The sequence below is a fragment of the Platichthys flesus genome, chromosome 11 (genome assembly GCF_949316205.1).
Source record: "Platichthys flesus chromosome 11, fPlaFle2.1, whole genome shotgun sequence".
Lineage (NCBI taxonomy): Eukaryota > Metazoa > Chordata > Actinopteri > Pleuronectiformes > Pleuronectidae > Platichthys > Platichthys flesus.
Window position 1 is genome coordinate 20,645,085 of NC_084955.1, and position 144,179 is coordinate 20,789,263.

Here is a 144,179-nt window from a genome sequence, read left to right on the forward strand (position 1 = left end):
AGTAATCCCCAGGTCTCTCTTTAAACCGGCTGCGCTGCAGTCTATCCTGGAGGCATTACGCTGCCCATAACTACCCTTGGCTTTCGGGCCATGTCAGAAATTATGACCTCAATAAAGTCGACTTTGCAACATTTGCATGCACAAGCATCTGATAGAAGAAGACTGTCTGGCTCTGGTTGAAGGGCTCCCCGGGGCCATGCGTTGGCAGGCGCTGGACGTCCTCATGACTTGACAGTGTGTCAAAGTGACGCGAAAAATGTTTCAAGAAGAAAGTCCAGCTGGCCACTTCTGAAAAGCCACTCGTCATTTACCATCTTAATGTAAAATAGCCGCATAACACGTAATGTATCCCCGAGATTCCTACAGCGGAACTTTTTTGCATTCGCGACTTTCTAAAGTTCCCTGCACCGATCCCAGATGAATGTAGTAAAGAATGTACCAGTTAGCTGGAAGAACAACGTCTCCAGGTATACCCCCCCCCCCCCTCCCTCCCTTGCCGGAAAATAACCAGCAGAACACAACGTCGATGAAACTCAAACTGACCCAAACCGCCCTGCACGCTCCACTAAGTCAGTTTACATTTTAAGATACAGTATCATCTCTGTTTCTCCTTCGTGGCAGATGTCAAACCGCATCACAGCCCGTCGTAAAGAAGAGGTGATGATGTGTTGTTTTCGGGCTTCTGGCTCTGTTTATTTCTTGGCGACGGCGCGGAAAAACAAACAGGGCCGCACTGTAACTTAATTCTCATGATAAATCCTTCAGCAGGATAAGTGTAGCTGAATGGGGCTGCTGTTTATCCAGTAGTGACTCTCATCGTGAGACTGTTGATAAATGTCACAGTCTCAAAACAAGGAATGCTGGTTCTGTGTGATCTCCAAGAATTGTTGTTTATGGCCCCCTTCTTGGATAACAAGGAAATGGAGGCCGCTCTGATATTTAATACTTATTGTATGTGCAGATCGATATTAATTTCTTGTTGACACGAAAATCCCATCTGAGGGACTGGTATTATTGATATAAGATTGTATTGTAATTAAGATTGTTAATACATGATTTCAGTGTCACAGTATTAAATCAACAGTAATACAATTATATGGATCTCAAGATATTAAAATAATCGTCTTTACATATGTGAGTCTAAGTTACTATGACATAAATCTACAGCTACATTAAACTTAAGTGAAAATAATACATATTCAATTCTACTGTCTAGTCACTTAATGGCGATAGGTTCTGAAATTACTGGTAAAGGCCGGAGTGGGTTAAAAAACAGTCTGTGCCTGAAATACCAGAAATTAAATCACCCAGAGTGTGAGTTTACCCCATGACGGCCAAAAGTGAAGCCACAGCATCTCGATCGCCACCTGGTGGCTGCCTGCAGTATCGGTCTTAAATCCTGCCTCCTCCTAGTTAGTAGATGGGACATTTTCTTTTTTTTCACACTGATGCTCACTCAACTGTTTGTGTTTTCTGATAGGTTCGATTTAAATTAGATAGATGATGCCGTCAAACATGGGGTGAAACATGATGATTGACAGCTGAGAATGAGTCGCGATTGGTCGAGTGCGTGCGTCGGCAGGGACCTCACTACCGCAGCACCCCCCCCCCCCCCCCAAAAAAACCCCTCCTGCTGTGCAGACTCCGGCTAAAAATGCTAAAGATGGCGGCGTTCGTATCCGGTATATTTTGGCTTCATAACTGAACAGTGGGAGGAAGTGGAGACGTGTTGTCCATCAGCTTTATAGCATTAATTCATACCTGATTAAATTTCATTTTTCTATTACAATAGTTTAGTTTCTATGAGTGATTTAGTTTTAAACTCACTAAGGTGTACCTTATTGCATTAAAGGTGTTTTAAATAAAAATAAATACAGGTGGAGCTTCTTTACTTGTTTTCATTAAAGCAGAAAAACTTGAACTTTTTATACAGACACATATAAAGCGTCATTGGGTCTCTGGAAAGGAGCTTTATCAATTAAAGTTATTATTATTATAATTATAATTATTGACCTGCTGAAATCTAAATAGGATGAAACCGGTTCATTTGAACTCACTGACAGAGGCTTTATTCAAGAGCTACTGGGCTTGTTCTAAAGATGATCTACGACTTCACTGGATGTTCTGCTTGTGTTATATTTAATCTGAAGCCCAACACACAAAGAACAACTCACTAAACGTGACAGTAAGTGTGAACGTGCACCTCTGTGGTTTTCCTCAGTGATACTCAACTCAAGTCCAGCGCAGGTTTTTCATCTCTCAGTGAGAACCGGAGGGGTGGGGCCTCTTGTGCCCGCTGGCAGTTTCTGGGCTTTGGATGCAAATATCACGGCTCTGACTCCACTTGCGTTAGTTGGATGCAGCTCGACGCACAAAGTGGATTTTAAAAAGCGCAACTCGCCGCTGAACACGTGAACAAACGTCCCTCTGACTCGTTTCATCGGGACATGAATAATATATTTTTTACGTTCAGATTCTTTTATTTGGGAATTATTTAATCACTTGCAGGTTTCTTCTCGTGCATCATCTCCACGGTGTGACCGGGAGCTGCCTCGACACTGGGTTATGTGAGAGAATGGAAATCACACGTCTTGTTAAATGATGACACAGAGAAGTTGCATGGGGGGGATCCTGTAGGAGGAGTTTTTTTCTTCTGACCAAACGACTATCGGATTTTCCCTTATAAAAAAGGAAATTGAATCGCGAGCGTTCAATGAGCAGCTTCCCACTGAGGTCCCGATGCACAGGTGGGTTCCTGTTTTGTTTTTATTCATTCATTGATTTGACATTGTTTGATTTTTTAGATAAACTCATTCGCTGGTTTTGGTTGGTTTGGTCTGGAGCAATTCTCAGGAATCAATATTTAAAATTTGCTGTAAGGATCTAAGGAGTCTAAGTTTGTTTATTCTACATTAAATATCAAAAATCTTTATTGTAATACAGTGGTATATTATTGTTATTAATGCTTATGTGTGTCTGGGATCAAAAACATATTTTATTTTGCAATTAATATCAACTTTCAAGAAACTAAAACTTTAAACTTTTTTCATTCACATTTCCCCAGATTTTTCATTATTCAACCAAATCATTACATTAACAAAAAAAATAATTCTCACTCGAAATTGTGTCATTAGAGGTTTTCTTTCACATGATACTTTACAACATCTATCCATATACACGCACACTATGGCTGCTTTTCATCCTCTGGAGATGCAGCTTCAAGGTGAAGTGCATGCAGGGAAAGTGACAGCAGGTGGAGATCTGCACTGGGTCTTTTCTTTACGCATTGCAAACATCTGTAATCCAGCATTGTGAGCTTCACAGACTCCGAGGCAGAGCTGATGTGTGTCTAACAGAGCTGGACCGGGATCAGCCCCTCTGACTGCTGGAGCTGTGCAGGCTTCACTGCTACATGACACAGATTCTGGTGGTGGTTGGAGCTATGCTGATCTCTGCTCAGTGTGTTTCAGCTGCTATAGATTCACTCGCTTTCTAAGCAGAGGAAGTGATTATTAAAAATGAGTGAGGCCTCTGTGGCTGCTGGTGCTGCCTCTCCACACTCTGAAGTGCACGGACCACTAGCAGATTCAGACTTAATAGGTGGTGAGAGCAGGGGTGCAGACATAAGGATGATGGCGACTCTTTTTTTCTAACAATAGTTTCACTCAAAACCCTATTCATCTATTTCCGTTTTTCTGTTGCAGCATCTTCTTCCTCTCTTTGTTTTTAGTTGTGGTCTAGATTGGCCTTAGCACCAACAAAACGTATGGGTTGTCCGTATAAACATGGGTTGTACATATCAATAATAAGTCGAGCATTAATGTCTTCTATAACTGAATGACTGTATACCCATTCACTTGAATTCCCATTGCTTTGTTCCCGCCACACATTGAGCAGCCACATTTTTCAGGAGCACATTGGGCTCATGTAAAAGCCCAGATTTAAGTCACAAAGTTATCCTGGTGTCCAATTCCCTTAAGAATCCCATTTTTTATTATGTGTGGAAAAAGAAGTTATGACTTATGAACTCTCTCTGTGACTCAGACTTGTTGCACGTTAAAAAAACGCGGCTGTTATTCTTCCTTTCATAACTCGCTCAGTGAGCTCGCGTGTGGCTGGAGCATTTTGGCACAAGCTCACACATTGAGATGATCTTCGTTCGGCTCTTAAAAGAAGCCATCAGGTTTAGTCACGGGCCGAAAGTTCATCGGCAGGTTGCACGGCTGTGACTCGCAGCTCAGAGTTCTGGCACCTTCTCCAGTTCGATAGATTCCCAGTGTGGGAGCTCCCTTTCAGCGACCTGAATAATTGATAGATCAAACTTAGGACCTACAAAGGAGGCAATTTAATCTCCTGACTATATCATGAGCGCGGTTTGGTTTCATCGGGCCCGGGCTGAATGTGGCTGGCAGTGAGTGGAAGGCCCCCGGTTCAACGCTGGGCTTTAAAACATCCAGGTGCCCCAGTTGCATGATGGGAACGAGTGTTCATTATGTGACGTGTTTACAAAAGATTCTCGCAAAGCGGACGAGCGGACGGATCAATTTCCTCAGTTCACTCTTATCTCCATGTGTGACGGCAGATATGGATGGGCCGAGGTGGGCTGTTGGCAGGTTGCACGGTCATGGGAGTGCTGGGTTATGAAAGAGCATCTGGCACCGAACCCCTAAGAGCTGGAAAGTGTTGTGTTTGGACTGATCCAGGAACCCAGCGTGTCCCGTTAGTCTTCGGGCTCTCTCAAGTTACATACAGGTGCTGCCGACGACTGGCCAAGCCACTCGTTTGGCCCGATCCGGTAAATATGACTTTAGCCGAGAGGTGTCAGTGACATCGTGAGTCATTAAAGCGCTAAGAAGTAAATAAGGTCGGGAAGAGTCTGACGTCTGTTTCCCAGCGAGGAGAGGTCAGAGGAACTCCCCTTTTGTTAAACACAATTTAAAAGTGGAGAACAATGTTATTGAATTGCTAATTATACAAATATGATTTTTTTTTTTCTCCATCTGAGTCTTGACAAGTCCCACATGGTCGGCGTGCATGTATGTGGGTTTGTGTCATTTCCCTGACTCATCCCACAACAACAGGCCCTGACAGATGCCCTCGTTTATCAGTGGTTCTGCCAAACTTAATTTAGCTCATTTTCTAGGAACAAGACGTTTGTGTCGATTTCCATCTTCAAAAAACAATGTAACCCTCGACAGTGTGCGTGAAGTTATTGTCAGGAATTCAAATCTATTTAGATTTGAATTACCCATTTGTTTAACTTTGATATAGCAGAAGAAAACATGGTGTTTCTGGCACCGGGCTTAGCGTCACTCTGATATTATTTTTGTTCCAATTGATTTATTTATGAACAAAGAATACAATGTTGCCTGCTGGAATGTTTAGACACACCACATTGCATTGTCCCTAGTGTGATTCAGAGCCACAACAACTCAACAACCAAATATGGTGCTATTTTTCTTTATTGAGCTGTGAGGGAGGACCTCCCATTGCTCTGATCCTCACATGTTCTGTGGATCCTCTTCACACCAGAGCTGTAAATACAGGCGGCGTGCGACACTATCTGAAAGAGATCTCAGCACCAAATACGACTAGAGCCTTAAGGCCGCCAGCACCGCTACGTCAAAGGATAAACTCGCTCAATTTATCCAAGTACAAATCAGGCTGGAAATGTCACTGCCCAAAAATATTTGTGGTTTTTTTTCCAGGTTCCTTGATCCATGACTGATGATTTGAATAAGCCAGTCATGAGTTTATAGCTCATCGAATTATGGAGATCTTTGATGTCGAAGAGGCGAATTATGTGTCACTCTTAAGTGACTTCTGATTCGGCCAAACAATGTGACCTAGTTGCTCTGGGTTAGAATTTAATGGAGAATGTTAAAACAAACAAGATTCTTTAAAGCACGTTGAGGTTATTCTACTTCTATAAAAATCATATATTAAAGGTTCAGTGTGTCAGATTTAGGTGACACACTGAAAGGGATCTATTTTTCACTAGTGTGTTTCATTTAATTGAACAATTTCTTGTTTTCTTTAACCTAGAATGGGCCCTTCTATATTTAAATGCTTTATATTTACATCAGGAGCGGCTCCTCTCTAAGGAGGCTGCCATGTTTTTTACAGTAGCCCAGGCTGGACAAACTGAATATCTTTTTTATGACAACTGAAGGCTGCAGTTTCTGCCAAACTAAAACGGGGCCAGCAGCATTTTCAAACATTTCATTTTATCAGCTCTTAAGCTCCGGCGTAGTGTGGACGCCAGATGTCTCCGCAGCTGAATGACGCATTCTCAAAAGAAAACATAATAACTTGTATGTCGACTTTGTCGTTGTACCAAAGTGACAAAATTAACCCTAGTTAGTTCCTTCCAAATGGTTACCTGTCTTTATGCTAAGCTAAGCTAACAGGCTGCTCACTGTAACTTAATGGTTATCGTACAGACACTAGCACTACTAACGAGTGTTTGAGCCCTGAAGTCGGGCAGTTTTCAAATGCTGTTATTTTTTCTTATTCCTCTTTAAAATGCTATTTTAAAATCACGATCTATGAGTCTGAAAGGAGCCCAAGGCTGGATTGCTAACTTGGCAAAGTGGGTGGCTGCCCAGGGGCCACAGGCATCCACAGGCCCCGAAAAAAACCCTCTCTATTAGATTTTTGTCTGCAAACAGTGATTTGATCAATCTGTTCATTTGTTATAGACATTTGAAGTAATATAATAGTGGTTAAGCAGAATAACATGACTGATAACTATGACCGATCCATTTCTTGGCCCCAGACCCTGTGATAAAATCTTGATAAAAAATTAGTTTTTAGGTTTTATAATTAAAACCCAGAAAAGGTTGCATAATGTAGCAGGGGAATTGTAATACTCAAGAAGCGTTTAAACTACTAATACTTTCTGCTAGATTTAGTGTTTGGTGCCATGTAGGCTGTGGATCAGTTTGGACCCAATGAATGATCGTCTTGTCTAAATTTTCAGCAAGATAATAAACAAATAAAATATATTACCAAAAAGATTTATAGCTATTGCTTTAATCTTGGATAATCTGTGCGTGTTAAAAAGATTTTTCCTAAACCTGTTTCCCATCTTTCTGTCTTTTCTTCTCAGCAGGTCCTGCTGCAAGCAGATGTGTTGTCACTCATAATCAAGATCCTGCATCCGTCTTTCTTCCATCTGCAAGTTTTCACTTTATTGCATCCTTACATCATCTCTGAGTGAGACGAGCTCTCGTGCACAGGTTTCCTGCTTCCCTGCCAGTCCACCCCAAGGTTCATGGGTTGAACCAACACTCTCCTCTCCTCCGTTCTCTCCTCCTCTTCATGATCCTGACAGCCCCTGAAGTGCCCCCCCTCCGTCCTGCAGCCCCGCTCCGTCGGCTCCCATCGTCAGCACTACCACCAGTGTGATGGTTTGTTGTGCCTCGGGCTTGTTTGGAGCATCACCCACCACGACACAGACTTGCGGACGCAGCAGCCACTAGAGTGAAAGACACAGAGAGCCAGAGGCGTGGAGGGGGGGATAGGGAGAGACAGACAGAGCGAGCAGGACCACAGTAGAGAGGAGGGACCATCTGTCCCCGCAGCAGAGGGATCCACCTGTCCCAAAGAGGAAGGGGGCCCCCCCACCTGATCCATCTGGTTGCAGGGGGGGACCCTGCGTGGCCGGGAAGGCAACAGAGACTATGCAGCTGGGACTGGTGGCGCTGGCAATGGTCTTCCTCAGCTCCATGGGTCACAGCGACGCTCTCAAGCTCTCCAAGACGAGAAGGCAGAGACGGGGTGAGTCCTCTCTTTCTCAGTTTGTTTTCCTCTCTCTTTTTCCCTCTCCCTCTTCTTCAGCCCTGCTGCCTTTCGTTACTGCGGTCTGAGTCACAGTGGTGGGTGTCTTGTAAACATTTAACAACCAAAGCAAAGATAACATTTTGTTTATTTTCTCATCATTCTTTTTTGTTTTTCCTGGGCCGGCCGGCTTCAGTGTTTCTGCTGGATGGCTCATCTTTCTTCCTCTTTTTAAGATTATGCTTTTCTCAGTTTATGTAAAACTTTTATGGGTATTAGGGTTGTTTACAGAAGGGGTTTCGAGGTATTTGCCCTCAAAGCCATCGTTCTTTGTGTGTCTGGCTCTGTGGGCACATAATGGAAGGAGTACCTGACAGTTCTAAGCTCTCAATTGGACCGTGCCGCTGATGTTGTTGTAAGCATTTTTCTTACCTCACGCAACCAAAGATGGTGCTGAGGCCGACCCACAGCTTGTCCCGGGCCTCGGAGCCTCTGTGCTGGTCTTACTGTCAGATTTGAAATAATTCCTCCTTTTCCCTTTACCCACACGAGGAGCTTTCAGCCAATGCCAAGCTCACCCCAGTTTCTGTGAACCAGGATTCATATAATACCGTGGCTGGCCACAAAAACACATGTGGCGTGATTAAAATCACACACACTTGGAAGGAAGAACTGTTGTTTGTGTAATTTTACAGCTCACTGTACATACTCCTATATGTGCGTAATGACCATAAATGGTGTCGGATTTTGTCATGTGCCACGCTAATGAGGACAGAAGGATTCGGGTCACTCACCATATACGTGATTACCCTCTGCAGTGTCAGTAATTTGAGGCCCTCCCCCTCCGAGTACAGAAGAGATTTGCAGTTTACATGTGTCTTTTATAGCTTCTACGTCTTTAATGTCTTCAGATTGAGCGGCTTATCCGACCGGCCCCCCTTTGGCAAGCAGATAGTTGACAAGAGTGGGACTTGTTTTCTGTTTTTCCTTCTCCGGATGGATTAAGTGTTATGCAGAGATCAAACTGAATCCATCGGAGCGAAGAGTAGCACATATTGCTCCTCACGCTCCAGACAGCACAAACAATCTTTTTATTTTTTTAGTCCAGCACGTGTCACCAACAGTTTATGACACCACATTCTCAGACTCGTACGCTCCCCTCTGCTGTGGTTGAGTCTCACTTCCCAAGTCCCATTATCACATTTATTATTATCTATCTGTTCACGAGAGAAGCCTTTGAGCAGCTTTTACCATCCGACTTATCTGTGGGAGGCAGCGCGGCAGATGGACGGCTGTGTGAGGCTGTGTATCTTTACTGCTGACATAGTAAATCAACTGAGCTGTAAATGAACTCCAAAGGACGTGGTTTTGTCTCCGGATGACACCTAGGAAAAACACTTTTTCCCAGAAATGAATTATATGAGAAGATATTTTCTTGACGTGAAGGTATTGTAGTACTTAGGATTGCAAAGAGATGAGGTATGAAAACATCTCCAGGGCAGATTTAGATCCATGCCAGGGGATACTTGCTGGTTGGTTCTACTCAAATACAATATTCATCTCCCGGGCCTGTCTGTAACTGTTCATTCCCTAAAATCAATCCTGGCCGACCCCAGTCCTGCCTGATGCGAGTTGCCTGATTTCGACTGGGTCTTGCTTGTTGACTGTCAGCGACGATTGCCCGGGTTTCTCCAAATGAAAATCTGTGAGGGATCTCCGGCAGGCAGTTCGAAATAAACAGTGAGCTGCGGTTCAAAGAAAGATGTTTGGCCCGGCCCCCGGTTAGATTAAGCTGCGAGCATTAAGGCCGGCTTGTTGGAGTGATAAAGTGTTGGCAGTTTTATGACTGGATCTGTGGATACGCCAGAATATATAACAGTTCCTTAATGTTGGACAGAATTTGACAAAGGCCTTTTATTATTTTCTCATTAAAAAAATCCTAAACCGGCAAGAAACAGTTTTTAGTAAACCATGTTGTTCTGTTGTTTACCTCAAGCTGCCTGCTTATGGGTGTTTTTTTCTGTCTTTTTCGAGAACATGGTTTTCGGTTAGAGAGCAAGACAAGAATGCTTTTCTCTCACTCAAAATCCTGCGCTTACACTCAAATGGACCCTGCTTACAATTTCCTGTGCTTCATCTCTTCTCCTTGCACTTACACATGTTTTCTACTGTGCTTGAATGTTTTTGTGCAACGAGTAAAAGTCACCAACAAGCAATAAAATGCCAGGTTTAGTTGGAGGGTAGGGGAACTGTTCAAGCAACCAAATATCAGAGTGCAAGCACACAGTTTGAGAACAAGCGGAGCAAAACCACCTGTTTCTCATAACTGTTCCTTTCTTTCGGTTTCCACAGTTAGCACTGAGGGGCCGCCATCTTGCCCCAAAGGCTGTGACCGATGCTCGGAGTACAATGGCTGCATCAAGTGTAAGCCCAAGCTCTTCATCTTCCTGGAGCGCAACGACATTCGTCAGATAGGAGTGTGCCTCGCCTCCTGCCCCGTGGGATACTTCGGGATGAGGAACCCAGAAGGCAACAACAGATGCACCCGTGAGTTTTGTGTTGTTGTTGTAGACTCTCGACCCCGGGACACCCCCGAGTGTCAGGGTTACATGAACATGATGTGATTTGTAAATACACATCTGGAATCTTTAAGCTCAGATGGTGGAAGCAGCTTAGTCTCCCTGTATGACCAGCAGGGTTATTTTGAGGAGATTTTCTGTTAGTTTCTGTTCTTGTTTATCTTTCTGTCGTGTGTTTAATGGACCCAACATATTAATGCAGAAAAGGATCTGTAATCAATTCATTACTCTCTTTTCTGAATAAGTTAAGATATTACCTTATTACTGAACGCTCGTTAACAGGACGCATCTGGCCACTAATAGGCAATAAGTGACCACCTGATGAAATCTGTCTGTTGTTACCACTTATCCTTTTGTAAAGATGCTAAATTCAGAAAATGTGCTGCACAGAAGGAATGTCAGTACATTTTTCTGTAAGTGAACAATCTTCTTTATGGTTATAGGCAGGTTTGGCTGCCTCGTGGCACTCACCGAGCTTACATACTTCGGTCCTGCACTTGAAGCCGAGGAGTGCCAGCACCTCAGCCTGTTACGTGTGGGCAGAAAATAGGACTGCAATAAAATCCCAACAAAAACAGTTCTAATGGGATGTTGATTTGTCCGTTTTTTGGGAGGATGCCTGAATCTTTTCGAACCCTCGTGTACACGGTTCAGGACAGGCCACAACCCAATTGTGATTCTTTCGCTTAACACGTATTTTACACTGATGCATCCAATGTGTCATATACAGAGTCTCTGAAACCTGAAAGTTGAGGGTATGAATTACATCTAATAAGTCTTTCCACAGTTAAATGTTTATAAAATTATATTTCCTTCAATAAAATGAATGCTGACTGCTTCCACCATCATTTGTACCTCATGTTGATGACATTCCGTTACGCTCATTACACTAAGTGATATCGGTGCAGATATCTGGCAGATGCCGGCAGCAAATGACTACCACAGAAAGAAAAACATAACAACACACATCTTCTTTTGTTTGACTTCTGATTCCTTTGCCTCCCAATATCTCAAACACATACAACCTCAAATCATCTGAAACTATTTGTTGTCTATCTGTCACATTATGATGACAATTCTGTATAGTGTTAGTTTCATCTGTGTAAGTGACAGCTTCTAAGATTTTTGTAACTTTTTCAAAATTATCAGATAATTTGCATCAAATTAAATCACTTGATTTTTAGTGCAGTGTTTTTTTTTCCAGTCCCTGATTTGTTTTTCACAGAAAGGGCTGAACTTTCTCTCAAATTCTTCTCTGAGGCCCTCAGCGGCTAACCTGGGTTATTATCCAATCATCCAACTTTGTAGATTTCATCCCGCAGTGTCTTGTTAGAAACATTTGTCTCACATTATAGGGCTGCAAACGTCAGCACTGTCAAATTTAGCTGTCAAGGGCTTAAAAATAGTAATTTGGAGCAGAAGGGAAGGACTTAAAGATCCCACAGGGGGATTTGGGTGTTGGATCATTTCTGACCTTGGATTCAGACCAGCAGCAGTAGAGTAGAACTTCTCGACTTTAACACACGTGACACAGTGAGTTTGGTTCAGGATTAACCCCCCATATAAAAATATAGACACATTAAAATTTAACGATCTTACTCGCTGTTTTGTTCCGAGCTCGGTTCATTCAGATGGAATGGATGACGCGAACAAGGAAATTCCTTTCATGAGGAGACCAAAGCTTTTGGGAGTCTTTTAAGATGTCCTGTGTTTTATCCTCCTGTGTTTGTAATTATCCAAAATTTAAAGAAGCTATTTGTTTGACTGGAGCATCCGAGGTTTGTAATGAGTCGGAGGTGTGGGTAATCCCACTCTGGAGAAGCCCAGGGAAGCGAATCTCTCCTGGCTGCACGGTTTGAACCCACGTTTCCAAAACAACAAGGCCTGTGGTGCATATGTTTTTAAGGGAAGAGCGTTACTCCCCACGAAATAGACCCCGTGTTGTTTAATCACCAATTAATCCATCAGAGGGAATACAATTCAAGTTCCTTTCTCTGGAGAATGAATTCCTCTTTTTGAGCCAAAATGCAATCAATACTCCATCAAAAGACTGATTTATGTGAATGCACCCACGACTTCTGTAAAAGAACCAAACCAATGACAGAAACGTTACAAAGTAAGATTTCCCCAGAAATTGAAATGACTTGTGGGTGATTTCATTGGAATCCTCTGTTTTTGTCTTTCAGAATGTAAAATAGACAACTGTGAAGCGTGTTTCAATCGCAATTTTTGCACAAAATGTAAGGAGGGCTTGTATTCGCACAGTGGCCGATGCTACGTCAGCTGCCCTCCAGATCAGCTCACCGCCAACGAGACCATGGAGTGTGTCGGTGAGTAACCTCCAAGCATCTATGAAATCTACCTGTTGTCATATTTAAAAAAAGAACTTATCTCTACATCCGAGAGGCCGGGTTGCGTTCGGCTCTTTGGCCTGGAAAAGAAAAAGGGAGGAGAACACTTTGAGAAAAATAACGGAATGTCTTGGTCGATCCTCCGTGTGGTTTTGTTTCTGTTGAAAATAAGTCAGAAACGACATCATTAACAGTGAGAGCCGGAGCTCCCCAGCCGTCTTGGCTCAGACCTGCAGCTCTGGACGGACTTTTTGGCTTTGCTTGCTTTAACCTGACCCTGCTTGTGCACAGAGCGTTTAAATCATGCCCTTAAAAAAACTGGCTATTTTCTGGAAGCACACTTAAGCCGTATGTTTTTGAACATTTTCAGGTTCATGGCAACCCCCCTCAATCTGCCCATCTCAAGTCAAAAACATAAGATTGCTTTCAGATTTGGAAATTACCCTAAACTCGTTATCCTGTGCTAAAACTACTGAGCCCTAAAGGAGCAGGCGGGAAGGCTGCAGAACAAATGTGAGATGCTGGAGCTGAAAACCATTCACCCTCTGCATCCCTTGTTCTCTCCCCCAGGTCAGCGTGCTGCAGCGTGCAAACTGGGCGAGTGGAGCCAGTGGGGTTCCTGCATGAAGAAGAACAAAACATGTGGATTTAAGAAAGGCTCGCAGTCTCGGGTCCGCTCGCCACTGCTGCAGGTTGCCGGCCCGGACACCTCGCCGCCCTCAGAAGCCTGCGCTCCGCAGACCGAAAAAAAGAAGTGCGTTGTGAACAAGACGCCCTGTGCAAGAGGTAAACACAAATATAAACAGTGCACAAAAAAAAAAATGAGATGTAAAGGATGGCCACTGCAAATTCAAATCTCCAGGCATAAATCAGATTACAGATAAAGACGCAGTAAAATCAAGTTACTTCATGAAATGTCTCCTCCGGTTAATGTGATGACTGATGGAACCGTTGCTCAACATCTGAAAGCCTGAGTTCCCGCCAGTGTGTTTGTGACCCGCGGCGTGTTGATTGGGTTTGGTTTGGCCGAGCTCGCAGAGGGATACAGAACCTCTTGACTTCTCAGCATGTAAACAATAAACCCGAATCCTCGAGCCAAGCAGATGAAGGGCATTACACACTGAGGAGCTGGAGCCGGATCAGAGCCGGGGAGAGCTATTTGTTCTGAGGACCGCTGAAGCGTGAGGTTTACACGGCCATGACATGTTTGCTTGGGCTCTTATCACCCACACAGCAGCTTGCTCTCCAGCAGGTTAACAGTCGTTCTCACCAGTCGATGGCCATTATCGGCTTTCACAGCAGCTTATCAGATGCTGATGAGGCTAATAAATGAAAGATCTGGCCATGTGGTCCAAAGTTTACATTATACAAATGCTTTTTTGGGGGGCAAAGAAATTATGAATCGATGCTTAGATGACAAATCTTTAAATGTAGAAAAATAATAACCGCTCGGTTTCATTTATTCAAATTATAGGAATTGTTTTCATGAGCTGAGAGGGATTCACTTTTTTCTCCCAAACGCCACCAGACGCTAATCTGTTTTGCATAACGCACCAATTTTGACCAAAGTTGGAAACACTTATTTACAGAGAGGTAGGGAGCTGCCAAGCGGCTGTATTTAAAGCCTTTATTGGTTGGGGACACGCTTAGGGGATTTTGGGCACAGCAGCGACATTGTGTAACAATATTTGCACAGTCTTGGCATCCGTGCAGATGTTGCAACATGTAACAGATGATATGCTTGGATATTTGTGCGTAAACACGGAGGAGGCTTGCATATTCCGACACCATGCTCTCGTCTCGGAGAATTCCTCCAGGGGCTCCGCGTCTCAGAAGCAGAACATGATCTGACGTTGTCCCACATAGATCAGTGATGTCTGCAGGGAAGGAAGCTGGCCTGCTTTGTGATTGCTCAGCGAGAAGCTGACTCCTCATCAGACAGGTTGTCACGGAACAATTCAATAAATGAGAAGGAAATTTGACACCTGTACCCTGGAAGAATTAAGTGAAATATTATATACTGCCGTGTAAAGCTTCTCTGGGAACTGCCAAATATCTCGGAGCGAAGCTTTTTACCTGACGAGTGATGAGTCATAGATTTACCAACGTCAAGGACGATTTCAGGCCTGATTTTCCTTCTGCTAAATACAGGGCCGGCCACAGGCAAAGGCCAGGCAACCGCCTAGGGGGCCCCTTCTCTGGTGGGTGCGGTTCGCCCCTTAAAAATAATTTATCTTAAATAATAAGATAAACAGAAAACAATAATTAATTAAAAAAACTATTGTTTGTCTTTGCAAACCCCCCTTTCAGTCAGGTAAAGTGACAGTTAGATATTCTGTGTACGTTTTAGCCACAAGCTCTGTGGAGGCTCTGTGTTACTGTCTGCATCATTAATGATGATGCATTTAAGGAACTTCTGTAACTCGGTAAACTATACAAAATTTCAACATGATTGATTAAAGCACGTTGGTCGTGCACTCAACACAAAAGCTTGACTGCTCCTCACATCTGTTTTATTATTAATTGTCTCCACCAGTTCGCTGCTTTCACTGAATGTAGTGTTTCTGTCATTCTGGATTAATTATAGCCGTAACAACCAAAGCTCTATCTTCAAGCATCGCCATTGGATTTCATCTACTTATGACCATGGGTAGAGTGAGAGTTGTTATTTGTACCAATAAAGTAATAAAAGGAGGATTTAGTCATTTAGTATCCGACAGAAGTTGTGCGTCTGTGTGTGCATTACAATAAAGAATCCACAGGAGCATATTGGCCTCAGAGGTGGTGTGGGCCCCAAATTCAAATTCTGCTTAGGGCCCAAAAAAAGGCTAGGGCCGGCTTTGGCTAAATACATACTCTGGAAAAATAAAAAGCATATTTCTGCCAAAGTGCCACTTCCTCTCTGAGGTAATTCATGGATGATGGTACCATGACCCGGTAATGTGGGTAAACACTGAGAGCGACTGTGGACTCATGTGGGAGTTGGCCGGTGAGCTATATAAAACACGGGACAGACCTTGTACAACATCTGTGATTTAGTGGCCTGCAGATCTCACGCTTTGTGTTGATCTGGCTGCAGATTCTTTTCCCCTTTTCCCTGAAGCTCCGCAACAGGGTCTCACGCAAAAACAGGATTTGTGGGGATGTGTTATTGCATCTGTCAGGGACGATTGTTTAGCTTGGACGGAGCGGAGGTGCAATCAGAGCTGTCACAAACTGATGGAGTCCCCCCCCCTCTCTTGGCTCGGTTGGTAATTTGTTAGAGGAGTAATTAAGTCCTTGCACAGTGAGCACGGCGGCTCAGATGCTTTAGAGCGTGTGCGAGGACCCTTCACTTCACTCAGCCTCTACTTATCTCCCCCTCAATGATTTAAATTGAAATTATTGCCTCTCACTATTAAGTGCTTGTTTGAATAGAGGCCATTAAAAAAGTTTAGAAATATGTTTATTGTTTCAGGACGACACAAACGAGGAACACGCCGGACTATTTGAGCCAAAAACATCAAATGAGTTAGCGTGAGGGACGTTTTCAGGATTTTTGTGCTAATTGTTTTTCCAAGGGACGAATTGTTCTTGTTTGTGCACTACTGTGTGCGAGGGAGCCTCCTGATTCGAATTTGCGAGTCAAGCAACTGTGACTCTGCATGGCCCTGCGGTGAGCGAATGCTTCTGTGTCAGGTCTGTACACATTCAGCTACATCAAATCACCAGATAATGATTTTCAGTGGCCGTGCGGAAAGTTTGTTTTTTTGGTGAAATTCGAGAAAACAACGCAACTTGGGGCTTTTTGGGGCTTTTTTTCCCTCGTTTGCGCTTAAGCCAGGGAAACCATAACTGTTTGTACGACGAGTTCGGAAATGCTTTTTCAGGGAAATGCACGCAGACCTTAAGTTATTGCTCCACGGCAGTAGACAAACACGGTGGCGCCATAAACCCGCGCTGTTGTCAACTGCGCAGTGAACACTGTCCAGCCCTTGGCCCGCGTTCACTCGGTTTCTAGGATTTGCAGAGTTTCTCGGCACACGAGTTCATAACAAACATCCCCCAGCGTAACTGTACTCCCACAAATATACAAAACATAATACTTCTGAGTGCTGCCCAAACAATAGCCATCTGAGACTAGACACATGTCCGCTTCCACTTTGTGACAGCTCCCTATGTCCTTACGGGCCATTACTGGGCCCTTGACAGTGTTTAACTCATTATGCCAGAAGTGATTTCAAGGTGATTTATGTGACAGAAATTAATGTCATTTGACGGAGGTAAGTGCGTCTATACATGAGCTCCTCTGCAGCTCTTACCCTCCCCTGAATGAGTCGTGTGCAATCGTTGGCCACTCCATGATGGATGCTATTAGCTTGAGTGACAGGTGTGAATTCTGCTCTGGGACAAAGGAGAAGCGTAGAGTTGGACGTGTTAACCAGCCAATCAAATCATGTTGATAGGGTTGGCTCACTTGGTTTTATCTGGATGTGGGTTCCTTTTCTTGTGTATGTCTCTTCGGCATTGGATTTGTAGCTGGTATGGTGTTTTAATTTGAAAGCTGGCTCTGTTGTGTCCCAAGCATGAGGCCGTTACGCCAACGTGCTGGTGCCAAGCGTCCCGCCATCAAGCGCCAACGCAACGCAACGTCGACAGCTACGCTTTAAGCTAAATGCTAGATGTCAGGTATATGGTAATGCCCACCATCTTCATTTGGTGTGTCAGCATATTCAACTTTTTTCTCTCTAAACGAGCACTAACCAAGAAATCCAGCTGATACATTCTTTATTCATCTCTCAAGTGTTAGGGCATCTGGCCAAATTTCAAGTGTGACCAGATTGTTCAACTGATGCACAACTTTCATGGATTTTCACCAAACTGGGAGCTTTACTTGGGAGTTTATCTCCAGATGATATATTTTTAGAGGTGTTTAGAGTTAAATGTCAAGATCGACTTAAGTATGATCCATAAAATACAAAAATCCAAGATATCTCTCCAAATAAAAGGGCTAGAGAGAATTTCTGTTATAGAAATATGTGACTTTATCAAGGTATCCAGAGATACCGCTGCAGGATGTAGGATTATTGGACATGACCTGAACCTTAGAAAAATTAATTATCAGGACAAAATGGTGTTATATAGTGTAGTAGTGCATTAACTTTTGCAACCAGTAATCTCAGACACGATTAACACAATAAAGCCTGATTGGGGTTTATATAGCACATGCATCGCCCTTCTGATGCTTTTCATGTTTTATGCTGCTTTGCCAAGTAGAGGCTCTTCATCATTCAACATCCGATGATGACAGACGACAGTAAAATCTATGACTCATGTGTTCTATGTCTTCACATTTCAGAGGGGAAGAATAAAGGAGACCAACAAGACGATACGACTCGCAGGGAGAGGGAGAATACTCGTGGGCGAGGACGAGAAGGAAAAGATGGCAGAGGAGGGGGAGGAGGAGGAGGAGGAGGAGGAGGAGGAGGAGGAGGAGGAGGAGGAGGAGGAGGCGGCGGCGGGAAGAGGAGAAAAGGCCAGAGCAGGACGACCACTGCTGCGAGCATCACAACCAGCTTTGTATCCTAATCGTCAGTGCGGGCTCGCTGGGGCGGAGAGAGAAGCAGAGACAGTGCCTCGCCCAGCTGTGACCGCCATCGACGAGGGTCAAAGTGAAGGACTAACGCTGCTACGAGTTGCAGGAGATGCAAAGAGAAGGCTGCTGCTGCGGCACAGGAGGCTTTGACGAGTTCTTTGAATAGATGAACTTGTCTGGAAGAGACTTGGTGACTTTCTGAGAGGGATCTCTGTTGAGGGGAGCAAAGCCCCGGTGGAGAGACTGTGGTTCAGCATCATGGACAGAAACCTGACAATGAATGAAGGGGCCTCCTCAGCTCCCTCTTTTTCTCACAGTCCAATTTTAATCGCAACGTGTTCTTGATTTGTTTTCGTGTCAGTAAGAGGTGGCGGATGGATGTTCATAACAGCCGCTGTACAAGATGTTAAGACAGTGAATAGTTTTAAGTGAAAAAAAACAAAAAGGAAAGGCACTGGAAAGGAGGGTCGAGGGAGTCTACTACAACACAAGCCTAAGAGGAGACGTAGAGGAGGACCACTGAGAGCTCAGCTGGTGTCCTCCTCTGGTGTCTCCACAGACTTTGGCCATTTCGTATCTTAGTCGATGTATCGGAAAATATCTTCGCACAAAAAAAAAAAGGATAATGAAAAACATAAATATTTGCATGGTACAAGGTTGCATGAGTGTGCCATTGTGCAGGCAAGAGAGAGAGTGTGTCTGTGTGTGTGTGTGTGTGTGTTTGTGTGTGTCTACGTAAAGTCTGGTCTATTGAGTAGTTTGAATGCATATCTGCACGGAATCGAGTTTGTGGTCGTTCATGTGTGTTTACGTCTGTGTGTGAATCTTGTTCTCACAGATCGAAAGCAATGGGGTGTGCATAGCGAGAGGGAGACTATGTAAATGCACGGTGATATATCGAATATGCAGTAACATACAAGCCACCGATTGTTTTATAAGCCATCAAATCATCCGCTGCTCAGTAATCATGTATGTTTGCAACAGGGTCTGAAGATTTTGCACAACTGTAAGGTTTCCTACTGCTCAAGTTTCAGAACAATCAAAGCATTTTTGTTACACATTTATAATCCAAAAGCTTCATAAAACGCAGTTACAGAGATTTCTTTTCTTTTTCAATGTCTAGAATGTTTTCCATGGGTCTGTTTGCTTTCCACTCGATAGTTTCAGGAGAAGGTACTTGCTGCAGTTATTCATTCATACTACGGATCATGATACTGAATATGTTCGGACGCGAGAAGCATTAGTATCATCATGTATAGCTTATTCTGTGAAAGCCTCAATAAAGTTCAGATGAAGCAGATGAAACATTATTCACACACTGGTTTTGTTCTTTCACCAAGGAGGCCAATTTATCATCAGGGTTTGTTTCTCTTTGCTTGAGCAGGCTCATCATTCACTTGAAATAGATGTGAAGGACGGTCAATCTTGCTCAACTAATTGTTGTCAACAGCAGGCATGCCTTTAAGGGTTTAATCAAAACCTCAAAATATTCTGCTGAGGAGTGTGAGGCTGTCTACCTCGGTAGTGACGGCATGGTACGGCCCTCTCCAAGGCTAGGTGGCCATCTTGGGAGGTGGACGAGCTTAGATGGTGTCATGGCCCCGATCACTGGCCAAACGCTGGCGCCTGGGCAGGGGTCGTAAAAGCAGAGACAGAAATAAAAACTAATGGTGTGTCATAGCCAGAAGGGAGGAGGGGGGGGGGGGGGGGGGGGGTATACCATGTCCTGGCCCCACAACAAAACAGCTGTTTCTCATTACCGAAGGGGAGGGCAGGGGGAATGGCAGAGTATGCACCGTAAATTACACATTCATCGCTCTTCCTGACCATAAATTCTTGCCCCGGCTCCATTGGACGGAGCGCTCCCTCACCTCCCACTCCCTCTTGGTTCACGTCTTCTTCCCCACGCCTGTGTTTTCCCAGAGAAACCAATGGTAAATCCTCGGGTATATGGGTGCCCGAGACGCCAAGATGCTCAACACTGGATGATTTCATGACTTTAGTTTGGCCCCGAGGTCCTGGGGCCCCAGGGAGAGCATCACATCAAGGGGGAACACCCATGTCCATGCCTGACTTAAACACACAATCCCTGGTCCAAGTGTAAACAACAAGGGTACCACCACTAAACCGAAGCTCGGGGAGCGAACCTGACGTCACTGTCGGAATGACTGACTTCTCATCCGAGCCTCCCAGTTTCATGTGGGAATAAAGCTGAATCAGGTGTTTTCATGGGAGCTGAAGGTCCAATGCCTTTTGGAAAATAAATAATCTGAGGTGAGATAATCTAGTTTCAAGGTTGATTTTATTATCTACCAAAGGAGAAGGAGTAAGGGAAATGCTGCATAGAAAAGAAAGTAGTCACAAAAACATGCAGCAGTCATCATCCCATTTGTCATCATTAATACATCTGTTGTTTACTGGTTGGTACTTTTGATGAGAAAAATGTCCTGTTGGGATGAAAAACCCATTAAATACCGTTTTTCTGATCAAAGTACAGTTTCAAACATCAGCTGCAGTATTTCCCAGAAATCACTTCTAGAGGAAAACCCTCAGACGTCATCGTGGAGTTTCCATATTGAACAATTTCCTTTTAAATAGAAAACACTGGTATAGTCCTTAACAAGGAGTGATTTAAAGCAGCAGGGGCTGAATAATGAAAGACTGATATAATGCTCAGCTGAGGAACACTTTAGAGATTTGATTCAGCTCCATTGGCCGGCTGTGGCTGAGGGGTAGAGTGGTCGTCCTCCAACCTGAAGGTCGGCAGTTCGATCCCCAGTGTGAATCATTTGTATGCCGAAGTGTCCTTGGGCAAGATGCTGAACCCTGATTGGCCCCCCATAGAATAAGAAAGTGCTGTGATTAGATGCACTGTATGAATGAATGGGTGAATGTAAAACTGTACTGTAAAGCGCCTTGAGTGGTCATCAAGACTAGAAAAGCGCTATATAAACCAAAACTATTGACGCGTGAGGAAACTCATGGATATGTCGAAACCTTAGTAAATACTCTTCAGAGTGACGTCTCACACAGCACGAGTGTGAAACCACCATTAAACTGGAACAACATTTCCTTCGCAGTGTTTTTCCAGCTTCCATCGCAACGCACAGCATCACTGACATAATTCTAACAGACAACGCTCCAAGATATTCTCTCACCGTCTGGGTGAATACGAGGTCTGGGGTACATGAGGCCGCTGGAGCCTCCGACCGACTCACCAGCGACTGCCAGCGGTATCCACTGCCCCCCCCCCCCCCCAATTGGCGTCCAGCTCTTTAAATTTCAACAGAACCCACTAATCCAGGATCATTTCCATTTCTAAAGCTTCACAACTCTTCGTGGCTCGACATCTGAAAGGCTGAATCTGGAGATGGACAAAGAGAATGTGTCCTCTTCAATTCTGAAATATGCCAGAGAATTGTACATCAACGCTGACAGCACCGACGTGTCTGATCGGCAACAGACATCTATGAAGGCAAGGCCGCTAAATCAAAATAACAGCTATTTCGTATTATGAGGAAGCCAACACTCTTTGTCAAGGGAAAGACAAATCTACATCTGGCGATTTTAAAAGAATATAATTCACTTGAATGGAGAATCAAGGTTTCCAGATCAGGAGGATTTGGGATTTAGGATTATTAAAATGAATGATCTTTGTAAGCAAGTGGAAAACCAGGGTCATGCATCAGCAGCAAACATTAGTTTGTATTAACTTTACCCGAATGTATCTAAAAAAGGACTTGGAACAGGAGGAAAAATTCAGATTAGAAGATCCATGGAAAGTATTGAATTGATGTGTACTGCCCTCTTTTGGAGATATTCAGTATCACAAAGAAGAAAGCTATGATCTACAAAAAATATGATCCAATAAAATTAGAAAGATTTAAGATAATAAAACAACAGTCTTGTATTGGAAATGACAAATGAGAAGAAAGTATTTAGCATAATGTAGTATTGCACATGATATTATTACTACGATACTGTATATTATAATAATGTCTGTGATATTGTATATGAAATGATAAATTAAGGAAATGGAATGAATGAAGACTGAATCGAGAGAGAAGAAGCAAAAAAGTTAACATTTAAAAATGTTTAATCATCAAACAGTTTGTTACATGATTATTTACAATGCACTAATTTATGCCTGTGACAATATGTCTAAACTTTCTGCTGAATAAACCAGTAAATTATGTCAAACCAGCCTCATTGCAATCACATTGATAAAGCTAAACATAGCACAAAGAATATAAGTATATAAGTATAATAATAACATTATTTTTTCTTTGCATTTGCGATCAGACCTGTTGAGACTTTTAAAGAAGCAGAGTTGTCTCAGTGTTGTTTGGACTGAGGACTGAGGACGAGTTGTTTGGACAGACAACGATGAGACAGATTTCATGTGAGGAATACAACATATTTTGCACATAATGATGAGCTTACTGTTTAGTGTTTAAGTTTGCAATGACAAGACATTACCACAAGAGGGAGCCATTAACATGTTTTATGAATTGGTCAGGATTTAATATATGGAAAGAAATAAAGTCTCTGGCATCATCATCTGAGACTGAGGCTCAGGTTTGCTGCATTATTCATGAAATCGTAGCTGGAGTCATGGGCCATTTGAGAATCAAAACAAGTAATAAATAGTTTCTTCTCTTTTCCAGCGACTTGTCAAAAGAGTTTGGAAAGTTTCCGGACGAGGAAAAAGAAACCGCAGAATCAAAGAGCAAAGAAAAGAGAGAAACACAAGAGAGGAACCAATGACTTAAAACTATCACGATCTTTGTTGTTTGCATCACTGTGTTGAAGAAGTGTCCCATTTAAGGATGAGTCATTCTAATCATTTGACCTTTGGAACAAATCTCAGTTCATATATTTTGTAAAGAATCTTTTTTTTTATTTCCTATTTCTTTTCAGGACATTAGGCAGAAATAGACACAAACAAAAAGTCACAAGAAGCTGTTGTTACAACTTGTTTGTTCCATCGCTCGGACACACTTAGCTTCTCCTGACGTCCTTCCTGAAAGTCCGGCAAGTGACTTTTATTATCTGTCCATAAACCTGTGTCACAACAGCTCAAGTCTGGACGAAGAAGGAAAGACATGATGTGTGCCGACATGAGATTTCACAAAAAAAAAATAAGATTAAGGAAATTAATCAAATTACAACTTAAACCAAACGCTGTGGACGCCACAGGTGAGAGGGAGACTGGCGGAAGGTCTCTTTTTTATACAGTACAAAAAAATATTAAGTACAATCAAACTCCTCCGGTTAAAGTTCCTGCAGGATGAGGCCTTACATTTTCATTTTGCTTTTTCAGAACTAAAACGATCTCTGTCCACACAAGTGTCTCCGAATCAGTTTTAATCCCAGCACATACGAGAACGTAAACAAATAAATTGCAGGTCAAAGTTCACCAAATTTGAACTCTACGTTAATGTTTCATCCCCTCCTTGTTCTCACGGATTGGAAGTGAATGGGAGGCAAAGGTTCGCCATTGATACATTTGCGTGGTTGACCGGGCTCTTACACGCCTGAAAACATTCATCACATGACCGCTCTCGTACACGGGGCGTGGTCGAGCCAGTGTCAACAGGAAGCGTTTGGTTGTTGGCTGCAGAGAGAGCTGGTATTTGATTCTCTATGTTGCGTAGCCTGACGAATCGGTGAAAGCTACATCGAGATGGAAAACACCCAGTTGTGATTATCTACGTGTCAAACATCTCTATTTCTGCCCATCCAGACTAAAATGCAGCCTCAGAGTTTTCAAACTAAATCTCCAGTCTAGTGTGGATGTATCCTCAGGAGATCATTGTACTTAGGTCAACACATTTCCTTCACAGCTCCTTTGTTCTTTTTTGTTACTGCAAAACAGTTGTGTGTCAAGCAGACGTTTGAAATGTATGAAAACAGTTGACATTATGATGTTAATACAGAAACACATTAAATGATTTAATCTCGGGATAAACATTTATCACACAGCGTTTATAACTCTGATGAAACGGCCTCTTGACGTCTCATTCATCAGCTGTTTGAATAAAGTCTTCCATGATCCCTAGATAAAGGATTTATGTTCTCACATTTCTGTCTCATTCCTTCACACCACTTCTTTTTCAACCTGAGACATGAATCAGATCCCTCGTTCATCTTCCTCGCCCCCTCATCACTAAATCTTTTAGATGTTTTGAATTACAGTCCATCTTTGTCAATCCACTCCTGAAACATTTAGCATTCCAAACCGCTCATCTTCAAACAACTGCTCCCACAGAGCAGCGGCCGACAGTAGCACTGTACTGGTAACAGGATTTATACCCGACTCCTCCGAGATTGGAAAGTAACGCAAAGGGTACGAACATTAATCAGACGTCTTCTGAAGTGTGTGTTCCTCAAAGTTTGTCCTCAGACAACCTCCCTCTCTTCGACCCGCACAGACTCAAACACACCCAACAGATGATGTTTGTTTTTGCTGTCAACCTTCGACCCAAGTGAAGCAGAAGAGTAATCAAAGGGTCTTTCACTTCCTGCGTCCACAGCTCCGGCTCATTGGAGCCGTCCTTCATTATCCTCACTGCTTGTTACTTTCCCAACGATCGCAACATCTTACTGCAGTTAAAGTACAAATAAAGAGACAAATGGACTCAGTAAAACATGCAGGTTTTTCCATTAAAGAAAAAGTAAGGTTAAAATGATCAAAACAATGTTAACAGGTTATGCAATGCTTTTAAAACATATATGGCAAAGAAAGAGATATTTCCTTATACGTGTAGTAGAGTCAAAGAGGAAAGTACCTGTAAATAAATCTGTTTAACCAAAGGAAAGATAAGAAATGTACTGAAGTACAGGTACTCAGTGATTGTACTTTTAATGAATAGTGAACCATGCTCACTTTCCATCTGAATTCCAGTTACTTATCGAAACAGATACTTATTGAGGTTTAAACATTAAAACTTCTTTACATCTACCCGAAAAGTCGTCTCGTCAGATGCTTGAACCACTGAATCCCAAATAAAGGGCAAAACATACATCACAAAAACACAAAGGCTCACTATGTTGTGTCATTTCTTTCAAACTCCAAACAGTCGTCATGAGGAACTCAAGTGAACTCAGGGAAAAGCTCCGTCTCACTGTTCTCAGGTTCGGCCAAAAACAACAAGAAAAGTGATGTTGGCCAAGAAAACACTGAGCCGACACTAAATACTCTTCTTCAGATGCAAGGACGCAGCGTTTCCTTTTTCCTACAAACTCCACAGCTTTACATTCTTTATGGTTGTTTCACCAAATACCAAGAGAGGTAGAGGCTTGAAACCACAGCCACTACACTGTAGCTGCTGACAATAGCGGGTAATAACCTCCTGTGTCCCGGGGACGTTTAAGTCTGAATAAAGAATTTATCACATTCTTACACTCCCACATCAACAGACTGAATCTGTTCCAACACCACATCAAACACTGGGAAGTGAGCGAGGAGGGAATAAATAATAAATAGCAGCAGAACAAACAAACACATTTTGTGTTGTAGAATGTGAGAAATTGCAGTTTGGGTGTGAAATGCACACGAGGTGATTACATAAAGAACATCAGCTGATCATCATGGTGTGGAGTGGTCCGTCCTCTACTGGTTTTTCCACATAATCAAAGACCCAGTGTCAGAGTCCCAGTTACCAATCACTCTGAAGACAGGAGGGATTTTAGCGGAGGTCAAAACTGAAGGTTTGGAAGCGTCCAGCCCCGAACTGTGGAAAAACAAGGCCCTTGTTTTCCTGCTGAGACGACTCATTACAAGACAGCACCAGAGCTTCCCACAGGCGAGCGCAACTCGTGACCTCAGACCGGAGCGAGCGGAGGGGACGAGCGCTCGGGCCAGGCCACAGGAGCCGGCGCCAAACCACGACCAACAAGCACCAGCTCCGCGAGGAGTGTCAGCTTGGGACACAGACTCTTGTTGTCTGTAGCCCGTACTCACAACTTAGTTAGTCTCATAGGGTTCAGCAAGGTGCCACATCCTCTGTCCTTAACTCCCGAGGGGAAACCCAAGTTCTGTCGTAGTGCTTCAGCCGAAACTACAGAACTAATTGAATGGATAGAGATTGAATGAAAGGTAGATCTTGTTTTTCTATTAATGCCACAAATCCTGCCAAATTCTAGGGAAGGAAGTAGAGAAGAGGAAGATAAAGGGAAAATCAGAATCGCCAAAATCGTGGGGATTCACCTTTTAGAGGCCGTTAAATTTCTGTGTCAAATTCAATTGCAAAATAACAAAGAATTTATTTAGAAAGATTTTTAAAACAGATTCTGAATGAATTTGCTGAATCTGTCGACGAGGGACAGAATTTAAGCGCCGGATGCCTTGTGGACTCAACTTGTGTTGGTAACCATGTTTTAACCACTTTTTCTGAAAATACTTTTAATTATTTAAAGTTAAACTGTGAATTAACACGTCTTGTAGCTTAATATCACTAACTGGGCATCGCTGTGTCCACCAGGTGTAAACACAGTTGTGGCATTTCACTCCACGTTGTTCTGGGTTTAACTGTTGTGTACGTGACAAATACAATTTGAAATTGAATTTGAAATAATCACAGATTTTAGCCGATTTACCGATGCGAGTGTAATCTCATTTTCTCATTTGGGGTTAACCCACGTCTGCTGAGGTTACAGTCTATGGCCATGACTGTGGTGGACCAGAGCACTTTGTCAAATGGACATTAGATGGAGATGTGACACGGGGGGTGGGGGGGGGGGGACGATGATAAAGCATGGAAATGTATGGCTGATGGTATTTTTCTTTCTGTGGCAGCTTCATGTTCCACTGGGGAAAAAATACCAACAGCAATATTTCTGTCAAAACTGTCAAAAGTGTCGACTGTGATCCCTACACAGCACGAACAGTACACAATGACCACAAGTTCGATTCCCTCATACATTAAACATCAACTCACAGAAAGCCAGTGTTGAGTCTGGTGTGAACGTTGAGACCTTGCTGCCCTCAACAGCTATTTGTCTTTTCTTTTTTTTTTTCACCCGATTGTTTGATGTGACGCACTTTGTTTCTGTGTTCTTTACAAATAAAGTTATGTTTCCTCACTGCTGATAATTGGATGTGTTGACTCACACACACTTCCAGTTACGCTCTTGATGGATTGATAAAGAGGATGTGTGAAGATGGAACCCCTGATAAAAGAGCGTAAGATAGATAAGCAAGCTTGTTCTTATATCAAATACAAATACAATGCATATATGCACACAAATGGACAATAAAAAGTACAAAGTCCAAACTCAAAAGTCTCTTAAACAGGGCAGAATCATGACACTTGTTCAAAATCACATCAAGAATAATTTGTATAATTATGATAACTCAAAAAAGCATGAAATAATGTGTCCACAGAAGCGTTTAGGAAATACACAGGACACACCTGAGTGTTAAACACCACAGTCACTCAGGTTTGTTCATCAGTCATTAGTCAACTTGTTATTGTTCCCACCAGGTGTGTCTGTTTCCACTGTTCCAGTCAGCGGGACTAAAACCCATCCCGTGAATCAGCGGTTCTGACATTAACACATAATAAAGACTTGAATCCCTGCAAACTGCTGATAAACAAAACCGATGAGTGTGTTTACTGCGTGAACATCTGACTCATGCTGTGCCGAGCTCGTCTAGACATTGAGCAGGACGTGACTTCAAGCTGCCGCTGCCTCGAGCCTGATCTCATTACATCTGCCTCCATCTTCAGCTGAAGTAAAAACAGGAGGAAGGGTTATTCATTCATTCATTATCTCGACCATAAACTCAATTATAGTTCCTGGTTAGGGGGCCGGTTGAAAGAGCCAATAACAGATGATCAACAACAAGCACATTTATTTCAGAGAAAAAATACAAGTTAAGGCAATTTAAAGACAAACGTTACATTGATGCAGAGTCTGAACAAACAAGTTTACATGAAATAAATAGGTTGCTTGAGGAAAAAAATAAAGATCAATACAAGAGTAATGAGATCAAAACCAAACAGAGCCAAATGCAAGGGCCATTCAAATCAGGATAAAACTAGAATGGGAATTTGAGGACAAATATACGATGGACACACTGTTTTCACTTTGGCTTGACAATTGCATCATCTAATGTGTATAGTATACACTTTATAGTACAATATAAACTTTATTTAAATTCCTGCCATTGACAAGGTTACGTTTTGGGGACAATGGCCAGCGCAGACATTTTTAAAGTTGATTCTAATAGATAACTTAAAAATAAAGGTTAATTAAAACAACATTTTAATAAAAGAAACGTTTACCTGCCTGTGTCCAGGAGGGGCATGGCTAGCGATGATGATGTAATTGGCTCCTGCTGATGGAAGGAGCTATAGAAGCAGTCTCAGGGGGGAAGTGACATCAGAGGGTAGCGATGTGCATATCAATACTTGTTGCTTTATCGTGAGATGAGTTTTGGTCCTTTGTCTGTTGTTTTGTCTCTTTTGATTTGTACATGTTGTTGTTACTTGTGAGATCTGGGACCACTATTTTGTGTTTGACACCTGAACACCTTTTTATGATTCTGCCTCTGACACGTTTTAACAGCTCTTCTCATGTTCGCCGGATTTAACCTGGGACAGGAAACAATTCAAAGAAAAGCCTGGTCACCTTACTGTGTCAATAGTAGGGGAGAGCGGGGTAATGTGGGACATTTTTTACATTTGCTCCCCTCTAGGCGAGCTAAAATTATATATCAGTCAAATGTACACATTTCCCATTAATTCAGGATGTTTTCTAGCAATGGAAATGATCAGAATGTCTTCAGGACAAAGGGAATGAAAATATGATGGTTTTAAAAAAAGTGGTCCTACTTTACCCCAGCTACGGGGTAAAGTGGTCCACTTACTTTTTCCACTTTATTACTACCATAACAACACATGTTGTAATAGTTAAAATCCTGACAGCTAGATTTACAACCACACATCCCAAAACTAATATCGGACTAGTAACAGAATCATGGGGATTGGTCAATTAAGCACATTTATGAATATTATGTGATCTCTTGCACACCCTAGCTTACCTGCACATTGTTTCTCTGTCCAATTGAAAGGGACAGGGATATTGTTTTTCTCTGCTTATTCAAATGCCAGTTCACGGCACTTAACTGGATCAAGGCCATGGAACTGGTCAGCTAGTTGTTTCAAGTGTTTGGCCAGCTCCTCCTCCATCTCATCTGTGAATATTCTCTTTACCTCAGCTACTGCACCCCAGGCTACTGATTTTACTTTCCGTTTCTCTTTTTTCTTTATGAATCTTTTGAGGGTTGTCTTATCAATATTTCTATCCCTTCCAGCTTTTCTTAAGGACTTCTTTCCTTGCCTGACCTCAGCGGCTGCACTCTCCATCTCTGTGAGGGGTGTTTGGCCCCAGGTTGTCTTCCTGGTGTATAGTTTCTTGGCATTAGGGCTTTTCTACAATGTTTATGACATTAAAAATAAAACATATATAATGTAATATAACACTAGAATATGTTTAAGACTAAACTTAACTTGTGCTTCATGGTGGGGTAAAGTGAGACACTGTCCCACTTTACCCCACCGTTTTAGAAAAACAACATCTCCTAGCAATTCAGGCTAATCTTCAGCTAGCATCAATCACATGGTTTTATATGTTGGTTCACCAACATGTATGATATACGTTTTTCTACCTGATTCAATTTGTTTTGACACAACAGTTTATTAAGTTCAAAGCAAGAAAATTTACTTTTACATGCAAAGAACACATTTTTGTGAAAAAAACATACTTTCCACAGCACCAGCACCAACTTCCCCTTCATGGCAAGGGGGGAATGGGAGGGGCTTGAAAACATAAAGGTCACTTCACCACAAATGTGTTCCGTTGCCTAGATACAGGGGGTGTCTCACATTACCCGATGTCCCACATCACCCCGCTCTCCCCTACTGTATGTATGTACCTGACTTCTACTGCACCTCTGTGTAAGTCCCAGAGTCAGAAGAGACAGTAAAACAAGATTTCCCTTTTACATTTCTGATTTTTATTTGATGATACTCGACTTCCCACCTCTGGAAGTCTATTTTATCGATTTGTCCACAGCTGCACCCTGAAATTCCCCATTTGAATACGAGCAACAGACCTTGCTCTGCCCGCCTCGAGCTGCTCAATCTAATTGGCGTCTATCTAGTAAATCTGAGCAGATACACATGGATTGAGTTTGCATTAATCAATAAATTCAATCAGAACTTGCATGATATGAATTAAACAGATTTTATTTTGTCGTATCATTTCGGGCATCAAGTTAAATTAGAGTCCACACAGTTTCATCCAGATGGAACAGGAAATCTGATTTGTGTTTGTGTAATAGGATAGAAGCTTGAAAACAGTTTCAGTGTCACAACAGGCTGCAGTGAGTAAAGTCACACATAAAATACTGCACTGGTCATGTCGCTGTACTTATACTATTAATACTTTATAGTGTTTGCACTATTTTTAACAGAAAATAACTTTTTGCACATTTGTGTTTATGTCAAAACCTTTTTTTTCTTATGTACAATCTTTTTAAAGGTTTTTACAGAATCCTCCTGTACCACTCGATTCACTTTATCATATCATACAAACCACTAGCGTGAGAGATGTATATAATGTATATACTTTGCACTTTAAAATATTGAGACCTTAAAGGCTCTAAAAGTAACTCTTTCAATGGGAGCCTATAGAGTAAATGAACATCGATAGATCCATACACAGCCTTTTTTATAATGAAACTATTACGACTCAAAACAAATATGTTAAACTGACTGGACCTTCGTAGACATACATGTTAATCACATCTCATGCACTTCAGTATCTGAGGATAAACGTTCCCTGATAACTTGTGTTGGGGTGAGAGCAGAGATCTTGGAGTGATAGAGAAAAGTTGGGACCCGAACCTGTTTTTAATATGATTCTATCAGCCTCTGTCGTCTGCTGATGCTTTTTATCGAGCCAACTCTTGGCTGCTGCTCATCAGTCAGCTGTAATCTGACTTCCTGTAAATGTGACGCAGGATGGCAGAGAGTTAAGAGCGGAGAAATGTTCCCTTGTAATTTAATATTCGAAGAGAAAAATTTGCCTATTATAGTAACAGCTTTCCATTGATTGCTCTCTTTTCCAGCACAGAGAACAAATGGCCTCAAGAGAAATATCATGACTTGACCTCAACCCTAAAAAACTGTGACAGGTTTAAGGAACTATGACAATATACATTCACACTGAAGTGAAGGACAGTCATAGCACTAAATGGCAAACGTTTTAATTTAATAACTTCCGCTAAGGCCCAAAACCATTTTTAAATCCACAGAATCCAGATTTCCACTTGAGTCTTCACCAAAGTTCTCATATATCAGCCCCCTTAAAAAGCTGGATTTTTCCAAACCCGATCTTGCGATGCTAAAGAAAGTGAAAGTGGACCCCCCCCCCCCCCCCCCCGATCCACATCCACACCTACATTTGAAATCTTCTCTCCTGATTCACACCACATCCTTCCCCCAGGTTCCGTGCTGATCCGTCCTGTAGTTTCTGAGCAGTGAAAACAAACCTGTCTTATTATTAGCTTCATTCGGCAAAGTCCCACTTTGTGATTCAGGCTGAAAAGACGAAAGTTCAACAGAGCAGCTGAGTTTCAAATAAAGATAAATATACAGAGCTGTGCAGGTTTTCTCTCTTCGGGTGAAGTTCTAAATGACAGGACTGGCAGACTGCCTCACGCGACAGAACAACCCGTCGTGTTCAGACTCTAAATACAAGGCCCACTGTTTGTTTTTGCATGGTGGATGTTTCAGTGAAACGTCTGAGAGGGAGTGAACTGGGCTCAGTTACTGGGTGCACACTCCTAGTCTGGATTCTGGGTGACTGGATGGTGAAGTGGGTCAAAGACGGAGAAACGGGAAGAGAAGGAGTCCTGACTGGAAGGCAGCTACAACTTCATATCAGCAAACAGCACAACCCCCCCCCCACACACACACACACATACACACAAACACACACTAGTAACAGCTGTCAGAGTGTATCTTGATCTCAGAGTGTGTGTGTGTGTGTGTGTGTGTGTGTGTAGCATGAGATCCATCGAGCTGCCTCCCTCCGACTCGTCCTGCGAGCTGTCACCCCCCCCCGTCACCTCCTCACAATAAATCCAAAGGGAGACCCCCCCCCCCCCCTTCCCCTATCCCCAGTGAAAGTGCCATGGAGCAACTCCAGATGTGAACATCCTCCCACACTCTTCTCTCTCCCACTTCCACCACCAGTCAACCCCCACCTTCCTCCGTCCCTCCCTCCCCCTTGCAGCTACGAGTTTTCCATTTCCTTTTTTGGTGAAAAAATCAGAATCGGAGGCGGGGAGGAGGAGAAAATTTCGCCAGAGCAGACGGGAGAGTGGATCTGGCCGTGTGTGTGTGTGTTTCATCAAGGCGATCAAACAGTCGACTCAGCATAAACAACACTACACATTCAGCCCCCCTTCTTCACACATACACACACACACACACACACACTGCTAGCTCAACCCAAACCTTAGACTAAACACAACCTTAACCTAAACTTCACATCTTCATCTTATGATATGATTTACATTATGGGAACTTGCTTTTATAATGTGACTGTCTAAACAGACACACAAACACACACACACACACACACACACACACACACACAGATATGTGCTCATTCCCTTTTTCTCTGTTGCACGTGTCCAAAAAAGATGTTAAACCCACTGACACACTTTTTTTACTCTTTTACATGGTTTCTTTCTCTAACACTTTCTCATACTTGCATGCCCTTCCCCTGCAGGATTTACACGCACACACGCACACACAGACACACACACACGCACAAACACACACACAGATCTTTCCTCGAAAGACTGTTTGAACGCACCAGATGGGTTTCCTCTGGTTTAGACAGTAAACACAAGTCCACAGAAAGCTATGAGCTCATAAACCAGTAATGGATACTTCACGTTAACCACAGAGTATAAAAAAAAAGTGCTCAGCAAAGATCAGTCGTTGTAAATGTATTTAATAAGACTTCACAAATAAGACCATAGCATTTACTCGTTTCAATAATCAGTTTAGGTTCATACTGCTTTTGCCTCGATGGCTTAGTTTTCATCTTTTAATCTTAATCTTCGCCAACTCTGACTCACCAGCATCAGCATTTTATTATTTTGTTTTTTTATACATACAAGTTAAAAACTAACAATGAAAAACAAAACACCAACAGTGTTAACAGTAACACAATAATTGCTGTAGCAGATGAAGACACGCAATACACAACCGTAATGCATTTTCAGTTCAGCTTCTTTTTGGGGTAATAAACGCTGGCTCTTTGAGCAAAGGTGATAAAACAAAAGAGATTTGTTAAAACAAATGAAATATGATGAAACGTTATGTAAAATAAGTGTCATTGAAAAGTTCCACAAGCAGATACATAACATTAGAGGGGCTTTTGTGTGTCTCGTGCCATGTCCTTGAATTGTGTTGTTTGTCTGCACGTAACATGTTGGCCAGAGACAATCCAATCCAAAGTGCAAATGACTCCATTGATCACAACTGTCTCACTGTGTTATTACTTTCTGACACATTTTTAAATTGGTCTAACAACAGTGTCACACCTCCTTCTATGTCATTATCTACAGTCACTCGTTCAGGACGCACAAAGCCAGGCGCACATTTCTCGAAAAAGATAAAAAAGCAACATTCAAAATGCATAAAACTGCAGTTATAAGAGCATTAAAACAGTAACTACAACATAGTTAGAAAAGAGTGTTAGGTTTTTAATTCGGTTCTGGATCAGTGTTCGGTGTCTTCTCTTCAGAGCCTGACCTCTACCTGAAGTGGTGATTCATTTATATGAAATATGAAGGGATTGGGTGTTTTTATTTGCAAAGTGTCTAGCACCATGAATTTTTCTTTGGCTTGATAAGTCGTAACATGTAAGCCATGTTATTTTTAAGGCACAGCATAAAGATGGTCGCACAAAATAATGACCTTTTTGGTTAAAGAGGAACTCGGTGGTGTTCACTGCATAAAGACTGCAGCAGCAACACACACAGGGTTTCACACACAAGCTCCTGGTTGGAACTCAGATCCAGACGGGACGGTAAGGGACTGACGTCTTTGTATAAAACAACCTGAGAGGCAGCATTAGTCAGCCTGTGTTACCTTCCTCGGTAATGACCTAGGGGTTCTTGAAATGCTGTGACAAAAGGACGAAAGGGGGGAGTACACTGTGAGTGGGCTGCTCTATAGGTTGGTGTTGCATTCGCGGCACAGGATCCTCTCGCCATCGGGGAAGAAGCCGGCGCCCACCAGGGTCACCGAGCACTGGGAGCAGGTGAAACACGGCTGGTGCCACTGGCGCTCCTCGAATGAGATGTACTTTCCTCCGCCGAAGCCTGGGACAGAAAAACAATGGAATAGATTAAAATCTATACCAAGGCTTGTTGAGGTTAAGTTTAATAATATGTTCAAAATTGTTTATTCTTCAGTTTGCTGGAATTCAGCTGTAAAAAATGCGTGCATCATCATTTAACTGCTTCAAAGTGTCCTCTGTGCAAATATGAATTCCTGAATATTCTGACTGAGGCCCACAGGGGAGATTCCAACATGAGGCTGCTGATCTTTAAGGTATTTATCAGAGTTCTTTGCACATGATCTCATGAGGTGGTCTTGCCTGTGATGGGTTTGCTGCAGGCCTCGCACTTCTTGGCGTACAGGCTGCCGAAGCACTTGAGGCAGTAAGGGCTGTCGTCTCGGGAGGTGAAGTGTTGACCCGCCAGCTGCGTCTTACAGCTGGTGCACACGAAACACTCCTTGTGCCACGGCTCCTCCCGATAGGTCACGCCCCCTTTAGCCAGGGTCTGAAAAAAAGACACGGGTCAGAGGTCAGGTTGCGGTCACTTCAGGGTTAATGCCACTCCGTCTCTCTCTTTCATGGTTTCTTTAACTTGGTTTTCTGAGGGGATTGAACTGTCAGCTGAGAGCCGCGCTGACCTTTTTACAGCGCGTGCAGCGAGGAGCGAACTTGTCCTCGTAGCAGGAGACACAGTAGTGCTCCTCCTTGTCGGGGATGAAGGACTTGGAGCCAATCGGCTGCTCGCAGCTGTGACAGGTGAAGCAGCCCTCGTGCCACGTGGAGCCGCCGTACTCCAACTTCCTGGTGCCTGGCAGAGAGAAAGGGAGATGACAGGTGTTAACAGTGACCTTAACCTTTGACCACCATCTTTGTTTGTGCAAAGTCGACATAGGAGGAGGAAGGGGAGGAGCCTGACTGAGAGCTGGAGGACACTACGCCCCCACCTACACCTGCACCCACCGGACGGTACCAGCTGTCAATCACACTGTATCCACATCACGATGCCTACTGTGCTTTATCATATTATCGAAATAGTTACATTTTTTGCCACAAGCAGAACCCCCCCTGCTGGTCATTGGAGAGAATACACGTGTCAGGCACTTCTGAATTAGCTGTACTTTTCGGACCTGGTGTCAACATCCATTTTTATATCTATGATCTGACTCAAGTCAAAGTGATCTTGACATAGGAACTTTCCAAAATTGAATAAGTACCAACTAATATCTAATCTAATAAGTTCATACTTGAGTCCGAGAGAATTTGATGAAATTCCCTCGAGATCACGTTGACAGGATTAGGACGGACTGAAAACTAACAGAATTACATTTAACTGTTTATTGTGAAATCCACTTTTTATGGTCCTTCACAAAACCATTTTTATATTCTTTGCTGGTAACTTTACTGAACTATGAAACTCATGCACTGAACCACAGGCCCCAAAACGTCTTTCCCACTGCAGGAAACTGGCGTCAGTCCTTACAAGACAATCCATCTCCTACCCCTCCGCTGTTGAGTTCTTTATTGGACTGGTTGGTTTATTCTATGGTGACGCAGTGGTTTGCGAGGGGGCTGACATTTTGTACTTTGTGCTGTCTGCAGATTGCTAACGTTTCAGCGCTCCAGGCCGTGTGCTGCGGTGTCTCTAATCAAAAACACAGAAATCCCCTTCTGAAGCATTCCAGGTTATAAGCTCACAGGGAATGCACGGGCTCAATGGTGACCGATTAGCATTTTGGTACGAGAGTTTTTTTGCACAAACACAAACAAACATGAACAAGATGAACTCCAAAACAAACAACTCCTAATTACTAAGAGGAGTTTCACAAGAGGAAGTCTCTTCACTGAAAACAGGCTTTGCAAACAATGGAAGTTCAGTTCTCTCCAGTTTTCATGTTACTTTTCTATACTATGTATAAAAAGTGTGCGACACAGGAAGATGATCATTATCTGAACAACAATACAACGTGTGCACGACAGTTTTATCTGATGGAGCTTTTGAACCAAGCAGCCTTCGAGGAATCTGTTTACATGACTTTGCTTTTAGTTTCTTTAAACCCTCCTCAGCCTCGGTTATTTAATGAGCTTTAAGTGCGTGTGTGTGTTTTCTATGATGGAAATGATAGAACAGTGAATTCAGATGTGAACTTTTTATGTTTCGAGGAAAGTTTTTACTTTTCAGAAATGCAGCACAACTGGATCTCAGTCTTCCTAAGTTCATCTATATAAGACTCCTGTCGGGCCCAATGTCAAAATGTCCTGAAATCTGGGTTTGGGCAGTTTCTGGACTTTTGCCTTTCACATGTGAAATTCGCAGATTGTTGGATTCTGATGTGTCCGGAACATTCTGGCGAGGAAGGAGCACTTCAGCAGGTCATGCAGGAGGCAGGACATGACGTATAAACTCCTCTGTGAACAGGGCAGTGTTTTTGTCTAAAGCATATTAACTTCAGCATCGGCTATTATCGTCAAACAGCTCAAAGTCGTTTTCAGCATCTTCTAAATTTGTTTTCACTTTTTTCATTTTGAGATTTTTTTTTATTCTTCCTGTTTCGTGTCCATCGCATGTTAGAAACATCATCAACACGTCTAGTCACTTGTTGAACATTCTTTCTACTAGTGCAACTATCTACAGTAGAAATAAAGATGGACGTCATGGACTCTGGACTGACTGCCTTTGGGGGATCTGGCTTACAGACAACAAGTCAAGTAGATTGGAAATTACTCAGAGTAACCCAGAGACCCTCGTCTTCCTCACTTCTCCTCCAATTTAATTTCTAAAAACCTCTTTCCTCACGTTATCTTCTCGATCTGTTACTTTATACTTTTCCTCTGTCCCTGCCTCATCGAGTTTGCCATGTCATCATTTTCCAAATCATTTCCCTTTCTATCTTCAATGTTTATTTTGTATCGTACATGGAAAATGTAATGTGAGACAAAAAGAGTGATGCTTAGTGGGTCAGTTAAGTTACATGTCAAGTTCACTTTTTTGCAAGGTACTCACTGTTTTATTTAATTACATTTTTAGTCTGGTGCCATTTTATAAGAACCATACTCCTAAAACCAACTGAAAAATTATTCTGTAGCAAAAATATCATTTAATTATGAAAAAAAAGGTAAAAGTATTTCAGAACAAATTAAACTAGAAGGCAGTGCATATATCTGTACCATATCCGCGTATATGTCACATGTATGGAGATTAGATATATATCCTGATCATTATCCACATACTCACCAAATTTGACCAACTACTGGATAATATTGGCTACACAAACCAGATTCTTTTGCACAAAAATCTTCAGAAATCATCTTTTCGCCGATAAATTCATGAATAAATTATAAAAACGCTCAGTTAAAGCCTTCTCTCTACAAGTGATGGGTTCTTCCTCAGCTCCTTCCACAAAGTTTCAAGAAAATCGGTTCAGTAATTTTTACACGATCCTGCTAAAAGTCAGACAACCAGTGTGGAGGTACAGGCCCCTGTCTCCTTCCTACCTGGCATCACAATCTTGTCGCAGGCCACACACTTGGAGGAGAACTCGTTACAGTAGCAGTCGTTGCAGAGCAGTGCGTCGTCCTGGCTGGTGAACGGCTCGTCCGCCAAAGAGCGGTCGCAGCGGAAACAGCGGAAGCAGTGCTCGTGATAGTGTCGGTCCTCATAGAAGAGCTCCTGGCAGCAGAACGCAAAGAGAAACACTGGAGGTCATTTCACACAATTATAAAAACATTATTGACCTTAATTGTGTGTCCTCCAAAACATTTATCATTAGAAGTTTCAGTGTGTAGGATTTACTGGCATGTAGCCTTGGAATTACATATTGAACACCCTATGTCCCCTTCAAGGTGTTCAGGAGAACCTACACTTCTAGTGACGTGTGAAGGGCTCATTGTAAAGTGATGAAAACACACAGATATTTGATTTTCAGGTGATATCACACTAATGGAAACAACATTTGTGTCAGTAAATAGCCCCAAGTCCAACACAGTAGCCATTTAAGGATCCAGACCTCAGTCATCTAGAGGAAGCAAACACAGGAAGGACTTAACCAACCAGGGAGTACAGAACCGTCCTGTGTCAAACTGACCAGCGTTAAGTGAACACACCGTCACAGTCAGTGTGTGGCTGCCCTGCACGTATTGTACTTGTGTGCATGCTTCTGTTTAAACAAGGATCGGGGTGAAGTGAATGTCTTGGGGAGAGCGAGCCAAGAAAGGTCCCGGCTCGTCCGCTGCCCTGGAGGAAGTTGACGACTCACAGGCCACATTAGCAAAGTAAACTTCCACGCACCACGTTCTGTAAACTCAAATAAGTCGCATATTTCAGACTTAAATCATCCACTCTGTGTTTGTGTTTTCCATTAAGCGAAGATTGAATTTTAACTTGATTGAGGGGGAAGATGGAGACGTTCCCTCATGCAGCATTTTTACAGTCTAGCCCGTTGGCTTATGTGGACTTAGTGGAAATTGCCTCTGTAATTGGGAGTTAAATTAGCCTTTACTGTGTCTTGCCACACAGAATATATAGACACGGCTCATTTGCCTTGAATTACGCACCATTAACATGACATAACTTCTGCTGTAGCTCCCGGAGGCCACATCGAGACATGATATAAAAAATGACTTGAAGCTAGTATAGTTCTTCTTGATGTGATCTATCTTCATATACATGCTCTCAGTGTGGAAACACTGAGGGGATATGTGGAATTCCAATTAATTTTTGTGAAACTCTGCACGAAACTCTTACTTCATAGTGTTATTGTGCAACAGACAGCTGATTGCATGTCTGATCACGCTATAAGAGATTCCTTACCCTTGCATCATGGGCGATCAGCTCCTTGCACTCGTCACACGTGTTAGAGAACAGGCTGTCGTAACAGGGGATGCAGTACGGGCTGTCATCGGACTGGATGTACTTGCGGCCGTACAGGGACTCTTTGCAGTTGACGCAGTCGAAACGGTCGGCCATTGTAGATTCTCCGCAAGTCTAGAGCACACAAAGAAGAGAGCGACATTTTGAAAAACAATCGGAAATTAAGCAGAACCTAGAAGAGGAGGGACAGCCTTGAGAAATGACGCAGTCACCTTTCTCCAGTGTGGCAGTTCACTATAGACTCTCACCGCCAATATTTAAGTTGTAAATATTTTTTGGCTTGTACCAGCGAAGAAGCTGAGCTCAGACAAAACACCCAGTGCGAGTGGGAGCAAGTGGGAAAAACGAGAGAAAGACAGGAGAGAAAAGAGAGAGCAAGAGAGAGAGTCCTGAGAGTGAGTGCAGAATGCCTGTTAACTTTTTTTACTGGTGTGTGATGAAAGTGCGGGTGGACGCAGAGGGAGGCGATAAGAGAGCGAGCTGTCACTTGATTCTCCTGCACTAACAAACCCGACTCTTTTCCTGTCGCCGTCCACCGCTCGGAATCTGCAGACGTGAGATTGGGGCAACGGAAAAAAAAGAAAAAATAGAAAGTTCCGTCACGTGAGGCCCACACACACACCGCACGCACCTGTAAATATTTATGAGGCATGAATCTGTTTGTGAGTAAAGCGTGAAGCACGAACTGATGCAGAGCCCCGGGAAGTATTTGTGTTCTGGTGTTTGTGAACGTGACTCAGTAACAAGTGGCCTCCTCGCGGCGTGAAGGAGGGTTCCCGTTAAAGAACGTGGCGCAATAATCACCTCTTATATAATAATCAAATTGACACAATTGACACACACACACACACACAATCCACATTTGCAAGAGCACAAGCGGAATGTATAAGCACGAGGGGCAAACACGCACACACACTCCTGCACAAATGTACACGGCGACACAGAAAAAGGAACGAGGAATAAAAGCCAAATCTGTCATGAAGGAAAACTTCGTCCCCGACTCTCGAGTTTCATCCGACTCAGCCCTTTTTCCTTTTTTTGCGAGACACACAAGCTCTTAATGAGTCAGGGGGAGAAAGTTCAGCACCGTCTCCCCCCAAACCGGAGAGTGCTCTCTTAGCCAGCCCCCCCCAAACACCTTCAAACACTTAAAGACATCAATTTAAAACTGTACATGCCTGGACAGCCGTGTGTGTATACACTGGCCTGCATCACTGCCCTGCCATAACTCTCCACCTAATGACTGAATGGATACATCTTAAGTATCTGATGTCAAATATTATCGGATCCATCTGGGGCTCGTGGCAAACTATCAGAACAAGCAGCCGCGGTTGACCTGTGTGCGATCGAGGTGCTGAACTCGCAAGTCTAAGTCGATTTCTGCACATTTGACACTCCGTCCATCAGAGACTTCCAGTGACGTTCGCCATCAGCCCACATTAACCGCGGCGTGGAGATTAGATCAGCTAAGTGTACAGCTGAAAACGAGCACAGTGACCTTAATGTTATCTGCAGTGCCAGGCAGGTATGTGCTGCTCCCGGTTGCCAGGTGAGGGAACGAGACGGGGCATGACTCACGGAGCCGGGAAAGGCAGCGCTGTGACGTCCAACGTCAGCTTTCATTTCCAAAGCACACCGGGCTGCTGTTCATTACCCTCCCACGGCTCATTTGTGTAATCCTCATATCCAGTTTTACTGAGAGGTTGTAGAAAGTAGGTCATGAAAGGTATAAAGGAATAAAGTACAGCGCGAGCTCCGACAGGATGATGAATATCTGAACGCAGATGTCTGACTCGTCTAAATCCCTGTACCTGGGATGGATCACCCGGTGTTCCTGGATGCCTCACATCCCTGCCATTAAAGCCCCATGCAGCCTTGGCTGGTTCTCCTCTCTACAAGTGTTTAATGGTCTCCAGTGACGTGTGGGTCTGAGCTAGAATAACTCGTTTGATTGCAGTCAGGTAAAGGCTCCGTGCACCCGAGAGGATTTTAAAATCTTGACAGACCACACACACAATGATGCATTTAACAGCTTTTTAATACTTATTTTAAATACACACCAGATGATTCAGTCAAGACGCTGGACCACACACTTGTTAGTGGGATTACAGAGCGGTGATCGGGACTTAGGTCATCAAGCGTGACTTTAGAGAAACACTAAACAGTGACGGACTGTAATCGTCAGCTGGTTGTACTTTTGTGTTGTGTTTTGAGCTGAAAAACAAAATGAACAAAAGAAAAGAAAAGCTGTAGATGAAGTCATGGCTGAGAAGATAGAACATGGCTTATAGATTTTGCAACATGAGCTGGAGGTTTATTGTTTATTGTTTGTCTAGTAATGGGGCTGTAGGTAGAGGCTAGAAACCAGTGATCATTAGAAATGTAGTAATATTTAAATTCTCTGACCTTCTACTGCAGAGGGAATCATAATTTGTGACATTTGAGCTCATCGTCATTGGGTATTTCAAGTTTCTGCTCAGACAAATTGGGATTAAAAAACAGGGAGTCTCTGTTTCACAAAGAAAAACTAAGATAATGTCTGTGTTCACCTCTCGCAGGAGGATCCTTTGGGCAGATAATCTGTTCAGACTATTGTCAGCAGCAGTGAATGAAACACAAAATCAACCCAATTATCCTCTAGTGTGTAGTGAACTCTCCAAACCCTGATACATGAATACAAATTTCTTTAACAATCACACACAGGGCTTGACTTCCAGGTCTTAGGTTTTACATTTCACAGAGATTCACCCTGAGTATCAGTGTTTTAGCAGACAACGCAGAGCCTGGACTGAACTCTAGATGATACAGGCTCTCACAGAGAGGAGCATGACGTCAGTGCACCGACCCCTGGGGTGACGGACTAAGACATGACTGCTCGCAGACACCGCTGACCCAAAACCCACCAGAGGAAAAAGACTTGGATCATCTGGATGATCCTAGTGAACTCTGGTCCCGAGGCCAGTTCTCACAGGGCTTTGTATCTACTACTGTACACGTCCACTTCTCGCCAAAGGTCCAGCTCCTTCTTGTCCAGGACCCAGTGACTCAGAACCCCCCTCCGGGTTAATAATGTTCCCAAATACCAAAGCTGTGACTGAACTCAGCCCCCTGAGAAAACAGTGGGCTACAAGGAAATCACCACTTACTCCACACTGCACAATAGTCCAAATGTATTACACAGAGTTTAATTATGGTACTGCAGCACAAAGTAGGGATCGTTGTTTAATATTGGAAACAGTGGATTTCATTCTCTTTAAATGCACCACAGGGAGTTCACATGATAGATATATATATATATATATATCACATGCAGCTATATGGGTCAGTGTGAGTGACTCTGCAGAAATTCATCCACTCAAACCAAAGTATATCTCCAAACCAGACGTATTTTTCCATGAACTTCACAGAGCGTGTTCATGGTTCTCCGAGGATGAACCCTCTACACTCCCCTTGCAGCTCTATCACATCAACAAAGTTTTTCCACTTCACTGAAGAAATTTCTAAATCTAAATTGCCTTAAAAGTACAAAACCCTTTCTGCTGGGGCGTTCTGTGATTCCTCTCATTCCAACCTTTCGCCAAACGCTGCAAATATAATCAATCAAATTGGCTTTGGCCGATGCTCACAAGGAAATCAAGATTTACTGAAGCTGTTGCCACAAAGACGTAACATCTTTAGCCTGTCCAAGAGCTAAATCCATCCATTCACTGTAGTTTATCCTCTGAGGGTCACAGGAAGGAGCTGGAAGCGGGTAACACCCTGGACCGGTTGCCAGCAGGCCAACATTGGCCTATGGACAATATGGAGTCTCCTGAAAACCTCACCACAGTATAAAAGTCTTTGGACGGTGGGAGGAATTTGGAGTACCGGGAGAAAACCTGCGGCAACGCAGAAAGAACATCTTCACACAAACTCCACACAGAAACATTCCGGCCAATCAGGAGAGACGTTGCTAACCACTGCCGCTCTAAAGAAGAACTTAAGATGAAAGAAAACCAAACTCCTCCATGTGTTACTGATTCCGTACAACTCGTAAACAACATGGGATGTGAAGAACCTTTTAACTTCCTGGACTTGTCGATAGCAGAGGAATGCCAGGGCTGCACAGGAGGGTGGGGTTCAGGGCCGGTTGTGAGGCACCACTGAGCCTCTGACCAATGCAAACAAGCCGACTGTATGCTGTTGCTGGGGGACATAGTCCTGGTTGCTCGCAGATACCCTGTCCAGTCCAGTCCCACGGGCAGGCCTGTTAATCCCCTAGCCCAAACTTTGCTTGCTCTCTGTTTGATTCCGACCGATCAGTCCACAGAAACCCTCCTGGAAAACAAGATGGCAGCTCTTCCCTTTCTTCCCTCTCGTCAGTTGAGAGAATCTGCTTGTAACATATCTGTTATTACTCAGACTAAACAGAGCACTTGACATTTAACATTAGCAGAGGGGAGAGTTCATCTTGACAAATGTCAGAAGAGGGGTCCTGGACAAGCAAAAAGACATGTGACACGCAGTCCAATGCATTATATTCAGTTGTGCCCACATGTTTTAAATAAATGTACAGATATCAATAACTCTCCTACAGAGAATTCTAACATTAAACCTGTGATTTGAAACACTTTACATCTCTTTGACCACTCAAACTACTTTACTGTACAAGTCACATTCACACAACAATTCTGTATGCAGCAATGTTTGATTCACAGATAATTTACAAACTGTCATCAGGGGCAGTTTAGGGTTCAGTGCCCAAGGTCAGTGGACTAGAGGAGATAGGGATCGGCCTAATCTCTGGTAAGTGGCCGACCCGTTCTACCTAATGGCCACCTGGTAAAACTCTTCTAAAAAGAGAATTTATTCAAAATAACTTACTTTGTTCCCAAAAGGTAAACAGAACACATAAAATACTTGTTTCAGGATTAAGCACAAAGTACGAGTACTGTGTCTTTAAAACACAAAATACACATCTTGTGGGTACACTATTGTAGGACTCCATATCTCCAACATACAGAAGTCAAGAGTGGAAGTGGTGCAACTGTATCCAGCCTGATAACACAACATGACTGGTGGCTGAACACTGTCCCGATCTGGAGAGACAGATGATTTTAAGAGGGTTCAGTTTATCGAGAAAATGGGAAACTTTACAAAAGCTGTCACTATGTTGTTGTATGTCTTCTAAAAAGAAAAACAGAGAGAGAGAGAGAAAGCAAAGGGAGGAACTGCTCTATGTATTAAGCCTGTGTTTAAAAGGTGCACTGTGACTTGTGTACTTTTATGTCCAAGTGGATACTTCAACAAGTGTGGATTTTACTGCTAAGAGTCAGGTCGTATTTACTTAAAAAAGTAGCCGCTAAAAAGCCTCTCGATCACCTTCAACTAACTGGATTTTTTGGCAGCAAATAGACTAACACAAGCAAAGGAAGGAGTGTTCTGTCCCCTGCAAGCACACAGGACTGTTTCCCTTCAGGTCCCGGAGAGAGTGATGTAGGAGCAGAGAAGGAAATCCAACATAACAAAGGGATGAGACGAAAGCAACAAAAACAAAACAGCGACATTTAGCTGTAAATGAACGCTGGAGCAGGACCTTAAATCTAAAACAATCTCAAACGTGAACCTATAGGAAAGCACGTCTTAAATCACATTAGAGGACAAGTGGAACGGCTGCTTTTGGATAAACACATATCATCACATTTCGCTCTGTCTGGTGCATGGACATCTTCCAGACACAGTAAAGCTCCTTGGCCGGGTTTAGGACGGGGAGAAAAGTACAGCACTGGACACTAAAGTATATCATTTGAGGGCCCGGTTGAGCGTATCGAAAAAATAAAGTACAATGTCCAAAACACACTTGAGACCAAAATCATTTGTGTCTCAGTCCAGTGGCCACTTGCAAGGAGCCTGATGGTGATCTCGTCTGATCTTATTTTATTCCGACCATGCAAGACTTTCCATTTGGTGACTAATGCAAAAAGGAACAAGGCATGAATGCAAGAGTCTTGTTCTAATGGCTCAGAACATTTCTGTTTATGACACAGTGTCAGATGTTTCATATTCATGTTTCTCTTCAAGCGAAGAGCGACTGAGGTCACGTCCTTTCACTCCGAGAGCTAAATCCCATCAACATGACTAATTGTTTTCATGGACAAAAGTGGGTGAAACCATTCTGGTTGCAATAAAACAACACAGGGGCTTGACCCTGGAATCCATTTGCTCTGTGTTAGTCAGACGCTGGGTGCGCTGCTCTTACCGGCTTTCGCTGGATCAGATAAATGAAGTCCAGTAATCGTGAGGACACACATGAGGCCATGAATCTTATCACAGGATGAGGAGGAAATTGCTCATGAAGCAGAGATAATGGCTCGACTCGTTCACAAGCAGTTGTGCCTATTTAGACAAGCTTCAAGTTATGTTGATACAAAAACATTTCAATTCTAATGTTAACGACAACTCCTGTTTACTTGCGGCTGGTAAACAATCTAGTACAATACATTTCTATCACAGTTTAAATCCTGGTATTCAGCTTGGTTGCGACACTGATTCTAAACCAGAGAACCACAAGTGCTATCGTAAGAATGATGTCTGAGGGTTTGAGCAATCTGCCGTCGCCACAGTTTACACTACGGGGTCTCCATTCAGCCTCTGTTCAGATGCTGTTTGTAAACAACCAGTGGCTCTCACATGAGTGCTGTCATTTTTCTATCTCCCCCCCTGTCTTCCATCAGAGGAGACGCCGGGCCCACCCAGGTTCTCGGGACACTACAGGAGCGTTTACACAGGAAGCCACTTCAACCGCCTCGCTTTGAAGAGCGAGTTGTGGCACGGTAGGTGGGTGGGTGTGTGTGTGGGGGGGGGGGGGGGGGGGGGGGTTGTCGTGGGGGCACCTGGGAGCGCTCCTCTGTGGGAGCCTGGGTCAGACGCGAGGATTCAGCGGAGGCTGCAGGACCAGACACTGCAGCGCTAACCTGTTATTGTCCCTGAGCATTTAAACACCAGCTGGTGTGGAGTGGGAGGCGACACTTGGCTCAAATCAAAGCCGGCATCATAAACACAAAGCAGGGAAATGACTACCTGCCGCGGCAAATGTCCCCACGGCCTTTGTAATTTGTCCCTTTTTGGCAACTTTAACGACAGTGCAAGTGTGGGTATATGACTTGATGTCTTTTAATATTAGCCTTTGAATGTGTTGTGTGGTGCACGACTGTGGCATTAGAGGAGAGGCTAAGCTGGCCTGAAAGACGTGTGCGTCAAACCTCGTGGACTCAATTATTAAAAGAGGATTTTACAGTAGTTTCTGTGTACAACAGATAAACAGAGGCACAGCACGTCTCCCGCTAACGTGTGTGGCTTTCTGCTCGAATCATAAATTTGTTATGATCTTGACACGGACTTGGCTCAGTGGGACTTGAGGACGTGCCGGCGGTGGAAGACGCCATATATGCACGGAACTGTCCTCTGTCCCCGTCTCCAGCCCAGTGCTCCACAGAACTCCGCCGACACCAAACAATAACATCGCAATTACTCCAAATCACACGGTGCCGTCCCCAGCCGCCACGGGGGAAAGATCGGAGTGAATGTGCATTTATTTTTATATCACTCTGTGCGGATGGTCGGAGGAACTACATTTTTGGCCTACATTTGTCTTCCTTTGAAGCAAAAAAGCACGCTGCCATACATTAGTGCTTCACATCTGGTTTGCATCGGGGAAACTATGCAGTCAACTCCTGTGTGCCAGTGGAGGTTCTGGAGAGTCACTGCCTGGAGAACGCTCGAAAAGGGTTGTCCGTTTTTTTTTCTTCCTCTCTGTGCTGGTATTTGCCGGTAAGTGTGTAGATGGCAGAGGGACGACTGGAGTGAGAGTGAGTGAGGAAAGAGAAAAGCAAATGTCGAACCCGAGCATGAAAAAAGAGATCTGGACAGTCTGCTGGCTGAGCTCCGGTTCCACTTTGAGCTGGTAAACAGTGTGATGAGACCAGAGGAAGTCAGGAATGCAGAAACAATAGAGTTAAAACACCAATAATCAAGATTTAATGCTGATGCCTGCCAAACAGAAAAAAGTAGTGTCACATGAGATAAGCATTTATAGCTAAAACAAATCTAGGAAAGGTGCTGAGAGATCTCAGGGGAGCAGTTGCGTTACTGTTGCGGCGGCTACTTGTTTTAGAATAAATAAGTAGAGAAGAATTGTCTCTCCATTTGAGACACAGTGTATATTATTCCTCTTTGGACAAACAGTGATTAATCCCCGGGACCCCTGTACTCCAGAGTTTCCCAGGGCAGAGTCAAGCCCAAAAATGGTTATCTTAGTCACTGTCCTGATGTCTTCACATCCTCCCTGTCATCCCCGGCCCTGTGATCCCAGTGATAGGGCTTCCCTTTGAAATCCGAAGCCGGCCCTGTGTAGTAGAGAGCCGTTTCTGATGGGACACCTGTTTTGTTGAGCAGAGGACAGTGGACCTGTGCATTGTGTTTGATAAAATCTGTTTAATTTCATCAGGTGTACCACAGCCCATGTCTCTATCTGAATCCTAACAGAATCAGGAGGGGCGGGGAGACTCTCACTTCCAAGCAGTGGATGAGGACGTTGCTTCAACGACACAAACCTCTAGAGGGAAATCCAAAAAAGCCCCAGTGTTGTTTATCTTCAGCGGGAAACAGAAATTGAATCTTTAAACACAACAAATGTCCTCTCAAGTCACCACAATGGAAAATCTACAACTTGGACCGCTCCTATAAATAAAACAAACTGCTTTAAGGGGGAGTTAGGGGCGAGTTCATCCACCTTTGATTCCGACATGTCCTAATATGAAATTCAGGTGCATGCCTCCGAGCTGTTGCTGCCGAGTCCAGGACCGTGAAATCTGATCACAGAGGATTCTGAGAATGCTTTGACGTTGTTGTCCCCGCTTGCTGACATGATAGAAGATTGGTCATGCTCTACTTTTTCTCGTCTTTCTGCTTCAGCTGTAGAACTGAAGCCTGCAGCCTTGTGGCCTTGATACTAAGCCAGAGTACTGTCAGTTGTCTCTATCAGTTGCTGCGTCAGTGGAAAATGGGGAATTTCACTCACATTTAATGGAGTAATCTGTAAGAGGGGGCATTCACAGTTTCACACCCTCCTCGTTTTGTCCGGATCTTCTACTCTCCCTGATTTTCCCTTTAGTCAGAGTCAAAATAACAGGTGTGCCTCAGACAACAAGAACGATATGTGGTTAGGGAAGTTGAGAAAGCCGTAAACAACAGAAGAAGAAGCGGAAGCGGCTCGCAGGAAGGGGTGGAGGCCTCTGATGATGCGTTTTCATTTTATGACATTCAAACTGAGTTGTTTTTTTCTACAGATCAAATGTAAACAATGATACAAAGACACAAACTGTTGTTTAGACCATGATCTGGACTTTCAATCTAAAGTGTCACTCAGTCCTGGTATGAAAGAAAATACTCCAACTCCACCCTATTAGCTCAGCGGATTACCTTTGCACTTCCAATGCAAACCAAAGGAACCTGATTACAATATGATCCAACACTAGATTTAATTCAATTTAAAGTCCACCAGACAAACATGTGCTGACTGTTGCAAAGAGGAGAATAGCTGCATCATCATTTTGACTTAAATGACCCCTGCTGATTTATGTACCAGCTCCGTGGCTATTTGTAACTCACAGGTATTGAATACCGAGACTAACTGAGAACCAAAGAAACACAAAGAAAGTGGCTCCAACAGACCCCTGGTCAGTCCCAGGTGGTCTCCTCGTGTTGCAGAGTCAGCACAAGTAGCCTGGACATCAAGGAGCAGGGCTGAAGTTTCACAGACTGCACACTCAGCAACCTAAGCCACACACACACACAACTGCACAGTGCACACCCACAACTGCAAGCGATTATTTAGAACTAATTTGGACTTGTGGCTCGTGGCAGCGGTGATGGCACCTGACCCTGAGGTTAATGCCCAGACGAGAGGGCGTTATCTCCTCCTTAAACATACGTCCCAAAATCCCAAGGCATGAATATTCCGCCTGTTGTCACAAGCAGGTGGATGAACCCAATCCCCGCGTGCAGAGGGCCTTCATGGGTGTTATACATTACGAGCAGCGAGGAACAATCCACATTTTTAACAACAGCTGCACAAATTATCTCCCGCAACCGCAACAGAGCAAAAAAAAAAAAAAAAAAAAAAGCTCACCTCTCTCCCTCTTTGACTCTGTAGCCCGGAGAAAACGGGTTCATATTGAGAAAAAATAAAACATTGGCTCAGAGGAGCAAAGGGGAGGGCCCCTGCCAAATGTGAAAATGACTTGTAAGTCATTTCCAGTATATGCAGCCATTTTTCCCCATCTCAGGCACATTTCTATGGTGACGTGTAAACAGTGCCCTCATTCCCGGGCGCCGTAAACCTCCTGGCAGTGACGTGCAGCTCTCGTTTCATCCTGCAGGGCGGTGACTGAAGGCACAACCCAGCGTTTTATTGGGGATGCTGCGGCGGTGTTAAAAATTGACGAGTGGTGCCATAAAGAAATATTGAACCCATCAGGAAAAAACTGATATCATATTAGTACGTCCTAAACTTAGATCACGTCCACGTTTCTAGACTTTCTGACTATATTTAGAGCGGAGCCTGCTCTGCACATGTAGAAGATCAGGTCCAACTGACTGCACAGTGCGTTAGAGTTAAATGCATCCTGTCTTGTGTTTATTGCAAATCACAGCAGTGTCAAATCCCACAGCATCTAAAAATAGATGAGATAATGATTGGTTGACCTCTGAATCATCCCTGTGCACCGTTTCCCTGTCGTAAAAAACAGAATGTCTTCTTCCTTTGCTCTGGTATTTGGAGCGAGAGCCAAATGTGGGTTAGTTTCCTCCTGGGCAATGAACCCATTCACCAATGTGGAGTTGATAACAAGTCAGTGTGGAACCCGCGCTGTGCTTCTTCCTGTTCCCCCGGACCAGGGACATCTCTGGGACTCCTCAGAAAGGTCGGACACACACATCTCCAAACACACTGAAGCAATGAGAAACAGAAGTATTATTAGTCTAAACACACTAACGCAGTCTTGCATGAGGACAAAGCCACACAGGCGCAGAGCCACCTGCAGCCGTGTGCACGCGCAGACACACACCTACCGTATCATGCATGCACACGGGCGCACATGTGAACACACAAAGCTGAGGGCAGATAGAGAGATCAAACAAAAAAATAAACACAGCAGCCAAACTGGGGGACAATGGCCGACTTGTGCAGGAAGAGCAGACACAGCGAGCAGCTGCATACACACTGCAGCAGTTTGTTTAGGTCCCTATGTGGGGACTTCCCGTCGGGTGTAATTAATTAATGTTTACAATCCCCCGGCTTTTCTGCTCGCACACATGAAGCCGATAAGATCAAACAATCTGACATATTTAGGAAATGAGTTCCAAACAAAGTGGCAAGATCTTGGTAATAAGAATCCAAACGCATCAAATTAGACAATTCATTTAAACCAGACGTACAAACTAGGACCGAGCGCTGCCAAGCCAACCTCCTCAGTCCTGGATCCGCACTAGAAGAACAGAAGATGGAAGCTGGACTCGTTCAAACAATGATGTCATCATTACTAGAGCAACTGGAGAGAGATTTAAACAGCAGAAGATCATTAAAAAACTATTTCCATCCAGTCTCGCTTGAGATGCTGTACAATTTTCCTGATAATTCTGCACAATGAAGCGAAGGAGCGGTAGCCTGACTCTGCAGGAATACTCTCCTGACCCAATTTTTATGATCCCAGACCGGGACCACCTCCTTTGTGTTTGTGCTGTAGCTTTGACCTCCAGATAGATGAGGAGTGAATCACATGTGCTGCAAACCAAATGCCAAAAATTGCCACGAAAATCAGGAAGTGCCTATGTGAGTGGTACACAAGCGGAGCCGAGTGACCTACGGGTCATTCCTCCCCCCCTCACTGTACTGCAGGGAGAACGTCCCGGCTCTGAAATGCAGCACGCCGGCCGTGTGGCTGGAATGAGCTCGCTTCAAAAGGTTTCCATAAATCACTCCGCCATGCACCTAAAGCTGCCTCCAACCGCATTCATTCATTAACTCACCCAGCCAGGCTGAGATCACACCTTCTGACATTTCTTTTTTATATTTATGGTTTGAGTTTTTGCTTCCAAACTCAGACCTGTGATAGAATTTGATCGTGCAGAGTCCGACCATTCAGCGAATCAGATTCAACCGGCAGAGGACCAGGAGAGCAGCAGTGCTAGGTGGAAACATGTTCTCAGCTAAAACTGATTAGTCATTGCATCAAAAACAGAGACAGTGGGTCTCAGTGGGTTTATCTGATGTTCAAATAAGTCGGGAGAAGAGCTGCAAGTTCAGAAATCCTATAAACAAGTTTCTCGACTTTGCCAGGAGAGACCTGCAATCCGTCAGGTCCTTATCTCCCGGCGTCACACACTGGAATCTCTTTATCATGCAGCCATGCAAAACTCCATTCATCCTCTCCACCTAATTCATTATGGGTGATAAAATGCAAAGTCCCTGCCGCAGTTGTTAAATGGAGAGAGACGACGTGAAAACAGGTGCTTTGGTAAACACTGATAGCGTGGTTGAGTTATGTTGCTTCCCAAGCAGACCTGCCTATCGCTTCGGATCTATTAACCGCGACTCTCGTTCGACCTCGTCTGCTTTTATCCCGCTCTTCTTTTCCGTAGAGGGGTATTCTAGGGTTCCAGGGATGTGGGAATAGTACTCAACACAAAGCAGACACACAAACGGAGAGAAAGGTTGAAGGCCCTAAAGCTCTCCTCAAGGCTTTCGGCCTCTTCATCGATCAAGTGAAGTGTAAATTGATGTCACACGTCGTGTAAATTAACAGGACATATGGCTCATCCTTTATTACTGGATGACCAGAGACCAACTTCACCAGTAGATGAAGGTTAAACGCTACACGGCACAAAGCTAACGCACAGCGCTGTGCAGAGGCACCGCAACACTCTCCTAACTGATCACCACAAGCACGACTATGACCATAATCCATCATTAAGCATGACTGCTAATACTATAGGACAGGTTTTATTCCATTCTCTTCTCGGTAACCATTAAACCTTACACAGTTTCCACTCACCAGTGTTGAGAAAGCGTGCAACGCGATGAGGGATGGGGGTTTTGGAAAGGGGGGGGGGGGTTGAATACTTCCACGGTGAAGTCATGGGGCTTGTGTCATTGGCCCTCCGCTGTGCTTTGCTCACCGTCTGGCCCCCATTTTACCCATTGATCTCATTCCCATTGCCAAAACTGGATGTGGTTCCGTTTGAAGTCGACTGTTTAGGCCCATTAAAGCATCGACAGGATTGCAAACGTATGGTGGACCTCAGGACGAGTACAGAAAGAAAAAACAACTCGGTGATGCTGGTCAGACTAGTGAGAGGATTGGAGTTAACACAATATGAACTCTTTAGTCGTGTCCATCGAGGTGTGAGATTTGGTTTTGTTCGGTATTAAAGTCTGAGTTCTCTTTCCCTCCTGACATCACAGAGATGACCAGTTCTGATTGTGTTTAAAACTGAAAGTCTATCTAAAAATCATTTTAATGATCTCTCTGTATCTCAGCTGCCTGTTTAAACTACTCGTGCATTTGCGTCAACAACGATTTGGCACCTACGTGTAAATTGGACGGCGGAGATGTGCTACATTTTCAATTTGCTGTTGCTAATGGGAGCAGGCACCATCCAGCACCATTTGGCTGAATGCCTGTGACACATATACGCTTCATCAAGCTGCCAGTGGTAACGTGCGGTCTGTATCTGCCCCATCATTCCTCCACCCTCAGAGAGATTACGTCATTTCTGCAGAGAACCAAGACAAAGCTGTGTGTGAACTGAAAGTCGACTCCTGACAGAGAACGGACTGCCTGATGTCCGGGTGTTTCTTTTAGTGAAGGCCGGATGAAAGAAAGAGGCTTCCATTAACACAAAACCAAGGCTTGAGCTGCCATTGATGACTGATGCGTCCGGACATTGGCATAAACCACGACAGGGAAAAAAGCAACAACAACTTTAACGCAACTCTCTAATTAAAGACCTGAGGATGTGCAGGAGATCGTTGATAATGCTTCACTTAACGTTGTTTATTAAGATTAAGATTAAGATGCATTTATTCGTCCCAAACACATGCACAGACATGCAAAGGCACACTCATGCAGGTAGGGAAATTTAACCTCTGCTTTTGACCCATCTGGTGCAGGACACACAGAGCAGTGAGCGACCATGTACGGCGCCCAGGGAGCAGATGTTGGGGGAGTAAGGTGCCTTGCTCAGGGGCACTAGACAGGGTAGGGAGAATCCTCTTGGATTTCTGGACAGATCAATCCAGGTTCGTCTTTTGTTGTCTCTCCGTGGAGTCGAACCAGAGACGAACCAGAGACCTTTTCTACCATAGTCCAAATTTCTGCCACTAGACCACCGCCTCTCACTTCATATTTATCATATTTACATTTATATATATGGGTTCATGCAGCTAAACGCATGCACACTCTCAGGTACCGAAACGTAGCATTGTTTTTGTTTTTCGGGCCCCAGCTCAACTGGAGGTCTGTGAATCATTTGCTGATTGTGTTGAATGTTAATGCTCTGAACTCCCTCTGGAAGGAGTTACGTTCGATTACCACAAACATCCTGAGCTCGATATGATGTCCAGCTGTCAAACAAAGCCGTCCTTCACTGATGTGCTCTCACTTCACAAACACCTTTAATTACACAAGGTGAAAAAGAGCTGACGACGGATGCTTCGGGGGAGTCACGGCATGTTCTCTCTCTTGTGTACATTTGTTGTGGTAAGGTTAAAGCCTTGTTGGAATTTCTGCGTACTGATGCACACTTTTTCCGAGATGGAAAGCCGGTACACCCTGAATAAACGATATACAGCAGCGACTTGCATTTATCGTCAATTACGGCTTTCTGTGGCAGCCCGTTGACAGATGTGGCCCACGGGCAATAGTGGTGCACCCAGGCCACTCCTCTCTCCATCTCATCCTTTCATTCCTTCACTTAACTCCCCTCGCCAAGAAATCCAGTTAGCTGTGTTACTCATCTTGGCTGTAAATTACCCTGATCTTCTCATCGAGGAGCTGACGACCTTTTATAGCCACACCAAGGACACTTTCTGCCATTTATGGCTTTTCCAAGGCCCCATATGAGACGAGGGCCGGTCAGGATCCCATGAAGGTGAGATGAGACAGAGAAGCAGAGGAGGCCAAAAAATGTGCTGCTCCCATCCAGTGCAACTTTGACAGCTCTACAAATGAGTGCCAGCATGTGCCCGGGCAGTGCCAGGTGCACACTTCTCTGTGTATTTAGAAAAAAGGGCACAATTGTTGTACACAGTTCAATTTACAGACTATTGAGTGACATAAATACACACCTCCGCGAACGCAGCAGGTCTGGCTTGTCTCAGCCTGTCTCCTCTGTGGAGACTATTGTCTCTACAACAGAGCTGAAGAGACTAAAGTGTGAGGGTGAGATAAAGTTGCGTGTGTGTGTGTGTCTGCCTGTAAATACTAGCGAGCAACAAACAATGAGAGAGAGCGAGAGAGAGAGAGAGGTTGGAGAGAGATGGTGTATAACATTCTGGTTAAGGAGTCACATTCTTGATCGCTCGCTGGTTTCATCAAGCAGAGCAAGCATGTTCACAGTGTTTACATCCAGAGGGTGTGAGGGGGGGGGGGATGCTCTCACTCACAGCTGCACTTCAAATAAACACTCATGTTTTTATCAGAGAGGAGATAACACACATCGGATCTGAACAAGCAACAGCGATTCGTGCGGTCCAATATTTCACGTCCTTCTGGTTTGTCCCCCCCGAGACGGTTGCGAAACAAACACCGAGAGAACACTTGTGCGCATCCGAACAGAAGAGTACACACACACACTGTACGTGCCAACACACCTTGCCATCCACACACCCACACTCTCATGACTCTCACTTCCTCCCGGCATGAGGTCACAGTCTGGGTTCATTCCTTGCAGATGTGGGGAGACAGCAGCCATTAAGTGTTTGGGAAGCAATCAGCTCTAATGCAGTTGGAATTGTGGCAAACTAGAGTTACTCGCTATATAAAGGTGGGGATACGGTTGTGGTGCGTGGTGAAACAAACAGCTCACGTATAAACTGCAGAGGTTTAATTACCCCTTCAAGACATCTGTTATGGGAACAGCGTCCTCCTGGCATGTTGTTGTGGAGAAATACTTTGTTAATGGCCCTCTCTCTCTCTCTCTCTCTCCCTCTCTCTCTCTTCGGGGTCCACAGCGTTTTCGAAAGGTGACATTTTGAGCCCCAGGCTTTGTTGCCCTGTTTGAGGCCTGCTGGTTATCACTGTGTGGTTAAGGGCTGCGTGCCACATGCTCCCAAATTATTGCCCAATTAAGCCAGTGTGCAAGTACATCCAATGGGAAGGATGACGACATTGCTGCTCCCACAGAAATAAAACAGATGATAGATGGCTGCTGTTAGATTACTGCACACTCACGCATACTCGGGGTAATTTACTCAGTTCTCAGGGTTTTATTCTCAGATATCACAAAGGGCAGGGGAGGGAGGGAGCCAGCGTTCGAACATTTGGAATTAAACTCTGAACACGAGCCATTTTCAGACTTGACCTGCTGGTAAAATCCAGAGAATTGGCCACGGAGTTTACATGCAGTTTGGCTTTCCCACACTGCAGCAGACAGGAAGTGACGTATTAACTCTGTTGCGGAGGTCATGTGTTTTTCTGTGATTTAACAAACACACACATCAACCTCTCTTTGATTTCTACAGACATTATTTGAGCAGGCCAGGCAGAAACACAGAGTTCAGTGCATGTCTGAAAGCAGCTAAAGTCTAAAATAAGGAAAAGCAAACCTCCGACAGAAGCCCTGATAATTACAGGTCAGTGGCCCAGTGATATCCTCAAAAACAAGTTTACTTTATGATCCCAGATATGAAGATGTTATGTAAGGAGTCAGGGACTTGGCTTGTTGCTTTGTCATCTTCACGCAGCAGAAATCGATCAGTGTGGAATAACAACTCTCGACCTCGTGCACTGGAGAAACTCTCCTCACCCGACATTCTTCTCCTCTAGTGTCTCCATTAACCATGGGTTATCCTATGATTTAGCCATTAGCCACAGCTCTACATAACCATTGCTTATACGAATTTATGATACACATCACATTACCAGTTGTATAAAAACCACTGCAATTTGTCCGCAGACTTTAGACGTGTACTTTCCTCTCAGTTCTCCCGCTTCATATAACTTGCATAGTTGGTTTTAAAGGTCGGTTTGCTGACAACATACCAGCCGTCATTCTTATTAATGGACTTTAGTGACATTTCTTTCCTGTGTATAGATTTCCCATGATAACATCCTTCCTTGGTGCCAATGCACTGAGCAAATGTTCTCGATCCGTTTGCACACTTCTTGGAAATGAATATTTAAACCCGCGGCAGGGGTGGTGGACGTTACCAGGAAACACAGACAGGTTTATCAGGCTCGGCTCAGGATGGAGGAGTCGGTAACAGCTTCACGGTTTCCATCACATTCCTCTCATCGAGTCCTGTGTGACATCTGTGCCACACACTTGTGTTGGAGCATGACTCTGCCCTCGTCCCTTCAGGCGAAGGGTGCAGGGGAACAAACACGCCTTGACTCATGTGTATCCTCTGCACAAGTTCACGACATGACAGAATGTGATGATGCAGCAGTGACTCGACAGGACCCCTGCCCCCCCCCAACAACATCTGGTTCATGTGAGAGAAGGTAGAAGGGGCCCAAACTACCTAATGAACTCATTGTCAATAATCCAGCATTAAACGCAACGGCGAGCTGAGGCTAGAGTGAGCAGACCAGGTGAAAGTGGAGGTACAGGTGTGTGTGAAGCTAAAGCAACGTCATCTTCTTCCAGAGCCTATAATCGGTTTGTATTAAACTAATAGCTCTGTAGTTACGGGGAATCCGGGACTCTGTGCTAACAATTTGGTGTTTCCTTTGAAAACAGCGTTTCCTTTGAGAGCGGCAGGTAAGTGTTAGTTGAAGACCTGTAATTGTATCCCCGGAGGAATGTAATTACCCCATTAGCACCGAGTCTGTTAGCTTGTGCACTCCTTAGCTGCCTATATAAAGTTTATATTGTCTTTAAATAAAATGTCACATGGAGCGAACACAGTGTGGCAGCGAGTGTAAAGAACGAGAGGAGAGAGGGAACGAGTGGAGCGAGGGAACGAGAGCGAGGCGGGATGACTGGGTTTTTAAATGGGGGGGGGGCTTTACCTCCCACGGGGGCCCTGGTTGAGAGGATCAAGTTTCAGACGTTTACCAACAAAGCATCCACGGAGGAAGTCTAGCACCCCTCACAATAACACCGCAGCACCTGGTCGTCACTGTGGAGGAAACCTGAGGTCACTTCCCCCCCGCTCTGGGAATGCAGACACAGTCCTGCTGCCAGCCACGTGCCCCCCCCGACCTACCAAAGGGAAGATTGACGATGGGCAGACCGATGGAGGACGATAAACGGCTGAAACCGAACAATTTCTTACGTTCTGACACTCACTCGGTTCAAAGAGGGGTTTCCCTTTTGTGGAAATGTGTGCAAATGTTTTAATCCGTCCGAATAGCTAAGAAACAGATTTGGTTGCATTTTTAGATTCTTCTTGGAGACACACTAGTCTCTGAGCCCATCGGCTGTCATCTGCCAATTAACTAGCATCTGAGGCAACGGCCAGTACTTCAAGGCTTCCGCCGGACAAGGGACATATACAGCAAAGCTTTTTGTAGACTGTATCTGAGTTCAGACAACATTTCGGCTCATCTTTATTATAAACAGCTTTCTGCAAATGAAAAAGGCCTCCCTTGCTCTCCCCCCTTGTTTACCTCCAGGCACACCAAAGCCTGCTCGAACGTGATTGGTCAAACTAGAAACTGACACCAGAAGTCTTCCGGTCCTCTGCACATTTACATGCAGAATCTTTTCATACAGATTAGATCCACATTCATAAACACCATGAAAGCTCTAGAGGAACGATTATACTACAAGAAGTGGCGATTAAGGTCACGCCTCTTATTTTGTTGAATTTGACAACACATGCTGCGTCCAAATGTGTTTAAACAAGCAGCTGAAGCAATAGATCCTGAAGTCATCGTTGAGAAGTCAGCATGAAATCACTGCGCCTAAATGAAGCTTCCCACAGAACGTGACGGAGCATAAGGCAAACTGTGTCCAAAGAGGAAGCGACAGCTGCATAATGTTGAATGAAAACTTCTTAGAGCACAACACAAATCTAAGTTCTGCTCCACAACCACCTGCAACCACTTGACCGCCAATTCTCCATCATTATCATTGACCGGGGTTCAAGCGATGCCAACCCATGAAACCAGCCACAACCGGTCCAAGTCATTTAGATGCCGTCCTGTAGTTTGGACCTGGCCGGGGTCCAACCACCACTGAGCCCTCTGAAGAATGTGACCATGGTCAATGAGACAGGGAGGGAGGGAGGACAAGGAAGAAAGCAAACAAATACAGTATACAGCCCGTGGGCTTTGTTGAGACCATCTTCCAAGACGCTAAATGGGCCAGAGTGAATGACAGGCTTTTGGCTGATGGAGGATTATTTCTTGTGCTGCGACAAAACAGTTTGTGTTAAAGAAAATAACCTGTCAGAGGGTGACAGCACGGCAGGAAGCCTCAGAGACCCAATTCCTCCGAGGTTTCACTTTTGTAGGAACAGACAGAAATAGGTGCGGAGTGAATTTTACTGTTTCCCTTCACTGCAAATTGTTCAAGACATGAACCAGGCAGGTTAAAGAAGCAAGCATGTTTAGAAAAACTTGTTCTTATCAGTCAATATATCAATAATCATCACAATAAATGTAAAATTATGATTTATTTTGAGTTTTAAGACCTGATTTGCTCCTGAGTGAATGTTGAAGAAACAAGACATTTTTGTAAAGGACAAAACTTTCTAAACATTTAAAGCAATTTGTTATTAAATTACAATAATTGGTTTTATATCACACATTTTCAGTCCCGCTTCAGTTATAGTTACAGTTTAAGCTGCACTATCAAAGGAGTCACTCACAACTTGCTTTCACACAGGCCCGTCAACCTTGGACCTATTCATCACCTACAGAAGCTGGAGGTGGGAACACAAATGTCTGACTCACTGGGAATGTGAGAAGAGATAACGTAACCGTGACAGCCAGTGGGTGTGTTTGATTTCTGTGATGCAACTGGTGGAAAACCAGCGGATTAGAAACCATCAGAAGGTGAAGAAGGGTTATTTACACGAAGACGCTAATGAGCACGTCTAAATGGAGGGATGAGGAGATTCAGGGACTCGGTGAGGGCCAAAGCAGAAATCATAAGACCTGAGGCATGTTGTATATGAGGTAAACACAACACTTTCTGCATCATTTTCCTGCACGCTGTAGCCTGGATCCAGCCCTTGTCTAAACCAAACTGATTATTTCCAGTGGTGTTGGGAGATGAATGTCCTTGAATGACAATATACAGTCTTAAAAAGCAAAGTAAACACTCTCCGTCTCAATAAAGGTCCTGGAACTAGAACCAAGGCAAACATGGCAGACTCACAGTGAGCTGTAGGGAAAGCAACAACTTAATTGTCCAAAAGAACAACAGGTGACACATTCCAAAGAGAACATGTATGATCTTGAGCTCAAGACAACACCATTTCTAATTTTCCCACCGTTCCCACAGCGGCCACGATGACGCAACAGGTGAGACACCTAACAACCGCCACGAGGATGACGCCACAACTTCTACTACGCACGGTGATGTGATGACTGACACCCGAGGCCAAAACACCAAGAGGATCCGACTTCCTGCTGCCAGAGAAAAGACCAGTTTGGCCCGAGGGTCTTTGCTCTCACATACACACACACATACACATACACACAGATACACACACACTGCTCAGCTGGGAGCGTCTGTGACACAACTGCTGTTCTGTAATCCTTCCTCCACAGTTCAGTGGGTCACACAACCCAATACAGTCTGTCTGTGTGTGTGTGTGTGTGTGTGTGTGTGTGTGTGTGTGTGTGTGTGTGTGTGTGTGTGTGTGTGTGTGTGTGTGTGTGTGCATGAAAACAACAGAGGGACATGAGTGCAGGTGTGAGATTGTGATTAAGAGAGAAAAAAACATGTGAAAAGGAAAAGCAGAATAAACACAGTCAGACAGAGTGTGCCCCCCCCCCCCCCACCCCCCCTTTGTCACAGGAAGTGGTTCCTCTTTTTGTCAGGGTTCGATTCCCGTCCTCTCCAGGCAGTGTGTTTAACTAAGGTGTGAAGTATTGAAGCTTTTCTTATCGTCAAGCCCACGCCTGCTGTCATATTTACACTCAGGAGATGAACGGCATAAAGTCACCAAATGAAAAGTGTAACTACTTTTTTTTAAATCATAATTTATTCTGCAATTATCTGGAATATGGCTTCTTCTTCTAAAAATGCAAAGGACCCCCTCTGAATAGAATCAAATAGGTTTCAACATTAATTGTTTGTTTTTAAACTGTCATTTCAACTGATTACACATTCAAACTGTTTCTCTATGTCTCATCTATTATCACAACGTTTGAAGTTAACACTATGTCATTCATTCTCCTTTTGAAAACCTCTCTCTCCTCATCTCTCTGAAGCTGGGAATGACATTAAGGATAAACTTACACCTATCGGTCTTTTCTCATTGTTTCCGAGGCTCCACTGAGGCAGAGGGGGGGGGGGGGGGGGGGGGTGGTGAAACCCCGAACACGTAAAAAGTCCAGATACACAGAGAGATAAAGAAAAAGTCCTACCAGGGGGAGCAGAGCAGACTGAAGTGAGGAGACACCTTGGTGCCAGTTGTCAGTGAGACGCTTTCCTCCTCCTCGGATCAGCTCAGCTCGTTTAACCCCGACGGATCCAGGAGCGTCTTCTCACCGCCGCACAAACTTTTTTCTGTTTCTTCTGACTGGAGCTCTGCGGTGAGGAGGGATGCAGCCTGCCGGCTACTTTTGTCCTACTACTGAGGAAGTTACTGGTGAGTCACAAGATCCCGCCCCCCTCCGGAAAAAAACACATCCCTCCCTCTTTCCTTCTCTCCCTACATCTCTCCTTCCTTCTCTCTCTCTCTCTCTCGCTCTCTCTCTCCCTCTCTATCTCTCTCTCTTCTCACCAGTGACTTCAAACGATTCATACATTAGTGGCAGCAGGGTCCTGATCAGCTGTAGAGTCAAAGTGTTTTAATTTACTTAAGTGTTAAAGGTGAACATTGGTTTACAGGCCAAACTTGTTTTCCCATATAAGTTCAGAGTAAGGACGTTTGTTGATGGTTAAGAACAGAAAATGTCGCACCTTTATAAACCCTATAAGTCAAATTGTGATTTAAGAATATGGGCAGTACAAATCTAACTCGATTCATTGATCGATTGAGTTTAGTCCATTTCTTTGCTTCTTTGAGCTCTTATTATGGAAATTTCAACTGATTAATAAATCAGTCAATCAATCAACCATCTGAAAATTCGGCTCTAAACTGAATGTAGATCAGTTCATAACTTTTGAGTAATCCTGCCGAAAGACAGACAAAAACAAGGGCTAAACCTAACCATGTAGGAGAGGTAACTCAGAAGTTTAATATATTCTATGACACAATTAACAGAGTTTCACTTTTGAAACTTTTCCCCGTTTGTTGCAAGTTTCTATGAACAAAATCGATTTCAAAATAATGCTCATTTCCTAACTTACAGCTGAATTAAAATGGTGACAATTGTGCAATAATTTTGCTTTTACAATTATTACATAAGGGAGTTTCTCCTCTGAATCAGTGTGAGGTCATGTAAGATCTATAAATACAAATTAGGCTGTAGGGCAGACTTTCAACTTTACTACCATTGAAAGGCAGTAAAATGTTAAAAACTAATAATAGGTCTTGTTGGGTGAGGGTTGGGTCAAATAAATATCAGCTCCAGACAGGCCTGGGTCATGTGGCTAAAGATGATATCAGATAAAACTGTTCATACCAGCAGATATCAATAATTTAGCAGGACAGATATCCCCCTGTTATACAACATTTTGCCATTGAAGTTTCTGTTGGGTTCTAATGGGGGGTTATATGTAAATGTATGAGCATTGCATTGGTGGAATTATACTTTGCTCTAAATTTCCCTTTGTAGATTATCCTTGGACGGCCCTGACGTTACCAAACTGGGTAAAGACCAACACAGCTGTCAAATTTCAATTCCCTGTTTTACAGTGCGGCTCCTTTCTCCCAGTCTAATGTTTCACTTCTGTCATGACTCAACAAGTGGGCGCCACACATCGCCCTGAACGCAGCCGGCTGCTGTGTCGTCACACGGAGAAGGAACCTTGAATCTGATCACTTGAGTCACTGCTGTTAATCAGTACATTTGGACACAGTACTGTTGACAGAGGTGCCACCCTGTGTGATAAGTGGCCTTGCTTTGGTGTGGTCTGGGTTTCCAGTCCTATCTGCCGTGACTCAAGCAGACTTATGGTAGAGTGTGACTCATGTGATATGAAACACTGTGTTGTTCTTTCCATGAATATTACCAAAGTTCAGCGTTTCCCAAAATCTCAAAATGAAACCAAATCTGTCACGGAACAATTAAAGACGTTTATTGAAATGTTTGGTGAAGCGTTCACTTCCTGTTCCCTCGTCTGCTTTGGAGCCGATCGATCCAGGACCTGATTAGCAAAGATTAGTACAAAGACTTGAAAGAAGGCTCAACAGCTAAACTAGCTATGTCTAAAAGTACAAAAAATCTAAGTATGAGCTCAGTACTTAACGAATATGTCACATTTGTTTAATCTAGTGCATTAAAACTAGGTACCACGAACGCTGGTCCCTGGTTCCAGTCTTTACGCTTGGCTAAGCTAACCGGCTGCTAGCTCAGCTACATGTTCAACACAAAGAAACGAGAGTGGTGTTTGAAAAATATTACCTGAAACTATTCCTTCCCAGAGTTGTGTACGAAGGATAGAAATTAGTATTCACTCTTCATGGCGTAGTGTGTTTATACAGTAAACCAGGGGTCTTCAACGTTTTTCAGGCCAAGGACCCCCAAACTGCTGAAGAGATGGAGCAGGGACCCCCTACTATATATATGGTATAAAATTGTGTTTTATATTAAACTGGGCCTAGTGCCATATATAAACATAGCTACCCTGTTATTGTGCATTCAATACTAAACTATTCAAATATAACACAGGTTCATGTATTCATGTTTTTAATTTAAACATGTGCAAGGTAGAGGGTGGCCATGCCGCTGCCATTTATAAACGCCATACAACACTGAGCTATTAAAGTAATTCACAGATTCATGTTTTTATTTTAAACATACATGTAGAAGAGACAGTGAATCCTCAAGCCATCTGTGGATGGCACACACACTCCCACATTAGTTAGATGTCGGACCCTGATGGGTATCACACAACTAATCTAACCTTGGACGGATGGAGGTTGTCAGGCAGAGGTCAAATCAGGTTCTCAATATGCGGGATGCATGTTAATGTGTATTTAAAGACATCTAAATTTGTGGGGAAATAATTGGTTTGAAAATAAATCAAAAATTATAAAAAATGTAAAAAATTGACTAATCAACCAAACATTTCGCGACCCCCCCCCCCCTGTAGTACCTCCCCAGACCCCCTGTTGAAGACCTAAACTATATGTCTGATTTCTGCTCCTCAGCCAGGTTACTTATGTTTATACACTCATCCACATTTCTGCAATGTATTCATGCAACACCCTGCTACACGGAAACAAATACAAATTAGAGATACAATGTCTTCAATATTCATTTTATTTCAAAATTATTCAAAAAGCTCAGATTGGAAACAAAACTTTTAAAGTTTTAAAAGTGAAACGTTGTCTGCCTGATGATCCATCAAACACATATAGTAGATAAGATTACGTCCTGTCCGACCCCTCTGTTTCCCACAACTCCATAATTATAAATTCAAATTATACACTCTGAGGCGTGGTCCCGTCGGAGTGCTTTCAACAAATTAGAGGACAGAAGCCTCTCAATTCATCATGGGAGACGTGGCCTGATGACTGGCATGCTGTTCAAAGGTGTTTTTAGGTTTTACATGAAACGTCTCTCTGTCTTCCTTTGGAAAAACAAGTTTAAAGATAGCGGGGGTTAACCGGGTTATCAGCTCAAAGCGTGAGTCCGTCGGAATGGAAACTGTAAAAAACACTGTCATGCTCCGTTAAATGAAATTTAGAATCGTGCTGGAAACCTTGACGTGTTTTCTTGGAGCGAGTGTGTGGATGTGGTTTGGAAACACCTGAGTGAGATTAGCTCTAATGGGCGTCGTGACACTGAGCAGCCGACCAATGAAGCAATTACAATATTAAAAGTCCCAATTTAACTGTTGTGTATGACCTCTAACAGTAAGACTCTGTGTTCTCCACATACGTAATGGTGAGTGGAATTTGTGTCGTGTTTTGCGATTGTATAATTTTTAAGATCCAGGATATCAAGACACCATCAACTGTAAGAACCCTTTGATGATGTCTGGCGATAAGAGCTTTTTAACTGTGCACTTGAGGTATATTGAGCCTCATCTGAAAGCTGCCACTTCTCTCCACTTCACTGTCCAGGGTATTAAACCGGCCACGCGACCGTATACACTCTCAAAACTCAAGCAGGGAAAATAAGCAACGCACACTGGCACTTAATTACAGACATTTTCTTTTTTAGTTTTACAAGAGTTCTGTGGTTCTGGTCACGATGGTGAGAATCCCACCCAGGAGAGCACCTATTGTCACAGCTGGGAACCAGGCACCACGAAGCAGAGGGGGGATGTTAGGAGGTGACCAGCGGTGGAAAACGTATTAAATACAGCATTCTATGTGAGAGCAGCAGGGAGATGGACCTCAAACCATATCAGAGGACGAATGCTCGAGACAAGTCATGTGATCGTTGACTTTTAGAGCTGTTTCTCTAACACAGAGACGGCCATGTTTTATATCTGATGTGCTGTATGTTCATCTCGCCCGTTGTTTACTGTTAGATTGTTGTACTGTTTTGTGTTTTACATTTGTCCTGTCCAAGAGACGACAGATGAAAAGAGTTGTGTAGCTAACTCTGGCTCAACAGCTGTTCTGTGCACGGCTACTGATACCTAAACTAAACTGGACTAAGGTCAAACTAAACTATCCATAGAACATCCATCTAATATTTATTTCACCTATTCAAAAATGTAGTGGAATAAAAGTAAAAATCCACAGGAAAACTTAAGTAACTCAAGTAGAAGTACCTCAAACTTTAACCCAAAGTACAACATATACGTGCAGACATTCCTCACCGTTTCACCACAGCCAGTAATGACTAAACAGTCTGACATCTGAATCTATCTGCTGTTGTTTTTTAAATCCCTTATATAAAGTTTAGGGGATGCAGCTAAATAATCACACAGGAGGAAGGTCTGGCTCCTGCATTTTTGGACAGGGCTGGTCTGGCGGCTGGCTGCAGACGAGGACCAACCATGGTCAGAGGAGACATACCAAAGCCCTGAGCTCAGCCCGAGTGCCGCAGTCTTACAACATGTCAGCAGTGTTATTTTTACGGGGTCATATTAGAAAACCAAACGGCTCTGCATCTGTCCCACAAGGGCATTCCTCCATTGCTGACCCTGGACAAACCCACAACCTCTTGTCCTTCTGCTCTTGCATCAGCTTGTTACGCGCCCCGGATCTCCGAAGTAGTGTTTACCCCCCCGCCGTGGCACCAGGCATTTCACTTGTAATGATAAACACTGGCATGAATTAAACAGCACGCAGCCCAGTAAGTCGGAACGCAGACGTTTAACCCATCAACCCGGAATCAAGCCGCCGACAGTGTTTGCCTAGTAAAACACAAGTTAGTGTGGTGGGGGGACCAGTCGGGCCTTGGGCTGAAACCTTCGCAGGAATCGGGGTCATTAGCCATCAGACTGATAAACAAGCCAGTGACATAATGTGGAAACACTGATCCCATTCATGGGTCTCATCACCCGCAAAGCATTCTGCATGCCGGGCAAATCTCACACATATAAAACAAATTCCTTGCGGTAGCAGCGGGGATAGCGAGGTGCCACGGGGGGGGGGAAAGATGGCTGTTCAGTATGGAATAGAACTCTCTGTCCTGCTGGCTTCTTCTCACATCCACAAAGAGCGCGGAGTCTGGGCGAGATTAAGGGACTGCTTGTCCCCCCCCCCCATCGTCCAGGTTCCTGTAGTACTGTACTTTGTTTGTCTCCTTTCCTTCTTTATTGTCTGTGACATACAAACAACAGAAATATTTGAGTTCAAATTACATGATTGCTTTATATTTCCTCTCTGAGTTTGTGTTTGTGTGTGTCTGTGTGTCTGTGTGTGTGTGTGTGTTTTCTAAGAGGTCTATTGGACACAAATCAAAACAGGGTCTGGAACCTGAGCGGAAGTGTGCAGTAAATGTCCAAGTTGTCGAATCATAAACTTGTTACCAATTAGTGTTAAGTGTGCACTCTGGCTAAACAGAGGGCCTCATTAAAAAGAGCAGAACGATTTGGTGTGTGCACTGTGGTCTTGGATATTTGAAGCCAAATGTCTTTGAACTGAAATGACGTGAAGTTATTAGATCAAAAACACTGTTAAGGAAAGTGGGTCGATTAACTTGTTCAATTGTTATTGTAATGTTCATCCATGCAGGGTTATAGTAGTTTCTAAATGATTCACTAACATAACACCAGTGATAGAACACATGTAATGATCCTTTACTCAAGTAAATATGGCCTATAACAGTATAAACACATTTTATTACATGTAATGCTTGTGCGTGCACTTACAGTCCTATGGTTATTCAGCAGGTTGGCTCCTGTGTGTGTTATTTGTGGATTAACATGACTAATGCATGACATTATGAGGTTTAAAGTAGTGAAGGGCAATTTCGTCTACTACTTTGCACTTTGTTGAACTGACAACGAGTCAATTCAACAGCAGTATACTTAGACTTTAAGTGTTTTATCATTCCTTTGAATGTTTTTTAGATTCAAATCTTAATCTGCTAAATAAATAGAAACCTACAGTTGTTAAATAAATACAGAGCAGTAAAAGTGCGTATTCCTCTGTGAAATATCTGTAGAAGTAAAAAACAACACGATGAAACGTATATATTGTTTGCTCGATACCTAAGTTCAGTTCTGTACTTTACATACAAAACACAACTTTTTATTTAATTTGCCACCTCTGCATTTATAGTTTTACTGTGACTCCACTCTCAATGCTCTCGTAGATCTGTTTGTGTGGAAAGTGCTATGTACATTACAAACATCTCAATTTTTTGTTATCTATCCAGCAGCGCCCCCTGGTGTGTTTTGGCGACTTTACATCCCGCAGCATAAAATTCAAAGCAATTTCATTTGATTGAAAAATGACTCATTATTCTTCAGTTTGAAATGAAAAACTAATAATGAAATATTCTAATAATATTTCAAACCGGACTCATTCATTTTTGTGACGATTTCAGTTTGAGTCGAATCTGCGGAACGGAAATGAAAATCAACTGTGAGCCCCGGACAGGAAGCCACGTGTCTCAGGCGCCGGGGAAGCAGCAGCAGCAGCAGCAGCAGGTCCGAGTTGTGTCTCTGTGTGTTTGTGTCTTTTTAAAACACACAAAGTCACGTTTATCTGCTCGGACTGAAACTTCCCTCGTTGTGAAGCTCGGGGACATTTCTTCCAAACATGTCTTCGTTCAGGAAGGCGCTGAAATCCCGACAGAGGAACCACCATGAAAGATCTCAGGTGAGCGCCTCACTGTGTTCTTAGCGTTAGCCACATGCTACTGGTCCATTCTAAAACATGTCAACAGATTGTAAGCAGGCAGATACACGTTGGGATCCGGGGTGCATCAATGAAAACTGTCCTGGTTGTTTAACACGTGTCTGACATGAAGCATCTCTGTTCCACCAGCCGGTGGCCAGGAAGCACCTGGGTCTCCTGGAGAAGAAGAAGGACTACAAGCTCCGTGCAGAGTGAGTTCTCCCACAGATCAGGATGGGTTCTAGATCTGCCCCGTGTGTTTTGAGTGGTAAACATTGTGTTTGTGTTGCAGTGACTACCGCAAAAAGAAAATCACGATCTCTGCTCTGCGGAAGAAAGCTCTGGAGAAGAACCCGGACGAGTTCTACTTTAACATGATCAACTCAAAGCTGCAGGTGAGATCAGAGCCAAGATCACAGCGACAAGATTTGAATCATTGTCGAACACCAATTCTAACACAATACACACACCCTCTGTCTCTGTATATTACACTGGGTTTGGGTTTATAATGTGTAATCCTTGTTGTGTGGCAGGATGGAGTTCACGTAGCCACAAAAGCCACGGGCGAGGTGGAGGTGACAGAGGAGCAGAAGAAAATGATGAGGACGCAGGACATCCGATATGTGGAGATGAAGAGGGTTGCAGAGGTTAAGGTGAGTCAATTTTTTCCGCAGCAGAGGATCATGCACAAAACCAAGTTATTTTTAAATCTGGAACAAAATAAATCATACATTATGGTCACAACAACAACAACTTTCCAAGCTGCAGTCACTTTATTTAGAAAAACTAACTCCATGACATAGTTTGTCCACCAGAGAGCACCGGCTAGTTTATGTTGTACCTGTAAACTGCCCTCTTTAATATTTCATATTCTCTAAAAACAAAGTGATTTCCATTAATGTTTTTCTTTATGTCTCTGGTTTACATTCAAATGGATTGATATCAGAATCGGCCTATGAAACATTAGAAATTACAGATGTGTGTTTTATTCTTTCATAATCTTTTATCATTTGCCTTCAGAAAATCGAGAGGATGAAAGCAGAGCTCCACCTCCTGGACGCAGACAGCAAACAGAAAAACCATCACACATTTTTTGTGGATTCCAAGAAGGAAGGTAATTAAAAAATATATCTATGATAGATAATGTATTGATAATGGCTTCATCCTCACGTGTTGCCACAGGTTTCGAGGTCACAGAGTTTAACGTTTGTATTTTTTCCTCAGTGAAGTCGTTTAACCTGGCCACCCACCTCAACACTGTTCCTGGGCTGGTGGACCGGGTGTACAACAGGCCCACTCTGGAGACCCTGGAGACCAAGAGCGTCCACGGACCTTCAAAGAATAGCGTTGTGCAGGTCTGTGTTTGTCATGACGGCAGATCACAAACACACACACACACACACACACAAGTCCACACGTTCATCTGCTCAATCAACCGGTGGTTCATGTTTTCTCCTTGTTGCACCTGTAGAAGTTCGCCCGGCAGAGGAAGAACCAGTATAAGATCCTTTCCCAGAGGATTGACAGAGAGAAGAAACTGTTTGTCATCAGCCAGAAGATCCAGACACGCAAGGATCTGCAGGTGAGGAGACAGAGATGGTTCCTCATTACAATCAATTTTTATTTATTTAATCTATTTATTATATTTAACATTATTTCTGTTATCTCCCCTGCATACCAGGATAAGACCAAAAAGGTGAAAGTGAAAAGAGAGACGACCAATTCTGCAGCTATTTACAAGTTTGAGACCAAGAGGAAACGCTGAGACGGGAATCCTCAACCTTCCTAGTGACATTTCTCCTTTTCCTCAATTCCTGCTGACCCTGTGTAATCTTGTACATATTTATCCAAACCTTTTTTAGTTTGTTACGAATAATAAATACAGGAAGAACACGCAGGTTGATGTGGTTTCTTGTCTTTTGCAGATAACTTGTGGGTTGAACACTTTTTGGCACAAAACAGTTGAGTGTGGAGTGTGGAGTTTTTTTTGCCTGTGGGGAGAGAGAGATGTAAAAACAAAACAAAGAGAAAGGGCAGTGATTTGTCAAAGAGGCCTCAGGCTGAATTTGAACTCAGGATGTGGCACACGCTCTGGCCAGCTGTTGTATTTTACTCTTAAACCAGTAGGTGGCATTAGTGTTCTTTATGACACTGGCTGAAGACACTGGAACTTGCAGTAGATAGACTAAGCCGGATTTCAAGAGTTATAGACATGACCCCCTGTTTGACATTAGAGTTAAAATTGTGGTTGTTACATTTCATATGAGTTGACATTGATGTGTTCAGTGTTTGTGTGATGTCACTAACTGGTCCCTGCTGTGGAAGGTAGTGCGCTGCAATGCTGGTGCCCAGTTTCAAACCTGATTTTAAAAGGAAAGCAACGTTTCATTTCAAAGCGAATACATGTAAGATAATGAATGTTGGACTCCATCTTCCTCATCAACATGTCACCGCAATGTGTTCGTGTGTGATTCGTTTTCATGACCCTGTGGCCAAAAGATGCAACACAATAAGTTTCATGTAAATGAGGCCAAGTATAAACTTAGATGTTTAGTCTTAACAGCTTTTATAAAAGACAAAAAATACATAAATGATATCCATCCATAATCCACTGGTTATCCTGTCGAGGCAGCTCCTATTGGGCGAGAGGCGGGGTATCATCCTCTGGGTCACCAGAGTGTCACAGGGCAAACGGAGGCACCGTTCACACCTGCAGTCCACTTAGCTCCCAATTAACCTAACCCCAACCTGCACGTGTTTGGACTGGGAGGAAGCCGGGGTACCAGAGAAAACCCATGGGGTGGACACATGTTCCTGCCAAAGTGGGGGATACGAACTGGGAACCTTCTCGCTGAGAGGTTCTAACCACTGTGCCGCCCTATATATAATATATGGACATTCATTCTCTTGGCTTAGTAAATAACCAGCTGAATATCAATCATTACCATTACATCTTATACTGTTTGTGAAATTGAATGTCATATTTTCCTGATTTTTGCCATTTGTCCCTTCCAGTATCTTAGCCCTGATAAACACGACTGCTTTTCCTTTCATATTGACATGAGGCACACAAATCCACTGTTGTGGTGGTGGCACATGCAGGAGAGCCTCTGAAGGACACACCTTTGTAGCTGCCCTTGACTTAGGATTCAGCACACACCTCTTGCAGACCCTTTTCATATGTCACAGCAGGGTACACACAGCTGCAGCTAATAAAACCAACCAGGATTTAGGTGTCAGTTAGCAAACGCTGGTAATAAGAATATTGTTAATGCTCGATCATTAGCTCACTTTAATCCAAACCACCAATTATTCATTTTACAAGCTGCATCTGTGCAGACACACACACACCTCTGTTTGAAGGCTCCCCGGAGAGAGAGAGAGCCATGAAACTGCCGTGTCACTTTATAAAGTTTCTTCTCACTGTTGTGTGTGTGATGCTCGTTCTGTCACAGATCATCAGGTAATTAACCGAGGCACTTCTCATATACATTCCAGTTCACCATGTACTGAAGCTACAGGCTGGTTTCTTCTACACAGCAGCAGAAGCAAAGAAACATTAACATCATCAATGGCTCTGTTTTGATCAGGAGTCCCAGTAACACAACCGGGACGATACCAGGACCCGGAAACTGACCCAGCTACATGGAATCCATCCATTTATGTTATTATATACTGTGCCATTTGACTTCGTCCTCACTTTCACACATCAACCAAACATGGTCCAACAATATACTAGGCTTCTAATTCCTTGTTCCTAGTCTGACTTATCAAAATACCTTCCATGGAAAAGGCCACTGAGGGTTTCATTATCCAGAGGTGTAACAACACTCACTCATTTACTTACTTTTGAGCACTTGCAGGTTGTTTTGAAACTGTTTCTCTATTATCCGATGATGCTGAATAGAAACTCTACTAAAAGGCCACTGAGGGTTTCTTCACATCTCTCAGGAGCCTGCGCCTCATCGCCTTGGTCTTGGCATAATCGGGGATCGTGCACTTGTGCTGATTTGTTTGTTAGTTGCATGTTGGAGCAAGGATTAGGTTCGATGCCCCACTGGAAGATGAACCTCTGTTTAACTGTCACTATAAGGCCACCTGTAGTTGACCCCCATGTCATTAACCCTAATCACTTGGTCAAGACTCCATATATCAGATAAAGAAAACACCTTTATGAAGAAAACAAGTCTTATTTTGCAGATTTTCTCCCTCAGCCTCTGTGCGATCATGCATGTGCATGAAGTGAGCACTAACACACCGATTGTGTGGTTACTTCCCTGAGATTATAGTGTGAAATAGACTGAAGGGCTGGCAGCCCAGCAGGGAATCATAGTGACCCAGGCTTGATTGATCACTGTGGTGGCAGCAGCTTCATAAACAGGGCCCATCCATCAGGCTCTCCTGGGAGCCACTGGATGGGGGAAGAGGGAAGAGAGGGAGCCAGGCTTAAATGTCACCAGACACAGTGAAAGGTGGAGGGGGCTGTAAGAGAGGGACCAGAGGCCTTGGCCCAAACACTGCTGACCAGAGCGGAGGTGAGCCAACAACTCGCGATGGGCCAAAACAGGAAGTGAGGCCATGGTGGTTGTTTAGATCTGAAACCAACAGCAGTTTTAACGAGGATACGTCTAAATTTTAGTAAACATACAGTATTTCAGTGAAAGTCACACACGCCCGCCTCACTGGCATTTCACTGTTCACCATTCACGTCAGAGTGGTGTTGTGAGCAATCAAAGAGCGTCCTCTGCCAGCTCTCCCTCCCTCCCTCCCCACTTCCTCACGCCCTCCTCTCGACCCCCCTGCCCTCTACGACTGCGTCACCCCGCTGAGAGAGCGTGCCTGTACCGGGACCCTCGGGCCCAGCATCCATAAGCGGAGGGGGTGGAGGTCGTGGAGGAGAGCCCAGGGGTCAAAACACTGTGTGCGCAGTTCCGGGACCCCTATCGGACTGTGCAACCCGGGCACAGACGGGCCACTGTTCCTCCTCAAGCTCGCCTTTCATTCCACCCCCCCCGGCAACGGGACTCTTGTGCCGGGGCGCAGAGGCAAGGGCTCAGGGGTGGGCAGTGGGCGACCCTCTGATTTTAAAGATATAGACAGGCCTTCCTCTATTGTCAAAAGCCTCGTAATTCATTTGACGACTCGCACAGGCCATCCTGTCCCCATCTCTAAAGTTAATGACCCTGGAGGTTCGCTCACAAACAGTCGTTTTTTGAAATGGAGGAGTTGGACGTGAAGGGTTGCGTGGTTGTCACACAGCTGCAGGGCATGACATTAACCTCCATGTGTCGGAACTGAGAGGGAAAGTGCAGCCTGGTTAAGAACCAGAACAATAAATAGAGCTTTGTTCTCTGAGTTTAGGTAATTTCAGAGTATTTTTTTGTAAGTGCTTTTGTAATAAGTTTATTTGAACATAATAGCGGTTTAAATGTTGCTCTGTATTTTTAATGAGGCAGCATGAGGCGTCAGATAGAGCAAAGTGAAACCTTGAGAAATTACTAAATGAGTTTTCTACTTGACATCAATAGCTTTATTTAATTCTCAACTATCTTTTCACACAGATATACATAGATTTGGTTTAATTTGCCAAGGTTTTGAGATTTAAAAAATGCTAAATGTATTTTTTGTGCTTTATTCAAGCAATAAAAAATTATTTATTAAACAATTTCTAAAGAGTAGAAACGGACCCAAATGTGTAACACTGTCAATGAGAACCAATGACAGTGTTCCGTCATTATCTAGAGTTGCAACAAATCTCAATCATCTACTTACTTTTGAGCACTTGCAGGTTGTTTTGAACGTGTTTCTCTATTATCAGATGATGCTGAATAGAAACCGGTCCCACGCCAACCCTAACCCTAACCCTACCACCCCCCAACCCCCACATGGCTTTAACCTGACACTCGAGCCTCGCAAAACAGGTGCTGCACCTCTACCCACCTCATTCCCCGGCACAACTCTGCTCCACTCGAGTACCCCAGAGTACAGAGCCGAGGTTAAGGATGCACTAATCGATCCTCCAATTACAGAGAGCTGGAGAGTGAGAGGTGGGGGGACGAGAGTAGAGAGACAGAGAGACAGAGAGAGGTGGCCTGGGGTTTGAGTGTTGGGAGGGTGTCTCGGAGTAGGAGGGGGTTGGGAGATGAGAGGTCGTCTTTATCTTAGGATCCCTCACTCCTTTAACTTGAAGCCGGGTGTCATGGGGCTTTTGAAGTAGTGGATAGAGAGGAGGGACAGAAAAGGGGGAGGGGGGGGGGTGGATGGCGTGCAGGCAGGGTCTCTCTCTCCATGCCAGGGGGAAGACGTCTGAAGGAAAATCTTTACGGCCTTGACAGTGCCCCTGACGTGCGTGCGTTTTTTGTGTGTTTGTGTCAGTATTTGGATATGTGTGTGTATCTTACGTGTGTCTGTGTGTGTGTGTGTGTGTATCTTATATCTGTGTGTGTGCTGGAGTTGAACGTCTGGCTCGTGCACCGAGGTGGGGATCACAGAGCCCTCTTTTTAAATTGCCGCTAATGAGCCCTGGCTGGCGAGAGGTACTCGAATTGATTAAATTTGCATGGGAGCCTAAATCATGACGGGGGGCCTCATCCCTGTGCCCCCTGCCTCTAGGTGCACACGTACACACACACACACACACACACACACACACACACACACACACACAGCACCCTTGGTACCCCCCCCTCCACATCAGACCAACAGGGGGTATCTCTCTGCAGGAGAGAGGGACAGAATATACCAGGGGGAGGGTGTGTACATGTGTGTTTGTGTGTGTGTTTGTGTGTGTTTTTGTGTGTGCATGTGTGTGTGTGTGTGTGTGTGGTGTTGAACAGGGCGTGGAGCGCACCCATCTGCCCCGGTATTACTGTCAGTCCATCATTCAGGGGAATGCCAGGCGCGCGCCTCGGGGACGTGTTCATTACGCTTTAACTACCGGATCTGTCCTTGTCTCGAAGCCTCCCCGTGTCATTGTCTGCCTGAGATTGCGTGTGTATGTGTGTGTATATTTATGCATCTGTCTGCTTGCATCACAATTGAACGCACCCAGTTCATGCGTATGCATGGGAAGGTGTTGTTCCGGAAATAAACGCACAAGATACTGTCCTGGCTTCAATACTATAGGTGTGAGTTAATAAAAGGATGATTTTCCTCTCATGTGAATCTCAGAATCTTAATCTCTACTTTTTTCCGTGGACGGGCTTCGACACATCTGTGAGTGTGTTGCTTGTCTCACAACGGTTACCTCTCCAGCTATATGATGAGGGCACAGGCGCCTAAAATAATCTCAGCAGTGAGGTGTGTGAATATGAGTGTGTGTGTGAGTGTGTGTGTGTGTGTGTGTGTGTGTGTGCGTGCTGATGGGGGGGACAGTGCTTGTGCGTGGTTAGCCTGTGTGATTGCAGTAATCAGATCAGGGTGTTAATCAGAGTTTGTTCGTCAGTGGCCTGATGAGGGGCGATGAGGGCCGCTGATTGTAATGCGATGCTTCGATCAGTCTCTCTGACGACTGCCGAGCGAAAGCGCCAAGAACATCATTATCATACCGTACACCCCCCCACACACACACTTTTGGAACGCCACAACAGAGTGTGAAAGTGTAAACAAACAAGCAGAACAGCACGCCGCTGTATACATGGAAGTATGTCACGGGGGGGGGGGGGGGGGGGAGATGCAGACTCAATTATTATTATGCAGGCTGTTTTCATTCCAGTGGACACACTGAAGCACGGTGACACAATGGGATGTATATCACTATTTAGGTGTCACCCATATTGAGTAACAGGCACGCGGGGGGGGGGGGGGGGGGGGTGCTGGGGTTAGAGGGGAGAAAAGACGAGGTTGACAGAGGGGTTGAGGGGGGGAGGATGGGGAGGTAAATGTGACCCCCTGGTTTATAGTCCTGTCTTGTTGCAGACAGGCTTGCATCACATCTTTTATTCCCTTTTTTCTATCTTTTCCTTTTTCGTGGGAGGAGAAGGGGGGGGGGGGGCAACGCTCACACTATTATGGCTGCCTCATCAGCCAAGTCCCTACAAGGGCTGATACAAATTAATTAACCTAATTAGGGGCTGTGATTGCGGGTGTGATTATAGGGGCTGGAGGGGGAGGGAGGGAGGGATGGGGCAAAGAGGAATGGTTGGGGACGGGGGGGGGGGGGGGGCGTTTCGCTGGCAGCCAGAGCCCAGGCAATGATGATGAGCCAGGAGGTGTGGGAGAAGAGCCAAAATGCTATGCATGGCTAATGAGCAACGGTAGCCAGCTCTAGCCTCCCTTCCCCCCCCCCCCCACCTCTCACTTCTCCACCTTGTGTTTACTTCAGTTTTGTTCTTTTGTGTTCTTGTTGTTTTCCACCTGAACTCTCTGAAGCTGCAGTTTTTCTTCTTCCTCGGCCCCAATTTTGGATTTGTGCATCGATCCCAGTGACGTAGGCCACAAGAACCAACCAGTGCACCTGTTGCAGTGGGAAAATGAAAGTATTTTACCACTACAATGTAGCACAGTTCCGGAAAGCCAACAACAGTCTTCTTAAATTCAATCAAACTGCACCAAATTACACCGATCGTAAATATCAGTACCATAAATATGCCTTTCTCCATAAAAGATCAAATTTTTACTCGCTGGGAAATTTGTGAGAAACAAAGCAAGTTCCTCCTCAAAAGTGTCTCATCCTTCCACCGATCTCGTGTAAATCCGTTCTGTAGTCTTAAGGCCCTCAGTGGAGCACACACCTCCACCCGAGCCCAACAGACTCATGCATGCAGTTCCCTAAATCAGCCTCTTTTTTAAAATGTAGATCCATGAAATGTTCCCTGGGAAGAACAGTGATCGATTGAAAAATGCTTCCCCAAGTTAAAAGAAAGAAATCATGGATCTGCCCCTTTGTCAGGAATCAACCCAAAGCTGAATGACTTGCATGGCCCATGTTCCACTGTTCCACCGCTCCAAGTTTCATGTAAATCTGTTAAGTGGATTTTGTGTAATCCTGCTGACAAACAAACCAACAAACAAACGGACGGGGGTGAAAACAACCTTGGCGGAGGTAATAGAAAGTCAAAGCCTCAGGCCGGTCCAGCTGCTGGACCTTCCTCCAGGTGAGTCATTGATATTCAAGACCTCTGTGGCTAAAAGCTCACAGCATCTTTTCACCATTTACAAGAGTAAAGCAGAATCCCAGCTTCAGCTGCACAGCTTTCATCTGCCCTTTCTGTCGAGGTTCTGTAGTATGAGGCTGTGCAAGGTGCAGTGCAGCGTCTGCCTATTGTTCACTTTAACTGTACTCCCCACCAGAAACAGAAACACCCTCTGGGAACGCACACCCAGTCTCTCACACACACACACACACACATGCAAGCTCACACTATTTTTCATCCTTTCGTATGCACGACCAATCGCAGATCAACACACGGATGCGCGCAGCACACTCAAACTCACACTCCCTCTCCCTCGCTCGCTCGCTCGCTCAGCCACACAGGCGCACACCAGAGGAGCAATATTTAAATCCCCTTCTATTTGTATTGGGAGCAGAACAAAGATATTTCTTGCCGGCATCAGCTATTCTAATGTTTCTAATGAGTCGGAGGAGAAGAGGAGCGGATGGGAAGCGCTTCGGTATCAGCAAATAAAAGAAACAATTAAACAAAAAGAGAAGAAACACCAGTAAAGTTCCCCAGATGTTCGGATGAGCAGTTTTGGGGGCAACACGTCCCAGTGCTCACTGATTGCAACGTCACCTCTTGAATCTTGTGGTGGTATCCGCCCCGCACTAAGCACATGGCTGGTTGTGGCATTTGCATTTCGAGGCTGTTCCTCCCTCTCACGTTCTGTTCCTGCCTCAGTGTCAGTTGCAGGGATGTGATTAGGAAGCCACTAGCAGACAGTGATAGGGAGGTGTTCATATCGCCGCTCTAATCTGCAGCCCCAGGAAAAAAGAGAAGACCCCTTCTGTTTTCTCCTCTCAAGGATTCTGCATTGCAAATGTCTGCAAGGCTCCTCTTTCTAGCTAGGGATGGATTTTAAGAAGGCCTTGTCATCACACGAAGGTTCAAAATAAAGAAAAGCACATATGACAAGCCGCTCTCATCAGTCGTCTTATATCACTAATTGTTGAAATGAAAAATGTGAAAGGGGGAAGTCACAGAGAGGAACGGCCCTTAACCCAACGGAGCATTTGAGCATTTGTTTGTTAATTTGCAGCATTTCACCAAAAATGCTGCTCAGATTTCCACGAAACTCGCTGGAAGGATGTGAAATTTGTGGGTCACGGAGGAAACCAGTGGATTTTGGTGCATATCCATATCAGGGGGTGGATCCAGGGATCTTTCTTTAACATCGTGAGATGGTGTTTTTAGAAATTTCTAGGAATTTCTCAAGTAATAATGCAGAGCTTGTATGATTAAACCAATCCGCCAGCCATGTCCACAGAGATAATATCTATGTAAATTCATTGAACGGATGCATTTTGGTGCATATCCAGATATTAATCTGGATTTTGTAAACTGAAACAATAATTCCTTTCAGCTGTATCAGAGTATGGAAATGCTTCCTGTGTGTAAAGTGAGCGGTTGCAGGAAACCTCTCTCTACATGGTATCTGATCTCAAAGCAGGTATATGCAATATGGTGATAAAGGGGCCAGGAGGTGGTTCAGCTCATAGTCTTATTTGTTATATTGCTCCAATACGAGTTTGGATCCACTCTCACACTTGTTTCCCCCCACACACACACACACTGTACGTCACCTCAGCACATTGGAACACTCAGCCCAGAAACAGCTGGATGTTTTCCCTTTAGCTGACGGAGGAGTGAGCACCGAAATAGATCTTATTTATATTCATATTTGTCAGGTTGCCCTCAACATGAGTCATCATAAATACTATTATTGGGCCAAGTCTGTTGGGTGTAAATGTAGGCGACAATTTGCTCAGAGCCAGGGATGCCAATGTGTTCACTGTGGAGGATTTTCTGCCTTATGCCCCAACACACCACACTCAGTTAGACTTACAGTTTAATCTGCGGCAATTTGATTCAAACCTTTATTGTCTTGCTTACAACTCCAGGTAGCACATCGGTGATACAACTGATCCAAGATTTATGAGCTATAATAAACACTGTCCATAACACATGGGTCTCAATGACAAGGGGAAATCATTTGGAAAAAAGAAAGTGAAATAATCAAACTTAATAGCAAAACATTTATTTGTTTGGAATAACAGACGAACAATGAGCATTATCAGCTGCAGTCACCTGACTGAACAGGAATATTGTTTTGTTTTGTCTTGTTGGTTTAGCTTAACTCTCAGTACTTTACTGTTTGTTTCATTAGACCATTCAAATGTCTGCCACTTATAAGCACCACTGTTAAGCATTTGTATTCCATGTGCATCCTACGTAGAAAGGCAGCACAAAGTGGGTGATTCTCAGGTTGAGGAAGTCTGTGTGTGTATGTGTGTGCGTGTGTGTCTGTCTGTGTGTGTTGTGGGAGATGGGGCCCAGGCGATTACTCAGGCCTTTGCGAAGTCCCTGTCTCTCGCCTCTAGTACTTCCACTGCACTGATAAGCGTGAGCCCTGTCAGAGGGAAGGTAAATACGGCACTTAAGGATTCCTCTCTCATTTTGTACTCATTTTGTCTCTCTCATTTCGTAGTCACACTTACGCTTTAATTAAAGAGCGAGCGATAGTCCTGCAATGAGCCGATGCTATCAGAGGGCCAGGCAGGTAGAGCCGCTGGGGGATGAGGGGCCGAGATCTGGCCTCCAACCAGTGCATTTCGTGTGTGTGTGTGAGTGTGTGTCTATGAGAGACAGAGAGAGAGAGTGTGTGTATGTGAGCATGCACGAAGCGATTTACGTTGCTCTCCTAGCTAAACAGCTGTAGCGAGGCTGCTATCAGATATTTATAAGCGGCTCATGAATATGGATGGGCGGCGAGATGGGACTGATGTTTGTCCTCTAAGAGGGGATGAAAGGAGAATGTGCTCCCTTCCCTGAGAGACCCAGTCAGGGCTGCTCACGGAGCTCCGGATCGGGAGGAAGACAGAGACTGGGCTGGGTGCTGGTGCGTCAGGACAGATGGTACAATTTAATGAAATGTGATTTGGATACTCAAGGCAAAGCATTTCCCTCATGGGTTTCTGAATAAAAGAAAAAAAACTTGTAGTGAAGTATTAACACTGTCTTCAGTGGGAACTGTGGTTTCCTGCCGCCGTCCTCCAACATCGTCCAGTCATGGCTTTCAGTACATTTTGAATTTTGAGATATTTGCATTGTTAATAATAAATAAGAGGACGTTCTGGTATCAAGCAAAGATCTACAATTTTACTGTTTTAATGATCAGCACTACTTCCTAATTAAGAGATGAGATGTTCCTTTCAATTTCAGAATGATTTTAAGGGACGTACTGTTCTTCTGATTGTGTGATGCACTATAGTGGATTTTAAGTCCATTACACAGTGTCCCCATTTACATGTAAGGCTTCCGTCTTTCCTAATTGAAATCATGGAAATGAAGCAAATTTAGACCCACAACTTCAAACGTCATTGTCGCGGTGAATGGCGAACGTCCTTGTGCACAGCGGTCACTCCGATTCCCAGCAGCAAACATTTGGTCAGGGACGAACATAACTGACCTAAGTGTCCACAGCAGAGGTCACCACATTGAGAGCCGGGATCAGAGGACGGCGAGCCCATTGGGCGTGCGGCAGCGCTGTAGTACAATGTACCTTTCAATGCTAATCACTGAGTCATCTATCAGAGCTAATACATGGGCGCTAAGCAACCTGTACATGCATTAGACCACCCCAATTACCATAATGGGCTGGTTTTTAATATGGCTAATAGGCTGGCACGACCTTGCCCATTCATTCAGCAGGTACATGCACCCAGCGGATGTGAAATGGACATGTTTAGAGACTGAATGACCATTAGGGACTTCTTGCTGTTAAGAGTCCACAGTCCTCTGCAAAAGGGAGGGACAGACAGATGGACGGATGGAGAGATCTCAAACTGGAACATTTGTGGACAAACGTCAGTAAAAGGAGAGGAGACAAGCCGAAGAGAATGGACGTTATTGTTGGTTTTGCTCTTTGGGAGAACAAAACACAAAATGGCTGTTTTATTGGGTAGACGTTTGACCAGGCAGCCCTCTTCATATCTGAATGTGCTGGTGTAGGAGTGCCCCGTGGGCACCACTGGGAAGTGCGTCAGTGTGGGTGCCATCAGGGTGGACGGGCAGAGAGGAGGAGCAGGGGCAGAATCTGAAAAATGCGCCCCCGCAAAAACCCCGGGGGGATTAACATTTTGGTTTTCTCTGAGCCTTTGTAGTGGTGGACAAATGATCCCAGGAGTCGGACAATAATGTTTTTATGGGACTCTAAATGTTGAGCTCAACAAGGTCATTGTGGGAGTGTAATGGCCAACACGTGGCCAGGCTTGAACTCCAGCAGCCCTGCAGTTGGTCTGGGGGGCAGAGGGGGAGGAGAAGAGGGGACGCAGGGAGGAGAGGAGGTGGGAGGAGAGCAGGGACTCACCCCTCTGGGTTTCTCCAACAGGCTCTCACTTTGTTCCTGTGGGTGACAAGAGCCTCTCTGAACACAAAGTACCTCGATGGTCAAACTGGACCAGGCCTGGCCAGACTGGTTTCTGTAAACTGTGCCAGAGAGATAATGTTTCCCTGCAGCTAATCTGTGCCTGTGTGCCCACGCCCGGGCATCCAGTGAACAACAAGCCCTTCCTGCTTCAAACAAGAATCCTTTTCTTGGTCCCTCACTTGAGACAAGTCGGTGTTTTACTGTCCGTTGTTCCCCTGTGTGTGTGTGTGGGTCACAGCTGAGTTGTGTATCTGTTTGTTCGGCAGGATAAAGGACTTCACTGTAGTCTGGCTGTCCACCTCGCTGCCAATAATAAATAAAGGAGACACAGCTCCTGGGAACTAAGGTGTAGAGATATATAATAATGGTATTAATCCATACACCTTATTTATCATGTGTATATGACTTTATATATTTATTTATTTGGACATGTTAGGACTTATTGGAAGGGACAAGGAGAGTTTAGTGGTAAAAGGGGGATGAGAGGGAATGGGGGATGACATACTGAGGTCTTCACTGCTGTGGACGTGTCCTCTCCCCAGTGTATTCCACTATGTCCTCCGGGTCAGTGTCTGTGTTTGCTTTACAGTGAGTGTGCGATGATACTGTACATCCACACTGAAGGAATGATGAATACGACTGACAGACGAGCTCTATATGTCTTAAGTGCATCCTTGGAAGTATGTGTGTGGTTGTGTGTGTGTGTGTCTGCTTGACTTAACAACAGTTGTTGACAGGGACCGGCAAAAGATTTTCTATTTCTTCATCCTCTGTAACATGATCTGAGAACACATCCTGTCACTCGATGGCTCTCGACTGTCACCGGCATCATTTCAGCTGAAAATTGTTGATATGTGACAATAAATTCAGAGATGCAATCAACCTTTAAGTCACCGGTTGAATAGCTTGAAGAGGCAGTGTCACTCTGTCCTTTGTCTTATGGTCTTGAGAGTCACATGGGCCGGTGATGTGTGCTTGTGTGTGTGTGTGTGTGTGGTGTGTGTTCCTCTGAGGCCCCTCGCCTCATTGTCCCCCGAGTGAAGCCGAATGTCTGCTGTTGGGCTGGAGCAGCAGAGAGCTAATCAATAGATCAATCATAACATTTCCACATCAAATCAATTACACTGGGACTTCCCATCCTTTGTTCCCTCGTTTCAACAGATTTCTCCTTTTCCTCCACGTGCACATAAGCTATTTTAAAGGTGTACCATAAAAAAGATTCTTTATTTTGTATTTTTTTCACAATGAAAACCATCGGCACAGTGAATAATTACAGCTACATTTACAGAGGGGAGATGATCAAGCGGCGAAGAAGAAAGAGCGAGAGTGACCCAGAGCGTTGGAGAAGAAAGTGATAAAGAGGGAGCTTTGTCTCCGGCCTGCACGCATGAGCTCGTCCTTTCGGCCATGTTGAATTCCAGCCATTCAGATGACTGCAGTGCGTAGGCCAGGCCTCCAACGCGTTTCCCCGTCACCATCACAACAGTCGCCATTCATGAGGCTCTGCTGGCTGTTGGGACATCTGCACCACAACTCTTGTCATCTCAGTCCCCCCCCCCTGCCCAACCCCCACCCTTTCACTGCCGCACTCCGTCCCGCCGAAGCAAACACACACACACACGCAAACGCTGACACACGCATTCGCACACAACCCCAAAAAACCTCTCCAGCTGAATGCCAGCAGAGGGAATCAGAAGGGCATCAGAGATGGCTGTTGTCCGCTCACGCCCATGTGTGGTTTTGTGTGAATGGGTAGCCCAAGGGTGGGGAGGTCTCTGATACCACACGGTGCTGGCGGGGGCGGCGCATAGCTTGGCCCTCCCGGGTGTGTCACGATGCTCGGAGGGGTTAGGCGGGTGACAAACCCGACGTTTTCAGCCGGGCCGAGCCGCTGGCATTCCACGCAGGCTTGATGCACCACAGTGACGTGGGTGGGCCAGGTGACCTTTGAGCCTGTGGAGCTCTCTCATATGTGTTCATTGTGCCACGGACTCTATCGATTTCACACATCTACACAGCGTGAGTCTCACCACGTCCCCTGGAGTCCAGAATCAGGACAAACCCCTCCGAATACGACCAGAAGTAAAAGCTGCTCAGACGATTTGTGACTCCGGTACCATGTCACTCAACGATAAATACAATTAATCAAACAATCAGTTAATCTGTATTTATTTTTCACTCGAACAATATGAATCAATGAAGAATATTTAGCATTTCCCCATTCACGATATTTCCGAGCTGGCTCCCTTGCTCCATTTCACACCACTGGCTACTGGGCGTTAACACAGAGGTTTGTTGGATAAACATCCAACGCTGAGTAGGAGCTGCAAGCATCACTGTTATTGTTACTGCTTAATGCCATGCACCCGCATTGTTGTTTTGCAGCAATCAACACATACATATGTAATAAAGCTGAGAGGCAGCAGAACAATACGAGCTATTGTTACGCCCAAGTTGGATCAGCACCCACCATGCAGTCTCCATCGAGGCCGACAGCCACTTCGTCCACTGTTCTTTTCTGGGTGTAAAAAACAAGTGTTTCCTGGTTGAGAGGGTGGTTGACTACCAGGATCCCTGCTGGGAGTTTACCTGGCATTTGTCATGGTCTTATTGGTTTGGAGCCCTCACTTGGAGCGCGTTGGCATTTTTGTGAATGATGCGAGTTGATGGATGGTGATGAGAGTTCAATCGTGGGAAGGACAAGAGGTGACGGGACATTTTGGAGCGACTGCAAAGATGTTGTAGACCGTCTGTGTGTGTGTGTGTGTGTGTGTGTGTGTTTGTGTGTGTGTGTCTGTGTGTGTGTGTGTGTGTGTGTGTGTGTGTGTGTGTGAACGTGCCCGTGCGTCGAAGGGCAAACGTCAATGACGGTGTCAGGGGTGAGTGATAACCGTGGTCTTTTCAGCACTGCAGGGTGGGTCAGACGCATGTGATGGATGGTTAGCGGTCTGGCCCCCTTCTTCACGCCTCTCTCCAGCCCAGTGTCTGGAGATCTGGGCTGGGGTGGCGAGCTGTAAGGGGCTGGGGCGGCCGGGTGGCTGGGGGCGAACACGTCTGGCCCTCATTAGACAAAAGGTTCTATGCACTCTTTTAAAAAAAATAAACATTTAATTGTTCTTTCTAGACAAAATTGTATTAATAGAATGGCGGTGTTTACTAAAGCACTTGACTTCCTGAATGAAGCTGTCGGTTACTCCACGGAGCTCCTGGATTCGCTCCTCTGCAGTTTTGACATTGACAGCTAACAGATGAAAATAGATGCAGATCTGTATGCAGAGGTATTTTTTTTGTGGATTTTGGTTGTAAACTTCCTTAGAACCTGCAAACAGCCCAATCCTCAACCAAATTAAAAAATATAATTGAGAAATTGAGAATAATGAGATCAGTCTTTATATTCTATCTCTTTATTTATTTAGAGAATTTGCTTTAAGGACAGTTGCAAGACCAAAAAGGGTCCCTTGCATTTCACAGAGCAGCCTGTCTGTTATTGGCTTAGTGCTGGTAAAACAGCCATTACTGTTTAAAAGCACAATGTCATTTCTTCATCCAGATGCTTTGTTCTCCCTTTGCATATCCTTTCTTTTTGGCTTTGTCTGCTCTCCTTCTTATTCTCCACTTTCATCTATTTCTAATCCCCCTTATCTGTTTTGTCTTCCCTTAATTTCTCTTCATAAAACTCGTTCTTTCCATTATTCTTTATCTATTCCTTTCCTTTCAACTGTTGCTATTCATTTCCTTCACTTCCTACCTTCCACTCCCTCCTTTCCTTACCCCCCACCCCCATCCACATCTCTGCCCTCTTCCTCATCTGCCCTACTTTTTAATTTTAGTCCCTGGAATTTTATTTTATCTTTCTGCCCCTCTTCATCATACACACCCCACATGCTATATATTATATGTATCCTTCAGCTGGTGGAGGTGATGGTGTGTCTGACACAGCCACAGACAGAGGTTGGTTCTCCATGGCCAGGCCTGTATCTCCCCTCCTGCGTTTGAAGACTTTGTGGACTCTCTGGTCTGCTGCTTGGGGCCCAGGCAGCTTTACAGAGGGGCAGACAGCAAACCAATGCCCCAGAGAGGAGCTACAGTAACCTGCCTTGTGTCTTTTCTCGATCTTCAAACACGGGGGAGACAGGGAGGAGAGGGAGAGGGAGAGAGAAGCAACAAAGGCATAAGGCCTTCGCATCATCCAGCCCCACTAATTGACGGCTGCAGGGAGTGGGAGAGACAGTGGGAGAGATATAAGAAAGCCACCAGGCCCTGCGTACACATAGTGGATAAAAATGTCCATGCAGAAGCACAGCAACACAAACATGCACACAATAAGCACGTAGCACAAATTTGATAGAATCTATTTTTTTTAATTTAGCCTCCATCACTCACCTCAGATCTCTGAAGTTTTCCACGAAAAAACAAATTCTGCAAACACATCCAAAATGTGTTAGATCTCTTTGGCATTCATGCTCCAATGTGGGTATAAGCATGGGGAGAAAGACCCAATTTGCTGCTTTGTCACTGGTTTAGTAAATGCAAACTGAAGGGCCTAGGGCCACTATTTAATTGCTTTGGCCATGTGCACCAAAGAGGTGCCACACCAATTAATCCCCTCACTGGCGGAGTGTCCTGTCCCACGCCTGCACCCCCTGGCAGGGCTGCCCCGCAGGGGAGTGGTGGGTGGGGTGGAAGGGATAAGGAGGCACTGGGAAACACCTACCCAACAATGGGTACCAAAATCCATACCCTCTGCACCGCTTCGCCACCACCGCCCTCCACATCAATGGATCACCCTTCATCTGTGTATGCGAGCTACAAAGCAAGTTGATTGGCATGAGTGTGTGATCCCTGATTCCCTCTGCCCAAAGCCCCTCGCTTCCTTGATCATATTTCAATATGGAAGATGTACAACAAAAATGGACTATTTGTACTTATTGCTGCTGGTACGGAGGCATTCAAAATATTGATTTAAACTAGAAATTCCAAGGCCATCCCCTCGATTTAAAACTGCCTGAAAAATACCTGTTAAACTATATTAAAATCCACTAAAGATTCAGTTTTATTTGGATCCAAACTAAATTACACATTCTGTTGATACCAACTCCCTGAATATGTCAGAATTTTTTCATCACGGTTTACACATAATTTTTTAAGAAATCAACGAACTCACAATGAAAGAAAAAAATGTGACAGGCTCCTCCCTGACCCATTCAGCGTCCTTCCTACAAGTTTCGTGGAAAACCGTCCGGTCGTTGTCTTGTAATCCTGCAAACGAACAAACAAACACAGAAAATAAAACGCAGCAATTCAACCAGGCAAAAGTCCTCCAGTGCAAGACTCTGCCTGTGTAAAAATACAGAGCTGCTACGTGATATTAAATTAGTTTAACTGATGCTGTTACAGGCATTACTGTGTAAACCAAGGTTTTTATTGTTTCAAATTAATTGTAAATATCTTTTATCCATCTTTCGTTATAGGCTCATTTGTATTGAACTTGTCCATATGTTTGTTAAATAAATGTAATTATTAAAAATACAACTAAGTGGATATAAAGCAGCATATAAAGAGAATACTCGATTAGTTGAAATCTAGATTTTTGGTAATTGTACAAGGCTATGATCCTTATGACCTGAAAATAGAAAGTGACCCCCAGCTACACATCATCCAGGGGAGTGTAACGGGTCTGGATGTGCGGTGAGTGATAGATTCCCCTGCCTCTTCCTCTCGCTGCCTGCCCATGGGTCATGAGTCTTTACCCCAACAAAGGACCTGTCACCTCTACCCATCATCTCCTCATCCCCGGGCCCCTCGACTTTGACTGAGGAGGGTTACCTAACCCAGTCTGACCACTGCAGGGAGAGCAGCAGGTGGACAGACACACAGGCAGGCAGATTACAGGGAAAGAGACAGAGAGAGGATTGGAGAGATTTGTTAACGGGCCTCTCTACATAGGAAGGAAAGGATGGGGGGAGGGAGGGAGAAGGGGAAGACAGGGGTGAGGAGGAGAGGAGGAGGACTGCGGGTGAGTGCAGCATCTGGCTGATATGCAGCCGTGTACCGAGGCCACGAGGCGCCTCCAGCACAGGAGGAGGTAAAGGGGATTTTGTATGAGGTCGACACAGATAGCCAGAGAGATAGACAGTGACAACAATAGTGTCCTGGAGCCCACAGCACCAGCCTTTCACCGACAAACCCCCTGGACCATATCAGTCCCTGAATGTCCCTTCACACCTCGCCCGCAACTTTGCTCATCCCTCATTCAGCTTGCGGAAACAAGACAGAAATTAGGATCCATCATTAATAAAGAAGAGCCGTCAGGCCCAGAGCGGGAGATCCCTGTGAAGACAGGGCAGGACGCCCAACTGACCTTTTGTCTTATTTAAAAATCGAAAGGGTGCTGCTGCCGGGCCCCCGGGGGAATGGAGGTGGGCTTGCTCGAGAAGCCAGGGTAAGCGGGGGTGTCTGGGTGCTAATCCATGGGACCATCGATGACCCTTGACCCCTGAGGGAATGGGGCTGGGCTCTGGCGAAATGTGTCTGTGAAAGTCGGGCCTTCCCTCTGAGCTGTGGGCAGGCCCGACCTTCCCGAGCCCACCAGCCCTGTAATGATTTATGGGGCAGGGTGCGATCGACACACGCTCAGCCCCAGGGATGAGCCTAAATGGTAGTTTTGACACCAGTGAGAGACGGGGTTAAAGGTGATCAATAACAAGCCACTGGAGGAGGAGAGACAGAAGCATGGAGGGACTGAGGAGAAGAAAGGGAGCTGGTTGTTGAGGAGGAGGAGGAGGAGGAGGAGGCAGCAGCTCTTTTTAATTGGCCCCTGCTCATTGCCTCTTTTGTGCATGTTTCTGCGTTTCAACTCCCTGGCACATATGTGTTGGGAGTTGAGGTGTTTTTGTTTCCTCCTCCTCAGCTGACCTCAGCCGGCGCTGCTGTCAAAAGATTGATTTGGAGTTTGACCTGGAAGCAAAGTCACAGCACATTTTCTTTCATGATATTCTTGAAACCTCCTTCAAGTCAGGTTTGTCCCTCCTCACAAACTAAACTTCTCTCAGGAAACTGTGTGAACGTTACAACAATCTTCTCTCACTGCTCCCTCTTTACATTCTCCTCTTCATCTGTTTCCATCCGGAGAAGCAGAGGGTCCTCATGCAGTCGTTCACGCAGCTGCAGCTCCCCCTTCTATTAATGATGTCCCTAATTCTCATCGTACACAGATCATGCATATGTGATTGTGTGTTCATGCTACATGTCTGTCATACCCTTTCCCCTATGTGTGTTCCCTGCATCCTGCATTTCTAACTTTATGTACCCAAGTGATTGCAGTTTCTCTGGTGTACCCTCCCAGATCGTAGTGTGTAACATCCCCTCTTCCCCTACACACACACACGCGTGCACACACATGCACGTAGAGACAGACACACACACACACACGGCAGCAGTCTTGGAGTATCTCTCAGAAGTGTGCTGATTAGGCCTAAGACTGGGGACTGCTTTGCCTAATCATATCGCTGCATCCAAATCATCTGTGTACATTTCTAATTACACAGTGGCACGCGGTGTCCTTGAGTACAGTGGCAGGTCCCCATTTCATCTCTGCTCTGCGTCTGCTCCGCCCCACAACCACCAGCACCAGCAGCTTCTTTTTTTTTTTCTCCTCCTCTCCTCCCTCCTCCATCCTTATTTATTTATTTCCATCAGCCTTATCTTTGTTGTTGTTACGGCTGACTGTGTGCTGAGCAGCAGCAATCATTTGCCTCCCGATCTCCGTCTTCTGAACTCGGCATCGCAGGGCAGAGCCGCCTGCTGGGGGCAGCCGGATCATCTTTGATGATCTTTTTATTGTCCGGCTCCAATTTGCTGGGGTTCACAATAATATATCTATTCAGGCATGCACAATGTGAAGGACCGGTCATGGGCAAAGGACGAAAAGTCAACTAAATGTTTTGTGTTTGCTGCTACACAAACTTTCTTTTGTACACCGCCAACGTCTCAGTGTGAGGATCTTTTGCGTTCCGTCCTACATAGTCCATATGTCTCCTTAACAATCAATAGAAAAATGGAAAAAATAAAAAAAATTATCTTTCTTCTGCTGTGCCAATACATATGAACTCTGAATGGTCATGTTTTATTCTGTTTTGAATATCCTTAATGGAAAGAAGGCCCTGAGCATCTCGGTGTGTTCCAGGGTTAGATGACCTTCCTGCTGTTTACCAGTGTGTGTCTCTTTACTGCAAGACCTTGTCTTTTCTTTTCCTCCCCTCTTCTCCGCAGTAAACCTTGTTATTGAAGTCAGGAGGCACTGCGATGCCTTTACTACAGTTGACAAAAGCCAGGCTTGAAGGTGAAAAGAGGCGACAACCTTTAACACAGGACTGCCATGTCTTTTTAGGCACAACAATTAACTTTGCAACCTTGTGCAGTGGTAGTCTAAAAGGCCTCCTCAGCAGCTGCGCTGTGTGATTTCACATGTCGTGAAATCCTGAAAGAACCAAAGAAGATAAGAATAATAAATAAAACCATTATTAATATTGCTTTGTTTGGTTAGTGTGCTACCCTGAGAACATTTCCTTGGGCTCTTTGCGAGGTTTTGTCAGACATCCTACAAAATAAAAGCAGTAGAGATGATTGTACTTATTTAGCCTTTCCCCACTGTGTATCATCATCTGCTGAGGTTGTCACAGCCATTGTTTAACACCAACCAGCCCACTGGATCTGTAGTAATTGCTGCCGCTGAACGGCTCTAAAGTATGAGCCTCTCTCATTGTGTGCCACCAGCGGTAACATCTATGTGCTGCTGCCTGCAGGCGAGTTCCTGAGATATTAGTTCTCCACTCTCAGAACTGTTAGTCACACTGACAGACACCTGAGGCGATATGAAATGTCCCTCAAAGCCATGAAAGAGGGAGACGGGCTACTTCTCTTCTTCAAAACCTGCGAGTGAGGAGCAAAGAGATGCAGAGGGGAGGGGAGAGGAACTTTCCAAAGCTGCACTTATACCCCCTCGCATATGGGGGCCATACCTCGGAGTAGACATGAAGGGGGAACCCATATAGCTACAAGGCCCGGTATCATAAATAACACAAGACTTCTCTCCCTTCTCCGTCTCCTCCGGTTCACTGCCGGAGTGTTTCATATGGTAACTAGGTGTTCACTGTGTGGCCACATTGTTGCCCATCTTTCAAGATGCTCAGAGGAGGAAACCTTGAGGTAGGGGAAGAGAAGGAATTTTTGATGAAAAAATGCATTATTCTGTTCTTTTCCCAGTCCCCACCCCTCCTTCCTCTACCACTCACTGTGGGAGCGGAGTATTTATTACATAAACGGTAAGAAAAAAGAGGAGAGGAGAACTCAGGTAGAGAAAGAGGGAGTAATAGAGAGTAAGAAAAGCTACAGGCTCTTTCAGGTTAAAAACGTGGGTTACGTGGAGGAACGAGCAGGTTTCTCTCCTCCACTCTCCGGCGTACACACTAATATGTTGTGTAGTACCTTGCTGCAGTTTCTTCAATGTCAATCATATTCGAGTATTACCTGCCATTAAATCAAAAGGTATGCAGCTTTTATGGCTCCTTAACACAATGTAAGCTCTATCAAATTGCACATGCTCATAGATATCAGTTCTGTAAATATTCTCTAAATATTCATTAGGATCCATCAGGGAAAATGTCCCAAAACATCTTATCTTGTAATGTTAAAGAAAGGGAAAAAACCTTCCTGGATCTGGCCCCTGATCCAGATCCTCACCAAAATACGATGGTATCTTCCCTGACGTTTATCACATTCTTCCACCAACTTTCATGGTAATGGGTCAAGTAGTTTTTGTGAAATCTTGCTCAAATCTTGCTACCTGTTGCATCAAGCCAAAGAAGTTCATGCTTTACTTCTTTTTATTTTGCCTTGATAGGATAGATTTAGCTCTTTTAGGATATGAACTTGCACGATCCATTGGGACAGTAAGGGCTTTGGTGCAGGTGCTCTTCGGCTCCTTTATAAAAAATAAGAGGATTGTGCCGTTAAACAACAGATGAAAACACAGTTAAGCTGGAGATTGAAGACTGACAACACAAAGTAGATTTCCCATCCTAACAATTACGTCCCTGCTCCTACAGATGTCTTATTATTGTGATAAATGATGATTATTTAACATCAGCACATTAACAATATGAAACTCCTTTAAATGATGAGCAAGTGGATCCAGAACTCTACTCGCCTCTCTGCCTGTAAGCATCTTGGCTCGTACACAACGAGGACGTGGAAACTCAAGATTCCCGACCGAGTACATTATTCAGCCGCTCCTATTATTTTCCATAATTGCCAGCATTGTAGTGGTGTTTGTAATGTCATTAATAACAAGCGTTGGCGTATAATGCGCTTAATGTTATTTATCTGTTGGCACATAGCTTGATGCTGCTAATCCTCATTCATTTGCTGTGGATCAATGCAAATCCGCTAGTGTGAGTGAAATCCCCCTCCCCCCTCCCGCAGCCGATGGTTCCTAATGTATTTTCCCACCATTAACCAGCCATAATCCCTGCTAATCATCACTAATCCACATCTCCTGTGAGTGTGACGATACTTCCCTGATGAAGGAGGCATCGGTGTTCGCCGGCGCCCGGGCTCTGCCGAGGCTGCAGCTCCTCCGCGGGTGCTGCCCAGGGCCCACTCGGTGCAGGGGAGCGGTCTGCAGAGAGGGGAAGAGGAGCAGAGGAGGAGAGGGTGAACTGTGGTGATTTGTAGGTCAAATAGCCGGGTTCTGCTGTTTAGTGATGAGTTCTCCTCATGTTTTATTGATTTATCGGCATAATGGAGGTTGTGTCCCTCCATACGGAGCAGAAGAAAAATTGCATATCATCAAAAAACAACAGTTGGTAGCGGTCACCATGATCTCTCATGTCTGGTCAACTGTGGACTCCTTCTGTTTCACCAGCTATGTCACTCCGGAGGCCTCTGTTTTTACACTGCAGTTCACACATGACCCTTAAAGGTGCTCAAGGCCTGTTTCTAACACGGAGGTTTGATCCCTGACTGAGTCACATTTAAAACTTTTTAAAAATGGGATGTGATGTATTTTCTGCTTGGTGCTGTATAGTGAAGAAGAAATCCGGCTGACGGCTGGTCAGTAGTGGAGTGTACGTCACAGAAACAACAGTTTACATCCTGCAGGGTTGCACACACACATCAATCACCTTCATATGTGACATGACAAAGAGAGAGTTCTGCTCTGTAAAGTTTCTGTAAAGCTTTCATTTGTACTTCCACTGGATTTCATGCTCATACAAAATGAACGGCTGAACGACATTGTTGTTTCTCACAGGCCAAAGTGAAAAAACAGTGCAGCAAATCATGCAAAACATGAACACAATATACAACATAAACACAGAACAACCACCAATGAAGAGAGGTGTTGCATGCCACTGCTAGAAATGAAGGGGCTGGGTATACGTATATGTAAACACTGTAAGAACTAGCCAAGATGGCAGAATAACTAATTAAATGGCTTTAAAAAAACAGAAGATATATCAAAACACTAGGTGGAAATCCTCAATCTGTAAAATAATAATATTAACAAACAGTTTGCAAAGTGGTACATGGTGGAATGAGGATTAGAACCAATCCGGTCTAAGGTAAATACGAATAGGGCACAAAATAATACAGAGATTAAATATCATAATACAGCATTAAACCAAGACAACAGTCAACACATGAAAAGTGTTTTAGATAAAGATGTTTTTAGAAGTGATTTAAAATATTTACTTCACTTATTCTGCATGCGTCAGAACTGATGAGGCTCCGAGGCTCCGGTATTTAGTCGGTAGTGTCACTAACTGTAAGAACAATGGTGGATAGATGAGCGTATAATGCTGGTTAGACTAAGGGAAGCTGTGTGTGTTGGATGACATTGATGATGAATGGTAATATTATTATTATTATTATTATTATTATTATTATTATTATAGCTCATTTCTGTCAAACTCTCTGAGGTCGAGCTTTTGCAGTGCCCAGGTATGGCCAGCTGGGGGCGCCTGTGACTCGCTCTTCTCTCGGACTGTGTGCTCCTTCACCTCCTCTTCCTCAGTGAGATCACCTCTGCACAGCTTCTTCATTTTTCATTTTAACTTTCACATCCCCGCAACTATAAAGTCCAACGCAAACAACCGACGGACCTGCGCAGTGTTTTTGCGTATATTGCGCACAGTTTTTCTTTTAACTCATATCGCTGAAAAAATCCACTTTAAATTTGAATAAAGATTACGCGAATGGGAGGAACACATTTAGTGCGCTTTGTTTCTTTTTGCAAGTAGAGATGTGCACGTTTTTATTAAATGTATCAGCAGCAGAACAAGCGTCTTGACTTGGAGTCTTCTTTCCAAACTGAACGACATCTCCAACTTTTTCCTTTTCATCGTGTTCCTGTTTGACGCTTTGATTCAGAAAGTGGCTTCATGTTAAACACACGTGCGTGTGGTCGCAGTAGCTATTAGACAAAACTTGCCCCTGGTAATTACAGTAAATTCTGACAAGTTGACTCTTTCTTCTACAAACTCAGATTCTGAAACGTTGTGGTCGCGGGAGTGGATTTTCCTTTTGCTCTCTAAATTTCTCTTTTTATGTATTTCCACAATTTTCACAGTGATTTCCTTTTTTACCATTTACAAATAAAACCGTGAAGGTTAAAATATTAAATGGGCATAATGATCCTTCACGGAAATTCTCCATGAAACCGAACTGTGCTTCATATGTAGAACCAATACAACAGCCGCTGTGGCCCGTGATGCGACGAAAACAACCAAAACTAAAAGTTTAAAACTGCCATAAAAAATGTGGATTTAGAGAAACTATTATAAAAATAGTTTAGCTGTGAATCAGGCCTTTATTTTTCCCTCTGAACTTCAGGGCCTGCTCCTCTCGGTTATTTCTCCTCTATCTTTAGAAGATGAGGCGGTTTTGTGGCCTGCAGGAGTTTCTACTTCCACGGATTCTCCTTATTTTAATCGCTAAAGTGATGCTCGCTGGTTTATATAAGGAGCTTTAAATACATCTCTCCCAGTAATAATAATCAAATAATAACGGCGATAATAAGCAGTCAATGAAAAGACAATACTTTCGTCATTAATATTGCACAATTTAATACTGCGATTACACAAAGATGTGAACAACGTCAGAGACTGTGTGAACTTGGCCTGAGGTAAGACACTGTTGTCTACTCCCCTTAACAGCACATGTACACAGCTTCTGATTTGAAACGACCCCCTGTTACATAACGAACCACTGCTATTTCCACTGAACACACGGTGCGCTCACTGAACACCATCTATCACCATCATCTTCATCATCTTCATCCTGTGTGTGTGCTGCTGCCACTAACACACACTCTCTCTCTCACACACACACACACTCACAGCAACACACTGCAGGACGAGGAGCGGGTTTGGATCTTAATGAAGACAAAAGACCATTTCTTGTATATATGTTTTATGTAAGTAATAAAATATTACTATAACATAAATATAAATGTGACTTTGCAGTCTACATTTAGCAATCAACATACAACCAATGTAGTAAACAAAAAGGAAAATAAGAACATACTGAAGTCCACTGCAACATAACCATTAACAGAGCTGAACAAAAAAGCTCCAAACACGTTTAAGAAATAAATATATATATATATAAATGGTCAGATTCATAAATGAAATCATATTAAAATATCTTCTTGGAATTAGTAAGTGTACAAAACTGCCCGGAAAGAAACAAAACAAAACAAAAACAATATCTCAGAACAAATACAAGTTTACATATTGGACATATTTACATATTGGAAATAATCCTGGCAACATTTTCTCTAAAATCTTCTTTTTTTTTTTCATTATTATTAATTTTTTTTCTTGGAAAAAAAAAAGTTTCCCTCATCTTGTATTGAGTAGCACTGCTGTAGGCTTTTTGGACTGGTCCAACATTGAGAAATGACACACAACGCATGAGAGTTTTCAGATTTCCTTTCAGGACAGAAGAAAAAAATAAATATATCGAAAGTACGTCCCTTCATCGCATCCCCTTCAGGAATTATTATTATTATTATTGTTGTTTTCTTATCTCTCCGAATCCAGCGTGTTTCTTATAATACAATGAGTATATGGGACAAAGGAAAAACGGTGTGGTAGTAACCAGATTTAAAACATATATTTAAAAAACTAAAATAAAGAAACCACAGAGGAACGTAAATCATGTACAGGCGTGATATTCCGACGTGGGGGCACTGAAGTTACCTGAGTTATTATTACTTTTCATTTCGTATGTGACCAATCTCTGTTGAAATGTCTGGGAACAACAGGGGCTGAGGAGGCAGCGAGCAGTGTGCGCTCTGTGGTGACAGCCAGGGACCTGTAAACATGCTGGGCTCGTATTGTGTTTAAGCTCCACACACTATTTCTATCGAAATTAAAAAAAAAATTGCAATAATAATAATATTAACAAAAGAAGAATAAGTGCTCCATGCAAAGGAAACAATGACACAACCCTCAAAAGAAAACAAGAAATGCCTGTTGCCCCCCTTTTTTCTTTTTAGCGTCTGGTGCTTGTTTTGCAAATTTCGACGTGATGAGCTGCGAAGCTTTAAATATTATTTTTTTTAAGGCATGCAGTCAGAACTTAGACGTCCTGGTGCACTGGACAATTTTTTCTGAAATACATTAAAAAGTATGAGTCCATTTCTCTTTTCTTTTTTTTTAGTTCGGGTGCCACGATTCCTACCACTGCTCCTCCACCAGCTGAGTGAACAGAACACATATTAAAGAAGCTGCTCTGACGAGTCACAGCGAAATCAAGACACACAGTTCTGCAGAAAGAGGTTAAACAACATATCTCCAAAGCAACAACAACAACAACAACAAAAATTAAAATTAAACACCACACTTCATTGAACAAAGAAAGTATACACCGATATTCGGGAAATTGATCAGTTGATCAGTTTTGAGGCTGAAAAAGGAAAAGCGTTGTTCATTCAGTGTTTTCAGCTCCAGTGTTGATGGTTGTGTGTTTTTCTCAGGAAACCACGTCGCTGTGGTGAGTTCATGTCCCACAGATGGCCTCGGTTGAAACCATTCATGGAACAGCCATTGGGAATCGACATTTTTACTCGTCACCTCCATATAATTTTGGTAAATAAAGATCTTTGTTTAAATGCGCACAGAATCAATAATAGCGAACCTTTTTTTTTTTTTACTCATTTTCTTTTTACCTCATGATTTTTCTCCCCCCCCCCCCCCTCCCTCTTCTCATCTATTTGTCAAGACGATCTCGAAAATACTAAGGGCAACAAAAATAAAAAATAAAAAACTCATCTGTTCAACTTTCCCATGTCTCTTTTTCTCGCTGGAAAAGGAAAAAAAAAAAGGAAAAGCCAAACTTAAATACTGTAAACTCCATAGTCCCCCATTTTTTTTTTTTTTTTGTTTCCTGTTTTCTATCCCCCCGGCGGAGATGCTCGGATTGTTCATGAAAACAGTCACTGCCCAGGACTCTGTAGTGTGCGGTGTAGAGGAGGGGTCTCTGCTTGGGAATATACGTCCTCCATATTCGGGTGAGGGACCCCCACTGGTGTCATTCTTTTCTCTTTTTGTCTTCTGTTGCAAAACCAAACGCGCACAACCTCTTTTTCCAGCTGCAGAGTGCCGGCTAAACTGGTGATTTCGTGAGCAGATGGCTTTGGGCATTTTAAGAAGTGGTTCTCCAGCGCCCCTTTCACCCCCACTTCGATGGAGGTCCTCTTCTTTCGTTTCCTGCCCTGCGCAGCGATCTTGTCCAAATTGGTGGGACTGCCGGTGTTCGAGTCCGTCTCCTCCAGCCACTTGTTTAGCAGCGGCTTAAGTTTGCACATGTTCTTGAAGCTGAGCTGCAGCGCCTCGAACCTGCAGATAGTGGTCTGAGAAAAGACGTTTCCGTACAGGGTGCCCAAGGCCAAGCCCACGTCCGCCTGCGTAAAGCCCAGTTTGATCCGCCGCTGCTTGAACTGCTTGGCGAACTGCTCCAGGTCGTCGGAGCTGGGCGCGTCCTCGTCCGAGTGGTCCTGGTGGTGGCTGAACGCCTGCTGGGGTGACTCCATCTGGTTGTCGTGGCTGCCCGAGTCGTCGATGAGCGGGTCCCGCATGCCGTGGTGCAGGGCGCCGGGCTGGGGACTCAGCATTGCGTTGAGGTTTGTGTATCCGGGCTGCGAGTAGACCAGGGACTGGTGGCCGTTGGATGCCGGGGACAGCGGGGACAAGTGGTGCGTCGTGGTGGGCGCCCACGAACCATGGTGGTTACTCTGCGTCTGCTGGTGCACCAGGTGAGATCTGTGGTGGAAGCCGCTGCTCAGGTCCTCCCGGGTCGCCTGCACGCTGGCTTTGTGCTCCTGCTGTCCGATGTGGGTGCCGGTGGACCAGTCGGTGTTGGAGCTGGGCAGCCACTGGTGGTGTGTCAGGCTCATCGGGTGTCCCGTGTTGGTCGCCGCGAGCCCCTGCAAGTACTCGTGGTGCATCATCTTCTGCACCTCTCTGTAGGTCGTCCCCTGATGCATCCTGTCCGAATCCGGATGCATGAGCGGGTTGGACGGTAAGGAGTTATTCCTCGGAATATACTGAGCTGTTGTCGCCATGGCTCCGACTTCGAAAACTGACGAGCACTTCGGAGGTCTCCAGGCTTTAGAGCCAAAACGCAACAACCTGCTCTGGGAGGTCTCGGGGAAGAGGCGAGGACACGCCTCCCCTCCTCTGGTATTGGCTCCTCTCCGATCCGAGCCCACTGGGGACACGCTCAATAGGCGCACGGATTCAGAGAGCTGGGCTGCAGCGCATTTTACGCACAGGATGAATAGAGCTCCAATCTTACATATGCTACAGGAAGAGGGGAAAAAAAAACACATGTTCTATTTATTAAATGTCCCTTTGAGTTTTTAAAAGCACTCCTCTCATTTCGCATATACCTTGGCTTCCATTGATGACTCGTGCGCACTGATAACCTTTTCTGCTCCCCCCCCCTCCACACTATATTCTCTACGAGGGAAGGTGCTGCAGCAGCGGGGTTTCATTAGGTTTCCTCTGAGTTTGCATCGGGTTGTTTTGCAAATAACCACGTGGGGGAGTACGGAGATCTTTCTGGAGGACCCCCCCTTCCACCCATCCACCACCTATATCTCCACGCACACACACACATGCACACGCACTTCTAAACACACCCGTGCACCTTCTGTAATTGGTCACTGATGATTATAGCGCTCCTCATTTGAAATAGATTATAGGGCGCGATGCTGCTGCTGCTTCTGCTGGAGCTCCGCAGAACTCCCACTCACACACAATAAGCTGCGTGAGCGTGCGTGAACGTGGCTGTAAAATGCGTGTGACGAATCCGCGACGCGTTTGCTCGATTTCAAAGCCTCCGTGTGTGTGTGTCATTTATTTGTATTGTCTCGGTAATTTTCAATGTTCTGTGATCTCATCATCACCACCCACTTAGTTATGATAGGCCAGGATCCTCTCTCTCTCTCAATCTCTCTCCCTCTCTCCCCCTTTTCCTCTCTCTCTCTCTCACACACACCACACACACACACAGACACACACTCCTACAGTGAGTGTATAGGTGACAGGGGTGACAGATATTATACACAATTTATTCCCATCATTCACTCTTCTGAGAGCAATAATATAGACGTTATCGAGGTTTAGTGCCATATCTGATAATAATCATTTAGCCTATAATTTGTCATAAAACAATCTAATTTAATTCTCACGTCACACTTCGCGTCCTCACTGCCAAGCTGCTGCTGCTGCTGCTGCTGCACGTTACTCTGGATTTTCTCCCACCTTGCAAATTTAGATTTCACCGATTAAAAACAGGCCAGATTCTTTTCTTTTATTATTTCTAAATATCATTTACCTCTGGAAGCATTTCACAGAGAGAGAGAGAGAAGGAGGGAGAGAGACCTTGTGTTTCTTCCTCCCAGGCTCCTGCCTCACTATACCTCTCTCTCCCGGTTGATCTGATTATTTTTCCCTTCACGTTTTGTCCCAATAGCAAATTACCAATTCTATGAATTGCAAAGCAGCCTCAGAGACGCTGAGGGGTAGAGAGAGAGAGAGAGGGTGGCGGCGGCGGTGGTGGTGGTGGTGGGGTGGGGGGGAGGCGAAGATTGAAAGGGATCTTTGCAAACACAATCACGTTCTTAAATGGAAATGCGGGGCTTTAAACAAATCTTACATCTCTCCCGTTCCATTCGCCTAAAACTCCGCAATCAGGCGCATGTTCCACTGCTTCTAAAACACCAGCTTTTGCAGGGGGGGAGGCTTTTTTTTCTTGTTGTTGTATTTCCCGCAGACGCAACAGTCCCATTTTAATCATTTACCTGAAAGCAACGACTTTTTAGGTTGTGTCGTTTTTATCTTCAGACGCGTGTTTTGTTTGTTTTGTCATCATCATCTTCCCCTCGTGCGGCTGTAGCCTGTCTATTTACAGGACGAGGCTTTTCAACCCGGGACAACTGGACCCTGAGGTGAGTTGTCTCCTTTCTGCGTGTGACCGCGTCCTTGCTTCACTCCGGTCTGCAGCTTTAGCAGTGTGCGAGGAGTGTGTGTGTGTGTGTGCGTGAGGAGTGTGTGTGTGTGTGTGTGTGTTTTGTCGGGGGGGGTCACAGGTGCTCGTCATCATCTCGTGAAAGGCGTGGTTTTTAATGCACGCATCCTTTCTATATATATATTTGGGATGAGTGGACGATTCGTGAGAGTTTGTTGCTTTATTGAAATCTAATTTCTAACAAAATCAGATTTTATGATTTTTTTGTTATTGTCATGTCCCTTTATTAATTTGCTGACACTTTTCTCACGATTAAGTTTTGAATTTCTCTAAAAAACATTCCCCTTTATTCTCAAGATAAATAATTAAATTACCCAAATTATTATTATTTTTATTTGGGGTAACTTATCTCAGAGATAATTATAACATGCAAAAAACGGCAATGCTTCTGAAACTCTGAGATCCCAGTAAGGACATTTCCTCCTGTCACTCTCTGCACCCCCCCTGAGAGACCCTCCAGTGGCTGCGTGTCACCGGAGCTCCACGACACTCGCCCTTAATGAAGACGCGTAAAAGCCATTCACTCATCCTCGTCCCCCCCCCCAGTCTATAAAAAGCGGTGGTCTCTGCGACACAGACCCAGTCTTGTGCCAGCGGAGGGAAAAGCTGCTGGAAAAGAAAAAGATCCAGATGCTTTTTGTAAAGAATATGGCCTTGTGTGCGCGGAGGTGCATTTTTGCCAGGACGCGGGACGTTTCCATGGTGCGCCCGATGAAAGAAATCACACAGAAGTTGTGTGTGTGTGGCGAGTGACTCTGTGCACGGGGGGGGGGGGGGGGGGGGACGGACTGGAAACGAACCCGTTATGATGGATCTATGAAATTACGAGGCGCACTGGGTTTAAACCGCAGAGCTGAGTGTCGAGGAAGTTGGGTGACCCCTCTTTTTTTTTTAAACCCAGAAATAAGTGTCTTCTTTGTGTCACCCTGGAAACACAGACGTCCGGTTCATGCCCTTCACTTTCTCCTCAGCTTCTTTCCAGTGACGTCACGACACTGGGTGAACATGCACGAAACTAGACGTCAATCTCATCCAGGACACAAATAGGCATTTGCAGAACAGATGTGTGTGTTCCTGTGCAACTGCAATTTATTTGGTGTATTATTGTTATGAGGGGGTCTTTCCTTCTTTCAGGCAGTCACGTGTTTACTACTTAATATGCATCAGTAAGTACAATTGTCAGGACTCAGAATCACCACCACGACCCCACCGACCCTTCACTTCACCAAGTGCCCCTCTGCCTCTCTCTCTCTCTCTCTTTCTGCCTGGATGTGAAAGTACTGAAAGTCCAGATTTTAGAAATAATCAGAATTGCATTTAAATTGATGCACTCTATTTAAAAATACCGCCTATTCTGGGGTGGGCTATTAATGCAGGTTATACTCTTCATTCCAGGCCTATAAATATGCAAACATTTAATTTGGAAATAAAGTTTTAATAGGCTTTCGTTTTCTGAAGACATATACCTGAAATAACACAGTCACATCCCTAAAAACGGCCTCGGCCTCATCTTAGATGTTAAATACAAGTCTTCCTCAATTCCAGTGGGAACATTTTCGACCTGCCACGAGCTATGTTTAGATTTTAAAATTCATGTGATGTACCTCCCAACTACACTGAGTGGAATAATATTCAGCAGCTCACTCAATCAGATAATTGTATTTCGCTTCCACGTGTTTTTCTTTCTTTTTTTTTTTTGGTCCTTTCTTTTTTTTTTGACAGACATGTGTAATAGGCTCTAAATATGCAACTGTAAAAAAAGAAAAGAAAAACAGTGTGCACATCCATTTTGAAGACCAAACCGTCCCGTGCTTTTCAGGTAACTTTTTTTTCTCATTCCCTTTTCCTTTTTGGCTAATGAACTTGGGCTCTTCTGCCAGCATCCCCAGGAGAATGCAAAGGGGGTGGTGGTGGTGTTGGTGTGTGTGTGTGTGTGTGTGTATGTGTGTGTGTGTGTGTGTGTACGTGTATGTGAGTGTATGTGTGTGAGAGGGGGGGGTCTTGTGGTAAAAGGTGCGACTTTCTTCCTCTATCTCTCGGCTAATTAGGCGGGGTCTGAAAGCGCCAGAATGAATATTCATGAAAAGGCACCGGCGCGCAATTAGTAGTGGAGAGAGTTCCCAACTTCAATCCCCAAACAACGCAGCTCTTTGCAGGGGAACTTGGTGCCGGTCCCCGCTATGCTACTCCACAAGAGTCCCTACTTGTGCTCCAGCGCTCTTTCAACCCATAACTTCTACTGTCAATTCCTATCAGCCGCTCTCCTGCTCTCTCTCTCTCTCTCTCTCTCTCTCTCGCTCTCTCTCTCTCTCTTCTCTCTCTCAAAGCAGCCACCAACATAAGCCATTTGTCCACCCCATGTAAATCCACTAGTTGGGAATAACAGCCGATCCAGTTAGATTCATCAATAATGGCTCGAACAGACGGAGCAGATAATGTGTCAGTTTCAAACATTTCAACGTCTATGTTTTAGAATTCCTCAATAACCTCACGTGTGTCTTTCCAATGAGGCCGAAGATCGACACGTCTGCAGGAGAAACCGACACACAACCCTGCACATGCACCCTAATGATGCACATCATGTTACAAGCTCACAATTTCCTAAGCCTCACACCTCACTATTCAAAATCCTCTGAATTGCCAGTGGCTCCTGGTGCACACATCTGCCTTCCTCCCTTAAATCCCCCCCTCTACCGGGTCTGGCTCTCTGTGTGTCACGCCAGCGTGAGCCCCTCGCCCGTGTGCCTGCTGCCTGTCCGTCCGCCCCTGCTGAGGACTCACAATCCTCCGCTTTGAATTCAAGGTGATTCTTATCCCCGACCCCCTCCTGGCCCTGCACGTTTGCCTCTTGCCTCCATAAAGACGTGTTTATGTATGTATGTATTTGCGGGGGGGGGGGGGGGGGCACGGGAGGTTTTTCAAGGGTTAGGGGAGGGGGGGAGGGGGGAGATAAGCAGAGGAATTTGAGGCCAGTGAATATGGATGGGGTCCCTGCTTTGAGAGAGCACCGCTGATAGAGAGGTAAACAGCTCCTGGCCAGAAGAAGCAAGGGGGTAGGGGGTGGAGGAGGGGGGGTGATGCATGCACTGGCATACATTTGAGGCCTAACTCCAATTCCCCCAGCCTACCCCCCGCTCTCTGTCATTCACTCACCATCTCCAGGAACTATCACTATTCCTCCTCCTTATTCTGTTGTGGCCTTGTCGAGGTTTGTGCTTTTGGACAATCTGGTGGATTTGGATGATGAGGTTCTATTATCAATGCAACAGGGAGGGAGGGAGTTTGAAAACCGGATTTCAAACTCAGAAGTTTTGGGTTTTTCTCGATGCTGATGCTGCATTTTCCTTTTTGTAAAGAAAAAATAATATCGGAGCAGGCGTTGTTTGAATGTCAGTTATTACTTACAGACCTGGTGAAGCTGATCTTTACTGGTACTGTAATTGCCTCTTTCAATAAGCATCTCTTATCTTCTCCTATTAAGACGAGGACAAGCACTGCGACATGATGATCTCACACTTATGGCCCTCTCTCTCTCTCTCTCTCTCTCTCTCTCTCTTTCTCTCTCTTCCCCCCCTTCCTTCTGTTCCTGTCTCCTCTTCTCCCGACAGATCCGGCGAGGCTGAGCGGCTTTGCCAACACGGAGGCCCCAGCGGGACACGGCAGGAGTGAGTCGACACGTCTCACACATTCTGTGACAACGTGTGTAAGCGTGCAAACGTCTTGCCTGTAATGAAAAGTCTGGTGTTGGTACCTCCGCTCCATCCCAGCAGCTTCACCCTTGTACTCTATGCTCACTCGTCTACTGAAGTTAAGAATGAAAACGACTTCACGTGGGTGTGTAAGTGCGAACGGCTGAAACTGTTGCAACTCCACTTTCAGTAGTTTTGGGGGTTTAATATGACGGTGTCTAGAGCTAAAACAATCCCACTTTGTAATGCAAGTTAGCAGTTTGGACAATACGATACTGGGCTAATGGTTTTTTGGGGCATTTTGTCTGGACTGACAGGATAGCGGTTGGGAAGAGAGAATGGGGGATAACAGCGAGTCAGGTCAGAAGCAAACCTGCAGACACACGTCTCTGTTTGTGATGAATGGCGCCCGAGCAACCAGGTGAGGTAGCACTCACCCTTTTTAAGCCTTGAGCAAATTATCATCAGTCAAATCAAAATTAATTTCAGTTTTCCTTTTAAAAGCAGCTTATTATGGATGGTTTTAATGCTGTAAAAAACGAGAGGACAACCAGGGGACAGGGACTGGGAATGGCATGTCAGATTTAAAAGGGTCCTCTGAGCCCCAGTGTTGCAGATTTGTGTTTTATTTTAACACTCCTGTAGGATTAAAGTGTGAACGAAGTAACCTTTATTCAGTGAGGCATGTCTTATTTTTTTTTTTGTTGCATTTGGCTAATTCAGAGGAGTTGTTTTGTTCCACAGGTGAAGCCTCTGAGGGCCTGACTCCTCTTCGGGGCAGGTGCTTAGTTTTATCACACTTCATCGCTCTCTTGGCCGCGACACAACACAGCTTCTCTCCCTCGCTCTCTCTCACACGCACACACACATACACACACATGCCCAACACACACACACACACACACCAGAGAACTTCCACGCTAAGGCCCCACCGCAAAGTTATTAATGAGCTGTTTAATTTTAATTAGATAGTAATTCATGTTAATGCCTGCTTAATGGAGCCAAATAATTCCCCTCGGTCACTCGGGGTCTTTATGCTTCGTTTACCAGTCCCTGCAGTTATTCCCTGCCTTTTGTTTTTATATTACATTTCCAAGTCGCTTTTCCTTTTTTTTTTTTTTTTTTCCCAAGCAGTGAGTGAATGATGAAACAGTAAAAAAAACAGGAAACATATGGGGCGAGTGAAGCATGCAAGTGTTTGTGTGTGGTTGTGTGTTAAAGGTTGTGTATCAGCGAGAGTGGGAGCCTGTATCCATATGTTTGTGTCTCTGTTCCCTGCGTGTGTTTATGTTACATTATTGTTTCAGTGCTTGTTTAATCAACTGTGTCTATGACTCTGTGTGTGATAAGTCAAACTACGTGGCCGCAGCAAACACACAACATTGACCCCTCCACTCCACCACACACACACACACACACACTCCTAATGCACAGGCGACTACAGTAAATGCTTTAAGTCAGACCAAGGAAAAGGTCAAACTCCGTATTGAACGCTAAGCAGGGTTAAACCCTCGGGTTGAGGTACAGGTGCAGAGACATGTGTAAGAGAGGTTGTGACCTTTATGTACAGGCCGGGCTCCTCGTCACGCGTGCACCCACAGAGCTGCTGCTCACCTACAGGAGGCACTTGCACGAGTGTGTGAGCGTGTGTGTTTGTGTGTGTGTTCGTGTTTGTGTATGGTGGAGTGGAGGGGTCAATGCTGTTGAGTCTGTCTCAGTTCTGTCTGGGTGCCTGGGCTCAAACGGAGCACTAAGCTGAGTGGTTGAATTAAGTTAGTGGCTACAGACAGGCTTTTAATTGCTGATTGACCAGTCTGAGTGCTTCCTGGGCCGGGGTCATTGCGTGGAGCAGGCGGGGAGGTCCCCAGGCCCCAGCGGCAATTTCAGCCACACACAACCCGAGTGGCCACGGAGGGGCAGAGAGAGATGGAGAGCACAGGGTGGAGGAAAGGTAGTTAGGAGGCGTGCGAGGGGGAATGGATAAGAGCCGAGAGACTTTTTGGAAAAGTTTGTTGTGCTGTGTTTTCCTTCTTCACCTGAGGGATGATCTCAGGATTTACAGGCGGCGTGAGATTCCAGCGAATAGAAACACGGGTGACAGCGTTCCAGTGGCGGCGAGCAGTGCCAGATTTGAGTCCCACAGATTAGCAAGTTCAATGTTTACTCCTCCGCAGAATCTCAGCTCCTTCATCTGTTTGACAATTATAAATTTACTCTGTAGCCGTTCCATCCACTTCTTTGCCCCTTCACTTTCGCCCTCCTTTATCCTCTCGCTTCCCCCCCCCCGCCCTTCACGGCCTCTTTCCTCTTATTCTGCAATGGGGGCCACAAAAGCCCATTCTGCTGTTTTAGCGGGGTCGCTCCTCTCTCCTCCTCCTCCTCCTCCTCCTCCTCCTCCTCCTCTCCTCCTCCCCGCTCACAGCAGGTGCCCGTCCTCGGCTAACATTTGTTATCTCTAATCCTGCAGGTTCGGCGCACAAAAAGAGCGTAGTAAACTCTCTCTCAGGCCTAATCCCACCACTCTTCTTTTTCGATGGCGCTCGCCCTCCTCTCCTCTTTTCTCCCCTCACTATCTCTCTTTTAGGCGGCTGGGGGGGGGGGGACACTCCTCTCCTCTGATTGCCACATAGCTTTTTTTTTTTTTATCAGCGCTGCCTTCAATTTGGGGGGCAGCTGTCGGTGGTGGTGGTGGTGGTGGGGGGGGGGGTCCCCTTTTTGTCCCCCCTCACATTTCTTAATACCTCCGATTCCAAACTCTCTTTCCCCCCCCCCTTTCTCTCTCTCCCTCTGTCTCCTCTTCTTGCCCTCTCCTCCCGCGCTCTCTGTATCATTTACAGTCATTTTCTGGCAATTAAAATGGAACACTGCTGCAGGATTTTCGCCCGCAGTGCAACACTACAGTGCTGATGAATAATTCTTCACCCTGCAAACTGGAAAGCTAGCCTTTCTTTCATGTCGGCCCTTTGTTGATTTACCATTAAAACTTACCGCACCGTGCTATGAGTGGAGGGCCCGGCTCTGCGGGAACTGGCAAAAAGCAAAAATGAGGATGAAGCAGATATGTGTACATATGCTTTAGGGTCATTTTTTCTTGCAGCCTATGAGGAAGTCTGTGAGTTATATATATATGAGTCGTATATATTTGTGTTTATGGTTCAGATTTATGGGGCCTAAGCCTCTTTATTTATGTCCACTGTCTCGTTCTGTACCACTTAGGTTTTATGTTAATTTTTCTTATCAACGGTTTTCATTATGGGGCTTAGCTGTATTGTGTGAGTGATTAGACGGTCATTCATCTCTGTTTCTCTCTCTCCCACACACTGACACACACACGTAGACACCCTCTCTCTCTCCCACTCTCTCTCCATCACACACAGGGCGAGCGGTGACTGATGTGTGGCTGGAGAGTGTGAGGGGCTCGGGCTGCAGGGGCGGGGCGGTGGTGGCAGTATGTTAAATGATGTGGGACTCCAGGCCGAACCAGCCCTGGGCAACATCCTGGAGTGCTGTGCTCCCTGCTTAAAGGATTTCAGTTTGAAGAACTTTATTTTACCAGAAGGAAAAAAGTTGTCATTTGCCATGTTAAGTGCCACAATAATAAATACAACCAGTGAAATATATGGACTGGATACTTTGAAATACAATGACAGATAGGGCAGGAAATGACCAATCACTGCTTAAATTGAAAGTTTGTGTTCCTACAGTATTTTGTGAACTTCATGGACCCACTAAATGCAGTAAAGGAGTCATATTTATGAAGTAGTCAAACTTGTTAATATTTGGAGAATCTTGTTTTTTTCAAACATCGTAGATATCAGTCTTTATGTTTCTTTAAATGACCTCTTGCACTTTTGCAAATATTAGCACACAAGAGTATTCATCAAACTTAATGTAACTATTTCTGAATGATCCGTCAGGCAAATAGTTAAAGTACATTACATATCAGTGCATGCAACTTGAGCAGTAGGTTCTCGGGTCATTTCCATAAAGAAAAAAGTCAGAAAATAAATTAACAATTTTTGCATTTAATACTTTTGGGACCACAGGGGAAGTCTTGAGGGTTCACAGAGTCCTAACAGTGTCACTGTCTTAATCCTACCCCAGATCAACTGTTTTGTCCAACAATCAAAAACAAGATATTTAGTTTAGAATCGAAGAAGATGATGCATCTAGAAAATATGGAATTAGAGTTTTGGCATACAATATAAACAAATATTAATTTAATATAAAAAAGGAGTTGTAGATCAATTCTTTGATTATTTGATTTGATTATCGAAGCTGTAATTCTGCATGTTCAAAACATTATGAATTATTATGAATGTAAATTATAGCTCTGTGCTCACAACAACCACAGATAACAAGAGACTGTTTCTCTAAACTCTATAATGAGAAACTCATCAACTTTCAGATCCCATAACCCCAGTATTAATAATCTAAAAGAGTTCCTTCTATCGATCGGTCCACCTCTGATTACAATCTGCACCTGAGACGGATGATTTAGTGGACAAACTCTTTCCACCAATAGCAGCAGGTTTAATTTATTTTCCTACAATAGACACGAGAAGCTGGAGAGAAGTTTTTTTCACACTTCAGGAAACTGTAATAAAGTCTAAGACAGAAACAGAAAGTTTGAGGAGCTTAAGGCCTGAGAGGAAGAATCTTCCCGCCATGTCATCTGGCTCAGTAGTTATCTCCCAGTCACTTATATGGGCTTCAGCATATTGAATAGCAAATATGAACACACCCTCACTTGGATACACTGACAGGCACACACATGAGCAAGCAAACACACACACACACACACACAAGGGCACACACACGTATACACACAGTAAGTAAACAAACAAACAATATTTTTCACACTGTCACACTCACATGGACACAGTCACGCACTGAAGAGATAATGGTGGCCAGAGGCGGTCTCAGTGCTCCCTCTCCCCCCCCCCCCCCCCCACCCCCCCTCCCAGCATGTCTCTGAGGCAGAAAGCGTGCTCCGCTCCTCACTGTCTGTTAGATTTGATCACCATCACCCAGCTGCAACGGACAGTGCACAGCTCCGCTCAGCTGACGGCTCACTGGTACACACACACACACAGACACACACACAGACAGACACACACGCGCATACACACACACAGTGCCAGGGCATATTACATGCAGTGTCTGACACCTCTAAATAAGTGTTTACTGTGTGCTTGTGTGTGTATATGTACTTGCTTCTGTATTTCCCAGTGTGGCTGCCAGCCTGTGTGTGTGTTTGAATGTGTGTGTGTTTGTGTGCGCGTGTGTCAAGCAACAACAGCCCTATGAAATGAAATGAATCCAAAATGATCATCAGCCGTCCCCAGCATGTAATTCCTTGAAGTATAGCTGAGCATTTGAATTGAAAATCCCCATCATATGTACTTTAAGAGCAAATGAAGTATAATTTCACTGTGTAATGATAAAGAAAAAAAAAAAATCTAAATAAACATAAATGTGAATAATATCTGTCTGATGTGGAGTTTTTTCAGATGTTTGGCATTACACCTCTTGAAATATGGAGATGTGCTGCTGTGAACGTTAAAGGTTAAACACGTAAATTCATCATTCATCTGCATATTTTTCTCTTTGTAGCTGTCTACATACACACATAAGCTCAAAGTGGGTCTTATAAAGCCGTGACAGCCAAGAGGCAGCAAATTGTGTACGTGTGTGGGTGTGGGTGTGTGTTCCTGCATGCACACACGTGCATACATGTATATCTGTCTGTCTGCAAAGAGGGATTTTGAAAAGGGAAAAAAGAGGGGGTACAGTAAATCCTCAATCTGAGCACGCCCATCTCAGAGACCCGCGGGTGCCACGCTATGATTGACAGGCCTCCTTTCACTGGCGCTGTCGGACGGGGGACGGATTAGGGCTGTCTCGCCCCAAAGGGCCATAGTGGCCCCACGTCTCCCAGCTGCTTCACCAGGCACCCCTCTCCACGACCGAGGAGGGGCCCCTGTGAGTGTGTGTGCATCTGTGTATTAGTGGGATGTGGTGCGCATGGCATGGGTGCGCTTGACCTTCTGTCTTGAATCTCTGATCTGTTAGAAGAGCAGGATGTCACCATTTAGTCTAAAGATATTTTTTTTTCTGTTGTTGCAGCCAAATATCTAAAATGTTTGAGCATTAAAATTTGAGAAAATATTGAACTTAACTTTTATTTCATTTGAGTTTCAACTTACTGATCACATACATTTATTTTTGCTCTTAAACATGAGACACAATCATCCAGTCCGTGGCAATCCTCTTTTTAAAAGCCTTTTTTAAGAGAAATAATTTGATCTCAAAGATTCTAATCTTCCTGTGAAGACCTTCAGCTTTGGGATTTTATTGAAATGGTTGAAAAAAGAATAGAATCAAAAATATGGATGGTTACACTTCTGCTTGAAAATGTGTTTGACTCAACTACTTTTCATCCTTTTCAATAATTACTTTTGAAGAACAGACAGTGTGAAATATAAACTGCACATGCTATAAAAGAGTGTCCTTGCGATCAGCAAATTTACCTCCATAGAAATCATGTGATACAGTTTTTGTGATGTTTTGCGAGATGATAACAGATCTTTACTCGTGCTACAACTTTGTGGCCTGTGCTACAAAACCATCGCCCTCCCCAGCACCAGTGCTTTGTGTAAAAAGAGGTTCAGCTCTGACCGATCATTGTGTTGTGACATGAACGTGTGAGGAGAAAGGTTAATGCTCCATTGCTATAAAAGCCACGTGTGTTTCTGTAGTCGTTCTCTGTTCTGCCTCCACTCGGCTGTAGCCCTGAGATCCAGACTGAGTGTAGCAGCCGTAACTCTCAGGTCTGCAACGTCATCTTCACTGTGATTGATAGCACCAGTTAAACTGGTTTAGTTCCCTCCTTAACAGAAGGGAAACGTTCTCACTAGTGAACTGACGCTGCTCAATGATCAGAGGCTTGTGCAATTTGTTCTCTGTGTTTTTTGTTTCAAATCTGAGAAAAATGATTTGATGGTAATAACGGCATAATTCAATCGGGCAATGGTAAATGGACTGTGCTTACACACTGGTTTTTAGAGAGCTCTACAATATGTGTCACACTCACACACACTGATGATGAAGCGTCTCGCTCAAGGAAACTTCAACAAGGTCTTAACACGCCAGTCCTGGAATAATATGAATTCAATATTGTGTTGTCTATGTGTGTGTTTGTGTGTGTGTGAGAGAGAAAGAGATGGAGAGACAGATGATAGACAGATGATAGACAGATAGATAGATAGATTAGATAGATAGATGGATAGATAGATAGATAGATAGATAGATAGATAGATAGATAGATAGATAGATAGATAGATAGATAGATAGGTAGATAGATAGATAGATAGATAGATAGATAGATAGATAGATAGATAGATAGATAGATAGATAGATAGATAGATAGATAGAAAGATATATATATAGATAGAGAGATAGATAGATAGATAGAAAGATATATATATAGATAGATAGATAGATAGATAGATAGATAGATAGATAGATAGATAGATAGATAGATAGATAGATAGAGAGATAGATAGATAGAGAGATAGATAGATAGATAGAAAGATATATATATAGATAGATAGATAGATAGATAGATAGATAGATAGATAGATAGATAGATAGATAAATAGATAGATAGATAGATAGATAGATAGATAGATAGATAGATAGATAGATAGATAGATAGATAGATAGATAGATAGAGAGATAGATAGATAGATAGATAGATAGATAGATAGATAGATAGATAGATAGATAGATAGATAGATAGATAGATAGAGCCCTAGCTGCAGATACAAAGCAGTAATATGACCTTTCCAACCCTTCTGCTGCTTCCCTGGGGTTCCCATCCGTTTCCAGTGGGGAGTGCCCATCATGGGGGTTTCTTCTGGGTTAGGAGACCCCAGTGCGGATGCTTGGTGAGCTGGCACTGCGGCAGCACTGGCGCAGAGCTTTGCCAGGGGAGGGAATGCCAGAGGCCTGCCCCAGTCCCGCTGAGAACCTCCCAGGCAATTAGACTGCTGCGGTCGTGCACCGTAAAGGAGAGGGAAGAGGGAACACAACCAGCGATTAGCAATATTACAACAGCTAATGTTGACACTGTGTTGACTACAGCCCCTCAGCTGAATGCAAACACACATATTGTTTGTGGTTAAAGTGAGCACACTGTTCTCACGCACCCCCAGCTATATCCTTGTAAGCATTTGGTTCTCAAACTGTGCACAACATGATAAGTCCTTGGAAGAGGGGCCTTGATTTGAAATGTGCAAAGGGTGAAGAAAGTTGCCCTTCTTCCGTGGATGTCCCTGTCACCGCAGCGGAGAAAAAGGACTGGATCACTCTCCCTGTCTCTCTTCCTTTCTCTCGGCTCCATCTCTCTGTCTGATGAAAGAGGAGCTATGATCACTTCGACAACAAAGGGCCCGGCCGCCTGTGTTTGGATGAGGCTCTTCTTTCTTCTCTCCTTCCTCCTCCTCCTCTATCTATCTCTTCTAACCCCCTCTGATCTCACTTACTCTCTCTTTCCTCTGCGCTGTACCCCCCCCCCCCCAAACTCCCTTTCCCCTTACCCTCCCTTCCTGCTCTATCTCTCGCTGCCTGATGCCACTCACTGGCATTGCTCCTCCATTCTTCGTTAGGGCCTTGGCGATACAATCAGGGAGCGGAATTAAAAATCAGAAAGTGTCCTTGTCGAAGAGACACCCCGGATGGCGCACTTTGATGTCTCCTCGGAAATTTGAAATTCATATGTTGTCACACTTGATTTTATTCCCTCTCTCTCACTCACTCTTTCTCCTTCTGCTTTCTCCTTCTTTTTTTTCCTCCTGCTCCTCTCCTCCGTCAAGTGCCATCATGTACTATTCAGTTAGAAACGAGGGGAACAGAGAGGAACATAAAACGCATTGTACAAGTGTTTTTAAAAGCCCCTTCTTGTCTTTTATTTTTCATGTTTTTTGCGAGAAGAAGGCGGGAAGATATAATGAATCATTTAATTTCTTTTTGATTGTAGGTACTGGGGTGCGTGGGCTTAGAGGTAGATGACAGGGACCACAGGACCGGGTGGAAATGTGGCGGTGAGCCACTTTGATGCCATTTCAGAGCAGGGAGCCAAGTCAAAGCTATTTGACAGAGTGAGGAAAGTATGGCTGCCACACACTCCGTAGCACACACACACACACACACACACACACACACACACACACACACACACACACACTCACACACACACTCTCTGGCAGAAACCCCAGCCCTGTCCCCAGTGAAAACAAACAAATGCACGAGTGGCCCGAGTTTCTTTTGGACCATGCACGTTTACCTCAAACCTTCAAAATGAAAGACAGGAGTTTGGACATAATCCTGTTAGACTATCAATAGAGGAAACATCAGAACCCGATTAATTTCCCTCCGAATCCTGTGAGTCACTGTTGAGTGCATGTGAACACATTGTTGAGATCTGAAGGAATTCCTCTTGTGAGACGTGTGGAGGAATAATTAGTCTTGAGTCGATGACATTAATAAACACTGGCTGTCCAACAGAAATCCTAAGAGCTGGATTTGGAAATGACACATTGCTGGACGCATTTCTCTTTTTTGTCTTGGAGAGAATGAGGGGGCACATCGCTGGGTCCTCCATGGCCCCTCCCAAGACAGATACAAATGGGCATGGAGGTGGGGTGCGAGGGCTGGGGATGGGGTACGGGTTGGGGGGGGAAGGTGGATGAGCAGGATGGAGCTGGAGACGGGGATGGCGAGTCCCACCGGTCCACTATACCCCAGATTCATCATTAATCACTCCTGCTGAGCCCCTCAGTCCCTCCCACCCCACCTCGCCGCCCCTGTCTTCCACCTATAAGACCCACTCCCCAAGGTGATGGCAACCCACCCCTCCTGCCCCCACCACCGCCAACACCACCCACAACACTTGCCCCCTCCTCAAAACAGCAATTTCTGTTATCTAGCAGCTCGGGGAAAGTCACCCTTCTTTGTCTTTACATCTCTTTTCCCTCTGCTTGTATCTCTCTTCCCCCTCTCTCACTCTCCATCTCTCCACACACCCCCCCTGCCCCCCCCCCCCCCCCAAACACTTTTTCCTCAGTCCTTCTCGATTTTTTCCCTCCCTCTCTCTCTCTGAGACAAATGGGTTTTAATAAAAGGTGACAGAGCGATGAAATTAAAGGAGGGCATCCCATGGCCGGCTATAGCTCCAGCCTGAGCGTGGCACTGACATATTTAAAACGGGGCCTTAATTCAGTAGCCTGCCTGTGTCTTACATCACCGCAGCCCCTCAGCGTTATCAGAATCATTATTACTGCCTGACACTGTATTGTTGTTGTAAAAAAAAAAGAGAAAAACCTAGTCACAACTGGCACCGGGGGAGAGACACACATTTAGCCAACCCCTTTGTCCTTGTGCCAACAGTGACCCCTATAAAACAGTTTATTCCATTGACCCTATTAGCAGATATTAGGCCCCATCTCCCATGTTGCCTCATTACTGCCCGGGATCATAAAGAAAAGGGGGTTGGGACGGAGGAGGCGGTCCGGAGACAGAATGCGAGGGCGCGTCTTTTCCGAGGGAACCCTTCCATAAGGAGTAACTGACGTGGAGGACTAACCCACGCCTCGGGAGCTCTCGCCCGACATTAGAAAGCATTGTTTTGTTGGATTACAGGGTGAGGAGGGGAATCTAATCCCCTAATTTTTAATCTCTCCTGATTCCAGAGGGATGCAGAAGACACTGGGGAGGCTTCCCTGACACAGCTTGGGTAGGTGGGTGACGGAGAGGGGCGGGGGGTGGGGGGCAAGGGAGGGGTGAAGTGAGAAAAGGGTAGCTTTCTTAACAAAGGGCATATTATATTATCGGTGGGGGCCATAACTAGATTTGAGGAACTGTGAAGACAACGTGAGACGTCTTCAAACCCAACAAACCCTAAAAAAAAAAAAGTTCCCAAACTCAAAATATCAACAGTAAAATCAAGAGTGGAAAAAGACAGCAGCCTTTCGCCTTGTACCAGCAGTAACTCCAATCCTATTTGTAGGCTGTGCACTACACAACATTTTGGAAACGTCCTGTGACAGTGATAACAGATCCCTCTCCCAAAACATTTCTGCTTTGTCATTTCATACCCTCACCACCGCGTGTCTGGGTGTGTGGATAATTTCTCAGACAGCTTACGGTGACAGGCTTTCGGGACGGAGGGATAAGTTGTCTGGGAGCTCATCCCCCATAATCTGTGAAGGATATACAGGGTCTCCCCAGGCGTACTGCAGGGACTATTCACCTGCAGCATTAGCTAAATAAGATTAGGAGCTGGACGGGAAGCCAAACCTCCACTGTGGGAGGAAATGTATATGTGTATATACAAAAATCGCATATGGGATTTGTTTTTAAGGTGAAATTATGGTTGACACCCGTTGCAATGGGAATTTCTAAATCCAGTTGAGGCATAAAACGCACGAGGGGAAAGAAGGGACATCAAACCTACTACAGGGTTCAGCTGAAGGCCTCTTTCAAATGTAAAGTTTACCACGGAGCTGGCGGGAGATGGAGCGGGGGGCGGATGGCAACAGGGATGGAAAAAAAAAAGGGAGAGTGGTCGCGGCAGACACAGGGAGTTGGAAATCATGGCGTCCATTGACAAAGTAACCTTGGGCGGCTTCCAGCGTGACCGGGAGAGTGAGTGAGCGACAGGGTCCTGGAGCCGGGCCAGGCTGAGGCCTTTTGTGCCAGCAGCCGCCACATTCCAATCAGCCACGGATATTTATACTCGGGGCCTAATTGAAAGGTTGGCTTGTGAACCATCTGCACGCACCCACACTCCCACTCCCCCTCCAACACACACACCCACACACGGAGACACACTTCTCAGTGCTTCACCACCGCAGACACAGTCGGCTTTGACCCACAGAGGAGGAAGGCCAGACACGCTGCATCTGTGATGGTTGACGTCCCCAGAGACCAAAACATGCAGGGGGGGGGGGGGGGGGGGGGCTCATGGCAAAACCATATCTGCCAAAGGTTAAATTCTGAATTTGTTTTTTATTTCTTGACATCGATTTCCTCTAATGATGGATGATCATTAGGAGAAATAGATATGATGGTAAAGGAATGTGGTGATTGCCCTGAGCCATTGGCCTACTTAGAAAAACCAAAACCGATAGTACGTCTAAATGCAGCTTTAAAGAACTGTGGAGTTAATAGAGTAAAGCTGTCTGGTGGTTCTAATGATATTTATCGTAAACAACTAGAATGGAACTCAGTCGAGCACAAACCTTCGCCAAGGGCCCATTAAACTTAATCAAGCTGCACTAAATGGCACACACACAAATCACTTCCCTAAATGTCCTTGATTCTTTCATCAACTTCCATGAATTAGAAATCTGAGAAAAAGGCCTTTACTCATAGAGTTAAAGAAAGTTGTAAAAGAAAAGGTAAATGTATAGATCCCATATCTGCCCCCTGATCCAGATCTGCACCACATGTTAAGAGTTCTTCCCTGACCCTGAACGCACCCCCCCCCCCCCCCCACCAAGTTTTGTGGAAATAGGTCAAGCAGTTTTTGCGTGAGAAACAAACCCACCCCCCCAAACCACAGCATTACACCTATATGTCCTCAGTATAGGATCGAGTTGTTCACAACAACAACGCACTGCAGCTACTGGCATGGGAACTTGACTCTTTATCAGGTGGTGATTTCGACAGAGTGAGCCAACAGACCTGTAGTCAGTAATACTGTGCAGCTGAGGGAGCCTGGCAGTTGATAAAAGGATCTCAGCACCAGTGTGAGATAAATGACTCGATGATTGATTACCGCCTAAAGCAGAAAAATGAGCGCAGGCAGAAAAAAACACGTCAGTAACGTTTGTGTAATGAACATTTTCTCACAGTAGCCCGCCGCCTCTTTATCACACGCGGCGGTGACTGGCTGTTTCGGGTCACTGCAGTATTTCAGGTGGGTTCTGAGAGGAGAAGAAAAAAGCTTCATACCGTGACTGCATTCCTTCTAATATACTCTTCAGTCATAAATCCTGATCATGATTTTAAAAGACAATCCCATCACGACTGACTGAGGAATGACGTCTGACCCTTGCTCTACGTGTGCGCTTCAGGCAGTGATAAGGATTTAATGCTCTGTACATTGTATTATATCATTTTTAATCCAAATTTATGGGGGAAATCTTGGAGTAATATGACAATATGGAAGGTGGAGGCCTTGCTCAATACTGTGCGGTGACGAGGCCTCAACTGATTACATCCAGATTAATCCAGCATTCAATTGTCACTATGATCACCATGATAATAATATTTATTGTGAATCATTGCCATCAGTCACCTTAGCCCGACTCGTAACTTTAAATCCTCAACTACAAGATTAACCAACTAACTAACCACATGTCAGACAGCGAGGAAAACACCAGGACTCCGGGGGGGGGGAGCCGCGGAAACAGTGAAACACAAATACCTGACTTCTGTTTCCCAATCCCTGAAATGCATCACGGGCTCATGGGATCGAGTAACTAAACCCACTGATTAATGCACAATTAGAGTTGTGTTGTGTCAGTTAACAGGACGGGCTGATGGAGTCTGCAGCACTGGTGAGGAGTGTGTTAAAGCTCTCGGCGGGCATCCAGCTGGCCCCTCGCTCAACTCTGGGACGTGTTAGGCTTCCTCTGCCAGCTGGCACCGGAACAGACCGCCATGTTCATTCATGACAGGCATCTCCAAAAAACTTGTGAAAAACCTGGTGATTCTTGAATGCTCCTTTCACAAAAATGCTTTCAAAAGGGGGAAGAAATAGAGGGGGATGGAAAAAAAAGGAAAAGGAAGGACATCGTTTCATGTGTTCTAAGCCAAGGACATTCGGGGCAACTCAGAAAAGTTTATTCAATATGCTGCCCAAACAATTATTTATGTGTGTTGTGTGTGTGACGCCTGTCACATTTACATTGCCTCCAAAAGAGAGAGAAGCCTCTCTCCATGTCCCTGTCATGTACTGTATGCTGATTTGCTGAAATGCTAAAGTTGGGTGTGTGTCAATGTTTAAAATGGAAAAATGCCAAAATTAAGCATATTTGAAAATGCAAGCATTGACAACAAACTACTTTCTGAGTGAGACGTTGATGCATGATGTCGCCCGGCAGAACCTTTATTGACTTATTGAAATTAACAGTTTTTTTTTCACTTTCTTGAAAGTATAGGTTAAAAAAAAAAAGCATTATCTAAAAAGATCTAAAAGTGCAGGAGCAAAATGTGCTCCAAAAGTACAAGTTGCCATGAAAAAGGATGGTTTCTTTAGAGTGTTGGTGCAGAATTCATCATTAAAAGGCTGCTTCTGTAAAGCCTGACATCTCGTCCTATTTCATCAGTTTTTATATGTTTTCTATGGAAAGTACCCGCAAAGTGACCAAAGCTATCAGATAAATGTAGTGGATTAAAAAAGTACAACGTCTCCTTGTGAAATGTGGAGCAGCAGATGCGAAAAGCCTCATAAATTTGAATTATTCAAGGCGAAGAACGACGGTAGAATAAACACTCTCAGTTCCAGGCCAAGCACGCAGTCAACATTAGGACATGGTGTGCGCTATGGAAGAGTATTTGTATATGATATGGAATTAGGACAGAGAGAGGCAGCGTGTGGACCGAGCAGGCAGCTCCATCCAGGGTAGTGAATCACTGAATTCAGGCTTTTCACCAGGAAACAGAAGCATTGGCATGCTGCTGGGGATTGGTCGACAGCCTGCCAAATGCAAAATCATCCTCTGTTCTCCCTTGGCTTGCGCCCGTGATAAATCAAAACGCCGAACAACAATTAGCACTCTGTTGACACTCTATTCACATCCAACAGTTGATATAGGAAGTGGGCCAAATGATGTAGAACACAACTTATTGTCTTTGCCAAGTGCATCTGCTATCATCGGCAGTGAAAATCCGTCCACTTGTTATACGAGCCTGTGAAAAACAGGTCTGCAGAATCCACTTAGCTCCGCTGTAAAGTGTGTAGTACAGCAGATTACCGGCATTGCAAATTTACACTACACACAAAGTGGGGAAGGGGGGGGGGGGGGCGCAGGGGACAATTAATCCCCAACTGATTATATCACTCCCAGAATATGAACTCGCTGCGTATGCCTTACAGGTCAAACATACAGCGGCGTGTCCCCCCTTCTTTACATTCAATAGGAAATCATTTGCTCAGAGCGATCAAATATACTTCAATAACAACGGAGATAAACAACACTCATCCGGTCTAATCTCTCTGCGGACCACCCAGCTCAATCAATTAATTACCTAGTCTCTGTGTTTTACTTCGGGGCATTAGTAATGATCGTTAAATATTAATTTGGCTTTGTCCAGGGACTGATACGGGGGCCCTGTTGTTGTCTTCTGAGTTTCTGGCTGTCACGTCAGAGGCGCTCGGCTGGGGGAGGTGAACCTGGAACAGCCAGAGGAGGGTTCAGGTTGTTTGGTTGGAGCTTGAAAGTACATATTTTGTTTGATGATTAAAAACAAAGATAAATAATTGTTTCTTTTATAGATGACTCAGTTTTGGTTGTTGGACAAAAGTTTTTAAATCGTGGTGATGGCTGGAGAGCGGCTCTGTATAGTTTCACTGTGGGTGTCTCATGTTGTGCTGACTAAGAAGAGTACACCCACCAAAATTTGTTCCAAGGCCTGAAGTCTGAATTGAAAAGGACCTAATTCAATTAAACCCTTTGATCCATTTTATTAGAGCCGTCATGTAGTCACAGTTCAGGTGGAAAAAGGAGGTTTTATGCACAATGTCCTGTTTGGGTTATGTGTGCTCCTCTGTAAATATATATTGGAAATGCAGAACAAATTGTTAACAACAAATTAAGGTTAAAATCTGGGTAAGTGTGTGAAATAGAGCAGATGAAGCTTTGCAGTATATTCCTCCTGACCACCAGTGGGGCAAACAAACAGGAATCACAACAACATCTGAGTGAGGCTCAGGCCTGTAACCACCAGGCCTTCAGAGGATTCCATCTATCCTCGTTTAGGCTGTTTTTAATAATTAACCCAATGCATTTATTTATTCCTCTCCACCAACGGATATACCCAGGTGAGTTGAGTTTCTCCCGGGATGAAGGCTCAGGGGAGGGGAGGGGAGGAGTGGAAGAGTCCTCTCCTTCTTCTCGTCTATCTCTCGTTCTGCATCAGTGTTTGTGGCCCCGAGCAGAGGAAGCCAGGAAGAAAGCTCGGATTTGGCGTGTGTCCACCTATACCTGCAAAACATCCTGCATCAGCATATTTCCTGCAGCTCCAATGGGTCGAGGCAGTGACGCTAATTGGCCGATGTATTCCAAATAGCCTGATTTCTGTTTTCTTTTAAATGGTACATGGATGTGAAATCTCGGCAGCGTATATATTTTAATTGTTGTCAGAAATTATTCATTTCCTCGGAGTTAGAGTCAAGTTGCGCCGGAGAGCGGCCCGGTGCATGATACCTCGGCTCAGTTTCAATATTTGTTAGATCACAGATCTTCAATCCGGCCTCATGCTGTGATCAAAGAATCCTTTCAACTTCAACCTATATTGAAAAAGAAATCCCAGTATTTGCAAAGACGTATGCATCGCTCTAAAACTCGACGTGCTGTTGGTGTAACAGAGACGGGTCAAGAGGTGTCGCGCACACAAACGCACACACAGAATCACATTAACTACGGCCATTGATGTTGATGTTTTAAGACACATCCGATGCTGCCTCGTTCAAAACATCCTCTGAACCAAAGTCAACTTGAAATGTGTTATTTTCTCTGTGATCCTGACGTCGCTGGTGCTCATCTCCAGATATGACCACGACTTGACCACATGCCAAGTGAGGAGGTGGGGGAGAGTGTGTGAGGGGGTGGTGGTGTGTGTGTGTGTGTGTGTGTGTGGGGGGGGGGTGGTACCACTGCAAACAGGGAACAGCTTAACAAATTAACACTCTGCTGCCAAGTCCTGGGAGGGAGACAGCGGCAGAGCGGCTTAAAGAAAGAACTAACACCCCTGCTACAGAGATCGAGAAAAACCCCAGAGGGGGCGAGGGGTGAGGAGGAAGAGAGAAATAATAGCGAAGGTGGGTAAAAGCACATCGAGAGAGGAAGCAGAGGGTAAAGAACGAGGGAGATAAAGAGGCAGAGGGAGATGGAAAGAGTGAGAGGCAGAGCAGACAGAACAAAAATGAGGGAACAGAGGAGGCTTGATATGATTTCAATGGAATGTTTGTTGACAGTGCTCCGTGGCCCCGGGGCCTCGGGATAAATGATTGAACACTGCGCCTGTCAAAGCCAGAGGATTTCTGTGGGCTTGTGTTTCTCTCCGCGCTCTTTTGCTGGAGGGAAGGTAGCAGTCAACTAATTGACACAGAATTAAGCATGAAATGCACTAAGCGCAGCCCTCTTCTGCCACGGCTGGCCCCTCCACCAAAGAGGGGGCTTCCAGCCGGTTAAAGGCTGCAGATGAAACGCACACGTGCACACGAAAAAACACACACATATGCTCCTATTAAGATGAAATCAGACAAGTGTAAATACACAAGCAACGGATAAATCCCCCCCCCACAAAAAAAATTGAGATAAACATCCGAGCAGATGGCCCACTATTCAATTACACTAGATTAGTAATTCAACATCACCCACACACGAGCACGTCGGCAGAGGAACACAGGCTACGGGAGGATATGCAGAGAGTCTATAAGAGAAGAGTACAGACTCCAGCACTGACAAATTGCTCCATGAGAAAGTAATCCTTCAAGATTAACAGTGTCATTCTCTGCCACACCTTGCATATTATGCTCAGGGGGCTGCATCTCAGCTGCAGGCTTCTTGGCTTAACAGGCGTGTGTATGTGTGTGTGTGTATGTGTGTGTGTGTGTGTGGGTGTACTAACTGTTGTTGCCGTGCTTAAAAAAAACCAACAAAGCAGATATGAAAGAGAAGGCGAGTGAGACTAAACTGAAAAGGAGGTCGGGGCAGACATCAGAGGGGACAGTTGGAGGAGGACCATTACCCGAGAGTCTAAATGTGTGTGTGGGCGGAGCGTGGTGACCCGCTGCCCCGTGCTCAGGTATACAGGTGTCTCTTTGTGTGTCCATACACTCTGACCAATGCACAGGTCGATTGAGGCTGAGCGGCGTGGACCCTTGAATGTAAATAAACAGCACTGCCTGCTGCTGCCCAGCCAGTAGCGCGGCGGAGAACCAGCAGCCTCACCTCATTAAAACTTGGAGCCGCGACAACAAAAACAACATGACTAAGCAGCGGGTGAGTGGGGCGGGGCACTTTCAAAAAACAGAGAGGCAAAAAAAACAGGGGGAGGGGTTCCCGCGCCTCCTACAGGGGTTGCAGTAATGGTCCGGGCCAGTGGCCGCTCCTCTCCTCTCCTCCGGGCTGCATCGCCCCACGCGAATGCCCTTGTGAAGGAGCTGGAAGACAGGAAGAGAAACGGAGGAGCGCCGGAGAGGGGAGAGGGAGGCTGCGGGGTCAAAGGAGCAACCCCGTCCTGCTGACTAGCAACCAATCAGGGGCTGTCCTGTGCTGTCTTGGAGGTAGCAGAGGGGGAGCAGAGGAGGAGGTGGAGGGGCGGAGGAGGTAGGCAAGGAAAGAGGGAGGGTGGGTGGAACGGCAAGGCGGATCCCCAGGGTCAATTATCCCCGGGAAGGAGGTACTGTAGCCAACACTCTGCATCTCATTTGCAAGGCAGCAGCAAAGGTGCACCTGAGCACGGCTGGTGAGCGTCTTGCCGTAGCACCGAGGCAATTAATGTCTCCTCTCAGTGACATGTGCTTCTCAGTGTGACAGTGGCCGGGCAGCTGTGGGCCGGGCCAACTGGCTAAAAGAGGAGGCCTTAGCACCGCTGCTCGTCTTCCCACAGAGACTCATTTCAGGTAGAGCGCCTCGCCTCGGTTTCGCCGACAGTCTGAGTTGGAGGGCTTTGGGTTCAAGCCTAAAAACACACACACGCACGCACCAATGGACACACACACACACACACACACACACACACACACACTGAGATGCCGACAAATGCCTGCATACAAAAATATGCAAGTCTCAGATGACACCTGAGCAACTCTCAGTCTCGTTTTTAATATTCAATGTGATTTTCACTCATTGCTTTCAAATTTAATTGATTCACAAACAATCCTGGATTTAAAAATAGAGATTAAATAAGGAGAAGCATTTTTTACTTTACTGCCTGCACTCCTGTTACTGTTAACATTTACACAAAATTTGTAAAATCACATTAGCACCTTGATAACTTCCAGATATAGGATCAGTCACGTTCCTCACAATATTGCTTTGCTAGATTGTTTTTGTGGCAAACTGCTGTGTTTCCTATAATTCCATATTCTTATTCTATGAATAAGTGGACGTTTTGTCCTGATGGTTGAAGTAAAGGTCAGGGGTCAAGAGAAACACTAGAAATCCTCCTCTGTGGACTATGAGGATTTGACGGACAGGAATCATCTAGAATAGAAAATATATTTTGTCTTCAAGTCTGACACACTTTGGCTTGTGTGTGTGTGTGTGTGTGTGTGGTTAAAAGCTGGGGTTGATATTAGAAGGAAAAGAATGCGGAGAAGAGAAGCTGTAAAATAATAACACAGAATTGGCACAAAAATCCATGCTGGTGTCGGAGAACAAGCCCTCAGGCTCTTTCTCCCTTTATACCCACATCTGTAAATTAAAGACAAGAGCCTGAGAACAGTCATGTGGGAAAACAACGTGTCATTTTAACAGCTATTTCTGTGAGTCGTCTTTGGATGAACATGCCCTGGAGAAGTGTGTATGTGTTATGTTTTAATACATGTTAGCGAAACCAACTTTTTTGAAATGTACTTCTGGTTAACACGTGTTTTAAAGTGAAGAATGAATTTGTTAAAGATAAATAAATAAACGATGAGATGATGAGCCTATTGTCTTTGTTGACACTTATTGATCGTGGCCCTGTTAGGAGTATTGGGACTGTATGGAAGACGAGGGAGCATGTGTTACTTACACACCAATGTCAGCAAGTGTGTTACCGTGTAATCAAGTCATGACCTTGTGTGTGACCTTATAGCCGCAGGGCATCGCGGCTAGCAAGGCTAACATGAGGCTAATGAGTGCCATTCATTGCATTTGGGTGCAAGCGCACTCAAACACACACACACACACACACACACACACACACACATAACGCACACACACACACAGACACATATTCAACAGATCCATCCTTCCGATCACTGCTCCCTATGGCCCCGGAGCTCACAATGCAGCCCAGTGTCCCCCTCAGTGGGCAGTCTGTGCTCTCCTCCCTGACCATCCCCGCTCATCCGAGACAGAAATAGACATCGCTTTGCTTCCCTGCTCATTCTCCTAGTCAACTTGTGGTTGACACACACTGGATGAATGACTACTTCCTCCTGCTCGCCTCAGTCGACTACTGAGGTGCAGTTCCGACTTGTCGAGCTTGCCACCGCGAGAGGAAAAGAACAAGGGAAGTTGGATCTGGCTCTGGTTTTCCTCCATACAGAGGAGGGGGGCGAAGAGAGAGGGAGAGAGAGTGTGCTAGTTTCTGCAGACACATCATGCATTCACACAAACACACACACATATGCACAACGCACAGCTAGCTGGCTTATGACAGGGGCAGAATTATTATGGCGAGGTGAATATTAGCCCCGTGGGACGTCATTTACCTCCAGCATATTCACTGAGTTTCTCTGTGTTTTACTGCTCCTCATAATCCAAGGCAACAAAACACATACACACGCACACGCTCGCACTCATATCACCATATCACACACTATTTTTATGTCCATGAGAGTTGTCAGGGTTATTATTGAGATCATTAAGGGATGTGGATGGTATTCAGAAGCCCCCACCACCTCCTCCAATCCCACCGCCCCTCTTTGTTGCAGTTATGAATCTTGAAGACCTCTTATGAAAGGTTACCCAAGCTGTCCTGTTCCAGCTTCTACTTATCAGTAAAGCGTAGTCAACGCACACACACAAACACACACACACACACACACACACACACACACTCACATCCGCAGAGGCAGGTTTGTATTTTGCAACTTGTGTTATTGTAATTTTCCTCTTGGTATTTAGACGGTAAAGGTCACTGATGGACTTCTTTTGTTGTGCTGTTTGAGGTCTCTCTTGCCCATTGTGTTAACAAGTCATTAAAAATTGAGGGAAGTGAGGCCGGCCAGGAGACATTGCATATGTTTGGAAGCATTATTATTATTAAATAATCATGTTTGTCCCCTAAATTGAGAGTGACTCATGCCACAATATCAGTAATTAGATAAATTATTGATGGGCTAGCGGGCGGGTGAGAGGACGGTCTGTGGTGGAAATGGAATTGCCAAACCCAATTACTGTCTATTTCTCAGAGTGGCCCCATTAGGATTGTCACTTAGACCAACCCAATGGCGGCACTAATAAAACCAAAACTAGCACTTAAACAGCTTAATTAACAGTAAGATGATTAATATTTTAATTACCGCGGATTAAATACAACTGGTGCCAAAAGGGAAGCTTTACAATAACAGGCGGACGTCCCTTTGGCTCAGTTATGCTTTAAGATGTCGAACATGTCAGGTTTCACAACATGTTCTCCGACACCGACTCAAATCAGAGCTGCGTTCCACTTCTCTTACTGTTCATCTCTACTGTTTCCCCTGTCCTTTCAATTATAACTTTCCCATACGAGATAACAGAATTGTTTCCTTTAAATTATTCCCACTTATTTCATTCTGATGCAAACTATGCTACTGCCAAATTATGAAGAAACTAGAATGAGAGCACATAGCTTGTTTGGTTTCAAAAGGTTTCATGGTGACCTGTGCAGTAGTTGTTGAGTAATCTCCTTTGCAGATTTAATAATCCTACACCGTTAAGAGATAGCTTTGTTATTAGTACATGTTTTCCTGTGTTCTTTTATGGGACAAATTGTATGTTATTTGAACAAGTCACATTCAACTTATATGTTACCTTTTGCAAAGAAAAGACTTGAGGAGCAGACCCCACCGAGCAAACAATACCCCTGGGTTTATCTCTACTACCAGTTCCATGAGGCACCTGCATGCACACACACACACACACACACACACACTCTTAAGTATGCCACAATAAAAAGCGACTATCCCTCTTCCGATAATACCCATCAACCCCCACTCTCAGGAGGGCATGGTGTCTTCCATCCCCAGCATGAATAAAACAAGTTGTTATTCTTTTCTAGATAAACACCCTCCAAGTGCCCGCAAACAAGAGGGGGAAACGACGCCGAGCTTTGGTTTTCCTCCAGCTCTTGCGATGGAGACGGGCTCCCCTGACACTCGCCGGGCTCTGCAAAGTGGTCCTGCACTGCACAACGTGTCTGCTTTGCCAGAGGCACAGGATGGAACTTCTAAGCACAAACAAAAACCTATTAAATACCTTGCGAGGCCTGTTCGGCATTTGAACAAAGCTTATTATTCATTCGCTTTGTCAATTCCTTATGTACATGGTGTTATTAATCAAATCCCCCGGTGAGATTCGAGCTGGTGTTTGCTCATTGGAATCTACAGAATGACTGTAAGTGAATCATTAGGAAGCATCACTTTGGCCCAGATTTGACAAAGAGGCTGGGAAGGTATACATTAGCCGAAAAGGTTAAGCATGGTGGAATGAGAGAGGAGATGTGGCGGACAAATTGAGAAATTAGCAACGTGCGGTCGGAAAAGTCTCGAAGGACCAGAAGCTGAGGCGAGACCTATTATGGCACATGGCACCCGGCCGCTGGGTGGGTAATTATCATCATGCGTTTAGCAAGGCGCCTTCATACAGGGCAACATATATGACTGGTGCTTTAACCACTTAGTTGGCCCATTTGGCTTGTGTGTGTGTGTGTGTGTGTGTGTGTGAGTGCTACTTTAACGGCAAGCAGCAATTTCTCCGTTGCAGGTTCTGGCCAATCAGCCGTAGTTGGCGGCTTGGACTGTGATTCAGGTGCGTGACCCGCACTGCGGTGCCGGGGGGGGGGGGCTGAGGTGGTGGTGCTGTGAACGGGTGAAGCCTGGTGTCCTTGGGGAAGGTGAGAGAATGACCCCATGAAGATCCAGCTGGGAGCCCGCTGAGCAGGGGGTCCAGATGTGTGTGCATGTGTGTTTGTGTAAGTGCGTTTACATGCGGGTGTGAGTCTGGTAGTGTCTCCGTGTGTGCCCACCGCCAGCTCGCCACGAAACAGCTGGCTCGCACCATCTGCTACTGCTCGACAGCAGCAGCCCCACAATGTGTGTGTACTGTACGAGTGTGTGTGTGTGTGTGTCTGTGTGTCTTGTCCACAATTAAACACATTGTACATGAATGTAATATCAATTACATATGATTTTAAGGGGCAAATAATGTACAGGGAAATATGCCTGGTACAAGGCTCTGATTCAAACGGGAGAAGAAAGACATTTCAGTCACTTATATTCAAATTTAAAAAAGAAAATTCAGAGGATTTATGTTTCTTTGAAAGCTACACTAAGACTATCCAGTGTATGTTAGCTGTTCCCTTTGGTTGTTAATCATTTGCTCCCAGCAAACCCGCTCTATTGAACAGACTCAGGGTAAAAAGAGAAGGATGGGGAGGTTGGGGGGTTAGTATGCTAAAATCCACCCAAAACAAGACACATGAGACATACGGTTCGAGAGTTAATTAGGGAGCCAATATTACAAGATAAATCAGAGATGGAGGGAAGGTTTGGAGGAGTGGGAGATGAGGGAGGAGGGCAGGAGGAGAGGGGAATGGAAGGAGGGGAAAGAGAGAGTGAGGAGCAGAGAGCGAGGGAGGGAGGGGTGTCGAATCGAGCAGGGCCTGGGGGCAGCCTACGGGGCAGAAAGGGGAATGATAGACTGGCTAACCAGCCGTTGATCAGGCCTGTGCATCTCTCCCCCCTTTTCATCAATAGTGAACAACCGAAGTGGCAAGAGAAAGTTTGTTAGCCGCTCGCTTATTTGGTTCAAAGTCGGCGTTTAACACCATCAAGTGACTCGGCTCTTAAACCAATCAATTATGCATTTTGATCTGCTGATGGCTGAAGCTGTATTTTTTAATGGCTCGGGACTCAAAGGCATTTTTTCCTCTGCGGAAACGGACGCCTTCTGTGGCACGCGTGCACAAACTCTGCCCGGCGAGTATCACGTTGCTCACAGAAGACAGTAATGAAAAATGATGTCCCCTTACCTCCCCAAATTTCAAGTCTAGCAGCAGTGGCGAAAGTGAGTAATCTGTAATCGGCGCGATGTGGAGGAGCGCGGCGCCGCTAATGCGACTAGACCCCGCTGTTCCACCGAGGAAGACTGCGCTGGAGGGGAGGAAGAAGAGGAGGAGGAGGAGGAGGAGGAGGAGGAGAGGCGGAGGGATGAGCGGGAGGAAGAGAACACACACACCGAGGCAGTCGGGGCATCGCTTGCTCCGAACACGGCAGAAGGTACGGGAAACAAGGCGCTCTGTGTGGGCCCCCATTATTTCTTTACTCCCCATTCTCTTTTCCTCCTCTCTCCTTTTGAAGACGGCAGGATCCCTCTCCTCCTCCCCGACATAAAAGTAAACAACGTTGCCTCGAGGCACAATTTTCCCGGCAACACAATAAAATGTGCAGTGAATTTATGATGGTCATCCATTAGCTCTTACCAAGGAAACATCACCCGTATCTGTCGTCCATCATTATAATAGAGGGTTAATGCACTGGATTTACATAAAAAAGTCATATTGTCTGCATGAATTATTTACACCCTCAGCTGTTTTTTCCAATTTCCCTCTTTTTTTTTTTTTCTTTCTCCGTCCTCTCGCTCGTAGTGAGGGTTTATTCTCTTTTTTTGGTCCAGATTCTCGTGGAGAAAAGCCGACTGTAAATTTCGCCGTGAGGTGGGCCTAACGTCCCTGTCCCAACATTGCTCTCCCTCCTTCCCTCCTTCCCCCCTTCCCCCCTTCCTCCCTCTTCTTTTGTCTCCGTCTATGAGGGACAGTGAGAGCTCGGGGGCATTGTGATGTGCTTGTTTACTGGCCCCTGGTTAAAATCGTATAAGTCAATCAATACATGGAGAATCCTTCACAGCCTCCCCACTTGTCGAGCTGCAAGTCCCCCCCCCCCGGTCATCAAAGTACATTTAACTATTTAGATTAACAAACCTACAATGTAAGAGCATTCCTTTAAAGGGTCCAGCTCTTCACACATCTATCGTTAAAGTTGTGCGATTGGCTGTCACACCACCACATGTTTCTTGCTAATTCTTCAGTCGCCTAATCCGGGGTAATGAATACACACACTGATCACGGTGTCCTACTGTAAGTGACTCATCCTGATATCACACCCCTGTAATGAAGACGTGTACAGTTCGCCTCTCAGACCCCGGGGAAAGTCTCCGTGATTGAGCAATTATGACAAGCTCAATTACTGTCATCATATTATCGTAGCTAATCCAAGTCCGCCACGCTGCGCCTTCCACTGCACTGATCCCAGCGCCCTCCTTCACTGTCACCGAGGTGAGAAAGGGCCGCCACTGACACCGCTTGTGCTCCCGTGAACACGCTCAAATGAGTATGTGGCAAATATGTCAATCTGCCTTGTGCCTTTCTCCCGCTCCGTCTTCCCTGCCGCACGTCTCCGGGATGGATGTCTTAATTTTTTTCTAATTCCGCCCTGACAGTGCCACGGGGCGCTCTTGCGTGCTGAGCTAAATTCGTGACACGCCTTGACAGTGTTTCGGGGGGGTTCTTGCGAGTTATCTCCTTTCCTGATACGGCTAACATGCTCCTAAGCGGTGATCACAGTGGCGGGCACAGCTGCAGCGCCGCTGCGGTGGGGGGGGGGGGCTGATGGGAAGCAAAGGAGGGTTCAGGAGAAGCAGTAGTTAAAGGAGGAACCTATACAAATCAGTGACCCCCGCAACCCTTCAGGTAATCCTCCAGCAGTGGGAGTGACACGGGTCAGTCAAACAGATGTAGATGAGGAGGTCAGCGTTGGAGGAGTCAAAGACAAAACTTGCCACGGAGCATGTGTTTGGTCGAGACAGTAGCGGTGATGCCAGAGGTGCGAGGGAAGGTGAATGGATCAATTGGAGCTGAGCCTCGGGTATAACCCATCCTGATCCATATAACATCCCTTTACAGCGCCTCCTCCTCCTCCTCCCCTCCACGCTGATAACATGGCGTGTTCTCCTTCCCTCTGTGCTCTTGTTTATTCCTCTCACTGGCGCACTCCTCCTCGGGGGCCTGATCCCTGCTTGCCTCCAGGCCCATTTCCCAGTCCTGTTAAGGAGGTGGGGATTAGAGGTCAGAAACATGGCCACCTCCTCGGCCCGCATCGATCGCTGTCCACATGTTTCAAGGAGTAGTGAAGGCGAGGGATGACCTGTTGAGGTGTGAGGTGAGGTGTGTGACCTAATGACTTCCTCTCTGGTCTGTCTTGTCCATCAGACAAACAGAGCTCGAGAGGTTCTGTTGTTCTTGGGGACTTTTTTGTGAAAGTGTGAATCCACTGCGACTTCCAATCAAAACGGAAAGTTCTGACACAGCCGGACTCTGGTGGAAAACATTAAAACCTATAGAAACATACAGGAATCACACCTGCTGGAGAATTTTGACTTTTTGGAAGTTGATGTTTAAACAAAACTGGATTTAAAGAAAGATTATTTAAATCACAAGGTATTTTCTAATAAAGCTTATTTGATCTAGTTTCATCTTTAGTCTTCTCAATGCAGATATTGTTTCACATAATGATATATTGCTGTATGTCTATAAGAGATCAATACATTCTATAATAATAAAGTAGCACAACAACAAGTGCTAGAAAAATGTTTTTTTAAATAACATAAGTTGTGCTAATTTATGTAGTGAAAAAGTGTTTTGTGAAATTTCCATTTTTGTGCGTTTTGATTTCATTCGCGTTTTGAAATATTAATTTAGTTGGTGGGATAGAATCTCAAGCCACTTCAAGGTTAGATTCCGTTTTTGTCTGTTAAGAGAAAAAAGGCATGTAGCACCGGACCACCTTCACACAACTTGCCAGGAAAGTAAACTAATCACTCACTTTGAAAACAACGTATCCCGAGATGCCGAGAAGTGCTGAGAGGAAGGCGAGCAGGTCAGCTTACTGTACAAATAGGGTGGCAAACAAATTTGCATGTCAAAATTAAAAATCAATGTGTTCCACCTCACCTAATGACCAATCTCCCTACTGCTGCTCTTGGGCTCTGATTAACATTCTTGGGGGTTCAGGAGAAAATGTTGGAGCAAAGCATTAATCTCTCTCAGCAAAAAAAAGCTTGTATCTTCTGACAGGCGGGTCAAAGTTGCCGTTTAATCTAGCCCATAATTTCTGAAATGTGCTGACAGAGTGCATTTTAATACATTAAAAACACGGCCATGTTTGAGGAAAGCTCAAAGCGCGACACCTCAGCAGGAAGTCTGTGTCCCGGGCGCTGAGATATGGCATGTTGGGGAAACGGGGCGGGGGGGGGCGGGGGGGTGGGGGGGATGCAACAGAAGTCTGACGAAAGCCCGGAAGAGTTTGTTTATGTATTTAGGAATTCACTCTAGGGGTCGTGTCAGGGTCTTGTGTGAAAAAAGGAAATTTTTGTATTTAAAAAAAAAAATATTGAACTGATTGGCATAATGGTTGCTCTTACTTTGAAAAAAACCTACAGCCTCAGGCAGCAACATACTTATGCCACCGTAAATAATCTAAACATTAGTTGCAGCCTTAATTAATCTGTTTAAATTGCAGCAGTGTGTATCATCCCACTTCCAACAAAAGGGAGAAAAGTGTAATATGTGTAACTGTGCTGACATTTCAACTTTGATGCTTTTTATAACCTGCAGTAAAAAATATCTGGATTTTCATTTTTTTTTATCTCGCCCCTAAAGACCCTAAAGCTGCCGCGACTATTTATTTGCTCAATGGCCTGCACTTGACTTTATTGGCCACTGCCAGGGAGGTGCCTTCGGAGGTGTCCGGCTGGCCCATTGAAAGATGCGTCTCCCAGCTCCTGCCCAACCTAGTGGAAATAATAGCGCTCTCACTGAGAGATCATGGTGTCAGGGTGAATTGTCCCGCAAAAGACGGGGGGGGGGAGATGGGAGACATGTATTGATTTTTCATTTTGTCGGGGTAAGCAAGCATGTTGCGCCCGGGTGCGAGTGCAATGAGGCAGACACAATGTGCCAGACCGCTCTTCCAGCTTGTCACCCGTGAGCTGTGACTGCTGGGAGACACCTTGAGAACCATCAAACAAAATACAACGACAACACCATTAATATATGCCTTTTAAAAATAAAAACTTCTGTTCAAGGCAGTGCAAAATGCTCAGGGCTAATCATCCAATTACATTATTCAAAGCCCAGAGAGCTGGTGGTGGAGGGGAAACCACCAGCAGAGAGGAAACTCAGACAGCATCGCCCCAGACAGGGATGAGCCGGAGCTGGCCGGAGCTTGTGCACCATGCTGGGCCTTGCTGGGTGGAAACGCTTGTCAAACACATTCCATGATGCCACAGGTCACAGATGCACCGCAGCAGTCCAGCCCTGAGCCTAACAGCTACAAACAGTGAGCGAATGCCAAATTCTGCCACCTCCGTGAACCTGGCTTGAGGTGCTCGAGTGGAACCATCCGGTGCAGCTCATCACCGCGCGGAAGATGGAGCTTGATAAAGAATGCAAGTGATTCCTTCTCGACTCCTCCCGGTCCCGGCTCCTCTTTGACTTTGCAGCAGAGGACGCTGATCTCGGTTTCGGGTCATAACCTGCAACATGTCCCTCTCAGCATTCCCATCGGGCGGGACACAACAAAAATGTCTACAGCTCATTCCGGAACATGGAAGGGGTTTAGGAGCTCTCGCGGTTAGTTCACTTCCTGAATATACATGACCTGTTTGGAGGGTGGTGTGCGCTCCTCCACGTCCGCAGTCCTCCACCTCTAATATTCCCATCACACGCTCATGCATTTTTGTCCATCGCCTCCCTGCTCCTCATTTGCAAAGGCTATGGTCTCGGCAGTGGTCAGAGGCGTGACAGACATGCAGGGCGGAGAACACAGCGGTCATCGGCCCGCTCTCTCTCTGCGCTCCAGTCACCTTGATGACCGATACACACCGGTCTGCGCAAACCCCCCCCCCCCCCAACACACACTTCTACACTGCACCACCTCCTCTCATGCCTGTGTTGTCGGGGTCAGAGTTGAATGTTGACAATATGAGCTCATCAGTAAACCCAACACTTCCGCCCGGTGAGGTGCCAGCAGTGTCCTAAATATTAATGCAACCCAAACCCCTTAGTAATGTCCCACAACAAAACACTGGGTGCAGAGAAGACGAGTCTGTGACAGGAGCAGAGTGACTGTCATTTCTGCAGGTCAAAGAGAAACGCATCAGTAAACACAACTCAAACACAACCACACACATAGAAGAGACTGTTGTATCTCATATTGGAGGTTTTAAACTCATCTTTCAAACATGCTCATAACAATAACAATTTTAAATCATTACAACTGCTTAAAAAGAAATTATGAGATGGTTCTACAACAGACAAACAATCACATAATGAAATCTTATATATCCATATTAACAAATCCCTAATAGGGCTTAATTATTCGTTAAAGTTACAACATCCTCTGTCTTTAACCCATCATTTGATGTGGATCCACATTAAATTCACACACTCATAAATATCAGTCCCCAGAACATGGCTGATTAGTTTTTATAAGGAAAAAGTATTCTACCAATGTTAAAGAAAGTGAAAACAATTCCTGGATCCACAACTTTGTCCGTTGAACGTTATTCTTTCTCCTCAGAAAAGGCAATTTGAGGTAGAATCTGCTGGGAGAAATACTCTCGCTAATAAACACATGTTTGAAAATTATATATCAACAAAAGTTCCACAATAAAAGGACCAACAAATTAATAAAATCCAAACACAAACATAATGAAAAAAGACAAAGACAACACAGTGTATAAGTGGGAGGTGTTAGTGATGGTAAAGACCTGAATGAATGTGATGAGACAAGCAGCCGGACGATGAGCCACTGATTTGTGGAGCATGAACACAACACAACTGATGACCTTTATCTAAACCAGAATGAAAACATGAACAGAAGTTAAATATCCCTATAGTTAATACCCTTCATGTGAGCGTGCAACGGGTTCATCACATAAATGGTGAACCTGGAGTAAGTTTGGAAAAATGTTGATGTTTGCAGCAATAATGCTCGGCAATTAAATTATTATTAAAACTGGCAGGAGCGAGGGATGGAAATGTGGAAAATAAAGGTCCAGGGGGTGAAAAGGGGGAATTTTCCTTTCATGTTTTGAATCTGTTTCAATGGGTGCAGAGCAGACTTTCCTCCAGCTCCTCCACCAATCCAGCTATAAATCAAAGTCCAAACACACGGAATCAAACTTTGAAAGGTATCCAAGATCACAAGAGTCTCCGTACACACCTGCTAGGCATGTCAGTGTTCGGGTGAGGCTGGGTATGTTATCGCAACACACACACACACACACACACACACACACATGCACAGACACACACACTTGTGGTTCTTCCTGCCACTAACGCTGTAAGTGTTCCAGTTTCTGTCAGACAGAGGGGGTGAGAGAGGTGAGCGAGGGGCCGACCCAGCAGCTGGTTACCTTGGCTGACTCTCACACCTGTTAAAGCTGAGGCACATCTCCCATTATATCACAGTGTTAACGGGCTGTATTAAATGGCTGATGCAAGCCTGCAGTAATGGCCGGCACAGCCTTGGCGTCCCATGTACGTTTTTCTGCCATTAGCGGGAAACTTCATCAGCCGTTTCATCGGACAGGAGAGGCCACAGCCCGTATGTGTCCTTAGAGTTGTTTTAACTGTGCATGTTACAATTCATTGGTGAGGACCCACTTGTGACCCATCCATGTCAAACTCACACGGTTTGACGAATCCTCGCTGTGTTTTGGAGCAAAGGAATTCGCCTTTATGTTTATCTCATAGCAGAGACGGGAAGGTAAATCGTTTTTAAAATGTGGTTCAGATCCGTGAACACACAACACTGGAGGTTTCACGTCAAATTCACTCCCTGCAGAATGACGTTATTACCCTGGTGAGCAGCCAGGCTCAGCACAGAGATTGGAAGTGTGTGTGTGTCTGTGTGTGTGTGTGTGTGTGTGTGTGTAGGTTGTGCGTGTGTGGGGGGAACATGTGCATCTTGTCACTTCTGCTTGTTTTTATCAGCGTGTTTAAAGATCTACGTATGATTTGTGACATAAAGCGGTTGTGTCGTCTTGTTGAGAAAACTATTTATGCCATGTTGCATTGTGGGCTATAATCAAAGCTGTAGCTCATATTACAGCAGGCGTGGGGTGGGAGGGAGGGGGGGGGGGACTGTCTGGAACTCTGTCATTGGTTCTGTTAGAGAGGAAATTGGCAAATATGTCAGCGGAAGTAATGAAACGGCAAAGATATGTTTTGAAAAATGCATTTTGTCACTTTCCCATAGTTTGTTCACCAGCTGGTAGTCACACGTTTATTATTGTGAAATGTATTGAGTGGACTTTCAACAGATTTCTGTATAAACTTACATTGTTTTTCAAAAGTAGCTCCAATTTTGTTCTACTGGACAAAAAAGGTTATATTTGTATTAATTATGCAAAATAATATTATGAAATTAGTTAATTAAATTACTGAATTTTTGTGAATGTCTTTTGGAGTAAAGTCCTTGTGAGCTTCTATGCTACTTCTACAAAACACAGATGTTTTCAGTACAACAGGAATAATATCTTTTATGATGCTTTATGCAGTAATGTGTGTGTGGACTGTTTATATTTGTAATGCTGAGCTGGTCAAGGGGAATTTTAACTATTTTATACACTGCTGAGTGTTTTAATTAACTGTAATTGATAATTTCCCATAGTTTCCTCATATGTTTTCACATTGAATAATAGCCTACAATATAACTAATAGCTCTGACTGTCAAATTAATGAACCGGAGCATTAAATGGCTAAACTCAAGTGGGCACAGGCTGTTAGAACATCAGAACCGTGCATAAGTACATTACTTAAGCAAATGTACTTATTTTCCACGACAATGATGCTATTAAAGCATTTATGTGCAGACGGTTCTCCAGTGGCCGTCCATGGCAGCAAAGCCAGAATTCATATTATACAGTATGTACATATTTGCGCATCTGAGTGTGTGATAACTTCTGTGTGTCTAAGTGAATTTCTGAATAAGCTCCGGTGGTGTCTGCCCTCTATCACCTGCTCCACGGTGTTTGCAAATACTGCAGAGTGTGTGTGTGACAGAGAGAGAGTGTAAGTGTGTGTGTACCTGTCTGGCCAGGCCTTGCAACCAGCCCTTTCCTAGTAAGTGTGCACAAGATTGTGTGTATACGTGTGTGTGTGTGTGTGTGTGTGTGTGTGGTGGCTGTGTTTAATAATGCATGGCCCCAAGCCCAGGACGGGCCCTTTGATAAAGTACAGCTCCACGGCACATGCATAAGCAGCTCCAGCCATATGCAGAAAGCGGAAATTGATGGTGGAGATAAAGTCTGTGCTACCGCGCTACACAGTGTATGAGTGTGTGTGCTCGTGTGTGTGTGTGTGTATAACAGAGAAAGAGAATGAGGCAGAGAAAGATTTATGGAACGTATAAATGTCGATATGCAAGTGTTTGATCAGGTGGCAATTTGGGGCTTTTAGGATGAGTCTCTGTGCTTCGTGAACATGTTTGAAGAAAGGTACTTTTTGTGATTTCGATTAGCTGATACTGTACAAGCAAGGAGATATGGAAATGTACATAAAGACCTGGAACGTCTGTGTGTGTCTGTGTGTGTGTGTGTGTGTGTGTGTGTGTGTGTGTGTGTGTGTGTGTGAGAGAGAGAGACAGACAACTGTGAGTGTGAGTGTGTCTGGGTTTATATGTATCAGAGAAAAAATTGTCTTTGTGCTTGTGTGTCATGATCGGCCTTGTAGATTCTTTGTCAAGTGTGTGTTTCTGAGTGTGCATGTGCCTCCGTGCTGGTGTGTGTGTGTGAGCGCACTGTATCCTCTCAGAAAAACAGATGAGCTGTCAGTCAAAGTCCAAGCGAGTATGGGGCCAGTGCGGGGGTCCAGGGCCACTGCTGATCTTTAACCCCTCTCGCCACAAAGCTCTGGGAGAGCGAATAACCCGAGCCAATCACAAACAAGGTGGTCAGGGTATGCATGGACTGTACATGCAAACCTTCCAGTGTCAAGTTGTTCTGCATCTCAACACAACATGACCCCAGACCCTTTTATAATGAGTCAGCTCTCACTTTTTGACTTCTCCCTCAACTTCTCTCTCCCGGTTCCCTTTAAGTATTTTCTCCTCGCAATTATTTCCACGTGTTCCCTCTCTTCCTCTTCTGTTTCCTTGTTCTGCGAGTGTCTCGACTCGTCCAGGCTCATCAACGCCGTCCCAAGTTGTGACAGCCCAGCTCCAAAACTCCGTCTGTGCCTTTAGTCATCAGATACACTGCCATCTCTTTATCTGCCACCCACCTTCCTCACCTCCTCCTCCTCCTCCTCCTCCCCCTTCAATTCATCCGCCCACTCCCTTGCACTGACTGCCACCCCCTTACCCAGTCATAAAGTATAGACAGTCAGATATACAGGAAGAGAAAGAGAAAACCCTATCTCTTTTTGTTGCAGCTTTAATTTACTTTGTGCATTAATATTTCAGGGCCCTCTGCAGGCTTGGTGTGGGAGCCAGTGGGAGCTACTGTGTGTGTGTGTGTGTGTGTGTCTGTGTGTGTGTGTGTGTGTGTCACATTCAAGCTGTAGGAGGGGAAAGGATTAATATTTCAGCGGACCTTATTGGAGACCCCTGTACGGGCTCCACCAAAACACCATGCACAGTGGTACTGCTGCTGCTCCAACATTTGTGTTTTTGTATTCTACCATTCTTCATTTCTTCAAAATTAGCTTCACTGCTTTGGAAAATAAGCTTTCAATCGTCTGCACTTGCCACAAAGATATTTCACAAAATCTTGAAAAAGAAATATTATTATTTTTTTGTTATTGTTACCTCACACTTCCATTTTCTTACATTTAATTTAAACCAATTTTTTTCAGGCAAACATACCAAGACACTTTGATTATAGCTCCTGCATTGTAAAAGTTTGCTGCTTTCCACTTCATGAGCACATTTTTACTTCTTCTAACAAGAGGAACGGTTAAAACTATTAAAAACCTAAGTTGTAATATCCTTCACAGGTGTATTCAAAGTGGCACGTATGAGGCATGATGTGACTTCAAACAAACATGTGCCAGCACATGAAGGTGCAATGTACCGAGAGCGAAAAAAAAAAGACCAATAAGCAATTTGGAGGAGTTGGAATTGGATTTTGAAGATGGAAGAGGATGATGAGGATGCAGGGGCAGCTTTTATCACAGATCAGTGGGTCCCGGAGCAGGGGTCTCCTGGTCACTGCATCAGGGGCACCCAGCAGGAGGCCATATTGAAATGAGGTGCCTTCCCCAAGGCTCTGCCACCACTGACATTTGGGTATGTGTGTGTGTGTGTGTGTGTGTGCACGTGTGTGAGTGGAGTGTTGAGGTTGATGGGTGGGGGGTTGTGTATCCGCCCAGAGACCCAATTGCCTCCGCTCCCCTGCTACTTGTTTCCCCCTCTTCTTCCCTTAAACGCCCTCTCCCTCCATCGGTTGGAACCTGTTTCTCATTTGCCTATTCATTTAAAAGCACAAAATGCCTACTGAGATCCAATATGGGGTTGAGGCAGGGGGGCGCAAGTGGGCCCTCAGCAGGGGTGAAAAACACAGCAACAACACGATGAAGACAAGGAGGAGGTGGAGAGGGAAGGAGAGACTTTTTCAAATGGCTCCCTGGCTTCCTCTCTTCTTTCCATTGCTCATCCTCCCACCACGTCGCTCTCTCCCTTTGCCTCCCCTTTTTCTGTGTCTCTCTGTTTCTTCCCCACTGATGCTCTGCTCACTGGGGTAGAGCAGCGATTGGGAAGTGCAGCCCGCTTGACCCCGCTGCTAAGATGAAGCAGGAGTTCCAACCACATCTAGTATATGTGTGTGTGTGTGTGTGTGTGTGTGGGGGGGGGGTGGTCTGCTTTTTTACAGAAGCCACCCTCTGTCCACCGCTCTGTCATTATTTCACACTCTCTCCCCTTTCTCCAGCTCACCTAAGACACTTTCAAGGCTCTGAAAAGCCACAGAGCAAAGCCCGAGTTCTGAAAGTTCTTTCGTGGGTTTGAAAAGTCAAAAGAAGAGATCGCTTTGTATAAATGCTAAAGGAAAAACATGGCTAGCCCCCCGAATAGCAGTGCGAGTGCGCTGTATGACATGTTTTATGCATGGCCACCGGGTCTCTCAGGTTGGGGAGTTTCACATCAAAAAAGTGCAGAGGGCGGCTAAAGGTGAGAGGCATACTGGCTGAAGGCGTGGGGGGTGGGGGGGAGGGAGGGAGGGAGCGAGAGGAGGTGCAGGTCGAGAGGAAGAGGACTCCGAGTAAACAGTGGTAGATTCAAGCAGCGATTCAGCCACTGAGGGGAAATGTTTTCTTCTTGGGGAAAAAAGAAGGTTAACTGTAAGAAAGCACTTATTTCCAGTAGACAAATACAACTCCAGGAAGTTCACGACTTCAAAGGGGAAATCAATTTTTTGGTATTGATATTAAATTACATCGATAATGATTATAATTGATAATAAATTGTAATTATGATCTACTTGGCTTTGGTGCATTCATTTGCTCTGCTCCAAGAACACAACAGTGTTATCAATATAAGTGTGACATTTTGACTTGTGTTACTATTTTTGGAAAACTTGACGTGATCTCTAAAAAAACAAATGTGATCAAAGACTAATTCCGAACCATCATTTAAAACTCTGTTGATTGATGAACTGTATCTTCTTTTTTTTAACCTCTATTAGGATATTCTGTGAAGTCTGTCTCAACATGTGTGCTAATAATCAATCACTCATCATCTTTCTGACAGTTGATAATGATGAAGGACGTATCATCGGGGTGATGGTTAAACCATAAGTGTGATAAATAGTGACTCCCACAATGATGGTGTGTTATGACAGCTGCTCTTGTGCCAGGGAGGAACCTCGCCCGTGTGATTCAACCAGTAAGAATTCAATTTTCCTTTGCTGCTCCTCTTACTGACGGATCCAATGAGTGGCAGAGCACTAGTGTCAATATGCAAATCGTCCTCTAATGGTGTTTGTGCGTTTGTGTCCAAGTTTCACAATGACTGAGGTTTAAACTTGATCTGACAAAAGGAAGCATGGAGCGCCATTAAGCTCATCTGATTGGGCGGGGGGGGACCCATGTATGGAGACTTGAGTCGGCCTGCAGCAGCCACAGGTTGGGTTTCGATCCGGCCCTATGCTGCATGTCCCCCCCCCCCCCAACCCCCCCTTTCTTTCATACTGAATTCTGCCCCGTCAAATTAAAATTAAAGATAAATCTGACATCAACTTGTTGTGCTGCGCTGAGAGGATGAATCCTGTGGATATATAACTCTTATAAATCACCCAGCGGGACAAACTGAGAATTTCAGAATTAGGTTCCAGCAAAAAATTAAAAAAAAAATGTGTGCATCAGTTATATAAGGGAAGACGGTGGTGGGTGATGGTAGTCAAGTTTGTTATCTGACAAACAAAGGAGACTATTATCCGCTGGGTAGCAGCCCCGGTCTTAGAGTAATCAGAACACTTGAACACCCTCTTCTCTGATCTCTCACCTTCCTCTTTTATCTGTTTAAGTACACGTGAAAACATACGCTGCATCGGGCTAATTGCAGAGAGACGATGCAATTTCCAGATCATAAACAAAATCAAAGGAAGCTCTACTTTCGCTCCTCCATGTTTCTTCTTTAATGTTATTCAGTAAATGAATTTGAGCCCCACTCACAGAAACCCACTCTTTGTTGTAAAATACCAAATTATTCTCCGTGGCCAGAGGAGGCCATGATGGAGGCTGTTTAAGAACCCGAATTATCATTAGAGCAGCTTTCTTTCCTAAACTGCAGCTCTTTCTGAGACGGCCGACCAGCCCCCAAATCCAATTTAATGCTAGAATCTGAGCGGTGATCAAATTGTTTTTCTAAATCACATCCAGTTCAGAAGTGAGAGTTTGTGACTGTGGATTCTATTCCTTTGTGTTCCCCTCCTGCAATATGCGGTTGCTTTCTTCAGCGCTTCCACTGATGGCCCGTCTCGTGTTTTCTATCCTGTGAATATTTAAAGCGGTCAAAAATGGCGAAAAAACACACAGCGTTTAGAACTACCTTGTTCCAAAAGCACTGCAATCAGGAGAGGATCTCACATATGCAGAAAAGGCGATACGAGCAGACCCCATCGCTTACACGTTTGACAGAGTACCTTTTCCCTGTTGAATACATTAGAGGATTCCAACAAATGAATCGGCAACTCCGCATCACGGGAGCCGGGGCGGAAAAAACAATGATTCGTCCCCATTACATTTTTCATCATACACCTGCCTCGGCGGATATCCACCTCCCTGCTCGCCGTGAAACAGATCCGGGACAAACACCTCCAACATATACGCTCTATATTTGTGCCTACACCTTGAACCTTGCAAAATAACTCCATGAATATCCTGAATGATAAGCACCGGGGTTAAGATTCAGAGCCGTGCACACGCAGGATCCTCGGGGAGTAAAAGAGAACGAGAGACCAGGCCCAGATGATGGAGATGAAGGGGATTGGGGGGGTGGGCAAGAAGGACATCTATCCCCCTTTAAGCCCACCTTATTGGTGAGTGGCGACCCTGGTACGTGGGACTATTGTCTAGGCTCCTTATCATAATGTAGGCTGTGTTGTCTTCTCTATTACACCTCGGCCATTCAATTAGCCCCCATTACCATAGTAATAGAGCGCTGCGACGCGAGGGTCAGGACTGACAAGGGGAGGAGGAGAGCGGTCAGAGGGAGAGAGAGAGGGAGAGAGAGAGGGAGAGAGAGAGGGGGAGAGAGCAGGAGATCTCAGTATACCTGTGGGCACACCAAGGTCCGCCTCTATTAGGGCCAGATAAGAGGAGAATAAAGTCTGGGATGGATCATTTTGGGAGGGTGAAATCATACTGAGGAAGACCATCGAGAGCAGGAGTCAGAGATCTCAGCTCATTCTCAGATATGAACTCCATAAGATGGGCAGACAATTATAAAGAAAACGAGCAACGCTGCAGGAGATTGTCCCGGTCAGACACGCTAAAAAACGATAGCTACATTTTGGGAGTGTTCAGGTGAGGGGTGGAGTTTGGAGGAAACATCCATCTTCAAAACACACCCACTCAAAACTCCACACAATGTCCAGAACAACTGACTCACGTTCTCTCATACATCCCCTCATACAGTTCTCCTGATTGACGTCAAGAGAACATCCAGACTTGCGCTTGTCTGAAAGCAGCTACTGGAAAACCAATTGGCGACATTACAAGACCACAGATTCTCCCAGTTTGGGCAGATTGTGGCTGAGTGGTCTCTTAATGAGCTCCGTGACTTCATCTGGTGATCCAAACAGTTTGATAGATCCGGTGACCTTGTGAGACAGAGAGCCTCCTGAGCAAGCAAATCATTTATTGTTGAAATTAAAGGAGAAAGTTAAAGACCAAATGGCCGATTTGCTATGGCCGTTGTCCAAGCTGTCAATAGTGACTTACAGCTGGCACTAAGTGGTAGTGATTACCAATAATGAGCGTTGTAAAACAACAGCTACAAGAGAAGAATCCTTTTTTCGCGACCACACTTTCTTATGGAGAGAGGGGAAATGAGGATAACGACATTGAGATCTTCTTTTTGCTTGTTTTGTTCTTTGAGGGAGTGAGAACATCGAGGAGGCAAAGATAACGGATGAGCAGAAGCCCCCGGGAGGGCAGATCTGTGGCAGCTAGATAAAAGACACTCAGAAATGAAAGCAGGTTTACCATGTCCGAGTCCTGCTGGGCGGAGGCTACGTGTCGCGCCGCAGATTTGCATTGGTGACTCACTCCGTCCCCTTTAGCTCTCCTCCTAATTCCCTCTCTCTCCGTCCTGCATCCTGACACACTTTCTCATCCCTTTATCTCCATCGGTTTGTCACTTTCACTCCCACCGTCTCTCTTCATCATCAGTCTGCCAAAAAACTCAATAACCCTGAGCCCTAATTTTCCTGTTTACTCTGTCTAATGTTCCTCCGCCCAGAAACTCTTCCGAACTCCCTTTGCTCCTTGTCAGTGCCGGTGCCAGGGCGTGTGCCAGGCGACCCGTGCCCGACTCTTGTCCCTGTCTGCATGTTGTCCTGTTGTCGCTGCCACTTTCTGGCACTGGACCCATGTGAGCGAGAGAGATGGTGAACTACAGGGGGAGAGAGAGAGAGAGAGAGAGAGAGGGAGAGAGAGACAGGCGAGGGCCAAAGAAGAAAGGCACGAAAACAAGGGGAACGCATGCAGATGCAGAGCCCATCTCGTTTACAAATATGCAAATGCTGTTGCCTTTGTGATATGCAAATGAGAGATTACAGAGCGCTAATTAGGGTCAAAAGAACTGTTCACGTCAATTAGGGGAGAATGAAAAAACGATCCCCACTCTCGCTGGCCCCCAGCCCCCAACCCCTGCCACGGATATCCGCAGCTTTTGTCTTAAAAAAAATGGAGACATGGAAAAGACAAATAATGGGAGACATGTGTACAAGGGGCAGGACACCAGCTTTGGGAGAACCAGCATGCATCCTGGGAAGGGCAGAGGTCCAGCTTTGCTTTACTGGAAGGGCTTGATTGGCTTTCATTTTTGGAAAAACACCATAAACAGAAATGACAAAGAAACGTGGTCCTGAAATGCATATTCATCCGCAGCCTATGTTTCCAACAAGTGTTCCAAATTCAAATCCAGAACCGTATATATATATATTTTTTTAAATCGGCTGGCCGATGGAAAACATGATTCATGA

At 44.8% G+C, this 144,179-nt stretch overlaps 4 protein-coding genes across 5 annotated transcripts; 2 read left to right on the top strand and 2 right to left on the bottom strand.

The window, feature by feature from the left end:
- The first annotated feature begins 7,122 nt into the window (after positions 1-7,122).
- Positions 7,123-19,592, top strand: rspo1 (R-spondin 1). Its single transcript, XM_062398399.1, has 5 exons — positions 7,123-7,782; positions 10,135-10,329; positions 12,548-12,691; positions 13,283-13,498; positions 18,051-19,592. Exons 1-5 carry the CDS (start codon positions 7,686-7,688, stop codon positions 18,278-18,280), a joined length of 882 nt encoding a protein of 293 aa, XP_062254383.1. The 5' UTR covers positions 7,123-7,685; the 3' UTR covers positions 18,281-19,592.
- A 13,717-nt stretch (positions 19,593-33,309) lies between these two features.
- Positions 33,310-61,500, bottom strand: fhl3a (four and a half LIM domains 3a). Of its 2 annotated transcripts, none has more exons than XM_062399514.1 (6): positions 61,338-61,500; positions 39,472-39,645; positions 38,157-38,331; positions 35,303-35,472; positions 34,983-35,169; positions 33,310-34,704 (listed from the first exon to the last, which is right to left on the bottom strand). In XM_062399514.1, exons 2-6 carry the CDS (start codon positions 39,625-39,627, stop codon positions 34,553-34,555), a joined length of 840 nt encoding a protein of 279 aa, XP_062255498.1. In that variant the 5' UTR covers positions 39,628-39,645; positions 61,338-61,500; the 3' UTR covers positions 33,310-34,552. The 2 variants fall into 2 exon arrangements, with proteins under 2 accessions (XP_062255498.1, XP_062255500.1); XM_062399516.1 differs by lacking the exon at positions 61,338-61,500 and adding an exon at positions 39,744-39,889.
- A 6,589-nt stretch (positions 61,501-68,089) lies between these two features.
- utp11 (UTP11 small subunit processome component) lies at positions 68,090-70,226 on the top strand. The gene is made up of 8 exons (XM_062399517.1): positions 68,090-68,311; positions 68,480-68,541; positions 68,622-68,724; positions 68,863-68,982; positions 69,350-69,443; positions 69,554-69,684; positions 69,801-69,911; positions 70,011-70,226. The coding sequence occupies exons 1-8, from the start codon at positions 68,252-68,254 to the stop codon at positions 70,092-70,094; spliced, it is 765 nt and encodes a 254-aa protein (XP_062255501.1). The 5' UTR covers positions 68,090-68,251; the 3' UTR covers positions 70,095-70,226.
- Positions 70,227-97,225: 26,999 nt separating this feature from the next.
- pou3f1 (POU class 3 homeobox 1) lies at positions 97,226-98,565 on the bottom strand. The gene has a single exon (XM_062399471.1). The coding sequence runs from the start codon at positions 98,541-98,543 to the stop codon at positions 97,416-97,418; it is 1,128 nt and encodes a 375-aa protein (XP_062255455.1). The 5' UTR covers positions 98,544-98,565; the 3' UTR covers positions 97,226-97,415.
- Between the last annotated feature and the right edge of the window lie 45,614 nt (positions 98,566-144,179).

Bases quoted from the DNA above. Each gene is read 5' to 3' on its own strand.
- rspo1 (XM_062398399.1), top strand. From the start codon at position 7,686: ATGCAGCTGGGACTGGTGGCGCTGGCAATGGTCTTCCTCAGCTCCATG. The intron at 10,330-12,547 runs GTGAGTTTTGTG...TTTGTCTTTCAG, and splicing joins AGGCAACAACAGATGCACCC to AATGTAAAATAGACAACTGT. The intron at 12,692-13,282 runs GTGAGTAACCTC...TCTCTCCCCCAG, and splicing joins CGAGACCATGGAGTGTGTCG to GTCAGCGTGCTGCAGCGTGC.
- utp11 (XM_062399517.1), top strand. From the start codon at position 68,252: ATGTCTTCGTTCAGGAAGGCGCTGAAATCCCGACAGAGGAACCACCAT. The intron at 68,542-68,621 runs GTGAGTTCTCCC...TTTGTGTTGCAG, and splicing joins GACTACAAGCTCCGTGCAGA to TGACTACCGCAAAAAGAAAA. The intron at 69,912-70,010 runs GTGAGGAGACAG...CCTGCATACCAG, and splicing joins AGACACGCAAGGATCTGCAG to GATAAGACCAAAAAGGTGAA.
- pou3f1 (XM_062399471.1), bottom strand. From the start codon at position 98,543: ATGGCGACAACAGCTCAGTATATTCCGAGGAATAACTCCTTACCGTCC.
- fhl3a (XM_062399514.1), bottom strand. From the start codon at position 39,627: ATGGCCGACCGTTTCGACTGCGTCAACTGCAAAGAGTCCCTGTACGGC. The intron at 35,473-38,156 runs GTAGGAAGGAGA...TCTCTCTGCCAG, and splicing joins CGACAAGATTGTGATGCCAG to GCACCAGGAAGTTGGAGTAC. The intron at 34,705-34,982 runs GCAAGACCACCT...TTTCTGTCCCAG, and splicing joins CTGCAGCAAACCCATCACAG to GCTTCGGCGGAGGAAAGTAC.